We start from the raw sequence: 144,179 nt of genomic DNA on the forward strand, positions 1-144,179 counted from the left end.
GTTGTGGCCTTTTCACCAGGGGTAGTGAGTGGTGCATGTGCCTAGTCTTTCTGTGGGGTGTCTTGAATTTAAACATCATGGAGGGCCTGGATGGCATGGGATTGTGCTGATTTTTCTGTGTTTTTCGATTTTTTGGGGTGTTCATGGGGACAGGCCATGTGGGTGGGGGCCATTGTGAGTGCTGCTACAGGCCCTGGCCATGTGCTGGGAGGGAGGGGGCCATTTTGAATGCAGGCAGTGTTCTTAGGTCTGCAACCATTTTGCCTAGCTTTCAACCTTTATGCCCAGGGGTAGTGAGTGGTGCATAGGCCTAGTCTTTCTGTGGGGTGTCTTGAATTTAAACATCATGGAGAGCTTGGGATTGTGCTGTTTTTTCTGTGATTTTCGTTTTTTTGGGCTGTTGTTGTGGCCTTTTCACCAGGGGTAGTGAGTGGTGCATGTGCCTAGTCTTTCTGTGGGGTGTCTTGAATTTAAACATCATGGAGGGCCTGGATGGCATGGGATTGTGCTGATTTTTCTGTGTTTTTCGAATTCTTGGGGTGTTCATGGGGACAGGCCATGTGGGTGGGGGGCCATTTTGAGTGCGGCTACAGGCCCTGGCCATGTGCTGGGAGGGAGGGGGCCATTTTGAATACAGGCAGTGTTCTTAGGTCTGCAACCATTTTGCCTAGCTTACAACCTTTATGCCCAGGGGTAGTGAGTGGTGCATAGGCCTAGTCTTTCTGTGGGGTGTCTTGAATTTAAACATCATGGAGGGCTTGGAATTGTGCTGATTTTTCTGTGATTTTCGTCTTTTGGGGCTGTTGTTGTGGCCTTTTCACCAGGGTTAGTGAGTGGTGCATGTGCCTAGTCTTTCTGTGGGGTGTCTTGAATTTAAACATCATGGAGGGCCTGGATGGCATGGGATTGTGCTGATTTTTCTGTGTTTTTCAATTTTTTGGGGTGTTCATGGGGACAGGCCACCATGTGGGTGGGGGCCATTTTGTGTGCTGCTACAGGCCCTGGCCATGTGCTTGGAGGTAGGGGGCCATTTTGAATGCAGGCAGTGTTCTTAGGTCTGCAACCATTTTGCCTAGCTTTCAACCTTTATGCCCAGGGGTAGTGAGTGGATCCATAGGCCTAGTCTTTCTGCGGGGTGTTTTGAATTTAAACATCATGCAGGGCTTGAGGTTGTGCTGATTTTTCTGTGATTTTCGTTTTTTTGGGCTGTTGTTGTGGCCTTTTCACCAGGGGTTGTGAGTGGTACATGTGCCTAGTCTTTCTGTGGGGTGTCTTGAATTTAAACATCATGGAGGGCCTGGATGGCATGGGATTGTCCTGATATTTCTGTGTTTTTTGATTTTTTGGGGTGTTCATGGGGACAGGCCATGTGGGTGGGGGCCATTTTGACTGCTGCTACAGGCCCTGGCCATGTGCTGGGAGGGAGGGGGCCATTTTGAATGCAGGCAGTGTTCTTAGGTCTGCAACCATTTTGCCTAGCTTTCAACCTTTATGCCCAGGGGTAGTGAGTGGTGCATAGGCCTAGTCTTTCTGTGGGGTGTCTTGAATTTAAACATCATGGAGGGCTTGGGATTGTGCTGATTTTTCTGTGATTTTCGTTTTTTTGGGCTGTTGTTGTGGCCTTTTCACCAGGGGTAGTGAGTGGTGCATGTGCCTAGTCTTTCTGTGGGGTGTCTTGAATTTAAACATCATGGAGGGCCTGGATGGCATGGGATTGTGCTGATTTTTCTGTGTTTTTCGATTTTTTGGGGTGTTCATGGGGACAGGCCATGTGGGTGGGGGCCATTGTGAGTGCTGCTACAGGCCCTGGCCATGTGCTGGGAGGGAGGGGGCCATTTTGAATGCAGGCAGTGTTCTTAGGTCTGCAACCATTTTGCCTAGCTTTCAACCTTTATGCCCAGGGGTAGTGAGTGGTGCATAGGCCTAGTCTTTCTGTGGGGTGTCTTGAATTTAAACATCATGGAGAGCTTGGGATTGTGCTGGTTTTACTGTGATTTTGGTTTTTTTTGGGCTGTTGTTATGGCCTTTTCACCAGGGGTAGTGAGTGGTGCATGTGCCTAGTCTTTCTGTGGGGTGTCTTGAATTTAAACATCATGGAGGGCCTGGATGGCATGGGATTGTGCTGAATTGTTTGTGTTTTTCGATTTTTTGGGGTGTTCATGGGGACAGGCCATGTGGGTGGGGGCCATTGTGAGTGCTGCTACAGGCCCTGGCCATGTGCTGGGAGGGAGGGGGACATTTTGAATGCAGGCAGTGTTCTTAGGTCTGCAACCATTTTGCCTAGCTTTCAACCTTTATGCCCAGGGGTAGTGAGTGGTGCATAGGCCTAGTCTTTCTGTGGGGTGTCTTGAATTTAAACATCATGGAGAGCTTGGGATTGTGCTGTTTTTTCTGTGATTTTCGTTTTTTTGGGCTGTTGTTGTGGCCTTTTCACCAGGGGTAGTGAGTGGTGCATGTGCCTAGTCTTTCTGTGGGGTGTCTTGAATTAAAACATCATGGAGGGCCTGGATGGCATGGGATTGTGCTGATTTTTCTGTGTTTTTCGAATTTTTGGGGTGTTCATGGGGACAGGCCATGTGGGTGGGGGGCCATTTTGAGTGCGGCTACAGGCCCTGGCCATGTGCTGGGAGGGAGGGGGCCATTTTGAATACAGGCAGTGTTCTTAGGTCTGCAACCATTTTGCCTAGCTTTCAACCTTTATGCCCAGGGGTAGTGAGTGGTGCATAGGCCTAGTCTTTCTGTGGGGTGTCTTGAATTTAAACATCATGGAGGGCTTGGAATTGTGCTGATTTTTCTGTGATTTTCGTTTTTTGAGGCTGTTGTTGTGGCCTTTTCACCAGGGTTAGTGAGTGGTGCATGTGCCTAATCTTTCTGTGGGGTGTCTTGAATTTAAACATCATGGAGGGCCTGGATGGCATGGGATTGTGCTGATTTTTCTGTGTTTTTCAATTTTTGGGGGTGTTCATGGGGACAGGCCACCATGTGGGTGGGGGCCATTTTGTGTGCTGCTACAGGCCCTGGCCATGTGCTTGGAGGGAGGGGGCCATTTTGAATGCAGGCAGTGTTCTTAGGTCTGCAACCATTTTGCCTAGCTTTCAACCTTTATGCCCAGGGGTAGTGAGTGGATCCATAGGCCTAGTCTTTCTGCGGGGTGTTTTGAATTTAAACATCATGCAGGGCTTGAGATTGTGCTGATTTTTCTGTGATTTTCGTTTTTTTGGGCTGTTGTTGTGGCCTTTTCACCAGGGGTTGTGAGTGGTGCATGTGCCTAGTCTTTCTGTGGGGTGTCTTGAATTTAAACATCATGGAGGGCCTGGATGGCATGGGATTGTCCTGATATTTCTGTGTTTTTTGATTTTTTGGGGTGTTCATGGGGACAGGCCATGTGGGTGGGGGCCATTTTGACTGCTGCTACAGGCCCTGGCCATGTGCTGGGAGGGAGGGGGCCATTTTGAATGCAGGCAGTGTTCTTAGGTCTGCAACCATTTTGCCTAGCTTTCAACCTTTATGCCCAGGGGTAGTGAGTGGTGCATAGGCCTAGTCTTTCTGTGGGGTGTCTTGAATTTAAACATCATGGAGGGCTTGGGATTGTGCTGATTTTTCTGTGATTTTCGTTTTTTTGGGCTGTTGTTGTGGCCTTTTCACCAGGGGTAGTGAGTGGTGCATGTGCCTAGTCTTTCTGTGGGGTGTCTTGAATTTAAACCTAAATGGAGGGCTTGGGATTGTGCTGATTTTTCTGTGATTTTCGTTTTTTGGGGCTGTTGTTGTGGCCTTTTCACCAGGGGTAGTGAGTGGTGCATGTGCCTAGTCTTTCTGTGGGGTGTCTTGAATTTAAACACCATGGATGGCATGGGATTGTGCTGATTTTTCTGTGTTTTTCGATTGTTTTGGGGTGTATAACTGAACTGATGTTCCTCTGTCTTCCATTGCTTTTAGGTGCACAAGACTCAAGAGAACCACCAGTGCCAGGAAGAAGTCCTGCAGCGGTGTGTGTGTGCAGCATAACGTCACGCGACGTCACGTCCGGCCACAAACAACTCTGCAACTCGTGCAACTGCGGCCTGCTGTTCTGACCTGCTCTGAAGAAGATGGCCCCAAAAAAAGTTCCCCGTAGCTCCTCTAGCAAGAAAGTTGCCAGTAAGGAGCAGAAGAAGCAAGTTACCAAGGAGACGGGTGTGCCGCCCGCCACATTTCTTGGGAGTAAAAAAAAAGTACGCCTGCAGCAGCAGCGGGATCTGCTGAGGACCAAGCTGGGAGCAGCACCCCCGCTCCATTGGGCTCAGTGCCACCACCACCACCACGCCAATTTAAGTCCAAGCCCTTGAGTGCTGCAGAGGCACTTAGTCTAGTTGTTCAATCACCATCGACCAGTGATGTTGGCTCATCGCAAGAAAGTAACAGCAATGTCCCTGAATCAACACAGGTTGTTGTAACTCATCTGACGAGTGTTGAACAACCACAGCCGCAACAAGAACCACATGTGTAAGTACAAGCCCAAAGTACATGTGGAAGGAGAGGCAGCGCAAGGAGATGCGCGAGCAGAGGTGCATGGAGGGTCACAAGTGCCCACAATAGTTGTTCCTCCCGAAGTAGAGGCATATCAGGAAATCGACAATCAAGCCGAGGTATCATTTGAGGAAGCCACTCCTCCTGATGATCATTCATTGTCTTCAACATCCCTAGCAAGGAAAAGATCAAGGTTGGTGTCTACATCTTCTTCAAGCCCAGCTCCTTCTGATGATACGGATCCCAATTGGGAACCAGCACCACTGCCGTCTGAGAGTGAGGCACACCATGATCTGACAAAGGTACTTAAGCGTAAAAGGAAGGTCGTCCAAAGTCTCATAGTTATGGAGTGTGATGAGGCTCAACAAGAAGTGGCGGATACCGCTGCTGATGAAGGCTCTCACGACGACGACCCAGTCATCATAAAGGTCACTGTAGCCCCAGCGGGCATGCAGCAAATAGACATTTTGACCCTAGCCCGAGAAGCTGCTGAGCGTGATGATGATGTCGACGAGGAGGCAATGGAAACACAACAATCACTGGAGTTAACTAGTACACCAACACGTACCGCTTCCATATTTCTTCCTCGCCAGAAGGGACCTCCATCCACCTCAACCTCAATTAGTGGTGGTGAAAGTGCACAACGTACTAAAGTTCGGCAATCCACATCCTCCACTTCATCTGGCATTAGCAGCATGACCACTGCCACCAGTATCGCCGCCTCCTCCGGCCCCCACAGACAATTCAAGTCCCCAGCTGGGACTTCTTTAGTGTTTGCCCAAAAAGGGAAAACTTTGCCATTTGTAGCATTTGTAAGCTTGCAGTTAGTCGTGGTAAGTTTGGTACCCACTATGGTACCGGAGGCCGGAGAGGTCATCTTAAGAGACAGCACGCTGTCCAATGGTTTGCGCACCTAGAGGCGATCAAGGAAGCCCGAATTTCACGTCAAGAAAACGTTGATGTTTCATCTGATGATGACGAGGAGGAAGAAGACGTGTCAAACACTTCACTTACACCCAGTGCCCCTGTCAGCAGCACACCCCATGTGAGCCACACTAAGAGTGTGGGAGAGAGTGAGACACCAATGCGAAAAAGTTCATCAGCGAGCGTAACTGGGTCGAAGAAATCATCATCATCCCGTAAATGCTTGGTCCAGGGCAACATTAGAAACATGTTGTTTACAGAAGCGCCATATGAACGCAACCACCCACTGACGCGTCTGTATAACACTAAGCTGGCTAAAATGCTAGCTCTGGACCTTCTCCCTTTTTCTTTAGGTTTTGCCTAGCCAATGCGTACGAAGTACGCATGTGCTAGGAAAAACCTAATGAGTATAGTATAGGGGTTGGAATCCGCCCCCGTCTTCCATTGGCTAGCTCCATAAATGGAGGCTAGCCATTGGAAGTCCGTCAATGCCGGACCAGATTCGGGGGCGTTCCCGAGAATTTTTGGCTTTTGGCGACGACACGCTACGTCAGCCAAAAGCCCTCGGGAACGCCCCCGAATCTGTTCTAGCATTGACGGCACTCGGCACCCCTTCCACGAGTCCTAGGCTGCAGCTCAGGCCACCTCTTCCTGCGTCCCGCCGCCTCCGTCCGTCCCGCCGCAGCGGGGCCCTGCAGCAGCCTCGGCTACCAGCACTACCATGGCGGGCGCTCTGCCGGGCTCCCGTGAGCTGAGGGAGCCCACTCCTCTGGAAACTTCGCCGCCCGCCTGCCTGAGCTAGAGACGGGCCGCCGCGCTGCCCGCGGCGACCAGAAGTGACTAGCTGGCCGGCCAATCCTAGCGCGGCCGGCCGGAAGTGCCCGCCCCCCCGCAGCCCGGGGGAAGAAGGAAGACGGCGGCCCAGGAGAAGAAGTATGGCGGCCCACGCGGGGCTCCTGTGGCCTGGAGGGAGCCCTGGGAGAAGCGGAGGACGTTGCCGGTCTCCCATGCTGAAGAGGGAGACCGGAGAAGTGCTCGCAGCCCCCCGCCTATGTACGCCCTTTGTATGGGGTCGTCACAGTCCTCTTTTTCACATCCCCCTCCTCTACATGTTTCTCATTCCTGCCTTCTACACTCCCCCCTCTCGTTTCTCCTCTTTATTCTTTTCCTCTCCCCTCTTTGCTTCCGTTATTCTTGCCATTTCTTTCCTTCCGCCTTCACATCCTTTCATCTCCTTCACATCCTATTTTCTCACCTCATCCTTCTCCCCCTGTCTACGCCCTTCCTTCTCTACGTGCTTGCCCTAGCCCCCTCCCCCTGTCCGAACAGGTTCTGCCAGGCTGGCTGGAGCTGGCATGGGAGGGTCAGTGGCTTGTGACCCTCCCTCTGCCCTTGTGCCCTTTAGCCCCGCCCCCGGTCTCAGCAGATATTGCCCGGCTCCGCGGCCTCCGTGGACTCCACTCTCTCACCCTCGTCATAAAGATGCTCGCCCTCCTGTGCCTTCTGGCGGTCGCTGGTCTGGGCTCGGCGGTGCCCATCTCATCGTTAACCACCCTCCGTGAGTACTTTTACAATCACTTGCTTCTGGGATGGAAAGGGTCAGGCAGCCCGCTCGCTACTGGTAGTAGTCATTGAGTGGGCACGTGCGCCTATAAGTGAAATGACACAACTTATGTAACGGTCACGTCACATAATATATAGCGATTAATCACGGCACGTCATACGATTCCGTGTTTATAACATGATGTACAGGTGGGCGGAAGCGCGGGCTGCTGAACTGTGTGTATTATTTCTGTCAGGGTTCACTCAGCATTTCATCCTTCCGAGGTATTTCCTCATCCAAGGACAAGCGTGAAGTGAAAGTATTGTGGGCATGCTTATGCATACATTATGAGACACCCTTCTATGTAGAGTGACCTGTGTCTAGCTGACACAAGACATGGTGATGTGCACAGAGCTACAGAAATCCGTTGGAAAAATAAGTTGCCCTTTTCTTTCCAATTTACATTAATGTGTGTTCATACGGCCCACTGGTCTTGAAGAGCAAAGTGGCATACAAGAGACCACGACCAAATGAGAAACTACGCGTACATTTATATATATTCTAACTTTTCTTGTTCTTTTCGTTTATTTTTCAGCGACATTCAATTTCTTTGGAAACCAAACCTGGATGATCGGCAATCGCCTGGGACGGTCCTTTGTCGCCAACATACCGAACTGCATCTCCGGCGCAGGGTACACGCCCACCTCCGTCCTGGTCGCGGTCTCCACCATCACCTTGCCAGGTACTAGTTCACGTTCAGCCATTTTGTTGTGCATACCCTTTAGTCACCCAATCGCTGTTTTTTTTGTTTTTTTTACAAACTTGCGACCTGCGAGCGCGACAGACCCCAAGTTTACCCCCTTCCCCACCATTGCATCGTCATTATGTGTCCCCGGTTTCTTTCTACCCGTACCCCTCAGCATTGTTTGTCGTGTTCTTTGCAGAGCATTCCTTGGTGGTTGTTAAAATCGTTCTACCTACCATCCCCAGCAGTGCGTGGGCAGCACTGTGTCCGTGCTGAGGGGTTCTGGTTGCTGCTGTGCGCGCATCACACACACCGCGCTCACTGTAATGAACTCTGCCGATGTGGCTTCTCTTTCAGGTGTGACGGACACAGATGCCATCAGATCCCTGCTGGTCATCCCCATGGCGCAGGTGTACTACGCGGGGCAGTTCAAGACGGTGCCCTGCAGGGCGGCCCGAGACCTGCTCCAGGTCAGCAACAAGGACATGAGCAGCAGCTTCACCCTGACCACGGTCCTCGGCTACCAGGTGGGGACGGAGGACTGCGGCGCCGGGGCCCTACTGCAACCGGGCCCTGCAGCCCTCGTTGGCCTACAGGTAAGAGGGGCCTCTGGCCAGTGCGCTCATCAGCGCGGCCTGGGGATAAAAGTCTTAGATGAGTTAGGCCCGGGAGGGGCACACGCGCTGCAGGCAGCTTTACTGAGGATGGGGCACACGCGCTCGAACCACCAGCTTTACTGAGCATGGGGCACACGTACATCAATCAGCTTTACTGAGGATGGGGCACACGCACTCCAAGAAGCTTCCACAAGGCCATGCATGACTGGTGTGCTCCACGCCCCCTCTCCCCCAAGGCATTTCTATTTAATCACGTTTTGCACCCTTGCTTCAGTATTTGCCGTCCTTCAAATTGCCCCCTGGTCTTGTTATTCATTGTCTGATTTGTCCAGGTTGAGGCGGTGCCCACACAAATGACTGCCACCTCCTTCTACCCAGTGTATGCACTGTCCTCAGCTTGAACCCCCCCCTTCGAGTTCAGCGCCACGATGCACCCCTTCACAGGAAGAAGTATCCCAGGTTCATAGACGCCTTGCTCAATCTACGCTTGATCGCAGTGGTAGAATCATTCTACGTCTCATGACCTACTCCATATGTCTGAGTTTTCTCAACACGTCACTTCCTGTTAGCAGTGTCTCGGTCTTGTGTCAGACACTCACCCATAATGACCCGCAAACCCATTCCCGCAGTAGACCTCTGGGGGATGTTTGCTCATTTGCCACCATTGCTTTTCTGACGTCATTCTTCTATATTTCAGGGTGAATTTCTTTATTTTGGATGAAAACAACGTAACACGAGCTCACACTGACTGGTCCGAACCCATAAGTACTCTAAACGGTAAGTTTTGCAGAGTAAACCCCTGAACTTGCACACCTGCTCTTTGTTTCGTTTGCTTGTGCTTCCAGCTGTGCTGAGGGCGTGCGTGTGGTTGTGAGTGTGTATGAGGTGTGCGTGTGGTTGTGAGTGTGTATGAGGTGTCCATGGTCAATTATCACCATGCACTCAGCGACTCCATCCCCCAAGCAAACTTAAGGGAAGGCAGCATTTGTGTGTGTTGGGGGGTGGCGGGGGGGGGGGAAGGGTATGGAGTAGCTATGTGAGCATTGCTGCCCAGGCTGGCAGGTCATCACATCAGCAAATTTATGATCTCTACGAGTTTTCCTCAAATGACATTCCATGGCATTCGCCCTTTCAACCATATCTCTCAGCCAGTCTGCTGTTTTCAGTGCTGTCGGGGGACATCCCTCTGATGGCCACCCTACATTGGGCTAGTACAAGGCCCAGTAGGAGGAGCTGCCTACTCAGCTGCTTTTTAGGTTTTGCCTGGCGAAAGATGCGCTCTGCGCATCTTTTTCACGCAGGCGAAACACCTAATGATTATGGTAGGGGAGACAGGAACGGCCCCCGTCTTCCATTGGCTAGCTCCATAAATGGAGGCTAGCCATTGGAAGACGGGCCTGTCTGTCAATGCCGGACCAGATTTGGGGGCGTTCCCGAGAATTTTTGGTTTTTGGCGACGTCACGCTACGTCAGCCAAAAGCCCTCGGGAACGCCCCCGAATCTGTTCTAGCATTGACGGCACTCGGCGCCCCTTCCACGAGTCCTAGGCTGTAGCTCAGGCCACCTCTTCCTGCGTCCCGCCGCCTCCGTCCGTCCCGCTGCAGCGGGGTCCTGCAGCAGCCTCGGCCACCAGCACTACCATGGCGGGCGCTCTGCCGGGCTCCCGTGAGCTGAGGGAGCCCACTCCTCGGGAAACTTCGCCGCCCGCCTGCCTGAGCTAGAGACGGGCCGCCGCGCTGCCCGCGGTGACCCGGAAGTGACTAGCCGGCCGGCCAATCCTAGCGCGGCCGGCCGGAAGTGCCCGCCCCCCGCAGCCCAGGGGAAGAAGGAAGACGGCGGCCCAGGAGAAGAAGTATAGCGGCCGTGGCCTGGAGGGAGCCCTGGGAGAAGCGGAGGACGTTGCCGGTCTCCCATGCTGAAGAAGGAGACCGGAGAAGTGCCCAAGAGATTGCCGCCGTCGCAAGGAGCCCCCGCCAGGACGGCGGCCCAGGAGAAGAAGTATGGTGGCCCACGCGGGGCTCCCGTGGCCTGGAGGGAGCCCCGGGAAAAGCGGAGGACGTTGCCGGTCTCCCATGCCGAAGAGGGAGACCGGAGAAGTGCCCAAGAGATTGCCGCCGGCGCAAGGAGCCCCCGCCAGAGTGCCCGGTAAGTTAAATGGCCTACCGAGCGCAGCAGCACCACCACTAGAGGCTTGGGGCTCGGAGCCGCACCATGGTGGACCTGGGCGGCTGCCCCAGGAGACACCTCTGCGAGCCCCTGCCGCCCCCCGCCCTGCTCTGATGGGCCCTGCTGCTGCTCTGCGCCCCGGAGAGGTTCACGCTGGTTTGTTCTTTCTCTCAATTTTTTTTATTTTGCTGTTGTACGTTGTAGTAAACCTTCTTTCTTCCCTCTTTTTTCACCATTCTATCCTCCCATCCTTGTATTTCCTTGCTTTCATATTTTCCTATCTTTTAATTGTTCATATCCCTCCTTTTCTTCCTTCATCGCCTCCCTCTTCACAGTCACTCTAATACTTCACTCTTTCCATCCTTATCTCTTTACCCATCCACTTTGTTCCTTCTCTTATGTCCGACGTCATCCAGCAAACATAGGTATTGGCTCTCATCTGGAGAATGTGCTAGCCTGGAAATCCCCCGGGGGAAGGAAGAGGGGCGGGGGAGCAGCAGAACAAAACTTGTGATTTTACTCATCTTCGCTTTTGCAGTAGGAAAGATGCTCTTTGCTTCAAACTGCCCCTTCCCTATTTCAGCCTGAAAAAGAATATGAATCTAAAAAATGTGACCTTTTCTATTTAGATCACCTTATTTTCCTCGTTTATCATGTCTATTAAGCCTTCTCCATCTCCAGAAAATCTTGCTTCATGTCAAACCTTTTCTTTGCCTGCTATTCCATTTGTAGGTCTGTGCAGTGCTCTGATGTCTCTCTTGAGGCCTGATTGCAATTATGTAAAAACTGAATAAATAAAATAATAAAAAGCAGTGGAGGCCAGAGAGGTTTAGGTAAAAGTCAGAAGTCTCTGGACCCAGGAGAAGCTCAAACCCGCGCAGAGAAACTGTAGAGGGTACTAAGGTATCAGTATGTGGTGGGCTTCAGGACAATGTAAAGCACCTTGAGGTTGTCACTTGTCTTAGTTTAGTCTTGTGCAGAAACCACAGACGGACCCAGAGGTAGATTGAGTTTCCAGACGTGAAATATGTGTGCTCACTTGCTTGAGTGCCCAACGGTGCACGCAAGGCATCTAAGATCATGGAAGTTGGGGGGTTGTTGGGGGGAAGTTGGAAGCACTATAGTTCTCCACAGTCACCAGCTCAGCCATCCCAATGTACTCATGGGCGGCGTAGGTTTATGTTGGTCACATCATGTGTGAAATACTACCGTAGGACCGCGTGGGAATCAGTTTGACCATTTGCAAGGGACGTGACCCACTCCGCCAGCTTCTCAAAATGGAGGCATTAGTAAAAAAAATGTTCAGGACTTGTGATAAGCGTGCACCTGCTTTGAGAGTTGTGAAGGAGAGCTAATGAACTCACCCTGTACCATGGCGATTTAGACACATTTCCATCCATGGCAGTAGAGGCATGTTCCCATCAGAAATATTTGTGCCCAAGATTGTTTTTTTGCTCAGAAAAAATGAGTTATATTTAGAGGGGTCGGAGTGGGACACAGTGGGTGGATGGATGCATGATGGATGGATGTATGCATGATGCATGGATGTATGGGTGGATGCATGGATGGGTTGTTGGTTGGATGGGTTGGTGGATTGCATAAATTGTTGAGGGATTGGCTGTATATATGCATCTATCCATCCACCCATCCATCTATCCATACACCCATCCATACACCCATCCATGTATGCACCCATGCATGCATCCACCAACTCATCTATGCAAGCATTACAACAAGAGCCCGCAGCTCTCCTTCGTCTCTCCTCTCCCCCCTTCCCTGTGCCCTGCCCTGCTATTGTAAATGACAATGCCATTTATTTATGTTAAAAAAAACATAAATAAAAAAAATGTCAAGAGCAATGCCAATAGCTCTAACTTTAACAAAGGCAAAGCCATTGCATTGTAAATGCTTGTTTGTAGAAGGGGTTGGTTTTCTAGAATTAGTGGCAGTGCTCTGCCCTAAATGGAAGGTTCCTAGCCGGTTCTATTTTGCCAGAGTTGCGGTTCCAGCACTACATGAAGATGTGCTGGAGGTGATTGGGGCAGCTTTGCAGAAAAGTGCTGTTCACACTATACATCTGACAACAGACATGTGGACCAGTGGCGCAGGCGCTGATTACATGTGCATCACTGCACACTGGGTCTCTTTTTCAGGGGTTAAAGAAAAGCTAAACGCAGGTGTTGACCCGGACCAAGTTTTTAAAGCTGCTCGGAAACATGCAACACTAGCCATGTTTGGCTTGGAGAAACGTCACACAGCACAAAACATTTTGGATGAGTTTAACACAAAGGTCCTTCACTGGCTGTCCCCAAAAAAACGCCAGATTGGTTATGTTTCCACAGATAATGGCGCCCATGTAGTTAAGGCCATGGAGCTGGGTGACTATTTCAGAGTGCTGTGTTTGACGCACTGCATAAACCTGGTTGTTAAAAAATTCTTGAGTGAAAAAGACAGTCCAGCGTGCGAGGTAGTGGGCACCTGCCGAAAAATGTGCAACCATTTCAGCCATTCTTTTAAGGCCCTGAAGCATCTGAGGAGCCTGCTACATGAACGTTGAATGCCAGTGAAAGCACTCATCCAGGAGGTGGCAACACGTTGAAACTCCACCTTCTACATGCTTGAGCGTCTGTATGAGCAGTATACGGTACTCGATCACTATTTCTTAAAACAGGGTACAGCTCAGAAGGACCTGAGGATGGATGCGGCGCAATGGGAAATAGTTAAAAGCCTGACAAACATGCTTCGTCCTTTTGAGGTCTTCACGCGTGCAGTCAGCAAGGAGGACTGTAATTTGGGAAAAGCTATCCCATTGTTGTACATGCTGGAGCACCAACTGAAGGCGGTGTCTTCTGTGTTTCAAAAAGATGAAAAAAACCAAGACCCTTTTATTTTGGCGGAGAAATTATTAGAGTGCCTACTAGGTGATGAACGTCTTAAAATGATCCACTCAGAACAGCATTACATTTGTGCTACTATTCTGGATCCACGCTACAAAAAGGCGCTGGCAGGCCGAGCATTCTTTCCTTTTGCTGATGAAGATGTTACAAAGTACAAACGTTGGCTAGCCTTGTCAGCCAAGAGGTTTGAAAGAGAACGGCAGCTCATTGAAGGAAAAGGCAGTACATCAGCATCAGCATCAGCAGGCCATACCCAGTCAAAACAATCCACTTCTGCACCTGTGGCTGTGGCACAAGTGACCTCTCAGCCGTTAAAGACACCGGCAACCGGATCATCTGCACCAGACACAACAGTAACATTGGATGCTGAAGAGGATTGGCTAACTCTGCTTGGGTTTGGTTCTCAAAAGGTCACAGCAACAGCTAAGCAAAGTGGAGGAACCTTGGAAGACCTTAAGTCGATGGTGCAGGACTATCTGAATGACTCAACAGAGGTCTATGTTAATGCTGACCCATTGGCGTATTGGCATGGGAAAAAATAATTGTGGCCACAGCTCTCCAATCTGGCTTTAAACTACTTGTCTTGCCCACTCGCAAGCGTGTCTTCTGAACGTGTTTTCAGTGCTGCTGGTGGCATTGTAACTCCCAAACGGAGCCGCCTCTCGCCCAAAAATGTGGAGAGGTTAAGATGAATCAGCACCTCATACCACCAGATTACAAAGTACGAGAAAGCAAGCCGGATGAAGACAAGGTGGACAGCAACGTAGATGAGGGAATTTCTTCTCGGTTAGGTGACACTGAGCTCACCCTGCCTGAATTCGCAGAGTATGATGACGAAGCCTTATTCTTATTCCCTGACACCGAGCCCTGAAAATGAGACAATGAATCAATAACTTTCTTTTTCGTCCTTATTCACTTTTATTCCTGTGTGTCTGTCTTTCTTTGTTGTGCACAGTTAATATAATTCAAACTTTAATCACCTAATCACAAAAACAAGCCCATCAGCAGAACTGTCTTCACTTGTTTGCTTATTGATTTGAAGGTGCCGCAGTCTGCATTCCTCAGGTTCACAAGTTCAGAAGAACATGCTCCTCTATCCTCCTCCTCCAGACTCCTATTTCCCTCAAAGCAGAGGGCTGGATTACGCCCAATGAAGAAAGACTCAGCCCTTGTGGGGGTGTTCTACTTCTTTGCGGGTAAGTTGGCGGCTCTGGGGCCATTGCTGGGAAGCTCTAATAGTGGTTTGGACCGAATCGGAGGCAGAATTTTTTTTGTGTTTTTGCTGACTTGCTTGCCTTTCAGGTGCTCTTTGGGGGGGTTCCGGGTGTTTGTGGGTGAGTTTTGGGGTCTGGGAGCACTGCTGGGACAGTCTAATCTTGATTGCATTTGCTTTTCAGGAAATCCGTGTTGGAAAACGGGAGTTATGACCTAGCTGCACAGCGCGTTTGGACCGAAGGCCGAGAAATATTGTAAGTATGAGATTTTCCTTTTTGGCTGTTTGGGGGTGTTGTGCTTTTTGGCGGTGGGTTGGCGGGTCTTGGGGCATTCCTGGGAAGGTCTAATACCGGATAGAAGTGGTTGGGACAAAATCCATGCAGATTTTTTTTGTTGCTATTTCCGACATTTTGCTCAATGCTTCGTTTGGACCGAAGGCCGAGAAATATTGTAAGTATGAGATTTTGGCTGTTTGGGGGTGTTGTGCTTTTTGGCGGATGGGTTGGCGGGTCTTGGGGCATTCCTGGGAAGGTCTAATACCGGATAGAAGTGGTTGGGACAAAATCCATGCAGAATTTTTTTTTGCTATTTCTGACATTTTGCTCAATGTAGCGTTTTCGGGGGCCTGTTTGGGGGACTTCCTGGGGTTTGTGGGTGGGTTTCAGGGTCTGGGAGCACTGCTGGCTATGGATACTTTAGTTTGCAAGAGGTTTGAAGCAAATCCATGGTGGCAGAGGGGAGTTAGGGCCTAGCTGCAGAGCGCGCGCGGAGTGATTTTGGAAATTGGCAAGAAAATGACTAAGTCCCCATTTTTGTACTTTTGCTTTTTGGCTGTTTGGGGGTCTTCTACTAGTTTTCTCCTGGGTTGACGGCTCTGGGGCCATTGCTGGGAAGCTCTAATACCGGATAAAAGTGGTTTGGACCAAATCAGAGGTGGAATTTTTATTGTGTTTTTGCTGACTTGCTTGCCTTTGAGGTGCTCTTTGGGGGGTTCCAGGTGTTTGTGGGTGAGTTTTGGGGTCTGGGAGCACTGCTGGGACAGTCTAATCTTGATTGCATTTGCTTTTCAGGAAATCCGTGGTGGAAAACGGGAGTCATGACCTAGCTGCACAGCGCGTTTGGACCGAAGGCCGAGAAATATTGTAAGTATGAGATTTTCCTTTTTGGCTGTTAGGGGGTGTTGTGCTTTTTGGCGGGTGGGTTGGCGGGTCTTGGGGCATTCCTGGGAAGGTCTAATACCGGATAGAAGTGGTTGTGACAAAATCCATGCAGAATTTTTTTTTGCTATTTCTGACATTTTGCTCAATGTAGCGTTTTCGGGGGCCAGTTTGGGGGGCTTCCTGGTGTTTTTGGGTGGGTTTCAGGGTCTGGGAGCACTGCTGGCTATGGATACTTTAGTTTGCAAGAGGTTTGAAGCAAATCCATGGTGGCAGAGGGGAGTTAGGGCCTAGCTGCAGAGCGCGCGCGGAGTGATTTTGGAAATTGGCAGGAAAATGACTGTCCCCATTGTTGTACTTTTGCTTTTTGGCTGTTTGGGGGTCTTCTACTAGTTTTCTCCTGGGTTGACGGCTCTGGGGACATTGCTGGGAAGCTATAATACCGGATAAAAGTGGTTTGGACCAAATCAGAGGCAGAATTTTTTTTGTGTTTTTGCTGACTTGCTTGCCTTTGAGGTGCTCTTTGGGGGGGTCCCGGGTGTTTGTGGGTGAGTTTTGGGGTCTGGGAGCACTGCTGGGACAGTCTAATCTTGATTGCATTTGCTTTTCAGGAAATCCATGGTGGAAAACGGGAGTTTTGACCTAGCTGCAAAGCGCTTTTGGACCGAAGGCCGAGAAATATTGTAAGTATGAGATTTTCCTTTTTGGCTGTTTGGGGGTGTTGTACTTTTTGGCGGGTGGGTTGGCGGGTCTTGGGGCATTCCTGGGAAGGTCTAATACCGGATAGAAGTGGTTGGGACAAAATCCATGCAGAATTATTTTTTGCTATTTCTGACATTTTGCTCAGTGTAGCATTTTCGGGGGCCTGTTTGGGGGGCTTCCTGGTGTTTGTGGGTGGGTTTCGTGGTCTGGGAGCACTGCTGGCTATGGATACTTTAGTTTGCAAGAGGTTTGAAGCAAATCCATGGTGGCAGAGGGGAGTTAGGGCCTAGCTGCAGAGTGCGCGCGGAGTGATTTTGGAAATTGGCAAGAAAATGACTAAGTCCCCATTTTTGTACTTTTGCTGTTTGGGGGTCTTCTACTAGTTTTCTCCTGGGTTGACGGCTCTGGGGCCATTGCTGGGAAGCTCTAATACCGGATAAAAGTGGTTTGGACCAAATCGGAGGCGGAATTTTTATTGTGTTTTTGCTGACTTGCTTGCCTTTGAGGTGCTCTTTGGGGGGGTTCCAGGTGTTTGTGGGTGAGTTTTGGGGTCTGGGAGCACTGCTGGGACAGTCTAATCTTGATTGCATTTGCTTTTCAGGAAATCCGTGGTGGAAAACGGGAGTTATGACCTAGCTGCACAGCGCGTTTGGACCGAAGGCCGAGAAATATTGTAAGTATGAGATTTTCCTTTTTGGCTGTTTGGGGGTGTTGTGCTTTTTGGCGGTGGGTTGGCGGGTCTTGGGGCATTCCTGGGAAGGTCTAATACCGGATAGAAGTGGTTGGGACAAAATCCATGCAGATTTTTTTTTGCTATTTCTGACATTTTGCTCAATGTAGCGTTTTCGGGGGCCTGTTTGGGGGGCTTCCTGGGGTTTGTGGGTGGGTTTCGGGGTCTGGGAGCACTGCTGGCTATGGATACTTTAGTTTGCAAGAGGATTGAAGCAAATCCATGGTGGCAGAGGGGAGTTAGGGCCTAGCTGCAGAGCGCGCGCGGAGTGATTTTGGAAATTGGCAAGAAAATGACTAAGTCCCCATTTTTGTACTTTTGCTGTTTGGGGGTCTTCTACTAGTTTTCTCCTGGGTTGACGGCTCTGGGGCCATTGCTGGGAAACTCTAATACCGGATAAAAGTGGGTTGGACCAAATCGGAGGCGGAATTTTTTTTGTGTTTTTGCTGACTTGCTTGCCTTTGAGGTGCTCTTTGGGGGGGTTCCGGGTGTTTGTGGGTGAGTTTTGGGGTCTGGGAGCACTGCTGGGACAGTCTAATCTTGATTGCATTTGCTTTTCAGGAACTCCGTGGTGGAAAAAGGGAGTTATGACCTAGCTGCACAGCGCGTTTGGACCGAAGGCCGAGAAATATTGTAAGTATGAGATTTTCCTTTTTGGCTGTTTGGGGGTGTTGTGCTTTTTGGCGGGTGGGTTGGCGGGTCTTGGGGCATTCCTGGGAAGGTCTAATACCGGATAGAAGTGGTTTGGACAAAATCCATAAGGAAAAGCCTTTTGGCACTTTTTGTAACTTAGGGTTCGTTAGGGTTAGCCCTAGCAGCAGGATTGCATGTGTTTCGGGGTGTTCTAGATTTTTGCAACTGAGTTCTGGGGCCTTAGAGCAATCGTGAGAATGTGTAATTTTGGTTGCAATTCATTTGAAGAAAATCCATGGTGGGAAAGGGGGGATTTGGCATAGTTAAAGAAATCCTTTGTCACTATTCTTAACTTAGGGCTCGTTAGGGTTAGCAGTATTTCTATTGCATGTGTGGGTGGGGGGTTTTCGAGTCTTGGAGCGATGTGGATACTTTTGCTTGCTTGCAAGTGGTTTGAATACAATCCACGGTGGGTAAGGGGGTATTTGGGCCTACTTTTACTTTCAAAGTACGTTTTGTCACCTGTTTTCTGCTAGGCCTCGTTTTTTGAGATCTGATTGGGGGTCTTCTACATTTTTGCGACTGGCTTTAGTAAGGGTCTGGGTGGGAGCACTGCTGGGAAGGTCTAATTTTGTTCTAAAACACAGTTTACAGACAGTACACCTAGCTTGAGGGGAAAAATCCGCTAAATTAATTTGCCCATACTTATTTATCCTTCAAAAGGTGACTCAGACAGAGTACGCACTTTCAAAAATATTGTACTGTCTATTAGGAAAATCAAAGTGTGACTTTTTGCACTACACAGCGTACATACCTTATATTTATTTATCAGTGGTGTTGTAATATATCACTTCCTGTTTTTCGTTCCATAATTACAGGCCGGGTTTCAGTCTGTACTATGTACAATGGGGAAAAAAGGATGGAGTCAGGCTTCACATTAGCGAGCCGCAATTCAGCATCCGCCAGGCAGGCAGTGGACAGGGTGTCTGCTGGTCACCAACATTGATGGACGAAGCGTCAGCTGGAATGGAGGAGTGCCGCTAATAAGAGGAATTGTTTGCTGCATGCAACTTACTTACCAAATTTAACAGGACAACTACAACAACATACAGATACAGTATCCATTGTTTTCTTCTATGAGTGTGACTGCATTTCTTGGATCTCTCTCTGCTTCTAAATTGATCCCTACAGCCATTCTATAGGTTTTACTTTGGCTATTTTTTAAACCTAATTTAATGTAAGAAGTGTTTCTCTGAGTGCAGAGATAGGCAAGTGAAAACGCTGCAGCCCTGTACTGTCGCATTCTAGTACTACTTACTTTTCAGTAACAATGCATGCAGTAGTGCATGCACTTCCTTTATGTCACTTAAAAGATTAATGGTTAGCTTTGTACCCAGAGATTTCTTTATCTTCAATTATTGTTTGCCCATGCTGTGCTTTTTTTCTTCTCTCAACAAAACCTACCCAAAAAGAAACCCCCATTCCCATCCATTTTCCAAACCCTAACCCTCTTCCCCCGGGATGTGTGGTTTTGCTTGATGTGTGACTAAATGACATCAATAATTCCACATACTTGCTGGGGAGGATAAGGTCATACCAACAGGCTGGTGAAGGAATCCGAGGATATATTCTAGACTTACTCAGCTTCAGTACTATTTCTTGTAGTAGTAGCCAATGTCAAAGAAATCCAACACAAGTACAAGTTATACTTTCAATACTTTACCATTTGTTAGGCTACATTGTGGCACTGTTCTAGTGTACTGTCACCTGCTATATTCTCTATCGTACCGTTGTAATGCTACAGTAAGGACAAACCAGGTTTCATTTTCTTTTTTTCCATAGGCATGCAACTGCCACTGTGTCACACCACTAGTACCACCGCAATGAGGAGGAAATTTCATCCGCCCTGGATTGCCAACCTTAATCGCCATTTCCCGTGGAGCCAGCCCTGGGCCTAGCCCTACTTTCAAACACAAACTACAGGTAAGATAAGCGTTTGGTTGGAGGTAGTATAAAGGAGTATTAGGAGAGACGAGAGATTGACGGTAGTACTACTAAAGTCCTAGGACTATTCAGGAAAACAAACTTACTGTTAAACCCCCACCCACCAGACTCAAAAGCAGTACAAAACAGGTATGGTCAGATAAAGTTTCAAAAAGTATATTTTTGTAGCCCTAACAAAATAATCTCCCGCAAGACCCTCCCTAACCCCAACGATTGTCCTTCAAAAGTCCCAAAAACAACCCAACTCCCAATTCCCACCCCCCTAAAGTCTCTAAAAAGGGGAAAGGGACACTACGGCAGGGTGCTGTTGACTTTAGCGGCCAGGGCATTATGCTCCTTGCGAGGGTGGCATGGTCGAAGCGGAGGCCCTCCACCAAGTTTTTATAGGTTAGGACCTCCTGCTCCAGGTAGGACACTCTGAGGCATAAGCGGCGCTGGCGTGCCTTGCAAGTCCTGTGTGGGGCAGCTGCTGTCTTTGCTGCTCGGCGGTGGCGGTTGGCTTTGGTAGCCCGGCTCCGTACCGCTGGAGCACTGCGCTGGCTGACAGCCCGTGGGGGCACGGAGGAGGATGCAGCTGTCCCAGTGGATGTTGTTGTTGTACCGGTAGACTGCGTGTCCTCCTCCTCCAGGGCCACCAGCCACTGATATTCGGCAACAGTGGCATCCAGCCTCCGTTGCCGGGCCATTCGAGCCAGCTCCCTCCTTGATGGTCTGTTTGATTTGGAAGGAGCAACTATATGAAGAAAGAAAGACATAGTCTGCAACCAATGTTCCTAAGATTAACACAAAATGATTGAGCAGAAAGTTGTGTCACAGTACAAGTAGCAAATTGAAAGCACAGTACATAACTATTGAGGACAGTATCTATGTAACCTCCGACTTCTTCATCCTTGCTCTAACATTAGTGGGAGTTTAAGGAACAAATTCTACGAGCACTATGGACTTCCATTACAGTCGACTATGACAGTACACCAGTCTTATTCTTCTTCTTCTCTCTTGTTTAGGAAAATTGGTACGTTATCTTATGCAAGCCGGCATAATACCAGCGCAGTGAACTTGCACCCGATAAAAACAGACGCACACCATGATGAGTGAGACAGACTTGCGTTACTGTACCGGTCCAGTACATGCAGGTGGTGATGCTCTTACTTTTCTATTACGGGTGCCACTGAGAATACTCTGTTAAAAGGGCTACTGCTTAATTAATTTAGCTTTCACCCTATAGTGCAAATGAGTACTAGAAAAGGAAAATGAAGAAGCTAAATAATCTGATTATCTATCACTTCACATGGGATGTATTTGATGACATATGGGATGACTTTAGGTGCTTTGCTTATTATTGAGTGACCAGTGATACACCCACACATGAATGACGTACTACTACTAAACTAAAGTTATTAAGAGAGGTAGAGAGTGTCCACCGTAATAACCGGATATATGCTGTGCTTGCAGTTGCAATACAAACTACTGCTACTATTCATGGTAGTATTTGGACAAAATTACAACTTCTTTTCCTTGCCTTTCCTACACTGGAACGGACGTGCGGGTGCGGTGTTACATGCTCTTCAAAGTAACACTTAGTTCATCCAGTGACCGTCTACTCTCTCTAGATACACATAGGCTATCTAAGAGTCAGATAGTACCATGATCCAGGCATCCATCCATTCAAAGAATATGCACACATACAGTTTCTGTTTCACCCACCCAGGCTGTTCTCCTTCCACCCATCCTTGCTTCATCATTCACCCAGCCATGCACCATACCATATTCTTTCCTTCCCAGCCACCTCGGGGACCAAGCAAACACATATCATTCTTCTTTGCCAGTCATCATTACATTTCTCGTCCTTCCACACTTACTTACACCCTTCTTTCGCTTTTCGTTCATCACATCCATCAAGTTCATCTCAGATCTGATTGGGATTCTTCTCGCCAAAAACTTCACAGCTAAGTCGAAGTACATTTAGAGGAGGCTACTACCTGGTTGATTTATAATACACCCGTGCAGAAAGCACACTCTTCAGTCTTCAATCTCAATAAGTAAGGAATATATAGCTTACCTATGCCCGCCACCACCGTGTTATGCCTCACAGGCATGTCCGGCACTTGCACCGCCTCCTCCTCAGAGTTGTTCCCCTCGTCCAATACCACCACCTCCGCGCTGGCCCGGCCTCCAGATGTTCCACCTACAAAGTACGTTTAAGAATGTTAGAATACACCACTCACTACTATATAATATTTGGTCTAAGAGGAAGAAAGAAATGTGAAAAACACAGAATAAAATGTAATAATTTGTGACTGTCTACTCTAAAGTAAAAATGTCCCTTTTTCCAGGGAAGGCTGTTGTCTTGCTGCACTTTTTGGCACAACTGATGAATGCTTGCTTTTTATTTTTAACACGCACCACTTTTTCTCCTAACAGACAGAAGCTTGACTTCTAAGAACACGAGCAGGTTCAAGTTCAAACCAGGTGAGAGCTCGGCTCGACCACAAGAAATGTGTCCAATTAATCGTCAGCACTAAGCACTTTTCCATTTTCAGTTGAACGTTTACTTTTATGACAAACTTGATATTATTAAATGTGTTTACTTTTAATAAAGCTTTTAAACTTAAATAGATTCTGTGGTTTTTGGTCCTCCAGACTAGAGTGGATGAGCTAAAGGTTTTGGAATTTTTGCAAGCATGAGTCCGTGCCTCTGACATCATTGGGGATCAATCATCGGTGACTTTGGGAGCTAAATGACTCTGTCACACTATCTAGTCAGTAAGGAGATTGGGGGTTCAACTACAAAGTCTGTTATCACTGAGGTATGTGGAAAGTCTAACAGCACCTACTATAATTGATAAGCTAAGCAATACATTATTTAGTGTCCATAGTTCTGTTTGTGCAGATTTGTCCCTGCAACAGTAGTAGAATGGATTGTCCTACTATCCAAACCAAAAGTAAAGTAGTATCTTATTCTTTCTTGGTGGTCATTCACCTTTTTATTGTTGGCAATTGTCAAAGCATAAACATTTAGAAGACTTGAAAAGACATTATGGACAATCCCAGAGGACTGGACTCAGTGCATAGAGCTATTGCTGACTAGAATGGGAGTCCAATGGAATTGCCAAATGTGCAATCTTAGTTAGCTACACAGACAGACTAATAAGAATAATCTAGTAATACCACAGGGAGTCATAGTCGAGGCAGGATAAGAATTTAGATCCAGTCTACAAGAAGATCAAAGACGATTTAGAAAAAAATTGAATGAGGAACGCTAGGAAAAAATAAGTACTCTATATTAAAATTAAAACTTACTGGGGCCAGCAAAGGAGCCCTCCCCTTGCCGATCCTGGCCTGCATCCTGAACAGCACCCTCCTCCTCCTCCTGTGTCCTCTTGCCCCTGGGGGGAGCTGATGTACAACATGAAAGAAAGAAAGACCAGAAAACATGGATGATATTTGTCAACCAAATCAAACATTTCAAAAGAACAATAACAAAATATTTTGGCGAAATAGCAAATAGACAGCTATTCCACGGGATATATTGACCGATCTCATGTGGTCTACTACGTTATTAGTATTGCTTGATTTGCGGACCGTCGAATTGGAAACTTCTTATGTAACTCACTAAACAAAGTACTAAAAAGGTTTGCCTAGGATTGGCAGGCAGCAGTCCGCAGCACGCGAAGTGACAGACAAAGTCCATCGTGATTGCAAATCAGCGACAACACTAAAGTTTCCTACTACATTAACCAGTCATTAAAATACTCAAACTATCAATCCACCACCACTATTTCTTCTTATCGCCATGTGTACAAAGGAAGGACTGGACTTGAGTCTGTAGGGGCTGATTTAGAAGCCCCTTGCGGCTCTTTTGCTCCATTGTTGCGTGACTTTTGTGACGCAGCGGCAGAACAAAAGAGGCGCAATGGTGCGGCGTATATTAACAACGTGACGCATATGGGAGATGCATCACGTTGTAAAGCCCTGCGCCATCAGGGGGCGTTCCGGCGCAAGGGAGGGCGTTCCTTCGCAGGAACGAATCCTAAAAGTGGCTGAGGAAAATCTACAAGATTTCAATCACTCACTTTAACGACAATGATGCGTGACTCAAACCCTGCGCCTGCTTGAAGCAGACGTACGGCTTGACGCAGCATTGGGGAGATAGGGCACCCCAGAGCATTGATGGAGCTGCGCCATCATTGCGACGCAACTCCAGCAATGCGCCGTCTTTACGGCACAGATGCGTAACGCTTTGGTGACGTTTTGGGCCCATGGTGCGCTGCATTGTAAATACGGCACACTATGGGTGATGGTGGCGTGGCGCACAATTACTGGCGCATCCCTGCTACTTTGCAGGGATGCGCCGGTAATTAAAAATCTGAACCTTAGTGTCTAGCATTACGCAGTTCTTTAAACTACACTCATACATAATTTCACAGGCCAATGAAATGAACACAAAATCGAAAACAAATAAGCATAGTAGCAACACTACTGAGAAGGAGAGCAGTGCACCTGAAATGCACAGAAGATTTTGAAATATAATTTACCTACAATGTAATGAGCAGCATTATTGCTCTTGGTAAAAAACAAAAATTTGCTATATAATAACACACAGAGCAGGAGAAAACAGAGTAGTAAAGAAATAGCTACTACTACTCACCAAGCCCGGGGATCTCAAGGCAAAGCAGGTCGAGCAGATCGCGTTCACGGTCCAGGACATCCGTCTAGTGGTGGGTGGCCTGGTTGTAGTTGCGCCGGACCCGAGAGTGGTGGTACATGGCCCGGCACACCTTCTCCCACCGCTTCCGGCGCTCCCGGATCCCGTACCCGCTACCAATCCTGCCGGCTGCCATGATGGTCCTGGGGAGGCGGCGCTGAACATAAAAAATTAGTGCGGCCACCTCCTCCGGGCTGAAGATCTCCCGGGGTACGACCTGCTCACCCCTCAAACGCCCGCACGGGAGCCGGGCACGGGGTGCGGGACCCTTCCCCTTCTCGGGATGCTTCCCGGCTCCCTTCACCATGGTCTGGGCAGAAAGGAAGCTAAAATAATAAAGAAAATAGAATACGGAAGAGAAGAAAAGTAAAGAGTTGAAAAAAGTAGTTTAAAATTAACCAAAAGTAGCAGAAAACACAAAATATAGAGCAAGAAAAATAGAGAGATAGATAATAAGTAAAATAGATAAAAAAAACTTCAAACAAGCAAAGGATGGCAGAGATACAGAGAGGATACCAAAAGCATGCCCAGAACCATAGCAATGAATGAGAAACAAGATGGCCGCGCCCGTTCACGACCGCGTGGGTAAGTTCGCGCGAGATTTTCCTTGCGAACACCCGCGAAATTGTACTAGCGAGCCGCACACTTTGCGAGATTACACTTCGTGCCCGGAAACGGAAATACGTCATGCAAACAAGATGGCCGCGCCCTTGAACGACCGCGAGGGTAACTTCGCGCCTTGCGCTACAAGCGGCTCGCTAAAACGCACAAAACCTTGCAAACTAACACGTCGCAAAAAAACAAATCGCATATTCGCACGAATCCGCGGCTTCCAAATCCGATCTCGCGCAAGTTCGCACCCCGCGAATCCCGCGAAATTGCAGAAAAACGAGTTTTGCAAAACTGAAAGCACTCAGCAGGTGCAAGAGTTCAAACTCATCATTAGTAACCATTCCCTGTAGTGCTTCCTGACTGGGGCCCCTCCAGAGTTCAGTTGCTAGTTGCAACAATTGTATGACCCTGCTCTGACCCTCACAGCAGGCTCATAGAATAGCTACAAGTAGGCCACGAAGGTCCTGGAAAAAAAAATTGCACTGCAACAGAAAGCAAATTACTGATAAGGAAGCAGGTGCCAGACCTGGAATTTTAAAACAGTGACACATTAATAAACTAACCCCAAATTAATTCATGTCAGTTGAAGCAGGGCAGGTGTGCTTGCTTTCCCACCCCATAATCTACAGTGATGATGAACCAGAGGGTGGCATTGATGTAACAGAGGGTGGCATGGGTGAAACAGAGGGTGGCAGTGGTGAAACAGAGGGTGCTGGGAACCTGTGATGATGAACCAGACGTAGAAACAACATAGTCGCGACCGTTGCGAGCCGACAAATAAGTTCGCAATTGTGAACTGGTACCAAACCCTCGCGAACTGGCAGAAACCCTTGCAAACACAAAAAAAAAACCGCATATTCGCGAGAATTCGTGGATTTTGCGGATTGCGAGTTCGTAAATACGCAAATTCGCGAACGCCAGATTCGCAAAAGTCACCCATGCTTAGTCCCAACACGTTGGAACTTTACTTATTACATGCTTGATCGGCTGTTTGAGCAGTACATACCACTTAATGCTTATGTCATGACAAGAAGATCAGGGGATCCCACTGTTAAAGCCATGACCGTTGAGATGTGGCAATGGGACCTCATTAAATGCCTGACAGAGATGCTACTTCCTTTTGAGGTCTACACACGTGCAGTCAGCAGGGAGGACTGTACTATGGGCCAAGCTATCCCATTGTTGTACATGCTAGAGCAAGAGCTGAAGGAGGTGTCTGAAACATACGAAGGTGTTGAAGGAAAACTTGAAGCATGTTATTTGGTGAAGGCCTTAGCCGGCCGATTATCTCAGAATACAAGGATTCAAAATAAGATTGTGTCACATCAACATTACATTACTACCACAATTTTGGATTCAGGGTACAAATTATTTGTGAACAGTAATGCAGTAATTCCTTTTTCAGAAGGGGATGTTGCCAAGTACAAAACTGTAATAGCTGAGGAAGCCACTGATTTAGAAAACGAACGGCTCTCAATTAGAGGCCTGCCAGTGCCAGCCCAGGACAGTACAAGTACTACTGAGCATCCTACAGAGTCAAGTTCCTCTTCACAGCATGAGAGCAGTGTGTTTGCTTCCCAGCAGTCACCAACACTACCAATAGCAACAACAGCACCAACAGGATCTGATTCATCAGACACAACCAAAAAAATAGCTGCTTGGTTTCTACAGAAAGGGATGGGTAAGTCTGTTGCTGTCACAAAGCAAAAAGAGGACAAGCAAACCAGAGCACCACTGAACATTGAGCGGATGGTCCAGGCCTATCTGGATGACACAACAGAGGTGTTCATGGAGCAAAGCCCATTGGTGTATTGGTATAGGAAAAAAATCGACTGGCCAGTGCTCAGCAGGCTGGCGATAAAGTATCTGGCTTTCCCTGTTGCAAGTTTCTCTTCTGAGCGTGTTTTCAGTGCTGCTGGTGCCATTGTAACTGTGAAAAGGATCAGTCTCTCGCTCAAAAGCGTGGAGAGGTTAACCATGATCAAAATGAATCAGCCCTTCATACCACCAGACTACAAAATACGTGAATCACAGCTGGAAGAGGAGAGCGAGTCGGAAGACATAACTACTGGGTTACATGACCTACTTCTGTCAGAAGAACCACCAGGGTTTGAGGACGAGCTCCTCTTCCCTGACAACTAGGCTTTTAAATTGTTACATTCTCCCTTCCTTTATTTGTATGTATCTGTTTTTCTGGTTCAAACTTCAAAACCAACACCATTCTTTCTTTTACTTTTTTAATTACCTATTGGAGTTGCACATCTGTGCATTTAACTGTGCACTCCACTCCTCACAGTCCTGCTCCATCTTCTTGACTCACCCTAAGTACATTTCCATCTTGCCATACATTGGATGGAGATGGAGTATAGTTCAATAATGTAGCGTCTAACAGTCCCTCCATAACAAGTGAAATGTACGTGACTATATCCATCTTCTGTTTTGTTTCCATCTGAAACGCATCACTGTCTTAAGGTTACCACCTCTGTCTGCACTGGCATACACAACTCTTCAATGTCAGAACTTGAGCAGGGTTCCAAAATTAAAGTAAACTCGTCATCACTTTCAGAAGGCTCTGCTGCATCTGTGATCTGACAGCTACAAAGAAGAGAAAGACAGGTATATGAAATGAATGATGCCATACATTGGATTGGATGCTTGCTGACTCAGAGCAAATGTGCATGAAGTAGAAGTATACTAGTAGTTTAATATAATATAACAAAGTACTTGTGTCTCAAGTGATAGTCAATGTTTCCATGTTGTTTAATAATATGTATGCAATTGTACTCCTACTACTGCAGGTGCAGTCTGGACTTAATCGTAGTCACTCACTACAGACTGAATTGCTGTTGGTGGTCTTTTGGACAACACGTACACGAGCCACACCGGATGATGATGACCACCATACCATCTTTACACGGTCAGTCAGTTTGATGTGTGATGATTGATGGAATACGTTCAGGAAGTGGAATACAAGGTAAACACAAACAATCAACAAGAATCACAGCAGACCTAGGCTACATGTGTGTGCAGTGGTGGAATAGAATAGTGGTATGATTGACTGGCAATGGCGCATTGATTTAATCACTTGATTTGGCAAATGCTAGGTTGCTGTAAATGCCTTTTGTCTGGAACTGTGAAAAATTTAGGTAAATGGAGTTTGGGCCACAGACTCACTGCCCAGTCTTGTGGTGTGGTCCTGTAACTGTTCTATGCTGGCTCCTGTCTTGTTGTTCTTTTCGATGACTGCTGTGCAACTAGAAGAGTAGAGTTAATCAATGTATCCAAGCCGCCTCAGTCTGAAAATCTTCTCGCTCACGAGTCTTGTGACTGTCTTTTCTTTTTTGCACTACACCGTAATCGATTTTTTAAAATGTTTTCATCCAGTTAACTTATTTTGGAATACCCCATTTCTTTTTTCATCAACACTTACAGGCCGGCCTTTTACCCAGTGCTATTATACTTGGAGCAACAACTCACACTTACCTTACCAATCCTCATCATCATCCAGCCAGAGGCACCCAAGAATGATATTCAGTCACAGTGTCCATGGAAAGGAGGACAAAGATGAATGACGAGATACAACTACACATTTGGACCTGGATAATACATTAACTTTAGTATCATTTTCGTAAATTTTTTGGATTCCTTTTTCCTCTTCATTTATTTTACGCTTGTGTTTGGTAATTGATTGTTCACTTAAACTATTGCTGACTTTTCTTTGCTAGCTTTCAGCCCGCTACAGCAGGTATTACGGTTTCTCAGAGGGCATACAGCCTAGGCAAAAGTCATATTCATATCATATATAAGAAATACTTCCTTTGAGTTGTGTAGTGGTAGTTAAGTACCACTTTTTAGTAACTATCAAGTTATAACTTATCTTCATCATGCATGCATTTCATTTTTCTGAACTTTAGATTTATTAGGTAGTAGTGGATCATCAATCATCGTCTTCATTGTTTTGCTTGTTGTCTCAATGCATACTGTTTTTCTTTGTCAAACCTTTCCCCAAACCCCCGTTCCCATCCATTCATCAAACCCTAACCCTCTTCCCCCGGGCTGTGTGGTTTTATATTGAGGTGTGATGTTACTACATTAAATCTACACCAACAATTGATCATCACACGCTTGCTGTGGCAGATGTGGTGAAAGCAACACTAATGAAATCAAATGTCAACGAGGCAGGGCGTGGATCTTCCTCTGCTTGCTCACCCAAGCTCACTTTATGTACTAGTGTACAAGGCAATTAATTTCCCTAAGTGACCCAACGAATAAATCTAAATAATTGCTGGCATTGTTTGAATTTAATTTTAGAGCATTTAAGTTTACTGACTCCAACACAACTACAGTTATTTTCTTGTACTTGGCAGTCCCCGACACCATTGATTTATTTGAGTTCGTTTAGCAGTTGCAATATTGTTTGTATTTTTTTGTCAGTCTTATGTACTGTATTTTTCTACTTCTCCTACATTCTCTCTCAGGCAAATGACTGTCTCTTTGTTTTTGTTTGCCAATGCTAGTGCCAGTGTCTAGTCTACTACTACCATCACACAACCACGGCATATTCTCCGTTGTCTTGGGAAACCATGCAGCCCTTGCGGTGCCAAACCTAATCATCATCAATCACAGGTAAGAAGAGAAGTTTGCTGGGAGGTATAATGGAGGACAGACTTGTAGTACTAATAGGACAAATATAACTGAGTGAGGGGTACCGCATCTATCTGTTTGCATGTTACACATGTGGTCAATTAATAAAGTATTTCAATCAAACACTGGCTGCTGCCCTGCATCTAGAGTAAACCTTGTGACGTACAACAGTAACCCCACCACAAAACAACATCATATGTGTAAGTTGAAAATAAATAACATTTATTCATGTAAAAAAATATCCTAGTCCCATCCCACCCCTATCCCCACCCTAACCCCAACCAATCTCCAAGTCTAAAGAATGTCCCACAAAAATAACCCCAACACCCAATTCCCACGCACCAACAACATTATTAAAAAAGGGGCAAATCAACAGGGTACATTACAATTGGCGGGCTTTGAGATGTTTGTCCACTAAAATCTTTATGCGCTCCTCTAATTGGTCCTCCAGCTTGGCCACCCGGAGGAGAAGTTGTTGCCAAAATGCACGGCACCTACATTTGCATCCATGCTGTGAGGGGGTGGCAGATGTTAAATGCCGGCGGTGAGCGTCTGCCTGGCCGCGGCGCCGTACTCCTGCAGGTGGGGCCTTGCTGGGGCCAGACGCATTGGAAGAGGTAGCAGCTGCTGCCGCTGCCTCTTCCTCCTCCTCCTCTGCCTCAGCCACCAGCCGGCGGTACTCCTCCACAATGGCCTGCAGTTCCTTTGCCGGGCCCTGGCTGCCAACTCCTTCCTTGATGGTTTTTGGGAAGGAGTATGAGTATCTATAAAAAAAGAAACAGAATTGTAACTGAAACTCTTCAAAATTAATTCAACAGTACATTGTGGCATAGTAGCACTACCAAGCGCCGTACATATAATTGGTGTCAACTTTTAGTATTTATCTATCTATCTAATCTATACTCCTGCTTCCCCTGCCTGTAGAATTTGTTGAAGTTTTTTTTCCGGCATTATACTTGCCCTAGTACTATGGGTGGACTTGAGTGCACAGAAGAACACCAGTCTTTTTGGTATCTCCTTTTATATTTTCCAAGTAAGACTTTGCTACCAGTGACAGTTTCCACCTATGATGAATACAATACATTTAGGGGGCATCCACCCATCAAAAGTAAACGTCTATCATTCTTTATTATCACCTTAGCTGGTTTTACTTTCACCAGCAACCACCCATGCGTCCACTCCTTCCTTGCCTTGGGTTTCATTGACACAAACTCCACTCATGATTCTTGCTATCCACTATATCCATGCACCCATATTGCTTTGCCCAACCAGGCCTGCATTTTCTTTCACCTTCCAGTTCTACCCATCCTTCAACAACCCATGCATCGGATTCATATCAGCCACGTGCATGAACCTTCCAAAGTATCCTTCTATGGTAGTCTTATTATTACATCTCTTTAGTCCTTCCTCCTTCCACCCTAGTTCACTTCTTTCCCTTTTTATTCCACACATCCCTCAAGGTCATCCGATCTGACTTTTAGTCTTCTCCATAACTTTCACAGCTGAGTTGGAGTCTGATAGAAGAGGCCTTGTTTACTCAACTCACACTGGTAATGCTGCAAAGGGTGTCTTCTTCAACCATTGTATATTGTCGAGTACAACTTCAAATTCATACTTTCTCAATAAAACTCATAGCACAGTGAGGGAAATGTTCTTCCACCTAGTAATGCCAATAAGTAATGAATATAACTTACCACCGCCCACCGGTGAAGTTTCCTCCCCCACTGATGCTCCTGCAGGTGCCGCAGCCACTGTCCCCTCCTGGATGGCAATCGCATCGCCGCTGGATCCGTCGGCACTTGTGGTTGGTAGTGATTGTGCACCTATAAAAGCAAGTACACCTTTTTAGATGCCTGCACACCTCCCCCTATTTTACTAGTTGTACTTTTTTTCACCAGGAAGGAAGATTGAAAAAACAGTTAAGTACAACATAAATCGTTGTAACTAGTCCAAATTGCGTCCTACTGTACAGCAGTCACATTAGACAGAGTTTAGTTTTAATTTATTAGATGGTCCCTAGGGTCATCTAATCTCTACTCCTACTCTAGTCTTTGGAAAGTTCGCCTGAGCCATATAAGCATTTTAGATCCGGGTCTACTGCTTTGCCCATGTTACCTCGCAGCTTGTTGCACAGTAAGAAAGACACCTTTGAGGCCACATGAGTGTTGCATACAACTAAAGAGGTTGACAAACCAGTATTGTTAGTGTCCCTTTTGCTTATCCAAAATGTTGCACTTTTTGCCATGATTGCTAAAAACTGGCATAGTTGTATTCACTGTCTAACGTGCGACATTTTTCTCATAGGCAGATGAGAAGATTGCCTTCTACGAACCAGAGATATGCAGAGCTTTCGAAAGATGCATGTGTAACCAGTATACGTTCAACGGTGAGGGGTCTCCCACAATTCACAAATTTCTCTATCGTGCACTAGATGTACAAAATGTATAGTATTTAATCTTCTTCATTTTGCATGGTGGAGCAGGATGTTTTTCATGGAAATAGTTACAAGTTACAACAATACAAAGCTTGTTTTTTAAAAAATAAAGTTTTTGAACTTGCACATAGACTCTGTGGTATATTTTGAGTGTCTGGGGTGTTGTGGACTGAAACGAGTGAGTGAGTGAAAGGGTGTTCTTGTGTTCTGGGTTGTGTAATAAAATCATTGGGTATATATCTAACTATCTTCATGTGGGGGTCGGGAGTGGGACAAATGACTATGACTGAGACACTTAGGTAGAAAGACTGTCATTGGATTGTGGGTTCTTCTGACTGAGTTCTGTGACTAGGGTGTAAGGTGTAAGTAAGGTCCCACCTCCCTATCACCAACATCAACATCGTATTTTCTTGTGCATAGTTCTATATGTGCATGTGCAGAGAATAATAACCACAACAGTAGTAGTAGTATACTAACCAAACAAAAATTAGTACGCAAACATCTGGTTGCGCATTTTGTTGGTGGGAATTGACAAAGACTAGAGATTACAGAGGACAACGCAAAAGACAGGAGTGGACCCAGTGGCTACAGCTATTGTATCACAGCTTTATTCAAAAGAATACCTTAACTAAAGAGTGGCCAACAGGGCAAGCTAAGCTACACACAGTCTAATAGTAGTAGCACAGAGAGTCATAGGGCAGAGGCAGTTTGAAGGAACTGAAAGTCAGGGATGGCATTGGATACCCAAAATTTGGAAAACAAATTGAAGACCAAAGAAGGTTTTGCTAACATGAAATTAGGAAGGAGGCTTAATAGGTTGGAAAAAATAAGGTGCGTTAAAAAGTTAGGGAAATATAACTGTTAATAATATAAGCACTGTAGGACTTACTGGGGCCAGCAGCAGGATCCTCGGTAGAGGAGCGCTCCTCTCATGGTTGTCCTGCCAACTCGGACCCCGTCTTCTTGCTCGTGGGTGGTGCTGATCATGTAAGAAATAATAAAGAAAGAGAAACATTAAGTGATGTGAAACAAAGACATCATTCAAAAATCCTCTCAAACATTTTAGGAAACAACAATTCCAATAAAATTGACTTCGAAGTATAAATGACTACTGGCTTGCAGGATTCACAGACCGTCTACTTATAGAACACTAATCAAATGTTCCATAAACATTCTGATTGCAGAATATACTAACGAAGCCAGTACCACCTGACCTACACCACCTACTCCAGAATCCAGACGGGCACATTTTTCAGTAAGTCGGCATTTCCATTTTATTTTTGCCCGCAAACATGCATAGATGAGATGGAGGACACATGCATAAATTTGTGCATACACGGAATTGTTGGTTGCTTGCGTCATATGAACTGCTACTGACTGACGTGACCATGCTATTGCTGCTAAGCCTACCACTCAGTAAACAAACTTGAAACCGGTTCTATGGAGGGGTGGGATAAATAAGAACTAACTAAGCATTCAGTGACAGAGGAGGCGTCATGCAGACTGTTAAAAAACATATGAACTAATACTATCCATCCACCACTATTTCACTAAAGGACAATGTAAGGTCTAGACTCTAGCAATAGCATTAACTAACTTCAGTTCTCTAAAAACTCTAACATCAATAATCAGCAGCCCAAGCTAGCGCTAAGTTACAAACCAGTAAGAGAAGTGGCGAGCAGCACCTGTGTCATACAATAACAGATGATTTTGAGACGGAATTGATCTGCAATGTAACTAAGAGCACCAGTAATCGTGTTACTTATTCGTCCAAGAATTATACACAATACTTATACTACTATATTATATATTAAATTATTAACATTACTAGCTACTCACCAAGCCCCACGACCTCGACACCTAGCAGCTCCAACAGGTCCTGCTCCCTGTCCAGAATGTCTGCCCACCGGTGGGCCAGCTGCTGGTGGGTGCGCCGGATATCCGAGCGACGGTAGACTGCCCGGCGCACCTTCGCCCACCGGCGGTGACGCTCCTCTGGGAGGTAACTGGAGCCTGGCCTGCCGCCTGTTGCCAAGGTCAAGAGGAGGTGGTGCTAGATGAAAAAAACCAGGGCGGCCTCCTCCGCCTCCCCGAAAAGATTCCGGGCCTGCACCCCTGCAGGTCGCATTCTGCCGCAAGGCAGCAGGCTCTTGGGCGCAGGCGCCTTGCCCTTCGAGCCGGTTCTGCTGCTCCCCTTTGCCATGGTTCTGGGGTGGAGGTGGAGGTGGAAAAGAAAAGTTAGAACAAAAGGAAAAAAAGTTAGGGGGAAGAAGTAGGAGCTTAAATAAAGAAGTAAAATAAAACAGTAAAAAAGTTTTAAAAAAGGTGGAAAAGTAGAAATAAAATGCAAAATATAAACTTAGGGACAGAGAGAGATAGATGATAAGTAAAAAAAGTAAGAAAAACTGTGAAAATAGGTAAAGATTGCAAAGATAAAAGGTGGATAGAAAACTAGGCCCAGAACCATAGCATAGAGTGTGAAAAACAAGATGGCCGCACCCATCGCGACCACGTGGGTAAGTTTGCGTGCGATTTCACGCGAACACGCACTTTGTCAGCGTGAACAAGTAGTTGTGTTCCCGAAGAAGACGTGCACCACACGAACACGTTATACCTGACCCGGAAGAGGAAATAGGGGACGCGAGTGGGCGGGACAATTGAAAAAACAAGATGGCCGCGTCCATAGCCCACCACATGGGTAAGGTCGCACGCTACAATGCCCCGAACACGCAGACAGCGCCCCGAACACGCACAACGCGCTCCCGAGCAAGAAAAACGGCTCGCGAACGGGTCCAGCAAGCTGCTACGCACGCTCGCAAAGCAATAAGTGAGTGTATACGTCTTCTTTTTCTGACAATATTTGTCTGTAGTTTATTGTGAAAATCGTCTGTTTATAGGAAGTTATGAGGGAAAACATTTGTAATTATGTGGTGCACCTACCAAATTTAAACCAACAGACTATTACATAAATGAAGTCCTCGGAATTCTACAACTGCAAGGGTTCTATGCCTGTATCACTTTATTACAACACCATGAGTACTGCCTGAGTGATTACAAACCAATAAGGCACTGCCTAGGACCACTGAGGCTTCAAGGACGGGCGAGGCCCACCCAGCATATTTAAGTAAAACCCTGGAGGGTGGCGATCCCCGGACTTCAGTTGGCCTCGAAGCCCCCCGAACAATTAGTAAATAATACCCGGGGAGGTGGCTATCCCCTAGGTTTCATCCACGGGTCTTGAGGCCGATAGGGGTGAGTAGTTCGCATCCCACTCCCTGTATTGTATAAACGCAAACTAACACTACTTCCACAGGTATGCTACACCGACCAGAGCACATCACTTTACAGCACTGAACTCACGATTTAGGCTCACGGTTTAATCCTTGAGTCTTCAGACCAGTAGGGGTGATTAGTTCGCTTCCCACTCCCTGTATACTATAAACGCATACTAACACTACTTACAGTTATACTACAGTGACCAGTATGCTACAGCGCCCAGAGCCCATCACTTTACACCAATCAGCTCGGTTTAATCCCAGAGTCTTCACACCGGTAGGCGTGAGTACTTCACTTCCTGTATAGAATAAACGCACGGTAGCAGTCAGTTGTTCGCTTTCCACTCCCTGTATGGTATAAACGCCTACTAACACTACTACCACACGTATGTTACAAAGACCAGAGCACATCACTTTACAGCAATGAGCTCACGGTTTAGGCTCTCGGTTTCATACTAGAGTGTAACAGCATCTCATCTCAGCACCATGTCACTCTGAGCAACACCGCACTTTCAGACCGGTAGGAGTGACTACTTCCCTTTGCACTCCCCAACATAGGTTACAGTGCTCCTATCATCCTCTTTCCTACTCTTTTCGACATTTTTTCCCCTTACTCACTTCAACGGAATCACAAAATGTCGGTCAACACTTCCTAGTTGCAACAGCTTACACCGCTGGCAGCCAATAAGAACCAAGCTCGTAACACCCCAGCCAATTAGATGGCAGAATTCGCAAATATCGATATCTCTAAATTTCTATATTTCTCCAAAACTACTGAACAGATTTACACCAAATAAACAAAAGCATGCTTTCTAGACCAAGGCTCTCTCCCTGCCAAATTTGGGGAAACTCTGTTCGACCTGTAGCCTTGTCTAAAGTTTCCTATGGAGATTAACATGGAGAAAACACGTTTTGGGATCTCCTTTTATCTCGGCCCCCCTTGATGAAACAGCCCCAAACTTTCAACATAGGAGCTGTTATGAACAAAGAATTTGTTTCGAAAATATCATGATGATTCATCAAACGACACCAAAAGTTATAAGCAAAACAAAAAATGCTCTTCCTATGTAAACTTGGTCCTAACTATAACTTCCTACTGAAACTATAACATATAGGTATTATATATATATACACTTGGTATGCCCGACTGAAAAAGCGCGTTTGGGTTTGCCAACTCAAACTGCTTCATTTATTCTCAATTAGGTAAAATATTTTTCCTAGTGGTAAAAACCCTCCCCTTATATACTGCTTATTTTTGGTGTATACTTAACCATTTTCATCCAGGGTGCAAATTTATTCAGACCCTCGACAGGAGGCAGTCACCAGAAAACTGCAGGTAGGGTTGCGCCTTTCTAAAGTTTGTGAATACCCACAAACTCTTAAGTCTGTGGACATTTACCAATCTTTGTAAGGCACTCCAACCTGCAATGCGATTTCCGAGCTTAAGGACCTGATATGCTCGATCAACAATTTACACCATACTGGTGTAATAACGCCTGTGAGTAAATTCATTGGAGAGTGTCAATTCATTTTCAGTTACATTTTAATTTTCAGCTGGGTATGTTAAAAAATATATTTTAACTTGCACAAAATACTCGCTTGTGAGTAAAATGTTATTCAACACAGAATTAAACACACACACAAATAGAAATTTAGCTGGCATACAGAAAAAAATAGCTGAAACATGAAAGGCACATCCAACGTCCCCCAATTTTGGTTATCAGTGCAGATGGTTGTGCCAGTGATGTCTACAGATTAGTATGCTCCCCTGAAAGTGGAGCATTTTCAGATACCAGTCATTAGTTTTATGTTTCCAACTTCTTTGAAGAAGCTGACGCAAAGTCCCTAAGGCCAAACTCCATCTTTAGCAGGCTGTGACTCAATTTTCTCAATTTTTGCCTGACCATCAGTATGGCTGCCTTTGACGCAGATACCATTTGTCCTTATGTTCCAAGAACCTGTGAAAGTGTCAAATCATTCAGACAATGACATCCATAAGACACCTGAAGCGACATCAGTCTTGGACAGGTGCCTTGTAATCTCTATTTCAAGATCAGATAATAACATAAACAAAGTTGTCTAAATTGATGTGTTTTTTTCTTATTTGTTTATTAAAATGCATCAAAGATGAGCATATTCATGCACACAGGTTATGTCTAGTATTTCCAAAAGGTTATGGAAGCAATTTCCTGTATGAGATAAGTCACAGTATAACACGCCCGTGATGTGATCACTTGGCAGGAGAGGTCCTTGGTCCCAGATTATCACATGAGATACTGCCAGAAGATTTTGACAGAGACTGCCATAATGCTGCAGCATCCCATTCTGCACTGAAACCTAATACTGAATCAAGTCTGGTGTGGAGGAGCTGGAGTGTGTTTTCCTTTTGAGGGAACACTCTCTTATGTCTACTGATAATTAGAGCATCTTGGTGTAAATAACTATGTAGTGTGTTGATTCTAATAAATCCTAGATGCAAGTTACGCTACTTCATGCTCTCATGGTATAGCTCACAGACGTAGATTCTAGGATGAGTGGCTAGATGATATATCTACTATGGTAGAAATGTTTGTATTATTTTTGTTGTTCACAACATGCATTAGGGCTGTTTAATAATATTCAGAGTTATCTTACATGTGCTAAGATAAAGGATGAGCCACTTGAAATAAACACTTAAGCATAAAGTGTCTTTGCAGAATTTGTATGTATTGTAAAGAATGAAATTAGGCTTCCAAATTACTGGTGTCCCTGAATCTCTGTTTAGGGAATGTTATTAAATGTCTACACCAGTAGCCATGGATATTAAAAATCTGTCTGGGTATGTGGAAGAGATAAAAGGAAAATACACTAGGATATGTCCTCCCATCTGAAGATTACTTCAACAAAGGCGTCCCAATTAATCTCCATCTGGTAGCCACACCAGGACTGCTTATACATCAGGTGAAGCTAGACTATTAGCATCAAACAAGGCCATAGTGTTGTTTGGTAGGCCCTCACACACCCCATTGGGGTGTTTTATAAAACTGCATCTCTAAGTTTCCTAAGCTATAATATTGATGACCATAGGAGAGAGCTGCCTTACTTTTAAGCTCTTCAAAAGCTGGAACTTTTGCTCGTGGGCTCAGAGTGTGGGAAGAGCTAGTGTCCTGGGTCTAAGAATGCATTTTGTGGCCTATGGAGTGTAAATAAAGACTTTGACACACCTTGTTTTCAGTTCAAATTCTTCATTGACAACACTTATATTGACCAGTGAATGTTTAATGAACACTACTGATTAGTAGTGTGCGTAATGATTTTAATAGTGGTGCCTACTGTAAACGGCTATGTAGCTGATTTTATTAATGTAGTTTATTTTATTTTTATTTTAGTTTATTTAATGCATTTTTATAAAGCGCGGACTTTACCCGAAGGTGTCAGAGCACTGTACAATAGAATTAGTTACGTTACATGAGAGATCTGTTGCAGGAATAGAACAAATAAAAATAGCATGCCATCGAGTCAAAGCAATGCAGGCAAAAGGCACACAATCTCAAGCACAGCATGAACAGACTGTACAAGCAAAAGTAGGAATAAATATGACAAGTTTTACAATGCCTAAAGAACTTCCTGGCGAACAATAGCAGGCCATAGAATCAAAACAAAGCAGGCAAAAGAAACACATTTTCAAATGTAGCAAGCACAGGATGTACAAACAAAAATATAAACATATGTGACAAATTTAAAATGACTAAAGAACTTCCTGGTGGGGCCTGAGAAGGAGGGAATTAGTTCTGAAAGTGTCTTTGGAATAAAAGAGATTTGAGGTCCGCTTTGAAGATCTGGATGGAGGTGATGGCACGGAGCGAAGAAGGAAGCGAGTTCCAGAGTCTCACAGCATTACCTGAGAACGATTGTGCCAACAATTTTTCTCTTTTGAAGAAGGGGGGTTAAAGAAGTAACTTTTCCGCATTCCGAGAAGGTCTTGAGCCTCCAGACAGTTTGCTAGTAGGCCTGCTTTATATATACTCACACGCCTTATGTGTTATACTGACAAAGAATAACTTTTATTAAAGTGTTGGAACCCTGACAAAGCCAGTATGCTTGCCCCATTTAAATTGACACCCCTTTAAACTGTGGTGTTGCATCTGGTTTATGTGGAGGGTATGGTAGTGTACTGATGTGGTTCAGGAGTCAGGACCCACCACCGGTGTAATGCGATGAGGATGTCACCAAAGATATTCCAATCTGCCTGATGTATGCATGTGTAATTTAATACAAAGTATTTAATGGTGTATTTGTCCTATACGTATTTTTCCTTTTTAAAAGAAAAGGGACTGACTGGCCAAAAATGTATTGAGTAGTGCTGTTCGGTGCCAATAAAATTCAGATTGCTAGCCCACACCATTTTCCCCGAGTAGGACATAGACTGCTCCGCTTTGCTACCCTGAGAGTCAAGAGTTAAAATGGGATAGGTGGTTGCCAGTAATTAAATGCAGACCTATTACTTGTGAGGACTCACATTGTTTGAAATTAAAAGCTAAATTTGAGGAACTTTCATATCAGCCTAGGACTATTGCAAATATAAGGACAGTTTGTGAGAGCGACACTAAGCAGGGATAAGAGCATATATTTAATCGGATCAGGGATTAATATTTTTGGTCTAGCATGATGATGTGATTCAATTAAAAGGTAGAATGATGCATGGGTCTCTGTGACGAACTACTTTACATTATTGAATTTTTGAGCCAGAGTCACTTTTATAAATCATTTTATAAACAACCCGTGCAGCAGCAATTATATTAGACTGTTTCATTTTGATATTTTAAGTGTTGTATGGAAGGGTATTCATGTTTTCTATAGTTTTGAATTGAATCATCTCAATATGAACCCAGGGTAGCAGTCAAAGGCCTGTTGGATTTCCTGTTGGATTTTAAAATCTTCCCAGCCCACTTTCATACAAATGGATTATGATGCAGATTACTTTATGTGAAGTGCTTTTGCACCAGTGCTTGTCTCTAAGGTGTAGACCTCCCTTCCTGCCTATTTCAGTCCCTATACCCTTTCAGCACCCTGCAATGTGGTCTGTGAACCTCCTGCACACACCCTGTACATTCTATATACATCCCCTTGCATCTCTCTAAAGCTCCTACAACCCTGAGCTATGTTCTGCACACCTCCTGCACAACGTTACACTCCTCACAGCCTCATGATCCTCCGTTGGCACCCCCTGCACAAGCATGCACCTTCCGCCTCTATCTCAGTGGGTGTCAACCTCCTGCACATAATTCGCCTTGAGTCGCTCCAATTGTGGTCACCGCCTGTAGACACAACAACCCACTGAGCTACCTTTTGAGCTTTTCAATGAGGAGTCGCAGCATGTAGTCACTTCAGGCTGGCGTTAGATAAGAGCCTTATACGTGCCTTATTTTAAACTATGTGTCTTACCTTCATAATGCTGCTGGTGCCCGGTATGGTTTCTCTCTGTTGAAGTTTCCGGATGCTCCTGCTCGACTAAGGGCTGTCCTCGGGGCATCTCATATTGCACACCCCTTATTATAGTGCACAGGTGGGGGTCAGGAAGGCCCCTGGGGACTCTGCGTCCTCTGATGTGCCCAGTAATCTGACCTGATATTAAGGGGAGGGGGGTCAGTATGCTTCCGCCGCAGCTGCAGATCCCAGGTATATTTGAGTCAGGATTGAATAGCATGGTGGTTAGGGATTTGGTCAGAACATCTTTAAGGACTTCACGGAAGTCACTGCTTTCCAGACATGCTGCACAGGTTGAGCATGTTTCATGTGGCATGATTGTGCTGATGGACTGCTATATTGTGCAAGTGTACTTGAGAAGAACATCCTGCACTACTTATGCAGCTTGTCAGGGTTCACGTAAAAATGAAAAAAGTCACGACTAACAGCTGCTTAATATGAGTAAACAGGATCATACATTAAATTGCAGATTAAGGGCATGCACGGAGGTGGTTGAGGTGAAGAAGTAAGAATTACTGTTAAGCTATTTTCATCAGGAAGTAAAGATAGTAAATGATCAACATACATGCTTAGATAGGTTTATCACAAATGTTGTTGACGAAAAAGATATTTTCTTACAAATGATAGCCACATCAATATAACAGAAAAGAAAAACAATCTTAATTGGGAGTTTATGGACGTCATCCAAACTAATTATTAGGATTCTCAAAGATGAAGACATACAAATGTAGGGGAATAGTATTAAAATAAAAATAACCCTGCATTTTGGGGCACATTTCACATCCATATAAGGATTCTGTGAAATGTCCTGCTCTGCACAGAATGTCTCAATTAACATGAACTGGCAATGATCCGGTGAGACTAGTGTATGTTTATCCAAGGTCGGGAGATAGCTTTGCTACCATTAAAGACTTTAAAACAAATTGACCATAATTTGCAGGGATTAGAACATCAATGCCGAAAATTATCAGGCAATGCAAATTCCGTTGGTCACACACTGTCTCCGCTACCACAGTATCAAATTATATGAAATGTAAATGCTGGATGGAATTGATAATGTGATTAGTACCTAACCTCAACATTCTTCTCACTTCTTCCCACCATTTTTCAAGTGCCACTTCTCATCTACGTATCCTCAACACCAGATCTATACATCCCAGCATTACAAAAGCCAATATATTGTGCTTTTTCAAACTACTGGGTTTGCCAATGTTTTTTGCTGATGTTGGCCAGATCGGCAATACAAATTTAAAAAAATTACAACGGCGTGATCACATTCATGCGTGTGTATATGCCATGATGCTATCATAGCCCTTGTGATGACATATGCATGTGCAAGCCTCACATAAGGCCAGACGTGCAACCATTTTGTTTTCTTAATAATTTACCCGTCCACGATGGCGGGTGCCACTTTGTGAGGCAAATAAACAGTGGATTTTAACGTGCAGGAAATCACTTTTCAAAAACGAAGTAGTATTTAAGGACCACGACAGAAGGGGTGGGGAACAATGGAGGAGCAGGTTGGGGAAGCTGGTGGGGGAAAAGTCAACACAGAAAGGCTTCATGTACTTTTGAGTGTTTATCATATTTCTGTTTGCGTGTTATCGTTCCTGATGCAAGGAGTTTACACTTTTTGGCCCTTAACGTTAGTTTAGACCGCTTCAGCCTTCCATGCCATTGATACTTCGTCATTCCTTATTGTATGAAATTGTCAACATGTTTACAGTGACCTAGTGTTTATGTACTTCACCCTTTAGAAGTGCACCCCAGTATAACATGCAATGAAAAGTGAGTGCAAGAGGAAATAAGGAAATCAAAAAATAAAGTAAGTACCCTGCTTTCTTGATGGCAGCATACTCGCTCCCTTGAGCCGCCTCATCATTCGGATCCCTGCATTCTTTGTCTCCACCGAACGCACTGTTCTGCTCTTATGCCCTGCTCTTCCAGCCTCGCATAACTCCAGAATGTTCAGTTTCTGCAAAAGAGAGCTTTTCCTTCTGTGTTGTTCAGCCTAATAACCTCCATCCTCTCGATTTTTCCGTTGAGTTTTCTCTCTTTCAAAGGATAACTATCCATCACGCTGTCTTGTATGACTTACAATGGAACCAACAAGCCCTATTCTCTGCTGCACTGGTCAACAGGTTGTTGGAAAATATCCTGTCACACACCTCAGCCCCAGAATTCCGCCAATAGGACAATCCAATTGAGTACTTAAAAGGAAAGGAAAATGCTACTTACCAGTATGCATCTGTTCTTGGCATGTAGAGCTGCAGAGTTGTACACTATGCATTAGATCGCCACCTGGTGTTGGGCACGGATGATTGCAGGTTGTTGTCTTCTTGGAAGAAGTCTTTGTAGGCACAAGATAGGTGACTCCTCCCTTGGACAATACTGCGCCTGGGCATCAGCTCCATCCTTTGATTGTTTTTCGCCATGATGGGAAATGATGGAGTTAGTAGAAGTAAAGAAAAAAGGATGTCCATGTGTGTGCATCTAAGTAAGATGAAAAACTGGAACGGATACAAGTCCCGGGGAGGCGGGAGGGCGTGTACAACTCTGCAGCTCTACATGCCAAGAACAGATGCATACTGGTAAGTAGCATTTTCCGTTCGAGGCATATGAGCTGCAGATTGTACACTATGCATCGATTTTGCAGCAGTGTCTTCCTTAGCAGTGGTCACCTGTATCCGTTGCAGTAGTTTGAAAGAGAGTTCTAAGGACAGCCTGGCCTACTGCAGCTTGCTGCTTGGCTTGCACATCAACAGAATAGTGTTTCATGAAGGTGTGTGGTGTAGACCATGTTGCTGCCTTGCATATATCCTTTAGGGGTTTGTTTCCTAAGAAAGCCATAGAGGCTCCTAGTTTGCGAGTGGAGAAGTGTGGCTCACGGTGTAGAGCAGGCAGACCCGGAAGCTGAGGTCAGACCCGGGACCAGGGTTCAATTCCCGACGCGGCAGGGTCTTGAGCTCAAATGTCCACGGACTCGATAATTCTCACTTCGGTGCCTGCTCTAATCATGGGTTCTCACTCTGCAACTCTGGGCATTAAGCTTGCTTAATCTCCACAACGGCCCCCCTGCGGCGGGATGCCTGGATTTTACCTTGGGGATGCCCTGTAGGGGCTATCTCACAGGGAAAAGCCAGGACGGGTTCCCAAGGCAAGCGCCGGGAAACCTCCGGGTAGCTGTGCGCTCAATAAATGCAATAATAATAATAATAATAATAGGAGGAACTGTTAATGTACTTTTAGCTTTAATATAGCATATTTGTATACACTTTACAATCCACCTTGCAATCCCACCTTCTGAGATGGGGTTACCTTTGTGTGGAGGAGAGAAAGATACAAACAGTTGTTTTCTCTTTCGAAAGGATTTAGTTCTATCTATATAGTATAAAAGAGCCCTTTTAACATCTAATGTGTGTAAAGCCCTTTCTGCTACAGAGTCTGGGTTTTGGAAAAAGGAGTGATGACCTTTGGAAGACATTTTGGATTAGATCTAAGAACCACTTTGTTAGGATGTATTTGAAAAAATGGTTCTTGTATAGTGAAAGCTTGAATCTCACTTACTCTTCTGAGAGAGGTAATGGCAACAAGGAAAGCTGTTTTTCATGTTAGGAATTGCAGTTCACATTTATGTAGAGGCTCGAAAGGGGGCCCCATGAGTCTTGTAAGGACAAGATTCAGGTTCCACACAGGAGAAGGTGGCAATCTGGGTCGGATTATTCTTTTTAATCCTTCCATGAATGCTTTGATTGCAGGTACTCTGAATAGAGACAGATGTTGCCTGTTTTGTAAATAGGCAGCAATTGCTGCAAGGTGCAGGCGTATGGAAGAATATTTGCACAGGTTGAAGGGGTAACAAGATCACAAACCCTTACTAGCCAGTTTAATGAGCTTCTAATCTGTTTACGCTTCCGCCCTCAGCAGGGGGACACCCCTCACCCCCTTGTTTGAGTAGAGATTAAAAGAGTTGTGCTGGGGCTTGAAGATTTAAATGTTCCTTCTTTGGAATAATTCCAATAAAATCACATTAGTTTGTGCAAAGCGTATTTATTGGCACATCAAGTGAACAGCCAACACGTGTTTCACCCCTAAACGGCCAGCAGGCCTGGGGCTTCTTCAGGGCTGTGTTATTTAGTGACAGAGTAAAAAAAGTGTTTCGCAACAGTGTGGTAGGACGGCAGAAGTGAGAAGAGTTGAGGAAGAAAAGAAGGGAGAGGGAACAGAAGAAAAAGAAAAAGAAAAAGAAAGAAGAGGAAGGAAAAGAAAGAAAAGGAATAAGAGGAGCAAAGAGAGAAGAGAAAAGAAAGGAGGGGAGAGAAAGAAAGTGGGGGGGCGTTGGGGGGTTGAGGAGATTAGTTAGGAAGGGTAGGTTCAGAGTGGTTAGGGTGGACAGAAATAGTCAGAGTGAAGATAATATTGAGTGTTGTAAAGACAGAGATAAAATATCGAAATATACAAATGTACAAAAATGTGATTAACATAGTTCGGGAGGCACAATTGACACAATTGGCACAATTGGCACATTGAAAATGAAAAGCAATGAGATGCATTGGGGGGAAAAAGGCCATGAATATATACATTTCAGCAATGAGCGTCACATTAATAGTGGCAAGCAATTAGGTACATTGAAAAAATAAGAGTCATAATAATATACACCGTGCGGCATTGATTTCAGCCGAAAATCGAGAAAAAAAACAAGGGTTATGGCAGACAGGCGAGCGACAGGAATGAAAGAAAGTAATAAAACAATAATCAGATTATAAAGGTATACAGTGATATAAATATACATGGTAAATAAAAAAGATAACATGTCAGAAGTGCATATTCAAATAATGTCAATAGGATAAAGTACGAATTTAGACATTTATGAAAAATCAGTTAGTATGTAGGTATTAACCCATTTGTGTACAAATTTAAGAAAGGTAGTGCTCAATAGAGTGTCATGATTAAATATACAATGTAAACATTTGTATAAGAAGATATATTGGAGAAAGAAAATGTATTTGGTAATAGTTACATATTGCGAGTGTCCGGTCATCGCGGGGTTCAAGTGGAGCAATAGTTGTCAACGGGACAGACCAAGTGATAGTGGGGAATAAGATGGTTGATACGAATAACAGGAGAAAGGAATAATGGTAAGAAACTTGATAACAGGTTTGTTGGTTCAAACTGTATGAACAGTGAAATGGACTCTAATAATAAGAACAGAAAGCCTTGTGAAGGGTCATTAGTATATTGTGTATCTCATTGCTTTTCATTTTCAATGTGCCAATTGTGTCAATTGTGCCTCCTGAACTATGTTAATCACATTTTTGTACATTTGTATATTTCGATATTTTATCTCTATCTTTACAACACTCAATATTATCTTCACTCTGACTATTTCTCTCCACCCTAACCTCTCTGAACCTACTCTTCCTAACTAATCTCCTCAACCCACCCTCAACCCCTTCCCCCCCACTTTCTTTCTCTCCCCTCCTTTCTTTTCTCTTCTCTCTTTGCTCCTCTTATTCCTTATCTTTCTTTTCCTTCCTCTTCTTTCTTTTTCTTCTGTTCCCTCTCCCTTCTTTTCTTCCTCGACTCTTCTCACTTCTTCCGTCCTACCACACTGTTGTGAAACACTTTTTTTACTCTGTCACTAAATAACAGCCCTATAGAAGCCCCAGGCTTGCTGGCCGTTTAAGGGTGAAACACGTGTTGGCTGTTCACTTGATGTGCCAATAAATACGCTTTGCACAAACTAATGTGATTTTATTGGAATTATTCCAAAGAAGGAACATTTAAATCTTCAAGCCCCAGCACAACTCTTTTAATCTCTACCGTATGGAAGAATATGCCAAATTAGACCTTTGTAGATGTAAAAGGTAACAAATGATATTTTGGATGGAAGCATCCAGGGGATCAATGTGATTATTTTTGCAATATATGGCAAATCTTTTCCATTTAGCGGCATAACACGCTCTGGTAGTGGGTTTCCTAGCCTCTTTAATGATGTTGATGCAGTTTGGTAGTACGTTTAGATAACCAAACTCTGTGACCTCGGGAGACAGATCGCCAAATTCAGTTGGCTTGGGGCTGGGTGTCTGATTTCTCTATGGTTCCGTGTTAACAGGGAGAGTGTGAGCTGTAACTTTTGATGTGGAACTAGAGAGAGATCTAGTAGTGAGGTGAACCACGGTTGGCGTGCCCATGTGGGAGCTACCAGGATCAATGTGAGAGACGGTTGTCTGAGCTTGCGCACTACTAATGGAATGAGTGGGAGAGGCGGAAAAGCGAACGCAAATCTGCCTGACCAGTTCATCCATATTGCATTGCCTTCGGACAGTGGGTGTGGAAACCTGGCAGTGAAGGCTGGGCATTTCGCATTTTCGTGTGTGGCAAACAGATCTGCCCCTACCTTTGGAAGAATGGCTGAAGAACTTGTGGATGTAGTTCTCATTCGTGAATCTGTTGTGACTGCCGACTTAACAGATCTCCTATCTGATTGTGAACTCCTGGAAGGTATTCCGCTAACAGATAGATGTTTTGAGGAATGGCCCATCTCCAAATGTTCTGTGCAAGTTGAGACAGTTGCAGAGAGTGTGTCCCCCCTTGTTTTTGTATATAGTACATGGCTGTCATATTGTCCGTCCGGATTAGGACAGCTTTGTTTTGTACTTGAAGTTGAAAAGTCTTGAGTGCTAAGAATATTGCTAGCAGCTCTAGATGGTTGATATGGAACAGTTTTTGTTGATTGGTTAAGTGGCCCTGAGTTGTGTGATGTAAGAGATGAGCTCCCCATCCTGTGAGGGATGCGTCTGTTGTGAGCACTACTTGTGGAACAGGCTCGAGGATCGGCCGCCCCTTTGTCAAGTTTTTGGTGTTCCACCACTGCAGAGAGCGCATTTGCAATCTTGTGTGTGGTACTATGAAGCTGCAAGATGCCGTCGTGCCTATTAGTCTCATGAACACCCTGCCTTGCAGAGACTGCTAGTGTTGAAAAGTGGTGACTAAGGCTTGAATGCTTTGTATCCTGGATGGACTGGAATACGCTAGGGCTGTAGACGTGTTTAGTGTAGCTCCTAGATACTGATGTACATGCGAAGGCTGCAGGTGCGACTTGGTGTACTTTATTGTAAACCCCAATTTGTGCAATGTTTGAATTGACTGATGTGTGTGTTGGACACACTGATTGAATGACTTGGCTTTTATGAGCCAGTTGTCCAGATAAGGGAAGACATGCATTTGTTGTCTTCTGAGATTTGCTGCTACCACTGCTAGGCACTTTGTGAATACTAGTGGTGCCGTTGTCACTCCAAATGGGAGGACTTTGAACTGATAGTGTTGTCCTTCCAGTACAAAGCTTAGATACCTTCTGTGGGCAGGATGTATGGGGATATGGAAGTAGGCGTCCTTTACATCTAGTGTTGTAAGGAAGTCGCCTTGTTGCAGCAGTGGAAGCACTTGTTGTAGAGTGATCATATGAAAATGATCTGATTGTATGTAATGGTTGAGGGGCCTGAGGTCGATAATTGGCCTTAGTGTTCCGTTCTTCTTGGGAATTAGAAAGTACAGCGAGTAAACCCCTGATCCTTATTCTTCTAAAGGAACTATTTGAATAGCATCTTTTTGTAGAAGTGATAGAACCTCCTGTTGAAGCAGAGTCAGATGGTCTGTAGACATTGGACGCTGCCTGGGAGGTATGGTTGGAGGGGTTGCTGTAAGTTTTAGGCAGTAGCCATGTTGGACAATCTGTCTTACCCACTTGTCTGTTGTAATGGAGTTCCAGACAGGCAGGAACTGTGTTAATCTGCCCCCTACAGGAGTGGAATGCTGTGGGGGAGCAGAGGGAAGTCACTGTTTTGTGGCAGAAGAGGATGTGTTGCTATTGTTACCGCGACCTATTCCTTTGTTATTATTGCCTCTGTATCCTCCTCTAAAGTATCCCTTGTTAGAGGATGTTTGGGATGTGAAAGATGTTGTAGTGTCTGCTCCAGTTTGTTTGGAGCCTCCTCTGTAAAAGGAGCGACGAAAGAAGCTTCTAGCTGGTGTGGACTTTAAAGCCCCGATACACTTTGCGGTGTCGGTATCTTTCTTCATTTTTTCCAGTGTAGTGTCTACTTCTGGGCCAAATAACTGGTTCTGATTAAATGGTTGGTTTAAAATGGTGGTTTGCACTTCTTGTTTAAACCCTGAAATGCAAAACCACGCATGTCTCCTGAGTATGACACTGGTATTTACAGCTCTAGATGTGTCTGCGACATCTAGCGCGCATTTTATTGAGGCATTGGATATTAACTTGCCTTCCTGTATAAGGTCATTTGCTTGATCTTTGTACTGATCTGGTAAGTGCTCAAATAGTTTTTCTAATTGGTAATGATGAGCCCTATCGTAACGAGAGAGGAGGGCTTGTGTATTTGCTATACGCCAAATGTTTGTAGCTTGTGCAGCTATTCTTTTACCTGGCACGTCAATTACTTTTGATTCTTTGTCAGGTGGGGGTGCTTCACCAGAAGTTTGAGTTTGCCCTCTTCTTAGCGTTGGCCACAACTAATAAGTCTAGTGGCAGATGTCCTTTAATGAATGTAGACTGGATCTGTGGGTGCTGGTCTATATTATTTCTCGATTCTAGGGTTTAATATTCTAGTGCGTACAGGGTCTTTAAATACCACTGGGGCGCGTTTTATAACCCCCTTGATCATGGGAAGAATTTGAGCAGACCGGTGAGACTGCTCAAAGGTATCTAGGAGAAAATCCTCCTCTACGTCATCGGAATGCATAGGGACTTCATGGTAAATAGCAGCTCTGTTTAACATATGGACAAAACCAATGGTATCTTCTGGAGGGGAATGTTTTGATGGGTATGACTGCGGTTCAGGAATGTCAGGCACATTTTGTGGGTTTGTAAAGTCCCATATAGGCACATTTTTTGGGTTTGAAAAGTCCCATACACCCTCATCTACATGGTATGAATCAGGTTCTTGCATGTCCTCCCCTCCACCTAAATTGTATTCATCATCATTCTGCTGTGGGGAATGTGATGATAATGGAGAATGTACAGGAGATATTTGAGGTAATATGTGAGGAGGAACAGGAGAAGAAGGAAAGGAAGGTATAGGAGAGGAAGGGTGAATAGGAGATGTTGCACAGTCCTTTTATGGCAGGAACCACAGGTGTGGGTGGTGCATCTTCTGGTCTCTTTTTGTGAGGTGTAGCACCTACATGACCTGTCCTTGCGTCTATGTAGATCTTTTGTCGAGGATCTGGTCTAAAAAGTTCTTCCTCCTCAACAATCTTCTTGGGCATCAATTTTTTCGGTTCCAGAGGAGGTTGTTGTGTATCTTTAGCCTTTGGAGGTGTTATAACGTCCTGTGGCATAGTTTTCGGTGCCGAAGGTGTCGTTTTCGGCTTTGTAGGCATGTTCGAGGATTTGGGCACCTCAGAATCAGGCTTTGAGTTCTTCGGCGTCAAAGATGTAGAAGTGGACAGCTTCGGAGCCGGTGCTTCTTTCGATTTTGCTACCAGTACGTCTTTATGTTTCGGTGCCGGTACTATTTTAGGCTTCGGTGCCGAAGGGTCTTTTGGCTTCGGTGTCGAAGGGTCTTTTGGCTTCGGTGTCGAAGGGTCTTTTGGCTTCGGCGCCGAGGCATCTTTTTATTTCGGTGCCGATGGAAGAGGCTTGCTCGGTGTTGAGGCACTAGAAGGCTTAGTTGGTTTCTTCGGAGCCGGGCTGGAAAGCGGGGCTTTCGAAGTAGGTATTCAGTCTCGACTGGGCCCTTTGGCTGGAGTGCTGACCTTTGCCTTCAGTTTGGGCAGAATATGTGGTGCAGGGGCAGTAGTATCTGGAGATCAGGTGAGTCTTCTTCGGGAACGAGGGAAACCTCTTCGTCGAAGATGTCTTCCGGTGCTGGAGCTGATCTCCTCATTTCGTGTCGACGGGCCCTCAGGACCCAGATGGTTTTCTTCGATCGGAAGGATAGACAAGCCGTGCAGGTCGACTCGTCGTGTTCCGGCGATAGACAGAGGTTGCAGACCTCGTGGTGGTCGCTATGTGGAAACTTTGCTTGACATACCGGGCATCTCTTGAACGGAGTTCTTTCCATGTGGTGTAGGCCGCACGGCGTCGTAGGCCCAACGGCCCGCGTCGATGACCGGAATGGAACTGATGGCGTCGAAATGTATTGTAGTCGATGTCGAAGGAAGTTTTTTTAAGTTTGAGGAAGTTCTGCGCTTCGAAGTTGCTGAAAAGTGTTTCTCTCGACGGAGCGGAGACATTTTCATCCAAACCCAGTGGCGGAGAAAAACAATCTAAGGATGGAGCCGATGCCCATGCGCAGTATTGTCCAAGGGAGGAGTCACCTATCTGTGCAACTGCCCCTCTCCCTTCGTCAGGAACCCAATCTCCTCACATTTCGCCAGAAAATAAAAACATGGCTTTTCCCCGGAAACTAACTAAATAATTAGATCCCATCTTTCATTCTCAGACCTCCTATTGCTGTGGCTCCAAGCGCTGGGAAGCTTCCGGGTAGCCATGCGCTATAAAAGAACTACTTTCATTTCATTTAATTTCTATCTCGTGACTATAAAGACTTCTTCCAAGAAGACAACAACCTGCAATCATCCGAGCCCAAAACCAGGTGGCGATCTAATGCATAGTGTACAATCTGCAGCTCATATGCCTCGAACATCATATTTAGAATTTGAACTGAAATGGATCTAACACCAGAAAATATCTCAGTTTCTATGGGTTATTCATTTTCATTTGTGACAACTACATTTGGGAGGTGCATGATCTGTATACAGGATGAAAACTCTTCCCAGCAAATAATAGCTTAGCGATTCAATGGCTCACTTCCCCGCCAAGTATTCTTTCTCATGAGTAGCACATTATGTTTATGTGGGAAATAGTTTGCAGCTGGTGCATGATACAGTCTTGGGTGTACTATTTTATGACGTTCTGTAATAAGTTTATGGTATATTAAGTTAATCAACCACCTTTTTTTAAATACTAACTTAGGAAATCGGTTCTGGATATATATTTCCTGATCTTATATTACTTCTTTTCCCCGTCCCAGTTTTTCCAGAATTTCAGTTGTAGCTTAGGGAACCTCTGTATTAAAAGCACATATTTTTTCCTCCTTATCTTCTGGTTGCCTCAGATCATCCCCATTTTTTCAATAAGAGTAACAAGGTAAACGGGAGAATGTGCTTTATTCCCAGAGTGTGTGATTCCTTTGGATACCGGACTAACTTGCTTTAGAACTTTGGAGGTCCCTTGCCATTGACCGAACATTCGGCTATGCAACGAAATAATTAATAGGTTACTCTCCTCTTTTAACTTCCTTTGATACATTTTCTTTCATGATTTGTCTACTTTTTAAGAAAATATCTCTCACTTGGGCTGCACATTCCAAAATGTGTTTTCTCATGTCTCGCTAGCCCTGTTTAATAAAGTTTAAGGCTTGCACCCAAAGAGAAGCTCGGAGGGTAAGAAGCCAGCAGAGCTTTGCTTATGGCATCTCATGGCAAATAGGGCTACAGACAACATTGTATCCCAGCTCCAAAGATATTCCGGGATTCGTTTTTAAAACTATTTTTAATACTCTGGTCATACCTTTCTATCAACCAGTCAATTTGCTGGTAGTATGCTGATATCCACATCTTTTTTTATGCCTCAATGACGACAGAAAACCCTCATAAATCTTGGTGCAAAAGGTGATCGCAAAATTTATTTCGAAAACCCAACAGCAAAAAGAATTCTAGTAAGGCCTGCACAGGGGTGGAAGTCTGTATCTTGCAAGCGTATGACCTCGGTGTAGCCCAGTGCACAGCCAACGAACACCAATATGAAGTTATGAGCACAGGATTAGATCCATCCCCACATGCATAAACTTTTCATTCACGCCGTGAGGGGAAAGGCTGTCATCACCCTCCCTACCTTGTCTTCTCCATTGCCGTGAGGGGAACGGCACGCTGACCTGCAACCACGCCACTTTGTCTCCGTTCACAGCCGTGAGGGGAACAGCCAGGAGACAACTACATTTCTCATCAGGCATTGCCCGGCGCCTGCAGAGGGCGTCACTACAGGGCACCAGAAGCCCATAAATCCAGCACGGGACACATGCGGGCGTGCCCGGGCAAAGCCTGGGCCAGTCAGAGACTGGAGGAGGCTGGGCTGGGCCACCCCCCCATCGTTCATCCATGGGTAAGCGCTAACACCTGGGCAACCAGGAACAGGAGGGTTTAAAAGCTAAAATCCCCAGAAAGCCTCAGTCTATAATGTCATACCTGACATCGGCTGTGGGAGCCCTGAACAAAGAGATAGCCAACACAGAACTGGAACAGGGACTGGGCACAAGTCAAACATCTGGAGAAGGGCCTGTGGCAATTGATCGCCCGTCAAATATTTCCGTTCCCCTACAACCGGTGGTATTGATTACTGCCCCAAAAGCAAGAAGAGAAGCCCAGATCCATGAGTCTGTTGTGGTAGAGGTTGTTACTTCTGAAGCTCCAAACGTGCTTAGAGAAAGAACTACAGGGGGCGAAAAAGGGGAGTTTGTGGAGGGAAAAGGCACCAGTAGAAAAGCAACCAAGCGGCATAAAGGGGTAAAAAAAGAAAATACCCCCAAGTTGTTACCTAAGGTGGATGAAAACATGCAGTGATAGAGGACATTTTTAGTGCGCGGTTTGAATCTATTTTAACTGGTATTGCCAAAGATATTATTGAGACTCTTAATGCTTGCGTTCCGGACCTTAAGAAAAAATTTAAAAGGCTGAACTCTTTTTTGAGGGATACAAAGTTTACCCCGCAAGCTATTTCAAATGTAGCATTGTTACCTATCCAACTACCCACCTGCAGAGAGTAGGACTAATCCCCGCAGGACAAATCTAGATTCTCAGTCGTTTTAACTTTCAGGGAGAGGGGTAAAATCTAAACCCATTGGTAGTACGGTGGCCAACCCAGGCCAAGGTGCCATAAGGGGGGGAACGCTTTGAAATTGACCTGAGTTTAGCTAATCCGCAACCCAATGGTCCGTCCCTGTCAAGCAAAGAAAACTGTGCCCCACAAGTGAAAAATACAGCCTACAATGGCGGTAGAATTAATCTCCCTCCTGAAGCTGCTCCACTGGTTGCGGTTCTTGTAGGGGTTCCCCCGCTTAGTGTCCCTGATAGTGAAACCACAGCAGCCTTGCTATGAAAGACAAAACATTGGTGTGACCATCATTGAATTGGCTAACCTGATATCTCTGCCCAGATTATAATGGCTAGACGGGTGGCCTAGGTGGGGAATGGCCCCAAACAGGTACCTGGCATCATAGTTCACTTTATTAGACGGGATGGAGTCGACAGGCTGTTTTGGGATGCCTCCAGGGTACACGGGGATGACATTAGAGCGCTACCACTAGGTTTCTCCTACACCCCCAGTAAAGTCTGTACGAGCTTGCGAAGGTGAAAGGGTGGTGGAACCTACAAATTTTCGTCAGGCCCTGATGAGTCCCCCATGCAGTAGAAGTTTTGTGTCACGTAGAGATAAAAGTAGCAAGGGGTGTGTAACTTCTCAAAATTTGGCACCTCAAATGCCCAGGTCTGTTGGGGGTGACGTACCTCTCTCAAATAGATTTTCGCCTTCAACTCAACTGATTGCGAACGACTGACTGGAGAGGAATGAGTATTGTACTGCAATACTATACCCCAATAGGTTTCCGGTAGGTGATAGAGGTGGAGTATTTTCCCTCAACTGTAGTATAATTATCTAGAATATTGCGGGCTCAGATCAAAAAGAGTTGAGCAGATCTGGCTGGAATTTATTAAATCTCACGACATAATAGCGCTACAGGAAACTTGGTATCTGGGGGAGAACTTCTGGCTGGATGGGTATAGATCCTATTTCCAACATGCCCGTCCTGCCTCAGCAGGTAGAGCAATATGTGGTCTAATGCTTATCCTTTCGCTTAAATTAAAGGGTTCATCAAAAAAGATGGAGGTACATTGTTCTAATTGCCTGATAGTTGAAGTAACTGCGACCAGTTAACCAAAGTTATTACTTATACATTTTTATAACTCTGGGGAATCTGATTTTAGGAACCAACATTTGTGTTTTCTGAATTCGTTTTTAGTTGATTATAGGTCAAAACAATCCACTTCTTATAATATATTACTTATGGGCGATTTTAATATACACCTGTGTGGTTTGAATTGTTCCTTGGAAGATTTTTTTAGGGCACAGTCACTCTGTGACTCCACATTTTGCGCACTCATCTCGGGGGGAGGCACTAGAGGCACTTTTGTCTGAAGCTGATCTTTTTTAACCCGTTTTTTCCACTCAATCGGATCGGTGTCCTACATTTAAATCAAAGAGTAGAGATATTAATATTGATTATATATTTTTGTCTCCTTTGTTGTTAGTTAAAGTATTATTTTATAATGCTAGGTTGTGCCCGTATAGCGACCACAACCCTGTCATATTAGTTTTGGACAAGGGCTGTGATTTTTTGGGATCAGGGGGAAAAATCCAGGGTGTGAATCGCATGGTATTGTGTGATCAGGGGAGGAGACTTAAGTGATCTAAAGTGACGTCTGATTCCTTTTATATGGATTTTTGTCTGAAGGCTGAAGGGAAACTTGCACTATGCGCGGATTCAGCAAATCCCAAGGATGTGGTACTTATAGCTTTTGATGGTATTTGTAGACAGATTGCAGCCATCATTACCAAACCTAAGGGTTCTCGGGAGTAAGGTGGTTTGACGATAAGTGTTCACGAGCCCATCGTTCCCTAGTCTCAGTGTTGAATAGTTCACCCCATGATAGGGCGCTGATAGCAAGCTTACGGAAACAGTATAAGACAGCAGTTCATATGCGGAAAACAGAGATTTAGTCAGAGGCCTAGAACGCCCTTTTATCTGTAAAGGTATTAAAGGATAGCTCTAGATTCTGGGCTATTGTTAATAGCCCCTTTTTACAGGTCTAGAGAATGATACCCAAGATAGTAATATTACAGAGGCTCAGTGGTTGTCCCACTTTGAAGCAATTTATGGTCTCACTGGGACAGTGCCTCTCACTCCCAGTTCACTACCTCGGCAGGAATTAGCCCCATTTGTTTATAACAAGGAGGATATTGAGAGAGCAATAAAGGAGACCTCTAGTAATAAAGTGCCTGGACCTGATGGTGTACCCACGGATTTTTATAAATGTGACCCTAAATTCTGGGCAAATATTTTAGCAAATGTTTTCAATGCAACTGGAATGCAAGGGTTCCCGGCATCCTGAAGTCATTCAATTTTCATTCCAGTTTTTAAAAAGGGTCAGAGAGGGGATCCGTGGTGTAATAGACCCATATAATTGATTGACTCTGCGGTAAAAATAGTAGGTAAGGTGGTTTTAGCAAAAGTTACAGACTGGGCTACTGAAAATAAGATTTTATCCAATTTACAGTACGGTTTTAGGCAAGGCAGAAGCACCATGGACCAGTGTCTTAATCTATACCTAATAATAAGTAAATACACTATGGCCAAAGACGGTTCCATGCAGATGGCTTTTATGGATTTATTCTCAGTGTTCGAGCTGGTTAACAAGTCTAAGCTGTGGAGTATACTATTGGAAATGGGTATCGAGCCATGTCTAGTTTATTTTTTGGCTGACCTCCATCAGGACCTTTTTGCATTAGTTAGGATTTCCCAGGAAGGTAAATGCACCAGGTCTTTTAAATCAGAACGGGGCATGCGTCAAGGGTGCATATTGGTGCCTCTGCTTTTTACACTTTACATTAACGCCCTGGACAAATCTTTATCGGAGGCGAGCCCGGACATCCCGCGTATAGGAGATTGCCTAATACCGGTCCTCCTATACGTGGATGATGCTGTGCTTTTAGCTCGTACTGCGGTCGGTCTCCAGAAAATACTGGATGCCTTTGGAGCCTACATGCAGTCTCTGGACCGGATTGTGAATACTGGGAAGTCTCACATTGTGACAACTGGCAAAACAAGCATTTACAATGCAATGGTTTTGCCTTTGGAAAAGTTAGAGCTATTGGCATATTAAATGACAACATTTGTATTGTAGTTTTGGCCTCCCGTTCTATCCCATAAAATGCTCGAGTTTTGGTTTTGTCCTTCCATTAATCTACAGACCAATCTTCCAGGTCTCCAAAACCCTGCTCCAGGGGTCAATACTATAGGTACACAAATGATATTTTCAGCCAGACACCTGTGTTCCTTGAGCTTACTTTATCATTTCCTTTGTTGCATTTCAACAGAGTAAATTCCTTCGCCAAGCACTAAAGTTTGTATTGTGGCCACTAATCTACTTTAAGGCAATCCCCCCCTGAATCTGTGTTTGTCTTGCGCAATTACTAAATTACCCACTCTAGAACAAGTGTATTAGCATCATAGATTACAAGGTTAATGATTATTTATTGGCCTTGAGCAGTCTCAGTGCTCAATGTCTGCACCTAACATTACAGTGCAGGAATGGCTCTGTGACATCGGTTATTTAGACTAGCGTCCACAATGTCTCAGTGGGAGGATGAGGCAGTTACATTCGCTTTGAGACTAAATGGCCATTGGAAAAAGTGATAGAGAACCCCTATTGCCTAGCGAAGACCGTCCTGACAGTTGCAGCCGAGACCTTCCTGCCTTGATTATAGCAATACTTGGGTATGTTTTCATACTCTGCATTGGAAGAGCCTCGAGTGTCCGTACTCGCTGGGCTGACCTGTAAACCCCATAATAATAGGATTATAACCATTACCAGAATGTAATTAATCTAATTAACCAACACTGACAAAATTATATCCCAGTAATAACTGAAGACAGGCAAGACTTTAAGACATATAAAGAGTGAAAACGACTGACTGAGTCTGCCTGTTCCATTATTCCTATAAAAGGCTTTGAGGGTAGATTCTCAACAACCTCAAATATTTTGTACCCCAAATGTTTTGGTTACTAAGACGTTCATCATCTTTTCCACAGGTAGTGAATGAAGGTAGTTGCCTATCGGAGTAATTTTACACACAAAAAGTGTTGTGTCCAATGAATCGTCACTGAGCACGAATCTTCAGTTTGCTGATGCGCTCTCCATCTGTAAGTAGGTTTTCTAACGTGAGGAAAACCAAAAAAAACACATATATTTGATTATGTGTTCTCATTCGTGACCGTGAACAAGCTCCTATCACTGTTAAACAGCGATGGTGTAATTCTCCTTATTCTTGGAGAAAGGCAATCGAAGTCTGAGATTTTCACCTGGGGGCCGGCCCCTCTCTTGGAGGGCCCCGAATAGATCACCTGGGTCTCCCAGGCACTGGCCAAGAATATTGTCATGCTGAAACTATTGGGCCATCATGACTTATATTGCCACTTGTCCTGGTGAGGAATGGGTATCAAGCGGATGCAAGGGGGCACCAGATAAACTTCAAATTTCCTACCTCCCATTTCTGATAAAGGATCTCTGTCTCTTTAAGGAGACCCTTCTGCCCATAGAACGTTGACAATTATTTATTTGAGTACATTTTAAAAAGGGATAAGCATAAGTGTTTAGAGCTTTGAGTTTTGTAGAACAGCTGTACAAAAAAGGTTTGCCATTTTGGGAGGCCCGATTTATTATTATTTTACAAAGGGGAAAGGCATTAGCAAGATTGAAGAGCAATGATCTAAGAATTCTTTTTTTTTTTTAAAGTAAGCCCCTGGGGAAATCCCCTCTTTGGTTCGGGTATTACAAGCGTCACATACAACTAGGCTCATGTTTTCACAGACTCTTGGAGGTTAACCGGTTTCCATAAATCCAAGCTTTCTTACTTTTAAAACAGTTAAAAACTCAGTCTGTCATTCTGTGGTATCTGGAGACTATATCCAGATACCACACAATGAGAGACTGAGTTATTATAGATTTGTGTGTGTGTTTGTGTATGTGTATATGTATGCGTGTGTGTGTGTGTGATTGTAGGTACCTTGACCCTGCCTGCATGCCATTAGGGATATTATTGCATGTACACAATGTAATGCACTTTGGGATGGTAAATTGTCATAAAGATACAGAGGCTGGACAAATTCAGTCTAGGAGATGTACTAAATTGGTACGTTGCCTGACTGTTTTCAAATGTATCTTGTTTGCATTTCCCCACTTCTCAGTCAGTCCTCTAGCTTTTGCCCAGCACATTTCCCACTTCAGTACTGAGTGGAGCCAGCGTCATTATCCCGGGCATAACACGTCATTCATCACGAATAAATCTAAGGCCTGGCATAGCCACAGAGCGTGCCGTTCTTTTTGAATGAAGCCTACCTATGCTTCAGTGACCACTTATAATTCTGCTAAGCTTGCACAGCCAGTGACTCTGTTGCGTTGGACATCTCAGCAAAAGGCCTGCATGCCTCTGATCGACTTCGTTGCATGAATCGGTGTATAGACGAACTTTCCGTGTATTTAGCTTCCTGTGTGTGAGTGTATGTAGCCCATAAACATCCTCAGTGTGGAGCTTGCAAGAAACATGTGCATTTACATTCCACACTTAGAATCTCTTCATTACGAGAATAGAGATAAGCATAAAGTGCAAGGAGTTATGCCGTGTCATATTTTGGTATAAACAGGCCCCTCGCCAATGGAGTGGAAGACGTGGCTACACAGTTTGAGAATTATTTAGAGTCAATGAAAGGGCTATACCTAGTAGAGAAAAACATTGTTACATAATTCCTTGGTGGGTGGACCTTTATTTAAAATTGTGCTATTGGCTTTTGAAGAAGAAATTGCAGATGTGCATGTTAAAGCTAAAAGAAGGCTGGTGAGTCTTTGAATATCAGGTTGCAAAAACAACAAGTCAGGTCCCGGGCCGGCAGCCAATCACAGCGCGGCCCGGGGAATGACATCACGGGGGTGTCCCGGGCCGGCAGCCAATCACAGCGCGGCCCGGGGAATGACGTCACGGGGGTGTCCCGGGCCGGCAGCCAATCACAGCGCGGCCCAGGCAACAAGGGGCGGGACTTAAAAAAAGAGTCAGAAACGCCCACGATTCGCGTCCTGACGGGGGAAACAGTGATGCACAACCATGTCTTCCAATGGCTAGCCTCCATTTATGGAGCTAGCCAATGGAAGAAGGGGCGGTTTCAAGTCCCCACTGCTGAGATAACATTAGATTTCGCCCTGCTGCACAGTGCTACCGCCAGGGCAAAACCTAAAAATAGTAAAGTGAAATCGTTTTACTGTAATGGGGTGGAAGTGACCAGGGTGACCTCCTTTACATAGTTTGGGATACTCTTTGACGATAGAGGCTCATGGGTCCCCCAAAATAATATTTTTTAAAACACAGTCATCAGATCTACAACAGCCCTATTAGGATTTGCCTAGCGGTTGGGGGCTAGGCCTGTAGAGGCCATTCTTAAGATATACAGATCTAAATGCCTGGCTATTGCGGCATACGGCTCCTCAATATGGGGATTTAATCATCAGCCGGGGGTGCAGATATCTGAAAACAGATTTTCACACAACCTACTGTCTTTACCTCAATCAACATCTACTTTTGCCATACACCAGGAAGTGGGGCAGGGTTATATTTCTGACATCTTGAGTACAGCCCCACTATTGTGTTGGCTTAAAATCTGGCTTAATCCAGAATTGACCTTGAGCCACCAGATCCTGCAGGATTGTGTCAAACTGGACAAAGCTAGTAAAATCAAGTGGCTGTCGTATGTCAAGTGTATGCTCTTTAAATTAGGGTGGCCAGAATTATTTGAAACCCCGGAAAGGATCTGTAGATGTGAAGTGGGTCAAAATTAATTTTATTAACATACGGACGTTGGAAATGGAGCTACATAAATCTTCAGTGAGGGCTCATCTTTTGACTAAAACCACCTTGCTAATTGAACCCTACCTGAAAATTAAGACTAAGCCTTTCCATCGCTGGCTCCTGACAAGGTTCCGCTTTAATCTGATCCACTTGTCACTGGGTGATTTTCCGAGGTGGTGTAAACCAGAGGAAGCGAAACTTCGTCCTTGCCACTCACTCTGCTAACAGGGCGGACTGCACCCTTTAAACTTGGCGCCCTATCCTTCTCGCTTCTAACGCGGGTTAGAGGAAGGATTCTGCCGGCCTCCAGGACGCCCCTCCCGCGCTGACCGGCAGTTATTTAAACGACCGGATGCAAACGCGCAGTGTGCGTGCCGATGGCGCGCCGGAGGCGCGCAGAGGCAAGCCAGTCTGCGCCCGTCTGAGCCCAGCGGCCAGGAACTCTGCCCAAGGTGAGCCAGAAATTCGTAGCCTAGCTTCGTACTCAGCTGAGGAGTTACGCCGGATTGGAGGTTGCTCTTCCTCTTGCATGCCCCTTGACTGTTTGACTAAAGATCCGGCGAAATGTCCACATTGTAATTTTGTATTTAGTCACAATATTGTGTCTTTAGTGCCATCAACTCCATCCAACAAGTTTTGGAGCATCAACTGCCGCTCTTTTCCAAAAAATAGAGACTATATTTTTGACCTACTAACCTCCGTCCAGCCAGATGCTCTGTTCCTAACAGAAACCTGGCTTCATGCCAGTTCCGGACCGGATGTGGCTAGCGCCTTGCCATCCGGCTATGTCATTGTCAGACAAGACAGAGACACTCGGAAAGGTGGCGGCAGGGGCGTAGCTAGAGCTTGTGGCGCCCGGGGCTACCCCTCAGATTGCCGCCCCTTGGGGGGGGAGGGGGTGCTGGGGAAAAAGGACGGTGAGAACTTCAAAGACGTCCGAGTCTCCGAGGAGAGACACGTAGTATTGCTGCTAACAGTTACCTCGATTATGAAAGTTACATTTAGTTATTTATAGTTTTATATAGCGCGAACTTGAACCCGAAGTATATCAGAGCGCTTTACAATTTGAGGCAAAGGTAACAAATCAGAACATTAGTCAAACATGGGGAATCTAATGGGCATTGAGATGTTTACTCCTCTCAAAATCGCAATGGTTGTCTGTTAGAAATGGGGGTCTCTAGTTGGCAATGGCTGGCCACTGTCCAAGTGGGTTCATCAAGAAGGGACAAGAGGAACCCATTAAATCGCTCGGGACCATGGGTAGCAAGTATTTATCAAAACAACAAGTGGTCCTGAGCATACGAGAATGAGGAAAACAATTGATATATATAGATCACAATGGAGTTCTATATAATTCAGGATTCCTTGACCAGCCGGCCAGGGAATATTTATTGGTTCAATAAGTTTATGATCTCAAAAATACAACAAATAACCCAAGAAATAAGGGTTACATTGGGGCACAGTCCTGTGCCATACAAGGAGGAGAAAGGTAAGAAAGTAAAGGTAAGTGAAGAAAATTATCAGGCAAACAGAGTGAGCTTGCAGGTCACTGATATTAGTTATACATTAACAGTGTATCCTGGAGTCATTCATACAAACAATAGTATCGAGGAAGTACATGTATGAATTACTCTAAGGTCGACGTTTCGATCCCCAGCTCAGGTATCACGAGATCATCATCAGGACAAGAAAAATAGTTTTGCCTGAACAAAGTTATTTACAACACCTAGTTGGTGGCTTGAAGTAGGATTAGCTTCAGATGGGAAGGTCCTTTTTTGGGGTCACCCACGCGATTCGTTCTTCGTAGGTGAACCGTTCCTTGAGATGCGGTTGGATTGGGGATTCTGTATTGGCGCCAGGAGTGATATATGGGTGAAGCCCAATCTTTTGGATTGCAAGGTAGTATAACACCGAAATAACGGGTCTTGCAATTGGTCAGTCAGGGACATCTGATCCTATGCGTTTATCTTGCATAGTTTGGTGAGAGGTATCGGTGATTTGCAGAAGTCCGTTTCAGTTAATGAGACTGCAGCATAGTATATCTAGTTGGAGCACAATTCTCTGGCTAGCTTCGGATGCCTTCAGGGCAGGATCGCCGTCCTCCAGCGTCTTAGGATAGCGCCGAGTAAGGAGGTGTGGCCAGACGGATAACTGGTCCGCGGTTGGAGCAAACAGAGAGAATTGTTTGCTCCAACCGCGGACCAGTTATCCGCCTGGCCGCACCTCCTTACTCGGCGCTATCCTAAGACGCTGGAGGACGGCGATCCTGCCCTGAAGGCATCCGAAGCTAGCCAGAGAATTGTGCTCCAACTAGATATACTATGCTGCAGTCTCATTAACTGAAACGGACTTCTGCAAATCACCGATACCTCTCACCAAACTATGCAAGATAAACGCATAGGATCAGATGTCCCTGACTGACCAATTGCAAGACCCGTTATTTCGGCAATTTAGATGAACGGCAGGCTTTCACTTTCATTTTATTGTTCCATGTAGGGAAAGTGAAAGTGAATTGCACCAGGGGCTGGTGACCAGGCAGGATCCGTGCAAAGGGCTGAATCGAAAGTATGTATGCTCTATCCTACCCACCGTGTAGCTTGTGGTGGTAAATGGGATTAATTTCTGATATGTATATGTTTGCCAAGCACCGCTTAATTGAATAATTTTGCACACGAGAAAGTGTCACTCCTAGTCTTTGAAATTACACTCAAAATCTCAAATTATGAAAATGTCACACACATAGCAATCTGGAACCTTGGCAGCTACCTATGTCTCACCTCAATTATTTTGGTGTGTGTCGCGGAGAGTGCCGCCCGCCCGCAGCCACAGTGACAGCCCACAGCATAGAGAGACAGTACAGTGAGTACTGTAAAGGCTTAGCGCTGAACAGGGCAGGGCTGAGGGCAGCAGTGGCAGTGCCTGGCCAAGCCAGGCAAGAAGAATGGTGGTGGTGGTGGTCTCCACAGTCCACTCCAGAGTCCTCAACACGACGGGAGGGGCTGAGGCGGTAAGCGCGCAGCCGCAGCGCGTAACGCGTCACAGGTCACCCTGGCTCAGCTGGCTGGCTACGGTGCGGCCGGCGAGAGGGCTGGCCCAAAATGTTACAGGGCCGTCATTGGTTGCGCTGTGCGCACCGCACACGCTACCTGATTGACGGCCCTGTGAGCGAGGCTGGGAGGTGGGGGCCCTGAGTTGATGACGTTGTGACGTGATTCATGCTAATCTGAAGTGGAACCATTGCCGACAGGTGTACATACATTTATAATTAAATGCATGGTGTGCTACTTCTGTGACTGTGCTTAAATCAGAATTGGAGACAGATGGCCTGATTAACTGGCAGTGTCCTGCTCCCGTCCGACGGGTGTCACTGGCCAGTCAAAACTCTGATTATGTGTAAACTGCGCCGCCCTAGTCACAGCTCACACAGGCCTCCGCGGCCGCAACGGGCCCCGGCCGGGCCTCCTCCAGTCAGTCAGTGAGAGTGCCGGCCCCCCCGTGCGGTCGCGGCCGCCTCAAAAAGGTGCCGCCTGGGGCGGACCGCCCCCTCCCCTCCCCCCCTAGCTACGCGGGTGTCGGGATAGCGATTATTTTTAAGGTCACTCACTCCTGTAAATTGGAAGCCCTCCCATCCCGGACTGCGAAGCCGCACTGTTTAAACTAGCGGTCTCCCTCAACTGACACTATCGGGAATGCTTATCTACCGTCCCCCTGATAAATCCACCCAGTGGCTATCACCGTTTGCTGAGCGAGTAGCCCCATATGCTCTGAAGTCAGTCAATTTCACCATCCTGGGGGATCTGAACCTTCATTTAGAAGACACTCAAAATAGCTTAAGCAGAACGTTTTTATCTGACTGTGAGGCCATTAACCTAATATTACGCAATCAAGGTCCAACCCACCAGGCTAGTCATTTACTTGACCCTGTTATATCTAATATCTCGCTTGATTGCAATACCCTGCTCTCCCCCTTTATTGGTCCGATCACTTCGCCATTTACTTTAGTCTGGTCGCAGAGACTGCTAAGAAAGTGACTTTCTCTGGCGCCATGGGTAGCTATAGAGCTTGGACTAAGCTGAATATCCCTGCGTTCAACGCCTCACTATCTGCTAGCCGCCCAGACACTAAGCTAATGTGCACATCTTTGAATCAGGAAGTATCCCATTGGCTGACCTCTAACATTAACCGCCATCTGCCGTTATGTTCCAGACGACTCATCTCACATCTTCCTCCAGCCCCATGGTTCACGGACGATCTGAAAACATTGAAGTCCAAATGTAAACACCAGGAGAGATCTTGAAGAAAAACATATGCCCTAAGTGATAAACTGATATATCGATCAGCACTCAGGCAGTACCACCGAGCCTGCAGAAAGGCGAAAGCCCTCTGTTTCGGAGTCCATTAAAAGTGCCACTAGTCGGCCGAAAGTTCTTTTTTCAATGGTGACGAAGCTAGCAGGCTCAAATACTTCCCCTACCTAACCTGCTTTAGGGGTAACTGAATGCAATGAAATCACAGACTTTTTTTATATCTAAACAATTTACAACTCTCTCTCATCGGCTCCCTCTAGGACATTTCATGACCCTCCCATTCTGGGTATACAGGGTTCTCCATCTTCGGTGGTACAGATTTCGGAGTAGCCCTTGATAGATCAGAGTTCGTTTCTCGCCTGTATGGCCAAGGTAAACTCAGGCTCTCCCCTGGACCCAACTCCTATGGACATTCTTCGACAGTTATCTCCTGACCTGCTTTTGGTCGTTCAAGAGCTCTTGAATTCTTCACTACGGGAATCCACTGTCCCGGACGAATGGAAAAGAGCCATGGTGGTTCCACTCCTAAAAAAACCTGGCGCAGGCCCCAAGACGCTTTCCAATTTCCGGCCCATCTCCTTGTTGCCTATGTTCTCAAAGATCTTGGAGAGGCACATCAACATACATCTTACCTCCCACGTGGAGACTACAGGATTTTTACAACCGTCCTAGTCTGGGTTCCGCACCCACTTCTCCATGGAGACCACCCTCTTGGGCGTCACTGAGAATCTACGCTCTCGTCTCTATCAGGGCGAAACCTCGGCGCTTATTCTTTTAGATTCAAGCGCCGCATTTGATACGGTTTCGCACCCTGTCCTTTTGAAAGCACTAAAGGCGGCCGGGGTGACTGGTCCTGCTCTGGCCTGGTTGTCCTCTTTCTTGAGCTGCTGATCATTTTAGGTTGTTTTTTCTAACTCCTCCTCCTCCTCTGTTCGCTCATCTGCGCATGGGGTGCCTCAGGGGTCCTCACTGAGCCCTATGCTCTTTAACATCTATGTGAGGCCCCTGGCAACCATCGTGGAAGATGCCGGTCTTTCCCTCTACTCATACGCAGACGACACTCAGATTAACTTTTTTCTTTCCTCGGCTGAGTCAGGTACTCTGTCTGTTCTTAAACAGGGGCACAGCCGAGTGGCGGAGTGGATGCAGACGAACCTCCTAAAATTGAATGGCGACAAGACGGAGGTGGTTATTCTGGGCAAGCATAAGCATCTTTGGGGCCCCCACCATTGGCCGCCGGAAATGGGCCCTCCACCCCTTCCTATTGCGCAGGTACGAAATCTTGGCTTTGTTCTGGATGATTCGCTCTCCATGCGGCACCAAGTGGTCAGAGTGGCGGCCACCTGTTTCTCCATCTTAGGGTGGCTTTGGAACATCCTCTGGATGCTCCCGGACTCGACAAGGCCCACTGTAGTCCAAGCTTTGGTCACCTCTCGCCTGTACTACGGCAATGTGCTTTACCTTGGAGTTACCGCGGAGATCGAGAGGAAACTCCAGCTTGTCCAAAACTCGGCCGCACGCCTTTTATGTAAGGTCCCGTGGAGATCTTCTATCTCCCCCTTTCTTAAAGACTTACACTGGCTCTGCATTGAAAGCCGAGTCAAATTTAAGGCCCTCTGCTTGATGTATAAGATCAAGCAGGGGTTAGTTCCGGCCTACCTCCAGTCTCTTGTCCAACAATACTCTCCATCTCGCCTTCTCAGATCCTCATCTCAAGGGAACTTTCTGATTCCACGTTTCAAATTGATGAGAATGGGCAGACGCTCCTTCTCTTGTTTGGCTCCCAGGCTGTGGAATTCTATACCAGTCGCTCTGAAACTCAAGCCATCCTTGACGAAATTTCGCAGAGATCTTAAAACCTGGCTCTTCCCTCAATGACAATTGTTGGATTCACCTTTTTGCTATCTCAAGCGGCGCCGTGAGACCCCATGTGGGTAGCTGAGCGCCTTATAAATGTAATTACAAATACAAATAGAAGTCAATGTAATACATTTTCTGCACAGGACACTTTACATTTTATGATGTTGTGCGATTTTTATAATGATATCCGCAGGAAGTTTGTAATCCCTTTACTGATTGGTAAGGGTTTCATACAAGTTAGACCTGCGTTTCTTTATCTTCAAATGTTGAACACCCCTTGGGATACTTTCAATATTGCCTGTTTCCTGGTTGCTGCTGTACGAATTAAGAAAAAAAGATGCCATAGGCTAAACAGTGTATAAACTTTATTTACTGTATGGCCTTTTTAAAAAAACTCAAAGATATTTGTATCCTTTTAAACATACAAATACTATTGTATTACTTATATCGCTCATATGATTGCTGGATTGTGTTTTGTATTTTGTACTTTTATGATTTTAAATAATCGAATAAAGTGGATTGACTGACTGACTGAGATCCATCCCCACTCGTTGGAAAGGTATACTTAACACAGGAACACATAGCCCCTATTATTTTCTCTCCCCAGGTGACCGCATCCTATGTGGACATGAGCCCAGAGTCAGTATTTCTCTAAAATGAGTTGGAACAGACACTGCTTTCTATTCTTTACAGGCTTATCTTCATTTTGTTTTATTGGGACTCTCACACAGTGCCACCTTGAAATCGTGCTCTAATTTCCAGACTTCTTATATTGGTTCTTTTTTCAAATGCAGACATTCTATCATACACAAATAAGCAGGATCATATATGTTTTTTCCTCCTAAGTTCTCAACAAGACTTAATGGTTCAATCAGATGATATCTAAATATCCTCTTTTGACAAAGGTGCTTCCCTCCAACAGTTCGGTCTGTTCCATACTTTGTTGTAGGTTGGATGGAAAACCAGAGTTGTCTACCACTAAAACTACTTTCTCTAGTAGGTCGAGAAACATCCCCATCTTTATGTTGGTTTTTCCATTTCCCTTCTTAATTAGTGCTTTTCTTTAGGAACCTTTTTTGTCTCCATTAACACGTCATCCATAAGCAAGGCCTTTCTTTTGTTGTGCTTCACCAGTCTATGCACTGACATCCTAACATAACCAGGGGGTCTTGACCATAGTTCACTGACAACTAGTATCTACTAATGCCCGGACTGGATAATCATTCACCCACATTAATGGTCTGTAGGGATCTTTTGGGCTTTCTGGCATACATTATTTTATCTTTCAATACACCCATTTCCATATGTTCAGACTACTTAGAGCAGATTCAAGATACATGGACCCAGTCCCTGCATTAAAAGCTTGGCTGCCCCATTTGAACTAAGTGAGTGGTGCTATTTTTCACCAACTAAAAGATTTTGAAGTTACAGTTGGAGGATTTCGTCCTGCACTCCTAGTTGGGGCGTCCAAATCTCCTGCCTGAGGCTCTCTAGAAAGTGCATGCTATTTCTACAGCAGAGGCTAAATGTAGTTGATAATGATTTAACCAATTTTATGTTGCACTTGGAAGGGATACTACAAATTGTTCTAAAACTATGATGTTCTCTACAGTATTGGTAAGCTGTATCCACTTTTCTCCCACATATTCTATACAGAAGAGCGCTCTGAAACTCTCATCCAGGCCCATTTCTCAGTTCCAAACTTGACTCAATACATCTCATCTATAGTTTTTTGATTTCCTCATGCATGATAGTTCCTTCAGGGTTTGCCACCTAGAAAGCCGATTAGAGCTGCTTAGCTAGTCGTTGAACATGTACTTTCAGGCAGCCTTTAAGGTTACTCTTTCAAAATTTGTAAAAGTAAAAAAAAAAACATAAGGATACTCTACTGGAATACATTTTTGAAGTACCAATGGTGACACATTCAGTTGCACTTGACCATTAGCAAGGGCATCAGTCTATCTGATTATAGTATGATCTAGGGCGGAGTGACAGCAGGTTAATAGCTCTACTTGAATCTGGAGGGTACTTGGGAAAATAAATCTTTCTTGTAGCAGCGTTTGAGCCTACTGGCCTAATGCCAGCTGTGGAAGTTGCTGTATTATATGCCCTATTTCCAGGGCATATCTAAATCTCACTTCTAACACCAAGTGTGTTGAAGTATTTATTAGAGGGAAGAAAGTTGAAACAATCAGGATTTCAAACACCTTGACATTCCTTCCATTACACCAGGCTATTGATTTTCCCTTCCACTAAAGGCTCTTGTCCTACTTGGCATTAAGTAGATTTATCAACCTAACTTGAGTGAATGAACCACTCAACCCCTGCGCACTGTTGCTGCTGGTGGATCAATCACACCAGATCCATCATCATCTTTTTATAAATTCTAATCCTGTTTCCAAGGAACTTGAATATTCACATATAACTTTTCACCATTCTTATTCAGGAATATGATTTTTAATCATCAGTTCATTTTATGTAAATCTCAAACATATATTGAACAACAAATAATAACATTTCACTGTATCAACATAATCTATCTTGACTGTATACAGTTGATGTAGCCCGATGCATTTCGAGTCCTTTATGGACTCTTCCTCAGGGGCAACAGAACCAGAAATTCAACGTTCCTCGACTCTCTAAAGTGGAAACCACCGCGTTTCCGTCTCTGTGAATATTTACCACCACGAGGTTGATCATCAACTCCTCCGTCTACTTCCAGTCGGCTGTAGTTATATGTGAATATTCAAGTTCCTTGGAAACAGGATTAGAATTTATAAAAAGATGATGATGGATCTGGTGTGATTGATCCACCAGCAGCAACAGTGCGCAGGGGTTGAGTGGTTCATTCACTCAAGTTAGGTTGATAATATTGTAGGCACGGTGTGTGGACAAACGTGCCACCTCTGCAGCACGCATGTGTTAAAAGAAAGAGTACAAAACAATATTTTTCTTATAAAAAAGAGGAGTGCTATCCACTTTAAAATTTACATTAAGTAGATTTAAACAAATGTAGTTAAGCTTTCTTCAGCCAATAACCGTAATCAGAGTCACGTTTCAGCAAGTGTTCTTTTAAGATCATAGTCTTTATTAGTCAGTCTGCCAATCTGATTTTCCTTCTTTTTTTTGTGTCTCTTTAAGAACACCTACTTTCCCATTCGGGTTCACCGGGGATAGCCTTTATGTTCCCTTTTCGGAGAAGGATGCGTGTTTTTCCAATTTCTTCTGTTTGCACAGTTTACAACGTTTGTTCTTTAGTGCTAGTTTGGACCGTTTCAGCCCAGGTGTAGACCATTTAGATCTTTAGAGAGTGCACCACTACTCATTTTGGTATGAAAGAGTCAACAAGATTTGATGTGCACCCTAGAACATCCTTTCACGAAGAAGTGTGCACAAGAGGAAAGAAGGAAAACTCAGAAACTGCTGTACCTCTTGTTCTAATCACTCACCAGCTATCCTGGCCTGTCCTTGGGCCGCGACACAGTAAGAACCACCCGCCTCTATCGTCGGCAGTGTTCTCTCTCTGTTCAGCCTCTTTGCTCTTCAGGTCAGCCGAGGAGGTTCAATTGTGTCCCACCGCCCCCCATTTCCTCTGTTGTACCTACCTGTCCAAGCCTCACGCTTCTCCAAAATTTCAACAACTGAGAAGGGTTTCCAAAACAAACACTTGTTACCTCCATGCTATGCTTCCTTCAGGCCCGAACATCACTTCCTTTTTGCTCGTGTTTTCTCTTTAAATGGGGCAGTGTCTATTTCGCTGCCTCACGTGATTAATAATGGAACTACAAGCACCAGTCCGTTTTAAATGTATGTGCATTTTGTGTTTTTAACTGCCCAATTACATTTTGCAAAGGTTTTACGAAACCGAGCAAATTTAATAAACTTGATCTACAAGCACCAGTCTTCACTGTATCTGTTTCCACGTCACCTGCAAACATCCTGTCACAGCCACCTCAACAATGATTAGTAAAAAAACGCCAATCTCCAGGTTAACCCACTGTCAAGTTCTAATAAAACATAAATGTAATAAGGCAGTTCCCTTGTGAGCCCAGTTATTCACAAACCTCCTGCTGTATAACACTGTGGTAAATTAATTAAGCTACTTTTCTGGTCTGCTTAGACAAGAACATCAATCTCCAGACTGAAACTTGTTCAACTGTGTATGATCCTACTGGTGCATTTAAAGGACCAGTTTATCTTAAAAACTGAAAATTTTTAAACAGACGGTCAGGTTACAACTATGAACTGTTTACTTGTGTTTTATTAAGAACACTGTGTTTATCCTGGACAACAAGGCTGATAAAATTTCTTTTTATAGAAAATGTCAATTGGAGTTAGGGACTGATCTAAGGAACGATCTTTTTGACCTGCAATCAGCAAAAATGAAAATGCTACTTACCCAGTATGCATCTGTTCTTGGCATGTGGAGCTGTAGAGTCTCATGCTTTTGCATTGATCGCCATCTAGTGTTGGATCCGGATGTTTGCACTGTTTTTCTCCAAAGAAGTCTATCCAGTCACAAGGTAGGTGACTCCTCCTTTCGGTGATAGTGCGCATGAGCATCGACTCCATTGTTAGATTGTTTTTCCTCAGAGGGTGATAATGGAGTTAGTAAGAGTAGGAAGAAGGAGATGTCCATCAATGCATGTATCAGAGTAAGATGTTACTGCCACAGGTATAGATACTCGGGGAGGCGGGCAGGTACATATGACTCTACAGCACTATATGCCAAGAACAGATGCCTACTGGGTAAGTAGTATTTTCCGTTCAAGGCATATGAGCTGTAGATCTTATGCTTTTGCATAGACTACATAACAGTTATCTCCCAAAGCGGTGGCCAACTTGTAGCTGTTGCAGTGGTCTGAAATAGTGTACATAAAACTGTTTGGCCTACTCTAGCTTGCTGTGCTGCCAACATATCCACAGAATAGTGTTTTGTGAATGTGTGAGGTGTAGACCCTGTAGCAGCTTTGCATATATCATCTAAGGGTATATTTCCTAAGAATGCCATAAAAGGCCCCACTTTGCCTGTAGAGTGTGCTCTAGGGGGAACTGTTAAACAGAGGGTGATGTTTAAAACATGCTGTATCATCCACAAGTGCCTCACAGGGAAAGGCCCTGATTACTTGACAAAAAAGTTCAATTTATATGTTCCCTCCAGATCTCTCAGATCAGGAGATCAAGAATTGCTATGTTTCCCCAGGTTTAAGAAGACAAGGGGGAAGGGTCCTTGTCAGTAGCCGGCCCGAAGCTGTGGAATGATCTCCCTATGGAAATCAGACTATGCAGAGAACATCTTCCTTTTAGCAAAAAATTAAAAACTTTTCTCATTCACTACTAGGCCATCTATCTAGGGAGGAAGGCTATATGACTGGGTCTTCTTTGCTCACAGATGATGCCAGAGGCGCGGAGATACTCCTACGGGAGTCGATTCCTAGCGCTGTATAAGCTTGCAAATAAATAAATAAAATAAATGTTCGTTTAGCCTTTGCATAGCATATTTGAATGCATTTAACTATCCACCTTGCAATACACAATTTTGATATAGGATTGCCTTTGTGTGGTGGAGCAAATGGACAAATAGCTGATTTGTGTTACCGAAAGGTTTTGTCCTTTCAATGTAATAGAGCAATGCTCTTTTCACATCTAATGTGTGTAGTGCACGTCCTGCCAATGAATCTGGTTGAGGGAAGAACATGGGTAAAACAACAGATTGATTAATGTGAAAAGCAGAAATAACTTTAGGAAGGATTTTAGGATTAGTCCGAAGAACCTCTATTTTGGTGCATTTGTTAAATAAAAAAAAAAGGTTCTTCTATAGTCAATGCCTGAAGTTCACCCACTGTTCTGAGTGACATGAAGGCAACTAGGAAATTAACTTTCCATGTGATAAATTGCAGTTCACATCTGTGTAATGGTTCAAAGGGTGGACCCATCAGTCTGGTGGGAACAATGTTGAGATTCCACACTGGAGCAAGCAGACGTCTCGGGGGAATAACTTGAGTCCCCCCTGTAATATCTTGAATTTACTGAAATTTCATATTTTACTGTTGTTACACTGGCTACGAGGGTGGGATATAGTCAGGCAACAGGATCGTGATCTCAACATCAGAATATTTTTGTCATTTTTTCTTCCACCTGACTGTGGACTACAATAAGACTGGTACTTATCAACTTAAGTGAGTACTCTTATTATTCTTGATTGAGAAATAACTAGAGCTCTTCCCACATAAACCTTTTATCATTTCCCATGATTGTAAGGTCACTGTGCGAAGTTTAAAATTAGAGCACTCGCCGCACAACTCACCTTATGTCACATTCATTTAAAACTATGGAGGTTGAAAGATTTTGGTGCGGGCTCTAGGATATTTTTATTCCAGAAGCTCTAGAATTTGTGACTTTTACTTGGGAAGATAATCCATGGACATTTATGCTTAAAAATTTTGGGGGGATTATCATTTCCTTCCTCTCGAAAAGTTATCACCTTTCAGCACTGATAATCCATGGTCATTGATTTGTGGTGCTTCTGATTTCACCCTTAACACAGTGCTGGATAAACTATGTGAACTCTCTCACAGACTCTGCCATTAATCTCTTCTGATTTTGATTGCTTTTAACCAGAAGGATTTTATATTGTGAAATCTTGTGTGACCGGCAGTGCGTAATTCTGAGTTTTCCTCGCCTCTACAGTAACAGTTAGAAAGTGGCACCGTAATTTAGTTTCCAAGACAGTGTCAGCGGATGATTTATGAGTGATCTTCTAATCTTTATTAGAAATTAACTTCAACAGAGGGGATACTGCCAATTACAGTTCTTTTTGTGTGTTTTCCTTGAAGAACTAAAACTGCTCAGCTCTTCGGTTTCATTTGAACAACTACCAGTATCTTTCAAACTTTGTCATTGCTTAAACATCAACCGCCCGCCTCTACTTGTTACCTGTATCTTAGGAACTTGAAGATTCCATACAGCGCGGCCATCGGATGATTCCACGAAGAGCAGTTTCTTCCGAACTTCTTCACCAAAGTCTCTCCTCTTTCATCACGTCTCTTCACGCTACGTTTGTACGTGCGTTACATAACATGAACACCATCTTGTTTATTTATGGTTGTTGAGAAGACACATTTACCTTGAGGAAACGCTGAGTCCACGAACCATCTTGGAAGAGTGAGTTATTATTTACAACCCAGTTGAAGCTCAACAAGCATTCCGGTTTTTGTGTTCTTCACTGCTTCGCAGCAACCATTGCTGGGAAATTTAACAAGTGACGATGTGACTTCTCATACCACACTGCCATCTAGTGGCATTTAATTTTATACACCTGTTTTAATAACATTCCTTTTCAGCAATACAATCTCTTCACTAGAAATATATTTGTTCCTCAGTTCTCCATGAGTTATTTCTCTTGATTAGCAAAGTTTAAGGATTTATAGAAGTTTCTTTTTTTTATTCTCTACAAACTGGTTTAATGAAATTACTATTACTCTCACCACATTAGGTGTGAATTTCATTGCTCCTACCACACTAGGTTTGTATTGTGAAATCGCTTCTTATAATTATATAAGGAATTTGAACATGCAGAATGTAGCAACTCCTCCCTTTTTTCTATCCACACCAGAAGAACCTCCCATCAAGTGGAGAAAAAAAAAAAGCTTTGGAGAGGTACACAAAGGTTTGTGGTACTAATCTTAGTGCTGAAAGGCGGACAGCTCTTCTCCTCAATTGTCTCGGCTCCAAAGGACAAGAGGTGTTTGACAATCTGCCAGATGTAGATGATCAGACTCTAAATGAATATGAAATTTGTATTATGAAACTTGACAGACATTATTTACCTAAAGTGAGCACCATTCTTGAACGGTATCATTTTGGCAGAAGGGCACAAAATGAGGGAGAGTCTGTGGAAAACTGTTACTGCCCTTAGGAAACTAGCTTCCTCATGCAAGTTTGGTGCACTTGATGAAGAAAGAATAAGAGACCAATTCATGCTAGGATGCAATGTTGAAAAGGTCAGAAGTGACCTGTGGCAAAAATATAAACCTACTCGAGGAGATAATATCCAATGTCAAACAAATTGAACACTTTAAAATGTGTGGATATTATTACTAAACATGAGAGCAAAGATAATGCTATTCAGTTAGTAAAATTCAACTCAAAAGCAAACTGGTTTAAGAAAAGTAGTTTGGAAAAGGAACAGAGGAAAAACAGGAGAGATTTAAGGCTCAAGTGTTACAGGTGTGGGAGTTTAAAGCATTTAGCTAATGATATAAAATGCCCAGGCCTTAAATCTACTTGTACTATTTGCAAAAAGGTTGGACACTTTACTTTGGCTTGCAATGTCAAGAAGAATAAAGTGAATGTTCTTGCTGTTCGTGCAGACAACAGCAACATTGATAGTGAAAATGAATCTGTTTGCCATTGCGGGCAATTTGTTTCCCAGATAATAGTAAGAAGGGACCTTTAGATGTTATAAAAGTGGAAGGAGACGGAACCAAAGTCTTGGTTGACTCTGGAGCAAAAAATTACTATAATTCTGAGACAATTCTTCATGAGTAAACTTGTTCACACTGTAAAACTACTTAAAGCTGATATAAAACCTTATGCTTATGGGGCGAACCCATAAAACTTTAGGGTACTTTTCTGGATTGATAGATTATGAAGGGAGATATACCACGGGGAAAATAAACGTTTCACATAAAGGTGACAGCATCCTCAGTTGGTTTCACCAGAGGGATCTTGGAGTAATGTTAGATCCTAATAGTGATCCTCCCATTATTTTGAGAGAAAGTTTTAAAATAATGATGTTTTATTTCAGAGTTGTGATGATGACTCTACCACTGCATTAAAGATGGAGTTTCCGGATGTTTTTAGAGATGAGTTGAGGTGCTTACGAGGGTATACACACAATATAAGACTGATTCCTGGAGCCAAACCTGTGGCTTATAAAGTTCATAATGTACCACTATCAGTGAGAAATGAGATGAAAGGAGAACTGGGGAAAAAAAAGAAGGTATAATTGAAGGAGTAGAAGGGACTAGATGGCTGGTGCCAGTCATAGCCACACGTGCATCTAATGGTAGTCTGCACCAATGCATTGACTTGAGAGAATCAAACAAGCAAGTCATTATAGATAAATATCCTTTACCAAAGATATTTGACATGCTAATGCTTTTACAAGGTGCCGGTGTCTTTTCTACTATTGGTTTAAAATCAGCCTATCATCAGATAAAACTTGAAGACAAGGCTAAAGACCTGACAGCATTCATCACACCATTTGGAACTTACCGGTTCATTAGCTTACCATTTGGTCTGGTGTCTGCGGCATCTGTTTTTCAGAGAGATTTGAAAAAGGTTTTGAAAGGTGTTCAGGGGGTAAAAATGTATAAAGATGCCATTTTAGTTTATGGGAGAAATGACGAAGAACACAATTTGATACTCAGGGAAGTCTTTAGTAGGTTTAAGGAACACAAGTTAACTGTAAGGATTGATAAATGCAATTTCAAAAAGTCATCTATAGACTATCTGGGTCACACAATATCAGGTCAAGGTGTCTAGCCCAAAGCTGAACAAGTAAATGCCATCCAGGACCTAGCTTCTCCATCTAACAAGGAAGAACTAATGAAATTTATGAAGAATGTTGCTGGGATGTGTATGAATATGCGGAAATTGTTTTACAAGGGGGTCAATTTTGAATGGTCAGAGGAGTGTGAAAAAGATTTTCTAGAAATTAGGAAAATGCTCAAAAATACTCAAAAATGTAAAAGTTTTGATCCCACTAAAAGAATTGTCCTGGTTACTGATGCCAGCATGCAAGGTTTGGGGGGGAGGGGGGAGTGTTACAACAGAAGGATGGCAATACAGAGAATGTAATTTTGTTGCTATGACGTAGCCTCAGGGGTGCAGAACTGAAATATTTTGTAATTGCAAGAGAAGTTCTGGATGTTCCCTGGGCTATAAAGAAGCTGAAAGATTTGCTGTGGAGTGTGAAATTTGAGGTACGGACGGATCATAAACCACTGTGTCAAGTATTTAACAAAAAAGGTATAGACGCCATTTCTGGAAGGATTTGTAAATATGTTGTAGGACTTCAGAGTTACTATTTTAAAGTTGAGTACTTGCCTGGTGCTAGGAATAATGTTGCTGACACCTTATCTAGATTAGTGGTACAACGTGATGACAAGTGTGAAGCTGAGGAGGATCATATCAATAAATGGGTTTGTACTATTGAGGTTGGTGGAATAAAGGAAAATAAATGGCGAGAAGAATGTGCAAAAGATAAAGAGTTTCTTGAGTTAACCTATTTACTCAAGAATGGATGGGTCAAGAAGGTAAAAGGAGTCTGTGAAAAATATTGGCTTGTAAGAGATGAATTAGCAGAGAGTGAAGGCCTTATTTTTAGGGGAACCAGATTAAGGCCTGATTTTTGGGGGAACCATATTAATTCCACCAACTTCACTTTGTGAAGCACTCCTTGAGATGGCACATGAGGGTCATCTTGGGATGTTAAAGACTAAGGAGAGATTAAGACTTACGTATTGGTGGCCAGGAATGGACTTGCAGGTAGATATTAGTGGGGGTTGCATACCTTGTGTGTGTGTGTGAAAAGTCTCAGAAACCTAGGGTCCAACTCATGATAATTAGAGAAAGGCCCAAAAAAAACCATGGGAAGAGTTGGCCTTTGATATTTTACGGCCAATTCATAATAATGGTTGTGAAAGTTATGCACGTCTTAATTGATCTTCTTTCCAGGTGGCCAGAATTAAAAATCACTAAGAGCATTGACAACATGCATGTGATAGAGCTTCTTAAAGAATTTTTTGGAAGCGAAGGGTTGCCTGGTTCTATTTTGACAGATAATGGTTCACAATTGGTCTCTAGTGAAATAGAGGAGTTTTTCTTGAAGTGTTCCATCAAACACAAAAGGTGTGCTCTATATCACCCAGAGGGCAATGGAATGGTGGAACGCTTCTACCAAGTTTTAAAAGAAACCATTGATTTAGCCAAACAAAGTTATTTAGATTGGAAAAAGGAAGTTGTAGTAATTAGGGTCCAGACGAGAAGGTAGAATTAACAGTTTATTGTAAATTCAGTTGGGGTATTGAGCAAGACACAGCTTTTACCAACATAAAGGAATCTCCAGGCACCATACATTGGCAAATTCAATTCAGAAAAGGATACAATAATTTTGACTGATGCCAGCAATAAAGGGATTGGAGTGACGTTAGCCCAGAGGGCTGACAACAAAGTCAAAGTAGTTGCTTTTGCTTCCAGAACGCTCACAAGTCCAGAAATTAACTATTCTATAGTGGAGAAAGAAGCTTTAGCTGTCTACTGGGCTATCAGACATTTCAAGTATTACATATGGGGAGTCCCATTTGAGGTGCATACAGACCACAAGCCTTTGATTTCAATGTTCACCAACAAAGTCATGGAGAATATGACCCCCGCGCATAGCCAAATGGGTTTTAGGGCTGCAAGGCTACAATTTCAAAATGGCGTATATTCCAGGTCAACAAAATAAGGTGGCAGATTTCCTATCGAGAGCGCCCATCAAAGGTGATGTAGAGGAAGAAAATATCGGAAAGAATATTATGCAAGTAAATCTAGCAGCATTTAACAGAGACGAATGGAATGCTAATCCATTGTGCTATGCATGCGTGGGTTCGGATCCCATCCTCGTCGCCAACAAAATGTAGTAATTAGGGTCCAGACGAGAAGGTAGAATTAACAGTTTATTGCAGTAATAAACTAACGGTGCCCCCGGCTTGACAGGGTTCACTCTGTAGCCTAAACCATGAACGTTCTAACCTGGCCTTCCACCTGGGTGCCAGGGACTTACCAAGTGCTATGAAAGGGAAGGGGTGACTGACAGTACCAATAAGCGGCTTGAGTTACAACAGAAGTCATCAGGAAAATTTAAAATTACAGATTTACACCCCATGCCACAACTGGTCAGACTCCTTTAGAATTACTTAAACGAAGATGTGCTAATACCTTTGTTGCTCCTTTCTGGATTAATGACATTGAAACTAAAAGAGGCGTAAAGGCTCCTGTTAGTGAATGGAAGGTCAAATAAAATAATAAAGGAACGTAAAAGGAACTATGATCTTACAAAAGCCATGAAGGTCACTCCTGTCAAAGTGGGTGATTTGGTGATGATCAGAACTCCCGTTGGTAGGAAAACTTCCACTTTGTTTCAGAAACCCCCCCAGAGTGATCAAAGTTTTGACGAATGCTATTAAAACTGAGGATTCACGCATTTGGAATCTCAGAGTGGTGGTTGTAAAGAATAGTACGTTGTGTAATAATTAAGCACCTATTGCTTCTCAACCTAAAGCCACTGTTAACTTTGAAGCTGGAGATGTCATGAGAAACAAGGTTGTCCAAGTTGCCTTCAAGATTAAACGATTTTCTCATGTAAAATATTTGTGTATATTGTTTTATTCAAATGTCTTTCTTTTTGTTTTGCAATAGGAGAAAGGTGCGTAATAACTTGAATTTACTAAAGTTTTATATTGTACTGTTGTATCTATCATTATAGAGATGCTGCTTACATTTAAAGATGCACCTTGGCAATAGAACCCAGTGTAGAGTTGCCTCTGCAGTTGAGTGATCAGTTGTACCTGAAATCTCCTGCTGGATGGATGGGATCACTTTACTGGAATAAACTTAACCTGCATTACTACTACTTGGAGTCTTACCAACCTTTGATTTATTATTTAAATTTGACACCTCCATATAAGCCTTAATGACGGATACTCTAAAAAGAGATCGATGCTGTCTATTTTGGAGGTATGCAGCTATAGCAGCTAGATGTACACGTATGAATGTGTATGCTAACTTGGCACGTTGTAGATGTAACAAACAGCATAAAATGTTTTGAACAGAAGCATCAAGCGGGTTGATGTGGTTGTTATTACAGTAAATCACAAACCGCTTCCACTTTGTTGCATAGCAAGCTATTGTGGTAAGAAGTCTAGCCTCGTTGATAATATTCCTGCAGTATGGCAGTAGATTAAGATAGTCAAACTCTAGGACTTTAGGTGCCAGATCGCCAGATTGAGTTGACTGGGGTCTGGGTGTCTTATGTCTCCATGGTTTTGTGTGAGGAGATTGGGTGTAAAGTGTAGTTTTTGATGAGGAACTACAGAGAATTCCAATAGGGTTGTGAACCATGGCTGACGTGCCCATGTGGGAGCAACTAGCATTAGTGTTAGGGACACTTGTTTGAGTTTCCGAACCACTTATAGAATGAGTGGGGGAGACGGAAAAGCGTAAGCAAATATCCCTGACCAGTTCATCCATAGTGCATTGCTTTTGGACAAGGGGTGTGGACACCTGGACGCGAAGTTTGGGCATTTTGCACTTAGGTGAGTGGCGAACAGGTCTATGTCTGGGAAAAACCCTGATTTGAAAGAATGGAAGGAGAACTTGAGGGTGTAGTTCCCATTCGTGGATTTGCTGTGTCTGACAACTTAGCAGATCTGCCATCGGATTGTCAACTCCTGGGACGTGTTCTGCTAGGGGTTACATTTTGTGATGAATGGCGCACCTACAGTTGTCCTGGACTAGGTGGGGCTGTTGGAGGGAGTGTGTACGGTCCATGTATTTGAATGTAGTATATGGCTGTCATGTCTGCACGAATTAGCACAGTCTTGCATACTAGCCGAGCTTGAAAAGCTTTCAAAGCCAGAGAGGAAAAAAAAAAAAAAGACCAAAAAAAATTGCTAACAGTTCTAGATGATTTACTTGAAGCTGTTTTTGTTGCAAGCTCCACATCCCTTGAATTGTGTGGGTTTGAAGATGCGCTGCCCAACCAGTCAGTGATGCGTCTGCTGTCAGTATTATCTGTGGAACTGGGTCACTGAAGGGCCACCCTTTCAAAGGGTTTTGTGTGTTCCACCACTGCAGTGAGCAATGGGTGCGGCCGTCTACCAACACTAGATCGAATAATTGACCTTGAGCCTGGTTCCCTTGACGTGCTAAGCATTCCTGTAGGAGGCGCGTCTGAAGTCTTGCATAGGGAACTATGAAAATGAAAGACGCCATCATTCCCAGTAACTGCATGAACAGTCGAGCTGGTAAGGAGAGTTGAAGCTGGACTTGAGACATGAGATTTTGAATATTCCAGATTCTGGTTGGGTGTGCTAGAGCTTTTTGAGTGTCTGTAGTAGCTCCTAGAGAGACATGAGACATGGGTGGTTGGAGATGGGGTCTGATTTACTGTGAATCCTTGTTGATAAAGCAGTTGCAGTTTGTCTGTGGCGTAGACAGCTGTTATGCGAGCTGGCCTTTATGAGCCAGTTGTCTATGTTGTCTTCTCAGTTGGGCTGCAACTACTGCCAGGCACTTTGTGAAAACCCTGGGAGTGGTCGCTACTCCGAAAGGACTTCGAATTGATAATGTTGGCCTACTACCACAACCCAGAGGTATTTGCAGTGTGTATTGGAATATGAAAGTAAGCGTCCTCTAAATGTAGAGTGGATAGAAAGTTGCCTTGCTGAAGGAGGGGAAGCACTTGTTGGAGTGTTACCATATGACAATGGTCCAACTTTATGTATAGGTTTAGTTCTCGGAGGTTCAATATAGGCCTGAGAGCGCCGTCCTTTTTGGGAATTAGGAAGTATAGGGAGTACACTCCTGTTCCTTGGTATTGTAAAGGGACTGGTTCTATTGCACTCTTTTGGATCAAAGAAAGAACCCTTTGTTTTAAAAGAGTGAGATGTTCTTGTGACACGAGGTGCAACCTTAGAGAAACATTCGGTGGGGTGCTTGTAAGTTCCAGGCAATAACCAGATTGGATAATTTGTAGAACACATTTGTCTGATGAATCTTATTTCAAATGGGTAAAAATTGTGAAAGAAGTCCCCCCAACAGGAGTGGAATGATCGGGGTATGGGAAATAAGTCACTGCTTGTTGGTTGCAGGGGAGGAGCATATTGAATTACTTCTGCCTGATTGCTGCCCTTGTCAGAGGAGGAAGGTCTCTGTAGATACATTTTTGGAGACGCCCCCATAGAATGAGCGACAAAAGAAACCCCTATTAGAAGGGGAGTGTACGGGGCCCATGGACTTAACTTCGGTATCTTTTTTCATCTTTTCCAGTGATACATCGACAGCTGGGCCAAAGAGATGTTCTTTATCAAAAGGTTGATTAAGACTAGAGGCTTGTACTTCAGCCTTCAACCCTGAAATCCTTAGACAAGCATGTCTACGGAGTAGTACACTAGTGTTTATTGCCCGAACTGCTGTATCTGTCTGATCTAAGGCACACCTGATAGAAATATTAGTTATTAATTTACCTTCTTGAACAAGGTCACTGGCTTTAGCTTTATGCTCATCAGGTAGAAATTCAATGAGCTTTTCGTGTTCGTCTTAATGAGATCTATCTTACCTTGTTAACAATGTTTGGGCATTGGCAATGCCCAATTATTAGCTGCTTGTGAAGCTATTTTTTCCCGAAAGCATCTAATAATTTATACTCCTTATCAGGAGATGGGGTATTCCATGTTTAAGTGTTAGCTCTCTTACGAGCATTGGAATCGACTAGAGAGTCTAAGGTTAACAGGCCTTTGATATAAACAGGGTCATTAGTTGTAGCGTTGCAATTTTTCCCTACCCTGGGAGTGATGATCCTAGCTCTTACAGGGTCTTTAAAGATATCCTCAGTGTGTTTAAGCATTGCCTTTAACATTGGCAATGCTTGTGTAGCCTTTTGAGATGAACTCAAGTGTCTACAACAAAAAAATCCTCTCTAATCATTCTATATGAAGCTCTACTCCATATTGTGTGGCCCTATTAAGGAGCTCAATGTACCCCATGTTGTCATCTGGGGGCAAAGGCCTCTATGGATATAGGTCAGGGTCATTATCTGGTTGAGACACATTATAATGATCCCATGGATCAGGATCCTGGGGTGAATCTTGTGGTGCATATTTATCCATGTCCCCATCATCCCCTGTATCTTGAGGGTCAGGTGACGGTTTAGAGGGAATGTGTATGTGTAATCAGTAAATTTGGATCAGTAGGTGAAGGCAGGATATAAGGTGGAGAAGGATCAGTGTTCACATTTTTCTTCTTCAGAGGAATCTGGTCAGCCCATTTTTCTTTTCTCTGGAAGTTTGGTATGAATACGTCCAGTTTCTGGGTTAATAATGCCGGTTTTGGCATAGACCATTTGGCTGCAGCGGTTTCAAATCCGAAGATTTAGGTTTAAGCAACGGTGGCACGGAAACCAGAAGGTATTTTGTTTGACGCTGAAGGTTTCGGGTCGGCACCGGCATGAGGACGGGTAGAGCCCAAGCCGGAAAGCTGTTTATGTTTCGGCATCGAGCCAACCTTGGTCCATAGGCAGGAGGAGGAACCGGAGTCTTTTTATGGAGGAGAAGGAAGTCTCTTTACTCACGATCCGCTGTCCTGGTGCGAGGTCTTCAGCATCAGAGTCTGCTTCGGACATGGAGATGTGTTCTTCCAATTCGGTTTCCTGCGCTTGATTTCTTCGTATTCAGACACCTCTTCGAGGAGTTCCAGCGCAGAGCTGCTTTATTGGTACATTTTGTGACTTCGAGCCAGACGACAGAGGATTTTCTTTGACCGGACACCCTACACAGTCTTTCTCATCGTGTTCCAGAGATAAGTAAAGGTTGCAAAACTTGTGCAAGTCGGTAAGGAGAAACTTAGCACGATGCCCTGGGCATAACTTGAACGGAGTCCGTTCCATCAGCTGCTGCCGATGCCGGCGTGGGTAGGCCCAACGGCCTTACACGAATTTTCCGATCAAAGGTTTTCAAGGGCAAACGATACGCGGAGAATGGGAAAGCGATCAATAAACAATGCCGTCAAGGATAGTGGATTGCGCATCGAAGGAGGCCCGAAGAAACAGTGCCGAACCGGAGAGCAACAATTCACATCCGAACCGGATGGCGGAAAAAAACAATCTAACAATTCACCTACCTCATGACTGAAGACTTCTTCCATCCGCAAACATCAGGACCCAACACTAGATGGCGATCTATACTAAAGCATATGATCAACAGCTCGTATGGCTCGAACATGTTTTTCCAGCTGGGTTTAAAAAAGTGTTACATGTAATATATTTATTATAATATCTGGAGTACTTTGTAACCACTTTTTATTTAGCCACTGGTGTTAAGAAAAAAAACATACCTCTACTATACATTTGCTAGAAACCTAGAATATAACCTTTTCTTCGACCGGAGTGTGGCTCCTCAGTTTAGACATTGGCCTCTAACAGGTGTTTTTCTTTCAACTTTGGACTACGAGGCACATTGTGCACCTAAATAGTAGGGCTGTAGTGCTAATGGAACAATTTAGCTTGGGGAAAAAAGAATCTTGCCAGATACCATCCTGGTCTCAAAAACTCAGTTCTAGCAGACTTCCGCAGAGTTTCAGAAGAAACCTAATACCAAGAGGTCACCTTGGTGGCAGATGTTGCAGTTTACCCTGCTTTTGAGTTTGCCTCAAGGCCACATAATCCCCTATAAAATCAACCATAAAATATGATTTAGCACAACATGCCACTTACTAAGATTTTGCTGTGTGCTTTGGTTCAAGTGAGGTCTTTATTTCTGTTGTCTTTTTCTACATCCAGCACCTAACGGCATAGGTTACAGTAAGGGTTTATATTTTAACTGTCTGTAAAGTGCACTCAAGACCCACTCAGCAAAAGCCACCAATTTATAGATGCATGTTGGTTCTTGAAACATGTACTGTCATTCGGCTGAAATTCTAAGCAAAGAACAATAGTTTAGGTTTATTTCGAGCTATTGAGAATTCGCTTAACCCCTTGGGCGCGATTCTGAGCCTGTGCGGCACATTCCAATCGCGGGTGCAGTCATGACGGCCGGGAGCTGTCATCAGCACACGAGCACTGTGTGCCATGACGGCTCCCGGCTGTCATCAGCATGGAAGGGGTTAACAACTTGTTATGTCTTATGCATGGCCATGTTGTTCTAACTTGAATGTATTTATTGGCAACTGGTTTTGTGCCTGAAGTTCTGGTCTCAAAACTATTATCCAGTAGAACGGTCCCTAGCTAAGCTCCTTGCCAGCGTTTGCAAGTATTAAAGAGCTACTTAAATAAACCAGAGGCAACACCATTTCTGAGTGGAATGCGCTTCTTAAAAGTGGCAATGAAGAAGGGATACTATTCCATGGAAGCGCATATAGAAGAAACAACCACCGCCAGATTCATTTCTAGCTTGCATCGAGGTGAATATCAGAGTATGGCGGCAGATATTGTGGAGGCTGCATTTGCCTGGCTCAAGCTAATTAATACACAGGGTTTATGTTCCAAGCTGGGTTACAGCTAAGAAACATGTTCAAATGAGTGGCTGTGTGGCACAATTGAAGAGTAGAACTGTAGCTACTGTGAAGGTGACGGGCCCCGTTATTCTTGCGGTCCGCCCAAGTCTCATGCCAAAATGTTTGGGTCCATTCATTAGCACAGCTGATATGGTGGCTAAGTGTGCTGCATCCATCAATTAGGGACAATTTGTAGGTGAAATGCATTTTGAAAGAGATCGTGATTTCAAGTAACTGCAGCAGTTGCACACGTGGCACGTATCTGCATGGAGAGTGCTGCCATCCCTGCTGGTGTCAGACTGCCCGGTGAGCGTGTGATCACTAAATTTTACCCTGAGGTCATTTAGAATACCAGAAGCCCAGAGAGCTGCACGACTGAACTGGAGCCGGGCGTGACAGGAAGCTATTTACCAGGTGCTGGAGTGAGCATGATTTTAGTAGGAAACGTGTGCGGTATGGTGTGAAGAGGGCTGTGCTGCTAAACTTGAGGGTGTGGCAGGAAGCTACTGGCTCAGGGCATATCCTGGAATGCTAAAAGTGAAAAAGGACTATGGGGCGGACACACCGGAGCTGTGAAGAGTGAAGTAGGATTAAGTCAGCAAGAACCTAACAAATCACTATTTTAATTTTCTATCATAATTACTTGTGAGGAGCTTAGTAATACACGTTAGCCATGGGAACCTCTACTATTGCAAGACCCCCCCCTCCCCCAAGTTCTTGCAGAATCCGAGTATTTTGCTCATGGCATGGGAAGACTGGCGGGAGGCATTCAAAACTACCTTGAGGCTATAGGTAGGGATGCTTTCGTAGCCAAACGCATGTTGGCATTATTGAAGCACAGTCTGGACATCAAGGGCAGGAAGTTGTTGAAAACGTTGCCTAAGCCTGTGCATACTGCGCTGAAGAACCATGAAGGTGATGGTGAGAATGTGTCTAAATCTATGGGGGCACTAAATGATCAGCATGAATGCTTTAGAACAGGAATTGGAAGTCTAAAAGGGGGCCCACGTATAAGCGTTGGTACAATGAATGTCTAAAGTGGGCGGCGAGTGAAGGCACCTTGCAATACCAACTGGCTAGAAGGGCTGGGGATGAGAAGGCCTTGGAAAGGGCGACAGCGTGGGAGACACTAGTGCAGGCACTCCGAGATGGCACTGGAGAGGAGGAGGGTGAAGACACGGACTCTGATATAGATGACCCCAATAGCACGCCGAGAGCACACTCTTAGCAAATGTTACATTTCTTCTTGCACATACCGGAACTTACACTCTCTAGTATTCTACTACAGCGCAGCCATGGGGGAGGTTTTGGAGAGTTCGGAGGGGGTTGTTGATAGGGGGAGGGGGCGGGGTGAAAATTCAAAAGCGGTCCACGTCATCCTGTTGTTTCAGCCAACGTGAATCGGAAGAAGTTGCAGAAGATGGGCATATTGCCGTCGCCGCCCGGCCTTCTGGATGTGGGCATACAGGCTGTGTAATAGTGTCCGTTGGACAAATGTGCATCACAACACTGCATTGATTTAATATTTATCATTGTAATGTATACACTATATTTTGGTACTGCAATAAAAATGGTGTTACAAAAAAAAAAATGAATGCTTTAGAAGACAATTACGGCAAGAAAGTAAGGTTAGTTGTGGAGAGACCGATTCTTCTCTAGATCCCAGACACTTGGGGAGAATGTGGAACAAGATATCTTCGTCTTAAGGACATTAGCTGTCACATGTAAGTTTAGGGATGTACACAAAGAAATAAGATATCAATTTATAAACAGAACCGACAAGGTCAATCCAAAAGAAGTTGTTGGAATTAAAGTATTACTCCCAGGACAAAGTCATAAACATTGCTTAACTCTAAAGCCCTTGTGGGAGGCACCTTATTACCAGCTGAGCAACTTACCCTTGACAACCACTGGGGCTATAGTTCAATCAAACTGCAAAACGTTCTTGAAATGGAAGAAGGTAGTTCTGCATGACGCAAAGACAGCTGGTATTAAACAAGACTTAATTCCAGGAACACTTGAGCTCCAAGCTGCTGTCTACAGTGCAACCAGACTGAAAGACGTGTCCAGGGTCCATACACACACTGTTACCCTAATTAGTGCATATTTTCAAGTTCCCAACTCGGGCAAAAAAAACTAGCAATAATGCCAAGGACCCATATTCGTGGTACACCAAAAATTGCAAGCATGCTCATCCAAAGACACCAACCTGGTTTTAAAATTGGTCACCTGGGGAAGCAAATCTGGTGCATGCTCACCCCCAAAGCACATCACTGGTCAGGCTTGGCATGATCACTTTGAAAAGCTCTACTCAATGCCAGAGGCCACTTCAGCTGAGGAACTAAATGGGTTAAATGGGCCTCCTGTAGAAGCTGAGTGTTTTAATCTATTGGAGATAGAAGCTGCAATAAGCAAGATTACCCCTTCCAAAGCAGGTGGGCAAGTTACATCCTATTACTAGTAAATGCAATAGCTAGCGGAGCCGCAGTTCCATTCATGGAGGGCCGCTGAAGTGGTCCCCATTTACTAACATTAACTGGCGTTGCCAATAGGTCTCGCAGTAGGAAAGTTGGAGCTATTACAATTGCAAATAACAATGCCTTTTATTTTTGTTTTCATTTTAAAAACAAAGGGCTTTGTCATTTACAAAACCAATAGCTCCAACTTTCCTACTGCGAGACCTATTGGCAACGCCAGTGCTTGTTTTACATTCTTAGAGCCTACGAGACACTTGGCTCGGCTCTCCTTGTTAATTTGTTGGCTCGCAATCTAGTGCGAATAGCAGTTAGCACAGGGAGTGGACGAAGAGCAAATGTGCGTGCAGTTTGTGTAATCTCATTCATAGTATGGTAACATAAGAACTATAAATGTGCATGCGCAAACTTAGTTAAAGCCATATTCAGGGGGCAGTCGGTGCAAGGTAGGTGCACTGAATATACATTGTGCACCTCTACGTGATCAAGGTAAACACAATTCCAGTGTACACAGACAGGGTAGTGCGTCAGTGCTGATGAGGTGCATACCGTCTGCAAAGTGTAAACAGTGACTGCAGAGTTGGTTCACTCTACGGTGCGCTGAAAAAGAAGGAAGCAGTGGTTCATCAGTAAGCTTGGAAAAATGAATTCTTTTTACATGCATTCCTCAACAGGAGACACTGGATTGCATCAGACGCCTCCTGGAATCAAGACAATTGAACACAATTACACCAGTTGCTTTCATCATGGAGTGCGCCAGATTGGCCATGATGGATAATTTTTTCCAGTACCAAGAAGCTCTATTTACAAGTCTCGGGGACTTCCATGGGGAGTGTATTTGCCCCTAGTCTTGCTAATTTATACTTGCATCAGTTCGAGCAAGACCATGTCCTCAACCACAGCAACCCCTTTCATAACCAGGTGGTGCTGTGGAAGAGGTACATCGACGATGTTTTAGTGATCTGGAGAGGTACCATGATTGAAGTACAGGAGTTCCACAGCTGGCTCAATTTACAGAACCAATACCTGAAACTTACGATGGAATACTGCAAAGATAAGCTCCCATTCCTGGACATTTCAATATTCCCAGGCGAGGGCGGCCTACAATGTGAACTGTACAAGAAGCCTATGGCACGAAACTCTTTACTGTCTTATCACAGTTTCCATCCTCAGTCACTCCGTGACAACCTACCAGTTGGCCAGTTCTTGAGGGTAAGAAGAAACTGCTCTTCAAGTTCCTTGTTCCAACGGCATGCTAAGGACCTAACAAGACACCTCAAGGAACGTCACTACCCCAACTATCTGGTGCGGCAGGCGTGCAAAAGAGCGTCTAACAACCGCGAGGAGCTCATAGAACACAAGCGCACAGCCACACCTAACGATCGTATGACGATGGTACACACTTTCAGTACTCTGTCCAATGGGATCAAGAAAACAGAGCTGAAGCATTGGAAAATACTGAATACGGTATCAGGAGATGTCCCTCGACCTCTCTTTGCATACAAAAGAGGCCCTAGCATTAGAGACAACATGGTGCATACAAGACCCATAATTCAACGAAGAGAAACTACCAACACTCTTTGGAATACGAGTCCAGTACGAGGGCACTACCCATGCGGAGGATGTACTGCCTGTCCGCAAACACAGAAAACTTTGACAATAGACATTGGAACCACCAGACCATGGCGTTTGGATACTCATACTAACTGCAACTCAGATAAACTGATTTATATGATCACATGCCCTTGCATGCTGAGATATGTTGGCCACACCACCAGGAAAATTAAGCTACGCATCAGCGAGCACAAGAGCACCATTCGCTGCAGCAAACAGTCAACCCGCCTAACTAACCACTTCTTGGAACTGAAACATAAGGCGGATGACCTAAAGTGGGTAGTACTGGAACAGCCCTTTATTCCAGCCCATATCACTGACGTTTCACGTTTTCTGTTCCTCAAAGAACAACGTTGGATTTTCAAACTCAAGACTGACGTCAGGGGGCTGAATGATAACATTCCCTGGGTCTCGATCTGATGCGCATACTTGCCATGTAATACTTATTGGATGACCTCTGCTCACCAGTCTCTATCCAATTTTACTAACAACTGATGTAGACACCTTCACACCAGTTATACTGTCTTAACATTTCTATCAAACGCATACATCTGGCACAACCCCTGGTCGTAATTAGACCCCCTCAACACAAATCTCGAGAGGAAGTAGCAATAGGATCACGTGGGTTCTGAATCTCTCCCGCATTTAACATTGATTAAATTCTTATGACACATATAGCGTAGACTTACGGGACTCACATATATATACCATCCCCGTGATGCGACTAGACCCCAATATAAGTAAATCCAACAGGAAGTATTATTGGGTTCTTATACGTTCCCACCCCCGTCTTCACTATACACTGATGTAGTTCCATACACAGTGAGCCCACGATTAACAACAAAGGATCTCCTAGGAGCAAATAATTCTTATTTACTCCCCGAGGGCTACAACAGCTTTGTAGTGTCTCTTGGCGGGTACACCCATTCTGCGCATGCGCCAGGCGTAGGCGGCGCTTAATGAAGTGTGTCCACCTTTGGTGAACGAGTGATCAACATTAATGTAGTCCAGCTCGGCTGGTTGCCGCCTAACACTACATGCGTACACACTCAGTATTTGCTTCATCACGTTGTCAGCCCGGGACGGGAGTTACTCTACGCCGGTCATATCCATAGCGCATCTGCGAAGGTTACATACTACTCTCGCCGATGAAGCAGTGCAATGAATATCGCGCATGCGCACTTCTACCAAAACGGCCCGCGCCGATGGAGCAGTGCAACTAATAGCGCGCCCGCGCACTTCCACCACAACAACGGGTTACGTCGCCCCTTAGACGCATCATCCAGCCAGGTGTGGGTAATTACTACCTGAATAACCAATCAGGGTTGATATATAAACACCCGCCCTACCTTCCGTCGGCGCCTCCCTTTCGGCTCAGGAACACGCCGCGAGGTACCGACGGATAGGTAAGAGCCCCCTTGTAATCACCGCTATTGCGTTGTTTCCAGTGATGCGCCCACGCGGTAGGACGGATTTCTGTCTATGCGTTGTCTAAATACCCTGAGCATTAAGCGTCATCACGAGGTGGTGGTGGAGTTTTCCCTCAAAGAACCACTAATATTTAATCGTTTATGAGGGATTACCGATTTCTCTACCCACCTGCAGTGGCTTAGTGCATTAGCCACATGGGTAATTTACATGATGTTTGCCACATAGTTCTATATAAATACCCTCTTCACAATCTCAGGATGGGTTTTGGAGGCCTGGGAGTGGAATGTGCACCCCGCTTTAGTCATCCTTGAGGCCCGTGGCATTGGGGTTAACTTAACAACCGAGTTTCTTTCAAACAACATATACTATATGATTGAATATGATAGCTCCTCTCAATTATCTTTATTCACTTGTTTAGAGCGGGGCCTCATAATCCGAGCTGTCGCCGGGTGAGGTGAGGCTACCTTCCCACACAGAGCTGGGTAAGTGTTCTAGAAACCTTCAATTTAATCCAAACAGATTAACACCCCTTTTGGTGTAGTTAGCCGTAGCTCATTTTGACAGCTTGGCCCTGAAGAATGCCGGTGAATTGTCACCTGACGGCAGAAACATGTTGGCCCTAATACTTTCCACGCATACTGTACAGTGATTCTTTCACACTGTTACCACACTGTTCTTAATCTGACGTCTAGGTGAATACCATTAAACATTTTCTTCACCTTGACGGTCATCTTAATTATCACCACTACACTTTTTACTTTTTTGCACTGCACTATATCAGCACCACTTGCGGAGAGGACACATGCAATTTCTGTACTATGGCCTAGTGAAATAAAGCCAATACATCAAGGCTTGGATACACAGACCTGGTTCAAGATGTCCTAAATGACGAAGTTCCGCCATATGGGTGGGCTGATAGGACTTATACAAGTACCTGACTGTGTCTCACCACAATGTGGTAGTTGATTTTTTGTAGTTCACTTATGGTAGGCTCCACTCAGCCCCTTCGAGACCTTCAAGTTTTTTTGTTGTATAAGTATAGTTCAGTAGGGGTACGAACTTGAATGGTCGATAAATATAGTCCCTTAGACCCTCTTTTCACAGTTTTTCCTACCTAAATATGCTCCCCTTATCCCTCAATTGCTGGACAGGGACAGGCGGTCGATCGGCGATGTAGCTAGGTTATGCCCATTACTCTTTTGGAGTCGCAGTAGGCGGACCCCTGAGCTGCTTTCTTATGCCGAAGCTCTCACCGAGATAATCTGCCTAGACACTGGCAGCAAAATAGGCTGGATTTCGAATGTAAAAAAAAAAAATGTTGACAGCCACTGGACTCCAAGCCTATTGGGATAGTCAGGAACCCCCAAGGAGAGACTAGCTCAAACACCTATATTGGGAATGGGTGGACCAACGGGAGAACCGAAAGCCTAATGTGGGCAAATAACAGAATTTTACTCTCATGAACAATTTAGACATCTTGAGCCCTTCCTCAACATAATCCAGGTCCCTGGTGACAGGATGTTGTACATACATTTTAGGTTTGGAACCCTCCCTGTTCGTGAGACAACTGCGAAATGGCACTCAAGAAATGGAAAAGACTGCCCATGCTGCAAAGCCCAGACAGAAAGTACTGCCCGTGTAATGTTCGCCTGCCCGGCATATAACACCTCACGGGCTAAATGGCGAAAATTGATTTGCCATCAATTGGGCACACGGAATCACCACACAGCATTGCGCATTCTTAGGTCCGATTCTAGACCTCTTTTAGCATGCTGTGTAGCAAGGTTTTTAGGACAGGCATGGATTATTTAGGTGGACAGCGCTTTCAAGAATGGCATAGTTTTAATTTAAATACGGTTGTGACACATTTGTCAATACTAAATCTGTTCTAATTCTTATGCACAAGCACTTTACCTGTTAATTTTTGCTGCTACATCAAGAAAAATTCTAAAAAATTATGCATATTCATGATTTATCTTTAAGTTGAAGTGCTTACTGTTTTTATTGTAGATTTGCATTCGATCCATCAATTGCAGATTTGTCTCGGTTTTATTGTTTAATCATCTGAATCTGACAGGTACTATTACGCAAAGGGCCCAATTGATTACCATGTTATATTGCCTGTTTATATAAGCTCAAAATGCAGCAAGTTTGTATTTCTCTTTTTTTTTTTAAATGGTTTTTGTTTAACTATAGCTTTTATTACATTTTCTCTCAAATAAAGCTTATACAGCAACATCATAAACATTGCGAGGGGTGTAAAGAACACTTCCAGATGTGTAAAGGAGTTGAATGAGGGGCAGTCAACATAAAAACAAGAGAGAGTGTGGCAAGGTGAATGAGGTACAGGAGGTGAAGAAAAAAAAAAAAGAAAAGAAGACTTGGGGGAATTGGGGAATGCAGCTGTGGCCAAGGAGATATTAGTGTGTTGCGGGAGCACCAGGCACATGCTAATGTGTGACCTGCTGTAAAGGCAAAATGTTTTAAGTGCAAGAAAACTCGGCATGTCTGCCAAGTTTGCAAGTCTGAGTGAAAAAAGCATGGGCAAATAATTTGTGAATGCTGTGAGTCACTGTCACTGCGACTACTCAGACGAGTATGAAGAAAACAAGAGTTGAAGTCCTGGTGGTGTGAGAGGATGTCATAGCTGAAAGGGAGGGTATCGTCCTACAAAATGTGTATTGAAGGTCAATGAGAAAGACGTCCCTGTATGGGCAGAGTCGTTTTCACTGTACACACCAATCTACAAAGTACTGCAGGAGAGTCTGGATGGCTGTAGGGAATGCCTACCTGACATTGAACCAGAAGAGTATTATTGTGTGAAACTTCCATTGATAGGATATTTTGATTGCAAGATAGCTTACAAGGATAGATGTACGGGAGAATTGTGCACGTGGTGGAAAAGGGGATTTTTTGGAGAGAGCAAAAGGCTTTGAGCAACATTCTCAACTCCAATCACCATGACCAGGTTTTGTTTACGCGGGAGGCGGGTAAACTTAAGAAGAGAGCAAAGCATCCCAAGTTGTTCGCCAAGGAGTTTGGGTGCTTAAAAAAATATGAGCACCGAATTATTGTTAAATCAGGGTGCACTCCTAAAGTGTACAAAGTGAAGAATGTTCCTCTCGCACTAGGAGAGCAACTCAAGAGGAGCTTGATAGTTTGTGTGGCAGGGGCGAATGAGCCAATAAATTGTTGCAGTGGCTCAGTCCCATTGTCCTGGCCTTAAGTCCAAAGGAAAACTGCACGTGTGTTGATTTGAGGGACCTCAATCACAATATATGGATTTACCTTCACCCTTTGCAGCACAGAAACAAGATGAGCACTAGGGTTAACGTTGCCCAGTACATTTCATCTAAAGGCCTGCCCAGTGCTTACCACCAAGTGCAGCTGCATCCTGTGTCAAAACACCTCACAACATTCATAACGCCTGAAGATGCTTTTCAGTCTGTGCGAATGCAGTTTAGGATGGCGTCAGCATCAGCTATCTTCCAGAGGGTTGTGAGTGGTGTACTGAAGGGTATTCTAAACATGCTGGTCTTCCAGGATGAGATCTTAGTTTCGGGTGTTGATGTGGCATTTTACAAGCATGTTCTAGGGGTTTGCTCTGTAAGTTACAAATAGCCGGTTGGCTGTCAGCCTGGACAAATACACATTTGTGGTGACGCAGGTGGAGTACTTGGGATGCATGTTGTCAGGGAAGGGTTGAAACCCAAGATGAAGTTACGCAAGGCCATCAAATTCGCCTTAAAACAACACATATGGTACTTTTTCCATTTCTGAATTGAAAATCATGGATTACTTGATTTTGGGCCAAAGCAAATCAATAATTCCAAAGTTGATGGCAAAACAAATTCAAATAAGGTTGGTAATTTCCCCGGGAAAGCGGGCAACAGCCCAAGTATTGTTTAGTGTTCCCATACCTTTTACCAGTACTATTACAACAAAAGCATGGATACCTCACATGTGATGGAGGTATAGACCTCACATCAAGGGGCTATTTTGATATTTCAAAGAAAGAATAATCCAAACTCCTCAAAGAGATGACATAAAAGATTTCAGCAAAACAGAAAACTGCAAAAACACTTCACAAAATTGGACCCCAGATGAAGTATGTAGCCCTGGGCATCTGTGTTGGCAGGAACACATACAGGCACTTAAAAAAAGAGGAACACAGAGCTTCTTAAAACTAACCGACCAAAAAGAAGCCAGGGAGAAGAGAACTTGCTAGCTCAAGTCAGCAGTTTCTTTAGAATGAGAGAAAGGTGAAAAAGCACAAGATTTGGAAACACCACAACATTAAAATGTAAGAGAGGGAACTGTGAAACGAAATCAAGGAGCTAATGTTAAAGAGAACGGTAGATAAAACAAGCAAGCATTTACTGAGAAAAAAAACTACTAAGGACAAGTTTATTCACATGAAAGCCAACTCATTTCCGGTATAGGCTAAAGATGACAAGTAGCATTTGAAGACAAATATATATACTGTATTAAAGTACAAAATTTGTTTTTACACAAAATTACAGTTGCTTTTTAAAATCATATAACATTATTTTGCCATACTTTGTCCCCCTAGCTTGCCCTCCTCTTGTGTAATCAGCCTTAGATGATATGTTTCAGTTAATGTTCCATTTTCTGATAAGAAATATTGGTGCAAACAGTAAGCGGAGCCACAATTCAAAATGCAACAAAGGCAACGCAGTACTTAAAATAGTCTGGATTATATATCAACAAGAGCTGGTGTACATGAAGGGAAAAAAACAACAATCCACTATATAAATTGATCTGTGAGCTGGTCAACTCTAAAGAGCATTGCTGAACTTCCAAGTTGTAGCAATCACCCATTAAGTACCACTTGCAGGAAGCTGTTGTAATCAATGCTGCAGGACTGATTGGCAATGGTGTCTTAACTTGTATGCAGAACGGGAACAGTCTTGTTTATTTAAAGAGACTACCATTGTACATTTTTTGATTGTTTGTTCTTGCCTTTTGCTTTTACTCTTTGCCTCTTCAGCTTCTTTCTCTGTCTGGGATTCATCCACACTGGATACTGTCCATGTTCGTCTAAAAGGCTCTTTTTGTTTCTTTTGTTATCAGTGTCCATCTTGCAACCTTCTTCTGAAAACAATAAGAAGTGGTTTAAATATGAATACCTACCAATATACTCTTGTATGAGTAGATACTGTTAGGAGAAAAGAACAGAAAGTCTTGCCTTGCTTAATTTCTATTAGAACATCTCTCAAGAGCAATACATGTTAGGCCAGAAAAATCAGTGTTAATATATGCACATTAAATTAGATTATTCGAAAGTAATACAGATATTACACCTAGTTTCCAGAGTCAGGACTGTGAATACAGCAAGTGTACCATAAGGCACAGCAATACTATATACGGGTTAGTCATTCACAATGAAACTAGGCCAGGACAAACTGGGTATTCAAAATGTCTATCAGCTTACTAAAACAGTATCTATCAAATGGTACAAAGCTGATATTGCTGATTTTGTAGCATGCTGTAATTCTATTTTGAATTCTTGTGAGGCCGAATTCACATACTGAAGAATACTGAACCCACATACTGAAGAATACTGAACCCACCTTCCATATAAACGTTTCCAAACCACATTAAGAACGAGAGTGTAGGAAAAACAGTGGCATCACATATTATGCCAGCTTTAAAACCGCCTAGATAGAAAAGTGTCAGAAATGTTAAACGTAAAAAAAAAATTCTAACTAGCGTACACACCGTCTGGCACACTTGCTTCAGTGTCTGTTTTCTCGATGAGTTTCTCCGGCGCCACAACTGTTGCAATTTCTTTGACTTCTTCCATTAAGACATCACCACCGCCATTCGATAGAACAGTTTTCAGTCGAACAAGCTCCTTGGGTGCATTCTTTTTCCTCTTTTCAGCACGCATCTTTCGCTTCCACTTACTTCTTAAACTTTTTGCCATTGTGTGGCTCTGTAAACTGAGGTTCCCAAATAGAAATATTGAGCTGATTAACCTTCATATTGTGATACTACATAAAAGCATGTGTAAGCGCACTAGTGTTGAATAAACGTAATGAAAGAACAGAAAAAAAATAAGGCAGCACTATTCAAATAAAAAATGGATAGTGGATGACGTCAGTTTTGGAGTGCCAACTCGTTTTACCAGTTAAACTGCCACCTGACAAGAACACTAATGACTTGCATAGAACTTCAGCACGTCAAGTTATACTGAAGACCGAACTGGTGTTTATGTTCCAAATCTATGAACTGCACCTAATCCCATCGCCCCACACCCCCAATTTAATCATGTGTTGTCATGGCTGCTTAATCCTTTTCTTTGTGTAGGTAAAATACCTTGTTCAACAAGATAAAATGGTGACAACCGTGGTTGCTGTCATACCCAAAAGATTAGTGGGTGATAAGTGTATAAAATGACCAATGCATTTTAATCAGTATTGAATAAAGTCAAGTCACTACTGCAAGCAATGCTAACTTACACCAAGCACAATAACTTGCCAGATCTTGTTTAACAAACCAATAGGCAAAATTAACTTCATCAGGGTGTTCATATAAAGTGCTGTTAAAAAATATGTTTCAACACGGAGTTCGAGCAAACCACAACACATGCAATTCAGTGTGACTTATTTAAAGTCAATAAAGTGTATAGAGCATTAAACCATGCATCGACAAAGCCAATAGGTGTATCTTTGGCAAGTTGGAATGACAGTTTTTTGTTTTTTATTATTATTTACCACAAAGCATGTCACAAAAAACAAAAAGGAAAAGAAAAATAGGAAGCATGAAGGCCAAATGTGGCGGCCATATACCTGTAATAAAAACTTGACTAACAAATTAACCATTGGTGTGATTTTAATACAAGAGTTGTGGTGTTTTCTAGAAAACAAGTGTACTTGGAACAAATTAGAAACCCTGTTTAGTTTAATGCCCATTGCAGGAAAATAGGACTCCATTTGAAGTACTGTAATCTGAAATAGTTTGAACACACAAGGGTGCCTAAAATACACAAAACAGTTTAAAAAAAAAAACAGATTTTAAAAAGCATTTGCAAAGGATAAGTACTAGCACTAAAGCACACTTTTTTTTATTAAGCAGACGTGTACATGTGATCAGGAAAGGTGCCGACACTCCCAATGGAAGGGAGCCGATGGCTGAAGAGGAGTGCCCCCCCCCCCCCCCACACACGGTTGTATCGTGTGGTGGGTGGAAGCACAATTTGATTCACACTTAGACTAACGGATCAAAATATGAACCCAAATCTGCTCTGTAAACACATGCATTTTTATTATTAAATGTTTTACTACAGGCTACCAAACAAAACAACTAAATCTGCCACTGGGCCCGACCTACAATCAACCTACTACTCATTGCTAATGTGCCTAATGCACCAGGAAAGAACATCTCATGGTATAGCATGCCTACTTTCTGAGTCCAGGTTGAATTAAAATCAATACACTGAGCCCTAAATCAGATGTCTAAAAGTGTCTATGACACACATTTCTTTGGGTAAAAGTATTGCATCCTCTGTATGAATAAAGCTAAAAAAAAAAATGTGTTAAAGTGTTGCAAGCTTTTGTACTAACCCACCTAGGAATTCTTAGGTCCTATTCAATGAAGACTTCTATTTTGATCACAAAATCAATGACACTCTGAAAAGCTGCCTTACAACTCTTTACTAAGGACTGCAGTCCAGCACGACTCAAGGCTGAAAAAGAAGTCAAAACCAACAGTTTTGGTCTCATCTAGGAAAAAATACTAAAACATCTTCAATGCAGGGTTACTAAAATCCCATATATACTACACTACACAGAATCTAAAGGCAGAAAGCCTTGATGTGCACGAGTTAAAAAAAGAAACATTGCAAGAACATTTCCACTTTGAGAGCACAACCCTGGCTTGCTAGACACCACAACATCCAAATCAAAATTATCTAAAATATGAATATGGTTGCAGGGCAAGAGATCCCTTACACATCCATAGGTTTGAGTCAAGTTGAAAGACATTGAGAAAGCACCCTACCTGCACTGGAGTTCTGCCCATGAAACAAGTTAAACACACAAGATGATAGACGGAATGTTGCACAATGGCAAAACATTACCCCCCAGTCACAGATCTGGGTTTAATCCATCGTTATTTTGCTCACCAAGCCACCCCAGTTCAGACATGGGCATGTGCAAATCAGTCTTGACCCTGTGCCTCATGGGAACAGTCCAGACCGAACTGCCAAGCCATGTCTTTCCTGGACCGGAATCAAGCATCCTAGGACCGATTTCTGGCTATCAGCCTTCATCAGCCAGGATAGCTTGACTCCAGTGGCGTAGTGAGCACAGGACCCACGTTTGGGCATACCCCAATTTGCATCCCATGAGGGCTGGATGTTCCCATGAGGCACAGGGTCAAGGCTGATTTGCATATGGCCATGTCGGAACTGGGGTGGTGTGCAAAAAAACTATGGATTTAGGCCAGATCTCTGTACTGGGGTGAATGTATGACATTGTTCTGCATTCTGTCCAACTGTTGTTTTTACATGGAACAAGTTGGCACAACCGTAAGGTGCCAACCAATGCAACAAAAACCCACAAAAAGTTGGCAATCTGCACCTTTAAGGTGACTTTTCAGACTTCTTATCCAAACAAGAATACAAGTGTTTGCGTCTCCGGAAGCAATACATCTGGAATCAGGGCATCTGGAAAACTTTGTCCCTTGAAAGTGAGGCACTAGTTCCACTGTGCTCTAAACATCACAGGGATCCAACAAATGTAACCAGAACTGATTACGCTACCAGGTGGAGTTTTATTTAACCAGGTGACAATCCTGTACACTGTCAAGCTACTTCGTCCATCTTTTTCAAAGAGCCATAGGTCGGGCACATGATATATATAGTGTTGTTCCTGTAAATACATTTCCTGAAGACCACGGTGCAGCAAAACACATTAATGGAAGGAATGTTTAAATTACAGTCAGCCACTGGCTGTTACTTGAGGCCACATACTAGACCATTGTTTTTCACTGACTATGCCACTCTAGGCAGGGATCTGCCATATGTAAGTCAGTCTTGGTCCTACTACAATAGGAACAACCCGTACAGAATAGCAATGCCAGGTCCTCTTGAAATTAGAACACAAGTAACCACACATGGATTTCAGCCTATGTAGGCTTCATCAATGAAGTTATGCTTGAGTTCTGTGGCACATCAGTGCATACCTGTCCCACAAAGGAAGGCTACTGCAAAATATAAACAAATTGACAGAAGTAATGCTTGGATTAATCTAAGCCACTACAGATTGCTAGGGAAGCAATGAAAACCTCATTTGTTGGTATTGAAGATATTATTTCCAAGCTCCCTGTTACACTATCTAGAATGCAACTGTTAAAAAATCCAAAATGAAAAACATTCTAAAAAGGTCCAAGAATGGGAAACTGAAATGTTAGGAATTTTAAATAATTTATTCTTCACATGCTAAACAAGGTTCCTTCACCCAAGCTTCGAGCCACCTGGGGTGCAGTGGGGAAGCAGGTCATATTGGGCTCCCAAACTAGCACTGACAACACCAATAGGTCTTGCCTATGTGATATTTATTGGCTTTGCTACTGTTTTCTTACAGTTATGTTGCAAATGGCTGTAGGTAATAAAATGTAAGTAATATAAAAAAGCACTATGACAGCCAGCATAATAGAGATTTTTTATATTCAGAATTGGTGCACTGAAGTTAGCGCTGTTGTACAATATGGCTAAAAATAACATTAACAAAGCCACTAGACCTCACATAGGCAAGACCTATTGGCTTTGCCATTGCTTGGTTTGGAATTTCATGTGGTAAGTTGTAAGTATATAGTGTTTACACTGGCTGAACAGCTAATGTTCTAGAATGGAAAATGCCTTGCCAAGGTTTTAGTGTGTCCAGATTCAGAAGCATTTTAGGACCATACAAAAAAATGTGCAATATATATATATATGCGCTGCATTCAACATAAGTTGTAGGTAGACAATAGTAGGTAGACAATAAAATCCAATAGGTAACAGCTTTCATTACAGTGATGCTTTAGGCCGTGTTACTTTGGGTGCAATGGTTACAAAAGCACCAATAAAGCACGCCTGACTGATTGTTTAGTAGTAAAACATAACAATATTTGGTGGGTTGTCCTTAAACTTTGGGCACCTCTGCCACTGCATCGTTCAAATCTAATTGCACTTGTGACTGTTTGTTTGATAGTAAAATATAACAATAATTGGTGTTCAGTAGGTTTCCTAGAGATTTTGGCTCCTGTACCATTCAAATCATGGACCTTGTGCCTTCAAGGTAACTGCACTTGTGACTGCTTGTTTAGTAGTAACATATTGCAATGATCAGTGAGTTTTCTAACCGACTGGGCCCTGTGCCTCAACCTGCTACACCAGTAAAATCAGAACCCTAGTGCCAGCAAGTTCAAAAATAGGAAATCATTTATATCCAATAATATATGTGTTCCGAAGAAGGCACAGTTGCAGACAGAATACAAAATTGAGTTGCTAAACTTAAGCACAAACGTTTTCATAAAAAGCACCTTTAAACTTATCCAGCTCTCCAAAAGTAGTTGCCACAGATGTCAAATAAAGCATATGCTTTACACATCAAAGTTAAAGCCATGCATTGTTAAATTGTATTATGTAATTTCCTGTGAACAGATATCCTGTGCTTGAAAGTGAATGGGCCTTAAACAGGGTAAATTGTCCAAGATTACCATAGGTTAGGCTGATGAAGAGACCGAAATGTGTTTTTTCCCACTTTGTTTCTAAAAATGCAGTTTCACAGATTAACACCATCGATGCTAGTGTTATTTTCCTCCTGTGCTGGAAGGCTTTGATCCCCATTGTTCATGACGAGCTCAGCTCGTCATGAGTGTATGGAGGTGTACATCATGACGAGCTGAGCTCGTCATGAGCGTCCAAGGAGTTAAATGGACTTACCATAGAAAATGAATTTTGCAAAAAACATGCAAAATGTTTTGTGCAACTGAAGAGCAAGATACCTTTTCAGATGGTTGTGTCTAAAATGAAACAGAAAACAGAAAACAAGTATTGGCATAGCCAATAGGTCTTGCCTTCGGGATCTTTTAAGTTTTTAGTTATGTTTCATATTATTGTATGTGAAAGTTTTAACAACTAAAAAGTGAGAGCGGGGGTGCAGAGAGTAGAGGCAGGGTGCTGTGGCATAGAGCTAAGCAGGGAGAAGGTACTGGAAACACTGGGTAAGAGCGGGGGGAGGTAGAGCCGGACAAGCAGAGGGCACAGGAAGCAGGCCATATGTGTGCCTAAACGATCGTCATACAGACATTGCATATCTGCAATCACGCTCGAAGTGCTTGCATTTTATCTTTGCTTGTCCACAAAAATCACGCCGAAATAACGAACTAAAGCCCACCATCACCATATGCAAAGAGATCTGTAAACGTGACTGGCAACTGGAGGAACCCAATAGCAGGACCCACATTGCTTTATTTTCTATTACTTGACACCGTATAGTCACATAAGTGATGTCTGTACCCCAGTCCATCCTGGCATCTGGTCTCTGGATTCCTTTCTTATGCAGCAACAACTCAAGTCCCAGATCCCCAAGAGCGGGCAACTTCCTGCTACATTCAGAAGTGATGTGCGCTTCTCACACAGGCTTAATACTGAGGCAATACACTTTCAACCACACTCCCCGCACGGTGTAACGCCTACTGTTTTCTTCCACTGCATAAGTAAGCCAGGGTGTAACAAAACTTCAGCACTAGCTAATTTTTTCACAGGATTTTCTACAGATTGTGCTCTTCCCAACCCTTGAATTTTGGGCCCTAAAACAATTGAAGGCAAGTAGTGGGAACAGATAGCCCGGCCAAAGCGTTAGTTAACAAAGTAAATATGCCGAACCTCAGTAAATTAGACACTTGCATTAAATTAAGAAACATCAAGAAAAGCTCAGCAAAGCTGCGGATGGACTGATTACCGGTAAAAATATTGTCAGCAGGAGTCCCCAGTTACACAGAAGAGATCATGCAATTGTATTACAGATTCACAGCTGCCAAGAACAGAACTAATCAAGTCCTCCTTAAGCCGAAAACCCACAAAAGAGATCCGAGGGTTGTGGTAATCTGCAATTAATCACTTCAACCTAAACAGAATGACCAATAGTCACAATCACTAGTCTAAATCTGTGAGGGAAACATTTAGAAATCTGAGTCTGTGCTAGTAACGAGGCATGCTAGCATCACTCGAATAGTTTATTCATGTATAGTTTTGTTTACCAGTAGCACAAAGCAAGTCTTCACGCTATAGAATACACAAACACTGCTCTCGAGCACTTTCAGAAACAAAACGTCAACAAGCATTGGCCATGAAAGTCATAACGATCGCTGTGAAAGCAAAAGTGATTGCAATGATGTGCTAAAACCCGCAAAGGAAGCGCGTGCAGCAGCGCGCGTGCTTGTTGCGCGTTCTAGTAAGCTGGTCGCCGCTTTGGGAGCACTTCCCAAAGCCCCTACTAAATGTCTCTCCGAGCAGCGCATGAGCGCTGACTCAGCCAGACCTAAAAAGGACACAAGCAGGCCCAATGGATGCTGCATTCCTCTTTCCTATAAAAAACGCTCTCACTTTGAATTTACCCGAAAGCAATAGAAACACCAGGTTCCTGCGAAAGCACAGCTTGAGATTTGACTTTTGTCTTTGAATGCTCAGCAAATGTTACGAGACAAGAACAAGACTTAAAGGTATGTTTATGGAAGAATACTGCAAACACTGCTTTAGCATGGGGAGGTACAAATCCAACCTCAACCTACACAGCCTAAAGCAAATAAAGTCAGCAAATGGGTAGCCAGAAAACGTAAGTTACAAACCACTCCGCTAATAGCAAGCCATGGTTGGAATGCATTTCCAGGCCAACTTACTGAAATACCCCAAGTTGTCTTGCATACCAGACATCTGCGCAGTCTGCTAGTCAGCAAACTAAAAAAACGGTTATCTGGTTCTGGGTGAGAGCAAGACATAGTACCTGTAAAATTGAGCAGACCACTTTAACCCCTTCCCTGCTGGCCCGTTTCCGCCCCTGTGCTGTAAACAAATGAACAGGGGCGGGTCATGACGAACCCCAGCAGTCATCAGCACACGAGCACTGTAGTGCATGACGGCTGGGGTTCGTCATCAGCATGGAAGGGGTTAAGTGAGGCACTCCATAAGATAAAGGCAAAGCTCAATTGCAAACAAGACTTTGCACACATGGAGATCAGGTTGATGGAGAAACACCATAAGAAAGGATGCAGATATGACTCATTTGAGAAAAGAACGTGATGTTTGGTTGGGGAGGGAGGTGGAAGATACAAAAATCCAGATTAGGGTGGAATGAGGAGTTAAAGCCCAAGAAGGGGGGCAGGGGCATAAACAGAAAGCGAGAAAAGTGTGTGAAGGAAGTCATGGCTGAACAAATATCAAACTAGAACGGAGGCCACCCCGCAGCCAAATCAAAGGGGTTATTCACAGCGCCAATTCAAAAGGCGCTCAAGAATAAGAGAAAGCACAGTGTACTGTAGAAATTATTTTTCAGCACTTTCCATGTAAGAAACAGTAGGTAATTCTTTAAATTGTTGTATTGTGACGAGTGTGCTGTTAAGCTGGTAGTTATATTTTCTTGATCAATAATAAAAGTTTTGAGCATCCCAACAGAAAAGAAAAATCAATTTCGTACAGATGCTTGCGTTTCATGTACTTCTATTTTATACATAGTATTTTCAGACTGTTCTGCATTTTTTCATACCAAGTTCTTTCAGCCGTATCCTCCATAATCAAGAACTATTTTCATTTGAGAAATCGAATGAGAGAAAGTAAGAGGGGGAGATCTATAACTAGGAGCGGAGTCAGAAGTGAGAAGCAGGAGGGAACATAAGTAAACATTCAATGTTATTTTCTCAGTCGAGTCAGTTTTATTGCAATCACAGTTTTTTTTTTTTGTAGGTTGGTATGGGGAGTGGGGGAAAAAATCGGTTCAAATTGCCAATAACAATATATAATGCCCCGGTTACTTACCGGTAATCTTCATTACTCCGAGTCCTTGTCTTGCTCGCCACAGTATAAACACATGAGCCTCCGGCTCCCACAGAAACTCCAAGATAACTTTTCTCGATCTAGTCTCCCTCCTCCAAGATGGCCCCCAGTGGCTCCAGCCAATCCCATAAAGGGATACAGAAATCTCCCAAACGACCTGAACAACCAAGCCGCAGACATGAAGCCACCACCAGGGCCGGGAGGGAAGGGAAACTATACTGTGGCGAGGAAGACAAGGACTCAGAGTAGCTTCATGCAAGGAAAACAGGCCACAATACAAATGCAGTGAAACACAGTTTAACCTCATAAGTGCTGCGCCCAGTCCAACGGCCGACGGCACCACTACCTCGGGAGTGCTGCCGTCGGCCGTTGGGACGTTCCAGCTGCACCTGCACAATGGAACGTTCAGCACTGGAGCTGGACGTTCCATAGCAGCTAAGGTGTTAATAACAAGAGGCAAAGCAACCAAAAAGGAAAAACAACTCAAGGAATGCCAGCAGATAGTACAGAAGAGGCAAAGGAAACAGAACTCCCACCCCCAACCTGAAGACGGTAATGGGACATGAAGGTATGAGGGGACGACCAAGTGGCAGCCCTGCAAACATCCTCCATGGAGACCCCCTTGAAAGCAGCCCACGACACAGCAACAGACCTGGTGGACCGACCCTGAACAGGAAGAGAGGGAACCTCAGAAACAGAACCATACGCCAACAGAATGGCCTCCTTAATCCAATGACTGACCGTGGATAGGGAGGGCTTCAGGCCCTGACGGGCATACCAAAATTGACAAACAAATTGACCACCTTACAAATGGAAGACGTGTGTGAAAAATAAAATCAATAAGGCACGACGAACATCCAAGAGGTGCAAAAGGCAATCCTCAGCTGAGGAAGGATCAGGGCAAAGAACCGGAAGAACCACTTCCGCAGACCGGCGAAAATATGAATCCACTTTAGGCACAAATATAGGATGAGGGCGCAGGACCAAACGATCCGACAAAATAACCAAAAACGGGGCAGACCGCAGGAAAGCTCCCAACTCCCCAATACGCCTGGCAAAAGCAATAGCCACAAGAAACACGACCTTGAGCGTCAAAAACTTCAAATCCACCTATTCCAACGGCTCGAAAGGAGCCACCTGCAAGGAACGCAACACCAAAGGAAGGTCCCAAGGAGGAGGACACAGGATAGGACGGGGACGTTGGAAAAACAGATTTAAAAACTTGTGCTACCAAAGGAGAAATCGAGATACAGACTAACTTCCCCCCTGTCTAATGCCCAAGGACATAAGGGGCTGCTCAAGCAAGACCCCAGCCCCACTCACCTGAACACCAGGGAGATAGCACTCTGAGTAGTGAAGAAAAGAACAGGTTGTTTTGGTGATTTCTGTATCCCTTTATGGGATTGGCTGTAACCACTGGGGGCCATCTTGGAGGAGGGAGACTAGAGCAAGAAAAGTTATACTTGGAGTTTATGTGGGAGCCGGAGGCTCATGTGTTTATACTGTGGCGAGGAAGACGGACCAGGAGGTAATGAAGGTTTGCATCTTTATGTAGTCCCTGGTTTACTGTGATATTTCAAGATCATTCCGCTCTTGTTTTCGTAGGGTGGTTTCCAAATCCCCACCCTGTGGGTTTCTGTTGAGTGTTTCCACATTCTGATACAATCACGAAGAGTAGTTATTATTTGTACATCAGTTCGTGACAACACACGAAGAATAATATACAACAGAAGACCCCCGTAGAACCCCCATGCGGGTTGGAATTATCACTGCATACTGATTGAAAGAGAACAGATCTGGAAATAGCCTTGAAAAAGTCGTGGGTTACATTCCCAATTACGACGAAAACACGTGTCGTCTGTGTGGAAAGTTTCCAGTGAACACGAATAAACACAAACTGATGTACCAATAATAACTACTCTTCATGATTGTATCAGAATGTGGAAACACTTTTATATATAACATTATTGTGACTTACGTGTGCTAAGGAGTGTTATAGTTTGTGTAAGGCTTGTGCCGCGTTTGGAAGGATTAAAGTGGTTCCTTCTACCTTTTAGCACCGTCAGATATAACCTCTAAAGTCAAATCAATTGTGATATTTTCTAAGTGGCGCCAGCTAACCTATACCAAACCACTGCTTGTGTTTAACTTGGTTTCTGTTGAGTGTTTCGATCCACTGAAGGTAGGAATCTATGGTTGGGGTGGCATCTCTCAGCGGCAAGAACTTAGTATAAAAAGGCACAGGTCAGGCTGCAAATACTACGTATAAAATAAAAAGACATAAAACACAAGCATCTGTATGGAAGGAAATATAATTACCAGGAAAACAGCACACTCAGCACAATTCGAGTTTACTTATGAGGAGGAGTTGTCCTAACCCCTTAGGAATGTCAAGTAGTTTTCCAACAGATTGCAAGTAACAATCTTCAAAGCATTGGAGGTAAGGAGGTAGAAGCTCGGGCATACAGGTCTTCAGTAATCTCAATCTTAAAATTCTGTCAAGGAGGGCAGAATGTACTCAGATTTGACTGTTGATCACTAACCACAGGGGACTCATGTTTCGCTTTTCCTGAGCTAAATCTTTGGATGACAACTTGCCTGTATGCGGTGTCTTAAAAGGGTAGTATCAAAATAGAGGGTGTGCTGAAGACCAAGATCCTAAGAAAGGGAGACCTAGGAGATTTCGGTTTACTATTCACATGAATAAACACGTTGGATGCCACATCAACTACTTTGAGACAAGAAAAAATGTAAACGTATGGTTCGAAGCATGCTTTTCTATCCGCCTCTAAATCGTAATTAAAAACACCAATTTCAATATCGTGCTACTGAGAAGAATTCTGCTACTTTTTCAGTCAGTTTCATGTGTCACACCTAATTGAACTGACCTGGGTTTTGGGGGCTATTGAGCATACACTACAATAATATTTGAAAGCACCAACAAGAAGGCAATCACAAAGCTTCAATGTCCACAAATCCAAGTTGATGAAATCGGAACATGGGTTTCCGGACTTCAAAGAACGTCAGTGACTCCCAGTAGCGGAAAGAACGCACTTCAAGCTAATTTGCATAGCGCCCCAGGTCTCCATACACTTACAGATCCGTTTCCTGTAGTATAGTGTTAATCGCAACCTAGGCACTAGCAAGTTATCTAGTCTATCTGCTCAACTCCGGGATGTACTGTGCCCAGATTTCATAAGCTTACTCAATACTACCATTTTTTTCAAACGGCCTATTCAACGTTTCCCATGCACACTCCGCTACGCTTCTGGGAGCTAGGTACCCTCTCCACGGGCCCCAAAGAGATCAAACGAACACATGTATCTGTGAACGGAGTAACTGCAGACCAAGAAGCCAAAAAAACAGACACCTGGACGCCTCCACTGAGGAAAGAGACAAGGCGAACTAATAACTTCCTGTACTACCAAGTAGCTACTGTCGCAAGATGGGTATGAAGACGAAATAAATAATAAAGGTGGCGGAATCATTCGGAAAGATGGAAAGAACATATGTTAGAGAACACGTCGGGTGAAAACAACGATAAAACAAGAAAGGGGTGGCATACGTTTTCAGAGACGTGGAAGGTAAGGAGTCCAACGAAGAGGTTAATTGGTGTTGAAAGGTGCACAGAAGGCATACGAAGTTGTCATACCCTTGCTACTAAGACACACTGACTGCGCCCCGACACCTGGGTGATTGTAGGAGCGGCACGTCACTGTACAAGAGAAAAGCACTCACCTTACCTACGCTTCCCTTACTACGCACCCTGGAACTGCTTCTTGTTTTTGAGACACGAGGTCCGCCTCTCACTGATTACATTACGTGTGGAAACGTAACCCGCATGCGACCGGAAAGGAGACGCACGTCAGGGCATCAGTCTAGGGAAACGAGTCGGACATGTTAAAAGGGTAAATGTCTCATTACCAACTGTACCAAACCCAAATCAGAATGCTAGCCAGACTTTTATGGTTAATTTATAACATATGGGCTAAATGACACGGCATCTTTGTTTTATACCTACTTAACTCCCTTTGGGATATTAATCTAATGTAAGCAAGTACCTTAATCTCGGGGAGTAATAAAATGGTGTCGTTTTTCCAAAATTATTACTTTGGTTGAAAAGGCAATATAATAAGGTTGCTGTCCAAAACTGTGTGTCTGGCGGCTAGCTTCCAGAATTGCATTCCACAAGCAAAGCCAACGGCAATAGGTCTCAGCAAGGCGCGATATTGGATAGACACTGTCTTTCATCCATGTTTATTAGCGAGCAAAGCGGCGGGGCGGGAGAATGGGGGAGGGCATGCGAGTCAAGCAACACAAAGGAGGAGGAGCTATAAAGTGAAACAACACAGATTGGGCGGTAGGAGAGAAGGTAAACCAGCAAAATAAGGGGTGGGACAAGCAAAACAACACAGAAGTGGCTGGTAGTTGGGCAAGAGCCCGTGCTCGATCTAAACCCTGAAATTAAGAAAGAGTGAACAGAGACACTGAAAGAAGGGGGGTGGGTGGGGGAGAAGGAGGAGGCAGAGGTAGGGTTACCAACTTGGCAGGGTGCAAATTCAGGACGGTCAGTGTAAAAATTCAGGACAAAGAGTCAAAATTCAGGACAAAAATTCAGGACAGAAGGTCAAAATTCAGGACAAAAATTAGGGACGAAACATACGTTTTACAGACATATCAGAGAAGGTGGCACAATAATATGTAAGTAAGTAAATAGACAACCAAAATAAATACGAGTCAAAATAAGTTTAAATAAGGTTGATCCAATCGTGCACTTCAGTTTTTCAGTATGCGCGCAACTTTGCAAAGCAACATCGGGCCCTTTCTGCAATCAAGATTTGTGCTAGTAACAATAAACATTAATAAATAGTATTTTTTATTTGTATGTTGAAATCTGTGTACAGTGAAAACGGTGTTAGTTATTTTATTTGTATTTTCTACAGCATGGCGCCAAGACAAAAGCAGAATGCTTTGCCCTAGTCCCATGCAGGAGAAGGCACTCCACATGCTGTCACTAATCAGCTGCAGTCACAGACTGACAATGGGCCGCTCCACAGTCTGCACAAGGGAGGCACAAGGGAGGCCCGGGAGGGGCGGCTGCAGAGAGCCTCTACAGTTTAAAAGATAAGAGCGAGAGGCCAGAGTGAAATCTTTTTAACTCACGGGACCTTTAGCCATCAGCACAGCTTTTGGGGGAAAAAACGTGCACGCTTTGCATTACTTCCAATGGCAACGCATGCACGTCTGGCGATTTCCCATTTCGATTTTAGTATGATGTCTGTAAGGCGTCCGTAATTTGGGATCCCAAAATTACGGGCGCCTTGTGGACATCATATTAAAATGACAGACGGTCCGTGAAATTTACGTACGGTTGGTCACCCTAGGCAGAGGCGGGCGGCCTTTTCGGGGGGGGGGGCAGACAGGCACCTGAATGACAGACTGCAGATAACGGTTCATCCCACTTAGTATAAATGCCAATAGACCCGATCTTTCAATAGAAGTCAATGGGGGAAATATATTCTCCCGATTATTATTTTTTCATCTCCAACTCTTTTCCTTTAAAAGATGTTGGCATGTATGCACTAAGCAAGAGTCACATTCTCTGCACAAATGAAACCAGTACAGGAAATTAAAATAACCCAAGCAAGTTCTCCTGAAATTCCAGCCTACCGCAACTGTCACGTGTCATGACCTGGATTCACTTTGACTGGCTCAAGCTCTTTTCTGCTCTCAGGGTGATCCTGAGCAAGTCTCTGCGTTAATCTGTGTGATATGTCCAATCACTTTGTTGAAGCAGTGAAAGGTGTCTTAGACCTCAGTTTGTACTATCTGAGCCCCTGTTGATATTGCAGCTGAGACCCGAAGTTTTGTATCCAGAGTTTTCAAGTGATAAATCTCATCAGGCCTGGACCCTTAGTCAACCCTGACAAGTTTCCCAGATTCATAGCTGCCAAGTTTTAAGATTGCTTATGTGTGACATTTTCGTAATTTCATTGTAATTAGAGTGACATTCAACAATTATGAGTGACACTTTCTCGGGAGCAAAAATCAAGCAGTCGAGGGAAACATATATATCAGAAATTGCAGCCTTTTCAGCAACGGGAAACTTCAAGAAGATTTTAACAATATTGAAAAGCACCAGAAATGGAAGGGCAATATCTGACATGAAACACAGACTGCAAACTTGCCACATTTTAAGAGTGCTTATGTGTGACATTTTCAAGGTTTCAGGGTACTTATGAATTACATTCAACTGCTAAATATATGGCACTAAGAGTGACACTTTTTTGCAAGCAAAATCAACAAATTAAGTACATGGAAACAGATAAACATAAGAAATTACACTCACTTGAGCAAGGACAAGCTATGAAAAGAACTTGAAACTTCTGCAAAACACCTGATCCTACTGTAAAACGATTGAATACCCACAATCTACTCACATCTTACATGATTTTACACTTGTTGTGATCATTACTGCTTCTTGCAGAGCCACAAACAAATTGCATTTGACAGTGTAAAATTGCCAGATAACGTTTGCCTATGGAACACCTTATAGCAGCTAGTTCAGCAATCCAACTCCTTTTCTTATTGTAACTGAACCTTATTGCGGGCTCTCTTCCTAAACACAAACATCACTGCACTGATTCTTGTGTTTGCTTCATAGTGTAACATGCCACTTACCAACAGGAAAATCCTGCCTGGGGCTGTAGTTTCTAAGCTGCAGTGGGGAACTCACTGCTGACAGCTGGTTTTCTCAGAGCTGCTCACAGACAGTGTGGCGCTCGAGTCAGTGGGGCAGTCCATACATCACAGTGCACTGACCGGGGCCAAAAGGGCACATCTCTCAGCAGCAAAACTTAAGTTGCAGTGTGCGCTCGTGGGTGTCTTTTAAAAATAGCGCTCACCGTACCAGGAAACAAGTGGAGTACTTTATATTGCATAGGCCTTGCCAGAGTCACAGCAGGGAATGTCTTCCTGGGGGCCCGGCAGGACTTGTAAAAAAATGCCTGATACTGTCTGGAGTTAATCGTGCCCCATCCACTGATGGAGCCAGCCAGGCTTTGGAGGAAGAGTGCATTGAAAGGAGCCTGCCCTGATAAAAACGAGTATTATTTATATCCTAACAGTTACCAGCTGCCTATGCTGGCGGGAGGTATCATAAAGAGGAAGCGAAGACCGAGTTTCAGGGCCTATCTATATGTAGAATAGCTTCAGTCAGTAATAGCAGGGGCATTAAGGGAGGCATAGTGAGAAACAGGAGTCAGGCCAGGAGCTTCCTGCCTGGAAACCAGAACGCCAGGGGAAAGCAAGATGCGTCAAGCCTCAACAGGGGGCCGACCCGCACTAGACACAGTCCACTGAAGGAGGCATATCCTGAAGCGCCTGCGAGTAGACAGCAGAGCCGGCTTCCTCTACAGCCCTGGGTCAGAGTATCAGTTTGGTATAAGGGATGGAGAGGCTGCCAGGGTACGCAGCACGCACCAGAGATCTCGCAGGGCCGGCGGCAGGGGCCGATGCCAGAGGTAACGGAAAGTGGCCACGCTCTAAAGTGATATTAAAAGCTATAAAACAGAGAGTTATTACGAACAAGCTACACTCAGGGATTGGTAAAAGATAACTGGCTCACTAGAGTCTGAGGTTTTCTGTGGTAGTTTGGTTGTCTAGTAGAGGTCACGCACGCCTCACATTTGCAGTTTATTGCGACGTCTTGCACACTAGTACCTCAGCCGGGTGACGTCAGGCGTGGCTGTAGTCGTCAGTGAGTGACTCAGCTAGGCCACGGGTGGGAATTTTCCGGCAGGCAATTGAGATACATTGTAGCAGCAGTGCACAACTTGATTAACTGTTTATTGAGCCCGTTCTCATGCTGGTGGCAGCGCCCGGGCCGGCAAGTGCGTGGGGAGCAGCAGAGCCTGCGCAGGTTTGACTGGCGTGCGCTATAGCAGCCTGGCGAGGCGAGTTACTCAGCGCTGGTACAGGCACCAGAGAGTCAGTAGTGTGGCATTAAAAAGCATAACCATGCATTTCAGTGTGGTGATGTGGAACACCACACTGAAATCGTTAGAGTCACGCCTGATGTGTGATTCTTGGCTGGCCTGCAGATCTATGCATGATATGCTGTTCTAGTCCAGGTTTTTTCTTTGAATTTGGGTTTTTTTTTGTCTTATTTATTGCATTATAAAACAGGACTACAAGACCCACAATTCAAAGACAAAAACTGAACTGGAGCAATATATCACACATGGACCTGGGAAACTTGACAGCTATGCTTATTTGATTCCTTGACCTCCAGCTTCTATGTAAACAGAGGGTGCCACGGTCTATATAAAGTTCCTATAAAAGTGTTGTACCTCTGAAGCCCACGCTGCACATTTTGTTCCTGGGTAGTTACCTGGTGGAGGGCTATGCTGAGTAAGACCCAGCCTAGGAAGTTTGGTAGAACCTGAAATCTAGTGCCCAGTTAGTTCAAAGCAATCACACGATAGCAACACCACCCAGAGAGCACTAAGAAGAAACATCAATGTGACGGAGCTTTGCTCTAATGACGTAAACCGGATGTTATGTTTTTTCCTTGTTGTTTTGTCTGATGTACACCAGGCTGTCCCATCCCCCGGAACCAGGAATGGATTAACTTGCAGACATATGCACATTGACTGTGGAGCAGCGCAAGTTAGGCTCCACCATTACACGTCACAGAAGCACAAGATTTACGTGCACTCAGCACTATACACTCTGTGTGCCTCAACTTCATTAACATGAAGTGAAGCACTCAAATTTACTTTTGAAGTGTATTAACTGTAGTAAACTAGACTTATGAGCGTGTGCATATTAATGGTTGGCTTAATCATGAAACAGGTAGTTCTCAAACAGCTGCGGCTCCTCAGCTATGGCCGAGGAGCATCGCCCCACCTGCCAGCACCTAAAAAAATTAAACAATACTAGACCCTTGTTTATTATCGTTATTTAGGTCTCGCCTACGCAGCGCGCATTTGTTGCTTCGGAAAAAGACCTTCAGCCATCGGCACAGCTTTGGGGGAAAAAACGTGCACGCTTTGCATTACTTCCAATGGCAACGCATGCAAGTCTGGCGATTACCTTGCGGGAGCGAGCTTTCAAACCATGTGTTAATTACAAACATATGGTTTCTGCTAGCTCCTAAAAGGGAAACAGGCGCAGGCCCCCTCCTCTCACCCCTCCCCTGCTTCCTCCTTTCAGCGCGAGGCGCGCATGCTTGTTTAATGATTCTGTAAATAATCCCTCAGAATGGCATTGTGACCAATCCCATGTAGCGTGAAATGTAGCGCCTCCCTGCTGAAGTGCTGTAAAGTTGGGTGTTATCATATCTGGTCTCACAAGGAAGGACCTTCCGTTGTCTCATCATTCATATCTTGACTTCCGTACATGTCCTCTTTGTAAGTGTATGTACAAGTGAACAAGCGGCGTTCGCGCCGCGAAACGCGTCTCAGGCATCTGGCTGCAATAAATATTTGAAGCACCGAAAAACAATTGGGTCCGTGTCCTGCTTTGATCCAGCGTGGAGCAAGCGTGGGTTCTGAATACAGGATTTGTAATATATATATATATATATATATATATCGTTGTATATATGTATACATATTAGAGTTGTGCTCCAAATGAGTAAGAAAGTGCTACCTCCAATGGAACGCCTGAACTGAAAAGCCCTCCTTAGATACATTTGTAATGTAAAGCGTTGGAAAATTTGTATAGCGCTTCCTACCCCTGAAGATGCCATGAAGCACTGTATTGAGCCAGATATACAAAGGGAGTAAGTTTGTTGTCTATACTGGAGTGTAGTAGTAGTCACCCTGAGACACTGGTGCTAAACCACTACACCCATTAAGGATACAGCACGTTAACCACACGCCGCCCCAAGGCCCAGAGAAAGGGCTCCACACATGCCATAGAGCTAAAGTCATGAATACACCAAATTACAAATATCGGGTCTCCAAGCCAAGTGCAGGCAGGTCCACGGGTCCTGTTTTATCTTTTAATTCTGGCAACTTTTGTTTTTTCCTTGCGACAGTGGTGTAGCGTATTTACTCCAGTGCCCAGTTGCTCTGTGCAAGACTGTAACATGCAGTGCTCTTTTTATTTATTTATTTATATTCTTATAAAGCGCATCAGCTATCCACATGGGGTTTCTCGGTGCTGATCTATAAGGTAAGGTGATATAGCCACTGTTTAAAATAACCAGGTCTTCGGCTCTTTTCAAAATGCACGAAGTGTGGTACATTTTCTTGTTTTGCCCTTCTGGCCGAGCAGTGTTTAGTCATCAGAAGAACATTATCTCACAGAGGATAATTGGCCTGTGAAAAAGGGCTGCTCCCATTTTAATGTAAATCGAAATGTGTACGTCACACAGGCATCACACCTTGCTGCACATCACAAAAGGAAGGGGTTTCAAATGTCCAGTGCTTCAAGTGTGTCCGCGCAGCATGCCACAACTGGGCCTGCTGCGTGGACACATCTGAATATCTAAAGCACACATTTACTATCTCAGCCAATTGGGGCCTACAGCAGCCGGAAAACGTAAGCAATAATGATTACCTGTGACTTTCTGCCCCTCTTCTACTTCGCTGCCCCCGAAGAGGCGCAGGGGGGTCAGTCTGTATGAAGTCCTGGGTAATCTGACCTCCAGCCTTCTAAACAAAGGCTACTTAGCGCAGCTCCCCACCCCCACCCTCACATGGAGCTTGTGAGATCTTTCATTTAAAAAAGTGAATTACAAAAGGAAATAGGTGAATCTCGGCCAGTGCTCCAAAAGGGCAGGTAACATAGATTATCTTTACACAGCGTGTCACACCCCACCTCTGGCACTTCATACCGCACCTCTGTCGTATCTAAACACTATAAATGGAGTATCACATTACACTTTTATTGCACTCAGAGTACTGATATCCAAAGAATACAAGGGGGTATTAGCCTTTGAAACTTTGAAGCTGTGCCCTGCCTTTCACATGATTAATAAGGAAGGTTCAACACACAGAGCCACTATGTTTCCATACAGTTTATTTTGTTTATTACTTACAAAATTAAGATAGTTCCATATTTTATCATTAAGTTCAGTCTTTTAATTCCCGCCAACTCCCGTTTTGCAGCATGAATGCCACTTTCTTCGGGTTTCAGTTCTACGGAATGTGTACTTGTCATCCATAGAGATTTCTAGGGTAAACGCATAGTATATCAACAATCTGGCCTTCTCTTGCACCACTCGTGAAGAGCCGACTACTAGTGCTTTCAGTTCACACTAACGTGATGTGTGATAATATTACTTTGACAATATTGGAGGTGACGACTTTTTATCCGATGCCTGTAGATTGCGTGTCCTACACCCTTCTTACAGAACAGCACCAGACTAATCATGAAAAATAGCTGAATAAGAAGGTAGGCGGGCAAGAAGAGCCCCAGAACATCTGTAAGAGTCGGACCTTTGTTGGACTCAATGAGCATTCCTGATGCTGGGCACAGAAAGTTAAAAGGTCTGTTTCTCTCCAAACTGCCCAGGATATTGCAGCATGGATTAGGACATTTTGCTGCACAATAACAACATTGTACTTCTAACTGTTGCGTTTTTTGCTGCATTTTTGTAATCCTTACCTTTTCATATTTCTGGCTCATGATTTAAGAAGTATTGCAAAATCCTTCAGTGAGCGTTTCTTAGATGTGCTTTAAAGAATCATTTCCTAACAAAGGAGAGAGGAGACGAGCCATTCAGCTCCTACATGTCTGATGAGCAGGCTTCAATTTTACTTTTTTAATATTATTAGTTACTAACACGTTAGCGGATAGGCCTGCACATATTACTTAGCAATTCGGCACAGGCAGCAACAAAAATGAGGCAGGGATTTTTTTTTTAAAATCAATCTGTTTTGGCAAGTACAAAACGTTTTAAAATCTAATACTTTGCTGGGAACGTCCAGGCTCATTCTGTGCTGTCTCGCCTGACCGCTTCTACTGTCTGGCAACATCTAGTAAACAAAATAATATGTAAACAAGCATTGGTATAGCCAATAGGTCTTGTCTTTGGTACCTTATAAGTGTTTAGCCATGCAACAGTTGATGTTGTTGCACCAAGGATATTGTGCTGCATAACTAAATACTTATATGGTCCAAAAGGCAAGACCTATTGGCTATGCCAATGCTTGTTTCTCTTGGAGCAGAGACTGGAGGCGGGGCCAGGGTGATGACAGACTGGTGGAGGAGTGTTGGGCACTGCTATTCAGTGCGCATGATGGTCTGGCCTGCCGTCTCAGGCCGGCCAAACCATCCTACGCTCTGAAGCTCTATCCAACCCCAGCTGCATTGCCTGGTTGGGGAGAGCTGGCACAGGCTCCCGGTCTAACTCTGAGCGCAAATCATTGGCGAGGCATGTAAGTGTTTTCTTTTATTTATTTTATGTCTGTCTGCCCTCCCCCTTCTCCCTGCCACACCTCCATTCAGTCGACACACCGGCCACTACTGTCTGACGTATTTCATGTTTTAGGTTGTATTGCATTCGTTGAAAATGCATTTCATATGTAACGATGAACACATTTATTTTTGTTGCATTTCTTTTGAAGTTATACCTGTACATATAATCATGTGTTTTAAATGGACATTACAAATGTTTAACCAATGTTAGCATAACTAGGCCTTTATTTCTTAACACGAACTGTGTATTGCTTGCTCTGCTTGCTCTTTTCCATTGCAGGTCTATTTTCATGATCTCGAAGCTAGTAAAAGAAGTATTATTTATTAGAGATAGTGAGGCCGGAGAAGAGAAGTCTTGGTCAGAACGTGACAATATAATGAACAAAAGAAGCCTCCTAGTCATTGTGTATCAGGAATGTAGGGAACTCAAGGTTGCCGAGGCTATCCAAGTTCTGTGGGGTCTGGAGACAATTGTACCTGTGGAGTTGAACTTCTACCTCTGGAGTTGAACACCATTGGTCCATGGAGGGGTGGTGTGAGATATGGCTGATGATGAAGTATCTGCGTTTTTCAATTAGTGTTAATACTGTTAGACATTAGGAGAGTACCTTTCAGCCTTAGAGAGGTACATACCTCTCTGCTTTAGTTTTGCATGATTGTGGATTTACGCTAACAGTATTTCCCTGCTTTAAAATACTTTCTACTGAAGTTCTTGCTATGCTTTCACCTTCCTGCATTTCTAAATTCCTCTGAGACCTTTTATTTCAAATCATCCTCATGCTAGATTAAGAGCCTTACCAGATCCTGATTATCATGTCCCTACTAATCTGAAACATAGTTACCTCTTTCTTGTAATCCTTGCACATTGAGGGACAGAGGAGGCTTTCAGAGAAAGCACACTGACCTCCTGGGGCCATGGTTTGGATTGAAGAGTCTAATGAGGCCTCATTGGGATATTGAGACTCGGATATCTGGGCGCACCATTGGAACGCAAGATGTGCAACCAAATCCCCAGACCTGAAGGATGACAATCTGGTTGTGCTGTGTTGTATATAAAAAAAGGAACCCACTTAGCTTTGGAGAGAACAGGGGCTCTAAGGCCACAGTACTTAGAGTCCAAGCTGGGTATCAGGCAAGGGGCTGGAGGGGCAGGGGGGGCGGGGTGACTGGCTGACACAGCTCAGACTCAGGACCTGGTCAGAGCTTCTGAACCCAAACAAGCAGGGGAGATCCTCGGGCCTTCAGGAACCTGTCCCGGGCACTTTGCCACACAGGGGGCCAGAGAAGGGAGCCCCGGGCCATAGGGATTCCACCTCTGGGCCAGCAGGACTGCTGATCCAGGCCCCAGTCAGAGCTTCTGAACCCAATCAATCAGAGTACAGTGCTGGCTCAACTGCCCCAAGCAGGCCACCCTGCATGGGGATATCAGCATTGCATCCCTGTCAGCTCTCTGGGAAGCAGGGTCAGCGGAAAGGCCCATCTGATAGGACTGGATGGCAGTCACAGACTCAGGCCTGTGGGACTCTAAGTCAGGACAGCCCAGGCCCTTGGAGCACCAGGGGAGAAAGACTGGTTGACAATGGGGTCCATCATACCTTGTTCCTAATAATCCAAAGGAAGGCTACCTACCTTTCATATAATCCATGCACACAGAGTGAATGGGAGCCATCGGAGCAAACACATCCGACCTCCTGGAGTCCTAGCAGGGTTTGGAAAGTCAAATGAGCTATCATCAGAACTTCGAAGTCAGTCCAGCTATCACGATCATGGTACAGTGGTAGCTAAACCGCCCAGAGCAAGCCGCTCTACTCAGGGATATCCCCTTCGCATTCTTGCCTGCTCTCTGCTCAGAAAAGGCCAATCAAACACACTAGGAATAAAGCCACATACCCGGTCCTTTGCAGCACCGGGGGAGAAAGACCAGTGGACATATGGGGTCCCTCACACCTTGTCTCTAATAATAAGGAGGAAGGCTACCTGCCTTTCTTGTAATCCATGACCACAGAGGGAAAGGGAGCCATCAGAGCTAACACATCGATCTCCAAGAGACCTGGCTGGACTTGGAGATTTAAATGAGCCATCTTCGGGACTTCCAGGTCAGCCTAGCCATCATGGCCAGAGAAGATAGCTAAGGGATGGGGGCTTTCAACCCAACCCCCCCCCCCCCCGCCCCCCCCCCCCCCGGGCCAGCCATGATTCTGATCCAGGGCCTGGTCAGAGCTTTGTATCCTGAGCAAGTAAGGGAGTCCTCCTCGGGCCTGTGAGTCCCCTTCACAGGCTCCAAGTGACACAGCGGGCCATGGAACATACCCCAGGGCTGGGAGCTTCCATCCACAGGCCTACCGGGGCTCTGGCCCTGTGCCTGGTCAGAGCTTCCTATTCTAGGCAAGCAGGGGAGGCCTCCTTCGGTCTGTGGGTCCCCATCCCAGGCACTTTGCAATAGAGCACATTGAAACCAGGACTGAGAGGTCCTCACCCTGGACCGGGCAGACACCTAACCATTTGTGTAATCTGTGCACACCGAGTGACATTGTTTTTTTTTAGAGAGTATGCATCTGGCCTCCTGGAGCCCTGACTGGGCTTCAGGAGTCAAATGAGCCCTCAATGGGACTCCCAGGGCAAGTTCGAATTCTAAAACAGACAGATTCGATGAAGGAATACATCATCTCACTCCACATTACCCTAAATACTACGCAAAATTGCTTAACAGAGAACTATCTACTGCTCAACACCTCCAAAACTGAATTGCTTTTCATCTGCGCTCAGTGTTCAAGCCTGCCCGCCCTGGTCCGACTCGGTACCCAATACAGTTGAGCGGAGGGCGGGGCAGGTGAGAGACAGACACGCCAAGCAACCCAGAGGCAGTCGAGCGGTTAGCGCTCTAGCACCACTTTAGAAGGACTATTTAGGCGGGAGGAGGCCTGGGCTCATTGCGGTAAGGGGAGGACAGTGGCAGTGTCTCCCGACCCCGCTTGGTGCCAGGTAATTACTTCCTCAGAGCGGAACACTCGTAAAAGCTGGTGGACTTTTTAAGATTGATTGCAAATTTTAAAAATAACTCACTTGCGCCGCATGTCATTTGAAAAATTATTTTAAACTGCACGCTGTGTCTGAAATTGAGAACTAATTTTACACACTCACCCTCTGTGCACGAACGATACTCCCCAGAACTGTAAGGGGCACCAGGGGCTGATTTCCCGGTCTGCGCTCAGTGTTCAAGCCTGCCCGCCCTGGTCCGACTTGGTACCCAATACCGTTGAGCGGAGGGCAGGGCAGGTGAGAGACAGACACGCCCAGCAACCCCGAGGCAGTCGAGCGGTTAGCGCTCTAGCACCACTTTAGAAGGACTATTTAGCCAGTCGTCAGCCCTAGCGCATAGCGGTTGCGCGCAGAGGGGCGCCTTCAACAGCGCCAAAGACTAGCCTAAGACCAGCCCATCTGCGCCCGTCCGCGACAGGACGGGACCAGGGGCCATGGGGGTAACTATGCACAATCTGCAAAATCCACTTTCCTCCAGGATAACCTACTCAGCACAGGTACTTCGATATCTACATGTGAAACAAACACAAGATTGTGGTAAGGATGAGAATAACTCCGTGGAGGGTCCTTTTGCCCGCATCCACTGCAGAGCCCAGTTTACCACACAATTCCAGGTAACCTGCACTAAGAGGCATGTAACAGCCTATACTCCCTCCCCCAAAGTCAGGGAAAATAACACCAACACCCCAAATCTCACTGGAAGGAAAAACATCCTCTGCAATATAAGGTCACTACCCAAGCACACATCTGAAGTATGGGACCTTATTTCCACCAACGAGCCAGATCTGTGTTTCATCACTGAAACTTGGCTTAAACCCCACTCGACCCCCTCTATCACATTAGCAATTCCAATTGGCTATAAAATAATTAGGCTAGACCGCCCCACGAAAATAGGAGGAGGGATCGCGATTATTCACAAACAAGAAATCAACTGTACCATAGTAGCAGAACTAAGCACTCCGACATTGAATTACAGATCTTCAAATCTGCCCTCCCCCCCCAAACAAACCAGAATGGGTGCCCTAGTGTACCGCCCACCAGGACCCAGCACGACCTTTTCAAATACGCTACGTGAGAACCTTGCCCCTTATGTTTACAATGACAGAGACTTCTTATTAGTAGGAGATTTTAACATACACAGTGAACAGAAAGACTGCAAGGAAGCACAATCTATTCTAAATGACCTTTCCCTACTGGGTCTAACACAACGTAACGTGGGCCCAACACACCAGGCAGGGCACACCCTAGATCTAATACTAGCCAATTTCCCCACAGTCACCTGTATACCTCCCACCCAAGTCAGCTGGACTGACAATTTTATTATTGAGTTCTATACCCCTCACCCCAAACCTACCCCCCATGGGCCGATTTCCCTTCCTAGCGAACGACGTCAATGGCACAAAGTCAACGAAACCACATTTTCAGATAAATTCACTGAACCCTCCATTACCACTTCTGAAAATATCGAAAACGCCCTCGAAAAATTCGAAAGAGCAACTAAGACTGCCATAGACACTATAGCCCCCCTAAAACAATTTAGACCCCGGCCAGCCAACAAACAAGAAATATGGTTTTCTGACGACCTCAGGACACTAAAACAAACAGCTAGGAAGCTAGAGAAGAAATGGAGAACCTCCCACCTAGCGACCGACAGGAGCCTCTACTGGGACTCATTAACCACCTATCATAAAGCTATCCGTACTGCGCGGAAAACCCACATAGCATCCCTTATCGCGGCCGCAGAAAACTCCCCCAGGGTCCTATACCAAGTACTACAATCCTTTGTCAAACCGGCAGCATGTGAAAGCTCCGACATTTCATCACAAAATCTCTGTGACATAGTAATCCAATTCTTTTCAAATAAAATAGATACTATCTACGAGAAAATAGTCAACTCCAACAATACTATAACTACTGACGCAGCTCTCGCCTTTCACGATACAGAATACAATCAAAACTTTCACACCCTAGATATTTTTCCCCCTATCACCCCAAAGGAGTTGTCAGCACTTACCACGCAGATCAAAAGTGGCAGCCCTGACGATATCATTCCAGCCAGACTTATGCCCACATTACTGGAAATCTTATGTCCTATGTTTGAAAAACTTGTCAATCTGTCACTTAGTACAGGCTCTGTTCCCAGACAATGGAAGCAGGCACTAGTTAGGCCTATTAGGAAAAACACTGCTACCCCATGGACCGAACTAGCAAACCTCAGGCCCATCTCCCTGCTACTGTTTTCGGGAAAACTCACAGAGAAATACGTAAACCGACACTTATCCAGCTACATTGAAATAGCTGGCGGCCTGGACTATTCCCAATCTGATTTCAGGCTGAAACACAGCACAGAGTCCACCCTCCTGTCTGTTACCGACGATTTGCACATGTTCCAGGACAAAGGCTACTCTGTGATCCTAGTGTTACTAGATCTGTCGGCAGCGTTCGACACCGTGTCACATAACATCCTTATTGACCGGTTGTCGAACGTAGGAATTAAGAACAAAGTCCTTGCCTGGCTAAGGAGTTTCCTATCCAATCGCACCCAGACTGTCACCATGGGTGCATATCGATCAGCGGAGGTAGAGATTTCAAAAGGGGTGCCACAGGGCTCCTGTTTGAGCCCGACACTCTTTAACATCTACGTGGCACCCCTGGCAAGAGTGATGCGCAAATTTGGTTTCATCCCCGTATCATATGCGGATGACACGCAGCTCCTCTTTCCCTTTAAAACTCTCACCGCTGAATTAAGGAACTCCTTCTCTGCAGGCATGAAGGCCGTTGCACAGTGGATGTCTACCAACTATCTACAGTGCAACGTCAGCAAGACTGAAGTTATGCTATTCGGAGAGGCCAAAATACTGTGGACCCCGGATTGGTGGCCATCTGATCTTGGTACGGTCCCAGAACCCAAACAGGCCGTCAAAAACCTAGGGATCCGCCTCGATCAGGAATTGTCGCTCAAACAACACAGCAACTTCGTTGCAGGCTCATGCTTTCACATCATTAGCACAAGGAAAACAAGTGGTCCCCAGCATAAACAAAATAATTTTAGCAAAATAATATATAGACCACAATGGGCTGCTATATAGTACAAAAAATCCCTTGTCCAGCCGGGCAGGGAATGTTTATTCAGGTAATAATTTGTCTAAATGTACTAATAAGACAAGTAACCAAAGACATCAAGGTTACTGTGAGGCACAGTCCTGTGCCATACATGAAGGAGGAAGTGAAAGAGGACAGTGAGTGCAAACAATATCAGGCAAACAAAGTGAGCTAGCAGGCCACTGACACAAATTGCAATCAACAGTGTGTCCTGGAGTGAATCAACCATACACTAATACAATAAATTTTAAATATGGGACACTCTTAAAGGAGTCGACGGACGTTTCGATCCCAAGCTCAGTTATAAAGGGATCATCTTCAGTACTTTCGTAATCAAAAACTTTTGCCTGAATATAACCTTTTTAACATAAAACCGCCTGTTATGGAAAAATAGAAAGAAAACAGAAATATAATCAGTGATTAAAAAAGAAATGTACAGTTTTTGCTCTCCAGTTACTGTATTCGGAATCGCAGTGCATTACGTGTGCATTCCGTGCAATTCATGTGAAGAGTCTTTTATTGACCGTTTGGTGGTATCTCGAGGTGTTTCTATGTGGTGTGACCTATACTTCTTGGGGGAGGTGAGGTCGAGGTAGTGGCGCGGTGGCCGTGTTGGAAAATAGACCAAGAGTGAATTGTGATTTTTAATAAATAACAATGGGAGTGTAGCAAGGTCAGGGGAGGTGTCTAGCATGCACTGGATCTAACATATACCAGAATTGTATCTGTTACTGGGGTTTTTTGTCCTGTCGGATGTCTTCAATAGTTAGGGCGATAGCACAACATCCTGTTAGCAGAAAATGAGAGAGCCTCGTTGTTACTTATACTATTAAGTTATTAATTTCTCAATTAAAACAAGGACTGGCATATGGGTCAATCATTCACCATGTTTAGAAGTAGAATTCCGAGCTGGACTTCAAATAAAAACAGCGAAGATGAGGTTCTGGTTGTGGCGCCATTGTTTGGGTCTGGTTGGACTGTAAGGACAGAATTGGAGCCATAGTGAGAAGGGTGTTTTCACGTTGGCTGTTGGCGAAGTGGCTGTTCTAAACGAACTATTACCTTGGAATCTAGTCCCTCGGGATTTGTAATAATTGTCCCAGGGTTTTTGCGCATCATCCAGTTTGACACTATCCACACCGGATTAAATAGGAATGAGGACTGGGCTACCCTTCTATAGTCCTGAGGGGATACAAATATTGCACTGTCTTCCTGGCTTAACTGAAAGGAAATATGAATCTGAACTCGGACTAAAACATAATTGAAAACCGTGACAATTCATGTCTTGCTCTGACCGTAATTGATTACACCATGGTTCTAAGGAAAGCTTTGATGTGTATATTAATAAGCTTCTGCTCATTGTAAATAAGAACTGTTTCTGTATAATTAATTGTAAATATAAGTCACTTTGGGTGTTCACAAAAAAACCCCTCTTTCAGCTGCACAATGCCCTGGTTCAAGGCACTGCCTTCACATCACTGAGTAAGTGCCAAATTAAAATGCGCTGGTTAGTAGAATGTAACGGTAGAACCCCAAATATTGTACAACCAACCGCTCTAATATGGCGGCTGAAATGAATCTATGAAGCCCGCTTGGACTTGTCGGACCCCTATCACGTGACTCAGTATCTCTCCACACACACGTGATCCATGAATTGCCCAATAAGCAGTGACTCGTCTTCCAACACGGAAGCAATCCTGCTTAGCACAACGCGCCATCGGCGCACAAAAAGTTACCGGTACCTCAAGGTAAGCCTCTGACTACTCTCGAGCAAGAGTATACAGGTTGCATATTCCCCGCTAAGATAGACATTCTTTTTCGCCACAGCGGACCTTTAATTTTCTGGCCCTAACGAAGGATACCAGCGCTGATTATCGGATCGCAGTAGGAATTACCTCCACTGCAGCTAAGTATGGTTTCCCCTAACACCCACGGCACCTATAACTTAAAAATTAAAAATAAATATATACTAAATCTTGTCTCACTCCCGCCCTTTTTCCACTCCAGATTTAGATCGGAACTCCGTAATTGAAAAGGGAGATCAGAATATATCGAATGAGGGCTCTAGATAATACCTACTATACATCAACAAAGGTGCCTCTTGTATAAGCATTGAAATGTTATTTAATTTACGTGTAACTCAGCACTATTCTATTTGGCTCCCCTTTAATTTTTCAGACTCTCTTACAGAAGTTATTTTTGCGCAGAAAATCTTTTTAAAGCGCAAAAACCCTGGGACAATTATTACAAATCCCGAGGGACTAGATTCCAAGGTAATAGTTCGTTTAGAACAGCCACTTCGCCAACAGCCAATGTGAAAACACCCTTTCACTATGGCTCCAATTCTGTCCTTACAGTCCAACCAGACCCAAAAATTGGCGCCACAACCAGAACCTCATCCTTGCTGCGTTTATTTGAAGTCCAGCTCGGAATTCTACTTCTAAACATGGTAAATGATTGACCCATATGCCAGTCCTTGTTTTAATTGAGAAATTAATAACTTAATAGTATAAGTAACAACGAGGCTCTCTCATTTTCTGCTAACAGGATGTCGTGCTATCGCCCTAACTATTGAAGACATCCGACAGGACAAAAAACCCCAGTAACAGATACAATTCTGGTATGTGTTAGATACAGCGCATGCTAGACACCTCCCCTGACCTTGCTACACTCCCATCGTTATTTTTAAAAAATCACAATTCACTCTTGGTCTATTTTCCAACACGGCCACCACGCCACTACCTCGACCTCACCTCCCCCAAGAAGTATAGGTCACACCACATAGAAACACCTCGAGATACCACCAAACGGTCAATAAAAGATTCTTCACATGAATTGCACGGAATGCACACGTAATGCACTGCGATTCCGAATACAGTAACTGGAGAGCAAAAACTGTACATTTCTTTTTTAATCACTGATTATATTTCGGTTTTCTTTCTATTTTTCCATAACAGGCGGTTTTATGTTAAAAAGGTTATATTCAGGCAAAAGTTTTTGATTACGAAAGTCCTGAAGACGATCCCTTTATAACTGAGCTTGGGATCGAAACGTCAGTCGACTCCTTTAAGAGTGTCCCATATTTAAAATTTATTGTATTAGTGTATGGTTGATTCACTCCAGGACACACTGTTGATTGCAATTTGTGTCAGTGGCCTACTAGCTCACTTTGTTTGCCTGATATTGTTTGCACTCACTGTCCTCTTTCACTTCCTCCTTCATGTATGGCACAGGACTGTGCCTCACAGTAACCTTGATGTCTTTGGTTACTTGTCTTATTAGTACATTTAGACAAATTATTACCTGAATAAACATTCCCTGCCCGGCTGGACAAGGGATTTTTGTACTATATAGCAGCCCATTGTGGTCTATATATTATTTTGCTAAAATTATTTTGTTTATGCTGGGGACCACTTGTTTTCCTTGTAATAATTGATACCCATGGTCCCAGGCCATTTATTGGGTTCCCCTTGTTCTCTCAAAAAGAATTCACATCATTAGCATGCTGCGCAAAATCTTTCCCTTGCTGCCCGACTCTTTCAGGAAAACTCTAGTGCAGGCCCTAATTTTGAGTCGAATCGACTACTGTAACGGCTTGCTTCTCTTCGCTAATGAGGGAGTGTTGGCTAGACTCCAGGTAGTCCAAAACACGGCGGTTCGCCTAGTCCTAAATGCCCCTCCAAGAACAGCATCTAAACCACTCCTAAACAAACTACACTGGCTTTCCATCTGACAAAGGGCAAAATTCAAAATATACTGTATTATTCACAAGAGCATAAACCGACAAGGCCCTACCTACCTGGAACAGAAATTCACTCCCTACATCCCCTCCAGATCGCTCAGATCCAGCAAAAGCCATTTACTGGTAGTTCCTTGCACCAAAAAAGCTAGGAACGGAGGCAAAGCATTATCTGTAGTAGGACCCACACTGTGGAACAGACTTCCTCTGACTCTCAGACTATGCACTGAACATCTGAAATTCAGAAAACACCTTAAAACCCTGTTGTTTAAAAACGAGATCTAGCTCCAGCATTACTCACTCCTCTGTGGATGTCAACCGGCCCAAAAAGCGCAGAGCTACTCCAGTTGGAGTCGATTCCAGCGCTATATAAACTCGTAAATAAATAAATAAATAAATCTCTCCTCCGAACCACATCCCCAAGCTAGACCCTTGGTTGATTCACCTTAATGCCTTCAGTTGCACCCCTCTCATCATAGATTCAGCCAAATCTATCGGAATCACTCTGGACAAACATCTGAATATGTCAAAGTCATATTAGCAATGTGTGTAAGGGAGCTAACCTCATGATGAGGATTCTCAGAAACATCAAGCCAATCCTTCCACAAAAGGCCTTCAGGCAGGTGGTACAAGTCCTGGTCCTGCTGAAGCTGGACAATAGCTGCTCGGTGCTCTGCGCCCTTCCTAAATACACCCTGGCCCCCTTAAGGGCCTCACTGAACGCGGCAGCCAGACTGGTCACTAGTACTAAACGAAGTGAGCACATATCCCCAATCCTAAAATCTCTTAAATGGTTTCCATATGAAGCTCGAATTCAGTTAAAGATTGCCGTTGTAGCACATAAAGCCCTGCATTTCAAAACTCCCAAGTACCAAGCGCAAAAGCTTGAATTATCCTGCAGTGGAAGAGCATCAAGAAGCTCTATCACTCTCCTCCTGAAACCTCCCATCCTTAGGAAAAAGAGGACCAGTCTCCGGCCCCAAGGATTTGGAACTCTCTCCCACCAGAAGTACGCAGAATCTCTTCAACTACTGCTTTCAAAGTGGAAGCCAAAAGATTCCTAATGAACAAATTTTTACCTTAATTTGTGCTTGGATCACTTGCTCGTAATCTCTATTCCTACAACCATTGTACCCCCGTGTAATGCTGCTCCTCTTTACCTAATTCTATGTCCCCCTTCGCAGCCCTTTATATTCTTGCTTTTCTTATTACTCTCTGTGAACCACTTGTTCTGGGAAACAGGCGAGTATTCCTGTTGTATATTCCTACTTGATGTTGATATTGGATTTATGCTCCTTTTTCCGCATTGTTTACCTTTCTTAGTACGCTACTTACTCGTTTATTGTATTATTCTTCTTGATTCTTTTGTTCTGGGATTAAGGCGTTTATTTGTCTGTGATTTAGGCGAAAATTCCTGTTGTTTAATCTTACTGTTGTCAATATTGGATTTATGTCCTTCCCTCCTTCCTTTGTAAAGTGCTCTGATATCCTTCGGGATCTTGTTCACGCTATATAAAACTTTAAAATAAAAAATAAAGAAATAAGGACAATTATGTGTTTTGTTTATTTCTTTTAACTGCAAAATGTCACCAGTAACATTAGCATGGCACATTTTGCACCACCATGTGGTTATAGTAAAGGACCCCTAAATTGAATTATGCCTAGGCCTAATCAAGAGTAGTCAGAAACCATGGTTTTAGACCTATACCACATGTTAACAACATTACAAAAGGCACCGTCTACTCAATGAAAACACTATGTTGCATCTTCTCATACCTTGGATACCAATAAAAGCTGCAAGCGAACCTCTCACTCATAATCTCCAAGATTGACCTTGTCAACAGCCTATAACTCGTTGCACCCCCATTCATCATACACAAAATGCAACTCATCCAAAATGTTGCAGCAAGACTTTTTCTTCTCTTCACCCAAGAAAACACATGACTCCAATCCTGCAATTACTCCACTGGCTACCTATGGCTAGAAAAGCAATGTTGAAGGCACTTTGCATTATCCAAAGAGCCTCTCAAAGAAAAGGACCATTTTCTTACTTACAAGTTAAATTCAAACAATACAAACAAAACAGGACATTGCACTCCCGGCTTGCACTAGGAATACCACTTTACCATAAGAAATTCACAGAAGGCCCTGCTTTCTCAGTACAAGCCACCAGCTCTGAGCTCACAACCAGCCAGCATTCGAACCATTAAGGAGCATATACACTTCAGAAGACAGATGAAAACATGACTATTTCCAAGATAACTAGACCACCCACATCCCAACAACAGAAACTGGAAAGACAGTCGGACCCTTAAACTGCCTCTTCTACTTACAACCAACAGATTGGAAACAACCCAACCTGTAAACAACTTTAGCTATGCATGTAAGATAAGATGGGTGAACCTGTGATTCGCTGAGGCAAATTATAGTTATGTAATTTCATTAATTGCATTTCTGGCATACACTAATACTCACTTGTCAGCAGCCAACTGTAACGTGCACCTCCTACATTCACAAAAGACATATCAGCTACAAGGGTTGTACATCACCAGTACTGTGCAGACAATAAACCAGTTATTATCAAATGTATAGGCATGGAACAAGAGGTCTGTCACACACTGCTGGGCAAACAAAGGACTTTAATCTAGTCCACCACTGCAGGTCCCAAATATCGATACCCAATGGCGGCTTCTTTACATCTAACAATGGCACTTCGATATGGGATGATACTAGTTACAATGCTCATCCCATCTGATCTGTCCATATCTCTCTAGGAACACCGAATCTGATAACATTATCGTGCTGTGATAGGAAGCATTTGGATTAATTAGATGGCCAGTTCCAAATCCAATGATAGAAGTAGGATGCCCTAGCATGAATACAATCTTATTTTTATTTATTCATTAATTGTCAATTTAGACTGCCCTGTCATTCTCACTCCCCGCCATAATTCTTGTCAACCTAATGGTGGGAGGGCCTTTGATCCTTTGCCTTTTTCAAAAGAATCTTTTTGATAACGACTGCTCAAATATAACTTCATCATGACTATAATGTGTTCTGTTATTTGCTTGCATTATTGTAGTAAAGAGGGAACTTGTGCTTTTCAGGGAAATTGCCAAGCAATGTTTGTTGCCTGATACTGGTTGTACAAATAATGTTTAAAAATGTTTAGATCGAAAAGGTGATAAAAAGATTAAGTTTTAAAATGTGTCATTAGATGTTACTGATTATGTGTATATGTTGTTTCCCATATATTTTTACAGACATACTTGTGGCTCCTGAAGAAGGCGTCTTTGAAACGCCGAAACGCGCGTCGGAAAAATATTCTGTTTGCCACTTCTTGTTCTTTTTATAAAATATTTTGGATTAATCTTATAAATTTTGTGATATTTATGTATAATTATGTGTGTTTTATTGATTGTTATGTTTTGTTGATTTTGCAAAACATGCTGTTTTTATTATAAATAATCTAATAAATATAATCAAGTTTTTTACATTGTATTTTATTAGTGTTTTCTTGTTAGCACTACCTTCCCTCTTACTTGTGAACTTGTTGCTAAGATATACACACTGTCTTTATCCCTGCCCAAAGGAACTATCATTCCGCATCAGGGGGTCCTTGTTGTTCACGCCACATATCTCTCTACCTTCAACCATGCCACCTCAGGCCAACAACTATACGCAACATTTCTAACTGGGCAACCCAGTGCAGTAACCAGCTAGGTAGACTAAAATTCATCAGAAATACCATAAAGGGAGCATACTGATAAAACATATACTGCAAATCTGTGTCTCTCACACCTCATCATCCATCACACTGCTACACTGTGCGTCCCAGAACACTATAACCACACCTCACTGATCATCACACATGATAAGGTAACACTTCCTACCTAAGATCACAAAGCAAAGAAAATACACTGTCTGACCACACCCTATACGGCGTAGCCTGCAGCCCATGTAGTTAATTTTTTCAGTGGCCCAATGAGAGGTAGAGAATGCAGTAATGCAATACAATACAATAATTATCATTTGTGCATCACCAACATTTGTTTTGAACCAATTAAAATCTTTGTTTCCACCAGACTTCAGAATTACAAAACAAAATGTACTTTATGTGTCCTTTCATAACTGCATATATGTTGCGAAACATTTCTACAGTTCATTTATACGTATTTACATTTTGTTGTGTGATAGAAAAAAATCACATCCTACATTTTTCATTTTGCACTCCCGGTACCCAAGCTAGATTATCACTCTGAGAAGTTGTCTTGTATATGCTGTCCACTAATTAAAATGGGCACCTTGCACCAGTCCGAACAACCCTTATGGTGATTTAAGAGGTTAAAGATAACCTTAGAAAGCTATCCAAGTGGTAGCTGTGGAGATTAGCCTTCTGGCTTACTCTTGAAGGAATGTTAAGCAGCTTGATTTACCAGAATGCAACCTTATAGTATTGATTGAATGAAAGGAGAACCACACAGTAGTTATAAAAATATGTATTTATTGATATAACACTCTCTAGTATGACACAGTACCTTCTACACAAGGATTCTCACAAAGCATACAATACTTCAGCACAGAAATTATATTAAATAGTACTAATACACAGTGGGCCCCAGGGGGGACCAAACCATATACTAAAATAGTGGAAGAAGAACCACGACTCGAGTCAAGACAGTGTCTAGAGGATGTAGAATCGCTGGGACTCCAAGGATCCACCCAAGGTGAGTAAGTAGGGAACCCACGGAGGACGGGTGCAGTGTGGGAACACGACCGCGTGCTCCGTACAACTCTATGGGAAAGTTGTGGTTGAAGTTTTAGAGTTTAAGGACACTTCCCAGTGGACTTCGAAGAAACCCCGTGGAAGTTAAAAGATTGGAGAGCCACCTCACCTGTGGCTACTGAAGTACCAGAGTTACCTATCGCAGGGAAGCTGGGTGCATAGTTCTGAAGAGGTGTAGGAAACGGCAGTTGAACCCAATAGAGGACCTCGGAGAAGAGCCACTGCTGGAAGGAAGAAAAGCGACTGTTGGAATCCAAAGGTGGATTCTTATTAAGAATTATTGAGAACTGAAAGCAGAGGGAACAGAGTCTGGGTCATTCAGGAGTGACCAGGGGCTTGGTAGCCAAATGCCCACCGATGTCGGGTGCTTAAGGTGCGTTGATGGAGTTCTAGACTCTGCAGCTACGGGGATCAGAAGACGTCGAGGACAACCAGGAGCCGTATATGAGCTGTCCCACAAAGGATCTCGATTGCTGAGGGGTCGGTGTCTAGCGGGAGTACCAACAATCCTTGGCAACGGCAACCCACTCAGAAGGTCAAGGGTGTGGACGGTTCGGACCAGCAAGGTCCAGGAGACTCATCAAACACAGGGGAGTCAGGGAAAGGTTGGAGCAACCAAGGGAGCCCAAGAAAAGTGAAGGTGACCCTCAAATGGACCCACTGGCCGGCGGCACAGGAGTCGCGAGAGGACCTCAAATGATTTCACCAAACAGAAGCCCACGGAGCACTCGGTGTGAGGATGCCGGATTTCTTGGTAAGAAATGGTGCCAGAGGTTGAGGCTACTTGGAGCCCAATGCACTTGCTCGGGAAATGCCAACAAGCATTTGCACTTAAAAATTAAAGGGGTGCACAGGGGTACAGGTATTGCAGCCCCCACGAGGGATTCTGGCCCTTAACTTGGTAAGAGGGCAGTTCGGACCTCAAGGGACGTAGAAACTCACCTCCTGTATTGCTGGAACCTTTGAAGTCCATTGAACCTTAGGAGCAGCAGACCGGTCATTTGTGATGTGGTGCATGCAGATGCAAGGGAGTGACTCCTTCACTCCAAGGGAGATATCTTTGGTTGTCCTTGATGCTTCATAGGTCCTGCATAGGACCTGTATGGTGCAAGGGCACGGAGGATGCTTCAGACTGAGAGGGAGACGAAGTCGGGCCTAAACGAAGTCCAGACGGTCGAAGCTCAGTGGTTTCTTGTTCAGAATCTTGTTCACGTCGAATCTAGGGTCCTACAGCCAGCTAAGCCCTTTTGTACCCACAGGAGAGTGTAGTGTAGTTCCTATTTTCCCTATAGGCCCTGCGCATTGGAATAACATAAACAGCAGTGTAGACGTAGGACTGAGGTCATCTAGATCTCTACTGACTATGTTAGACTTAATTTAGGTTTGCGCCAGCTAGCTCAGAGGTCACTGGAAACTTTCTTGACTGAATAGGAAGGGATCAGCTTCCCTGGCTCAGACAAGAAGGGATTCAGCTTCCGACAACCTCATAAACATGACAACTTTGCTCCCTCAGAATAAGAGTCAATCTCTAGAGTCGTGTGAAACAATAGACAGCTATTTCACTCAGTCAGATGTGCATTTCTTAGTTTCACCAGAGTGCAGAGAATAGAGAGACGGGCGTTTTCAATAAAAGGTATTATTTATTGAGCAGTCTTCCTTCTTATGCAAGAGAAATGAATTGCCACAATTGCAATACTTAATGTAAAGTAAAGTACGTACAGTAAAAGGAGTATTATAAAATAATACTGTAAAAGCATTGATATGGTTTCTTAGCCATAAGACTCTTTAAAATGGATAAAATATATATGCATATGTACATAGGCTAACGTGCTCAACTGGTGCTTCTAAAATACGCCTACCCCGGTGTACCTGACCTAAGTCTAATACGTGGGAAGGAGTAAGTAAGTAGCAGTTTGAGTTAAGTAGGTTTTTGCCAAGAATTTGACTCAATAATTCTCTCTAAGGGTGTAGTCAGCACTGTACCTTGGGAATAGAATGTAGGAGGTCTGGTATCTCTCTCTCAGGACTCGATATCCCAGTCACCCGCAAGGGTAGGCTGGAAACGCCGGAGCTGGATTTTCTCGCCAGGAGAAAAGACAGCGTCTTTCTCAGCGCGTCAAAGAGGAGGGGCAGCGTCCGTAGGCTCTCTGAGTCTGCTGGGCTCTCGGCAAGTAGATTAGCTGCTCTGCTCCAGAACCACCACTGTGTGTTTGCTTAAGGCAACGTTGGTATATTTATACCTGAAAGGTGCAGAGTTAGACGTAAGGTTTGGACATAAGACGTCAATAAAGATGTCACTAAGAACTGGCCGTTCTTACAGTGCTCGCAGGAGTTCTATTACAAATCAAAACAAAGCAAGCGGGGATTTCCCAGGTTGCTGGAGGTTTGGTGTGTTGAAAGAACTCGTTGTGCTTTCTAGGAATCTAAGGAAGTAGCTTTTGCCATGCCTTGGGCTGCAAGGGTGATTTACTGAAATATGGATCTGTTTCTTATGCCATTATGGGGTATTTATTGATTATAGCCGCTTAAGGGCATAAAATGGTAATATTGATTCAGGTTCCTAGATAAAAACACTACACCCACTCCACGATTTTATGTCCATCAATTACTAAAAACTAAGCAATAAAGATGCATGTGTATTCCAACCCACCCCAAAATATATTTTGCATTCGAAATGGTGTATGCGAAATACACGGAACGTTATAGGTACTGTACGTTTTTAAGCAGTGTAATCATTCAAAAAATGCATATATTTTTTGCTGAACGATTTGCGAAAATTACACATGAAATGTCTCTTAATTACAGAAAAGAAGGTCGAGACTATTTCATCACATATAAATGAAATTACTTATGAGTGTGCTAGAGGCTGAGGTAATATATTGTCTCTAGAATTACTAAAAATAGAAGCTCTGTTCTTTATGACTAGTTCTACTGTAAGCAGAGTACACGTGCCAAAAAAATGTAAATATTTTGGAATTTGGAAAAAATAATTTCGTTTTCAGGGGAAAAAACTGTTCCAAATGTTTTCAGTAGCTTTTGTTTTTCAAAGCTGAAGGCCGAATTCAGAGTTCATGAGAACGCTGTGTGCCGGTTTGCTTAAAAGTTATTCTTTCGGTTCAGGGGAGAACATTACTTCAGATAGATGTGCAAAAAAAACAGTCTACAGCTTCAGGTGAAAGTTCGACCAAGGATGATAATGCTGTAACTGGGCAGTCGTGAGAATGATTGCTGTCATCGGTGTCGGGATTAGCAATGCTCACAGAAGGTCGTACCTGGGTGATGTTGCTCTCATTTCTTGCTTCACTGCCACCACCTAATCGTAGTGGAGAAGTCTCAACGAATGCCGTCATCAGGATTGGTAACCGCTGGGGACAACACGATGCATGAACCGTTACAGGACCTAGCAAAGTATCGATATCCATTGGACCTGCTGATTGTAGTGTAAGACAGGTGTCCAACACGCATTCTTCTCCGCATAGCATACATCGAAGCACAGGTAAGATGCAGTTCTGCCATATAGGTCTGAACGAAAGAAACCAGGTCATATTCAGATCTCTTAGCCGGGCTAATCCAAGGACTTTAGTTATGCGGTCCCGTTAGCGTAGTGCTAGGATCGTTTCTTCCATTCTTGCTGGAGTCATGTCTGCGTTTTGGCTTGCCATATCGGAGCAGAAGGGTCAAAAATAAGATTCCTGCCACGAGTCCCAAAAGTAGTGGTAGGCCGCCAAAGACCGAATGGACAAAATTGGGAAAGATGCCCAGGACTGCTTCGAAGGGTGTTAACAGTCCGGAAAAAATTGTCTTAAATACATGTGTGATACCACTGGCATCTGACATATTTAGGATTTGGCTTAGCATTTCCACAAAATGCATGGGGCAATTAGTTGATAAAAGTGTATGTATCTCTGCCGTTGTCCTTGCAACTTGAAGATCATACGTTTCTTTTGATGATGAAATAGGCACTGTTGCCTGTAAAAGCACAGACTTCATTCTGCTTAAAGCATCAATTCGTATAGAAGAGATATTCAACGGAGGCCAAATCGTCGCCTCGGTATCAGTAGGGACGGTTGGATACAATGCTTGCATACAGCAAGTGACCATGGAACTAACGCTTACGAGATATGCTTTTCCTGGCACCATACCACAACAGCTGTGGTCCGTTATTAGAACGTAACTCCCGTTAGAAAGTTGTCTAAAGAATGGCTCTATTTGTGTTGCAGGTGTGCCGTGCTGGTGGCATGAAAGGTTATTTGAAGTCCCCTCACAGGCCCCATGTAAATTAATACCTTGGCACAGAAGTATACCGCTTAGTGATTGTTTACAATTATTACCACTAAGAAATACATTCTGGTTTTTGTCACTATAACATGTGTGTGTATAAGGTAATTTCCATGATGACTTAATGTACCCTTTACCCAACCTTTCATACTGGTCTGCTGGTACATACTCTTGGCATTTTTTAAATTGGAAAGTTGTTATCGGAATTGTGATAATTCCGTGTATTATCCATTCAATGACAGGTCTTTCTGACATTGTCAATGGTAATCTCTCAAGTTTTTTAATGCTCAGAATCGTATAGTCTGCTCCTTTTTGTGCCAAACTGATTTGTTTATCAGTAAGGTTAAAGATAGAGAACAATGACGTTGTGTTGATTAAACGCCAAGGCACATAGCCTGAACGCAGATTTTGCAACGTCCAGCCTAGCTGTACAATAGAACATAATTGAGACTGACCATGTTGTAACATTAGCAAGCCCTGATCTATTATATCTATAGCAGATGATACAATACTGTCCAGTGAATATATTCTGGAGGACAGAGTCATTAACCCACAGTCCACAACAGAAAGTAATTTTTCCAAATTAATACGATCAATTTCTCATATTTTCTCTGCTGTCTCAATTTGAGTCACGTTCCATGCTTCGTTGTATGCAGCGTATATACTGGCCGCTATGAAACGTTTTTGACCCTGTTTGCGTGGTCCCATTACGAAATCGCGCAAGTCAGCACCGTCTTTAAGTAAAGTCAGGTGTTGCTTAATTTCTGCCAGTGTGGATGTTTGTAGCCATTCAAGGCATAGTTTCCCTACACTGTATGTTGTTACTATCCCTGGATGTTGTCTCTGGGAGTATCTAGGGTCTGGTCTGGTCATTTTTAACCCCTGTATTTTGTTCAGGAATCTATCTTGACATTTATTTGTGTCTGTTGGCCAGATTAACCACTTTTTCCAATCAGGATGTGTTCTATTTTGATGTAAAATGTGTGATACGTCTATCTCAATATCTGTGGTTGTGTTATCAGGTATTGGTTTTGGAATAAACGGTTAGTTTAAGTCTTTGATCTTGGCTAGGCCAAAACAGGTAGTTTGTTGAATGGTGTCATTCAAGAACATTATTTGTTCTGGGATCATGCAGGCTCGAAATAATGCTTCTAGGCCTTGTACCTGCCATTCTTTTGTACCCCAGATGGCTTTTGTTTCAATGTTGTTTTTCCAGAATTCAAAACCAAATGTAATCATTTTTTCATAAAATGTTTCCGAATGGATCAATTTAGTATTGTCAGCATGGTTTTTGTCCCTGTTTTATCTAACAGTTTGTAATAAAAAATGTTTCTGCATCACTTGTGTTAAACCCTGAGAAGTATGAGAATTTCTCATAGAATGTCTTTGAACTGCTTTTAGGTGGAGTTGCACAATGTTCCCATTGATTATATTTAAAAACATTTCTAGGTTGAGCAGATTTATGCAAATAGTGGTCTGCATAGTGGTTATAGCAATACATCTGTTCATAATCCGATGAACCTTGTAAATAATCATGTTCTGTAAATTTTGCTGACATTACTAAATCGGACATCATATTATTTATGCTTTCAAAGTCCCAATCATCAGAGAATGTACTTGGTTTTACAAAATCACTTAATGAAACCTTGAACTGATGAGGATATTTCAAGAGTTCGACCGGTCCATATATTTCGTAATCCGTTTTGTCCCAAACTACCCCCCCGGGTATTGGAATGGCTGTGACATTCACTGATGACAGTTCTCTTTTCTCGATGTTAGATGACTTGTGTGGCTTTAGGACCAAGTTGATGTTCTGACTTGCTGTGTCCATTGTACTGTATTTTCCCTCAATGAATTTTCCCAAACAAAGTACCATAATGAGCCAAAGCAGGAGGAAAAGTACACTTAACCCAATCCAAAATTCTATCCATGGAGAAATAAGATAGGTTTTTTTGAGTTGATGAAAGAGTTCTGTTGCTTTGTCTTTAAAAGTTTTTGTTGCTGGCGTTACTTCAGGGTCACTTTGATCTTCAGAAAAGTTATCGAAATTGATGAAGTAGCCAGATTCAGTTCTGTCAATTGTTGGGATTGCTTTTTCAATTTGTCTTTCATTAGCACAGTCTGAGGCTACATCATTATAGACTGGTGTTTCTTGACAAACTGTTTCAATTTGGGTTTCAAGAGACACAAGTTCCATGGCATTGTTGCATAGTCCTTTTGTATTCACTGCAGGTTTATCAAATGTGATTAGTCTCTCAGTTTGAACCTCTTGGATTGTAGCAAACTTTGGTATTCTGCTATTTCTTGGGAGTCCACTTGGCCTACTACTTATTATTGGCCACATGATTGTGGTTTTACCAGGTCAATGGATACAACTCGGTTCTCCTTTTTACCAGCAAGGGGCGGTAGTACAGCTGATCTTGTCCCGTTGACTGCTAAGACAGGTACTGCTTTTCTGTAAGAAGGCCCAAATTCCTTCTTCACCGCTATTTTCTCTCTGACCAGATCCCCAATCTTTGGAATCCAGACAGGTCTTGCTGGGACAGGTGGTGTGTCTTCAGTGGTTGTTGGCTGCTGTTTTAACTTTATGTTGCTCAGGGCTTTTCTTGTTTCATTTAAGTCCTGTAAAACAGCCAAGCGATCTTTGAGGTCAAAGCATTTTTTCTTATCTTCTACCACTGAAGTTAGACTATCTAAATCCTGAATATACATTCTAGTTCCGAACAATAGTTTGTACGGGCTGAAACCTTTTAGAGAATTTCTTGGCAGATTGTTAAGACTACGTTGGACACTTATTAAATGCTGGACCCACCCATCACCCGAACCTAGTACCTTTGCCGTTATAGATTGCTTTATGTCTCGGTTTTTTCTTTCCACAATCCCGTTTCCCTCAGGATGGAAGGGATAAGAGTACCACAACCCAATGCCCATGCTGGTCATGGCCTCCTTATAAGCTCGAGAGCTAAAAGCAGGACCTTGGTCAGAATGTAGCATGGCAATTGCGTATGTGCCGATAAAGACTCGCAAATCTTTTATAACAGTTCTGGCGTCAGCCGAGCGCTGGGGCCACATTTTGAAGTGAATCTAATCTTAAGAGAAATTAATGGGACGCTGGATTTTAAGTATAGATAGCCTTATGCTAACTACAGAAATGGCCATGGCAATACTCCGGTTGGCTCGTTACTGCGATCTCTGTTGCAGTCTGGACAGCTTTTTGCAAATTTATAATGTTGCAGGCTCATCCCCGGCCACCAGTATTCTGATTGTAATTCTGTTGGAGATTCCTTCATCTGTTTGTGCCTTGGACCTTCACCCATGTGTGCGTCTGCTATTAATAAGATTCTCCTGTTCATGTTTGGAATTACCCTATCCCCCACTCCAGGGATTTGAGCAAAAGGAAAGGAGTTTGCGTCTATTACGTATGTATAATTGAGTGAATAGTTCACGGGTAGTGCTGCACAGTTGCCTTTTGAAGACATTTTTACCGCCAGCATGGTTTCCCCATCTATGTATTTTTCTGAACGCTTTTTTGTGGCTACGGAAGCCGGTTTAGTTGCTTCCGGTCTGGCTTTATTAGCCAATGAATTCCCTGCAGCGTGAACGCCATCACGTCGGTGACTCAGAGTGTGTATCACGTGAGTATTCTGTAGTTCTTTCTGTAAAAGAACTACCTGTTCCCAAAGCATTTTATGCTTGATTGTGGCACCTTTTGCATCTTTGAACCCGTTTTCAACCCAATTCTACAAATATTCATTATAAGACTGAACGCAATAATATGATTCGCACACTATAAGTGTGGGGAATTCGCGATCGGTATTTTCAAGCGCCATCTTAAATGCTAGTAGTTCAGCTCGCTGAGCTGTACAATCTCCTAGAGATTATGTTTTAGTGACCAGTGGTCTGAATTTTCCTTTGTGCCAACGACCTTTAACAATCGCGCACGCAGCACTGTAAGCTTGTTTACCCCCAACTGCGGGTTATGCTGATCCGTCTGTATATATTATACATCCGTAGTGTTCTAGAGGCAGGATTTCGGTTGGCAGAGGACATTCATATTCATATTGCAGAAATTCTTGTGTTTTAGGATTAGGATTAAATTCATATACTACGTCTGTTGCAGCAAGAGAATTAACCCATTGGATCCATCTTGGATGCAGAGCTTTAGCATTAGGAATGCTCGCTTTTGTTACCGCTTCTAGGGCTGGTATCGGTGTAACGATTATTATTTCTTTACCTTGTGCTAGGGCCCTTTCTTTTGCTACAGCAGTCTGAACCGCAGTTTGAATTTTTTCAGTTGAACTGAATTTTATTTCAGCTTTTGTGTACAAATGTGATTTGTAAGCTATGGGTACCGTTTCTCCCTCATTAGAGGTCAGGTACGTGAATCCGCATCTTCCTAGGATGACTCGGATTACAAGATTGCGTGTATTGTCGTTTGTTTCTAATTTTGTTTTAGCTAACATGTCTGTTTGCAGTGATCTCAAAATTTCTGTGTGTTTTTGAGTCCAATTTATTGGTTTGAAATCAGGTTTTATTAATTCGTAGAGAGGTTTAACCCTCTCTGCACAATTTAGAATGTAAGTTCTTCCGAAATTCAGGAAGCCTAGTATCGATTGTAAGTTCTTCAGCGTTTTTAGTGCTTGGAGTACAGCGCACTTCTCTAAGAAGTTGTCTGCTAGGCTTTTGCCTTCACTTGATAATTCGTATCCTAAAAATAGGACAGCTAGATGGGCAATTCGTGACTTTTTAAAGTTAAATTTGTAACCCCTGCTTCAAACCCAAGAATTATGGTGTTCACTCTTTTCAAGTGAGTATCCAGGTCGTCGTCTGTGAGATAGATGTCATTGACATAGGATAATGCCTCATCATCATACATTTGTAGTAACTCTGTTACTCTTGCTGAGAATAATCCTGGGCTATTCTTGAATCCCTGTGGGAGTCGACAGAAATTTTCTGTGACCCCATTATTGAGAAAGCCGTTAAATACCTGCTTTCTGGTGCGATATTTTGACAAAAGAATCCATTAGAGATGTCTAATGTTGTTTTGTATTTTTTGCGAACTATGTTATTCATTAGTGCTGCACTGTGCGAATTTCGTACCGCAAATGTTTTGCAACATGAGTTAAGGTGTCTGTAATCCAAGACTAGACGATATGAATCGTCTGGTTTGGATACAGGAAACAAAGGATTGTTCATTTGAGAGGTGCATGTTTCAATCACCCCTTGGTATTCAAGTTGATCTAAGATCTCCCTGACCTGTTTTTTAGCTTCTTGCTTAATTGGGTACTGCCTTTGTGCAGTTGGTTGACTTTTTAATTGGATTTTGTGAGGAGGAGAGTCCTCATCCCATCCTACATGATTCTTATATAATGCAGGTGCTTGAGCTACTGCCCATTTTCTGGCATATATATATTTTCTATGTATTGGAATATGATTTGAGAAGGCAGGCATAATAATTTCTTCGCCATGAGCGCACTCCCTGACAAACTCTGGGGGCCAATCTTTCTCGGCTAACAGGATGTCATAGCCTTTTGAGAGGTTATCCCAAAACAGACCCCTTACCTTCCTAGTCTTATCTCCCTCTATACGCAATGTTATTTCATATATTTTATGAGGTTCGCTAACTCTGGTATCTGCAGTTTCCACCTGAATGTATTCATTTGTGTCCACTGTCTCCAGATGATTCATCAGAATCTTGCGAGCTATGGTGATTTCTGCTGCACTGTCTAGCATTGTCTGTGCCCACTCTACGTTTTTCAGCTGTGTCCTCAGTATCCTCGGTATGTTCGATTATTTTAATACTGGCTACCTTCTTTTTTGGAAATTGTAATTTTTTACTTTGATCAGGTTCCTTGTCTTTGGACTTGACGTGCTCTTCCCTGTGTTCTGACCGTTCTCTTCTTTCCGATTTCTGCGAAAAATATCGAGAGGGACGAGTATCAATATCTTGATATCTATCAGGTTTTTTCAAATTATCCCTATTTCTAAGGTTGTATCTTTTTTCAGAGGGCTCCATTTGGGGAGACTGGTGTTCTCGGCTCGGAGCTCTTTCTCTCCACTGAGGAGACCTTCCTCTGGACTGGAAACCTTTTTCTTTGGGAGTGGATTGTTTATTTCCATCCCAGATCTTTTTTGGAGTGTGTAGATTATTTTTAATAAATATCTTTTCAGGATTTTCAAGTAGTTGGGGTTTTACCGGTTTCCCTCCCAAACTATCTCTACCTAGTTCTTCATAGAATTTTTCTATGATTCTGGCAAGTTCAATTGGTTGGTCTGTTATATCGGTTTCTTTAAATTTTTGGCGGATCGTTTTATCCTCCATTGCCAATTGAACTAACTCTCTATATGCCTTTGTTAATTCTTTTATTTTAACTAAGAGTTCTTCACTTGACATTTTATCAATGTCTGGATGTGGTGTGTAGCTGGCTAGAACCGGCCACGTTGCTCCTGGTCTACCTAGTGGACCGAGTCTGGTAATGTGATCATTATGTTTTAGGGCGCCTTTAAACCAGAGCAGGTGCTCTTGGTAATTTAGTGGGATTTCAATATCCTCGAAAGGAGTATATTCATCCGGAGGTTCCTCTATTTTGTAATAGTGGAATTTGTGTGTTGTTTGCCGCTGGAAAGTTTATCCATGAAAGAATACCTCTGTCTGCCGATATTCGTGTGCCTCTATCACGAAAATGACTGTACCACCTCGTGATGTCAGTCCGTTTTCTATAAGTTTTAGAGTTATAGTTTTTCTTATGTTGACCGGAATGAGGATAGCATTCTGGTCATTCTGTAGGAGACTCGTGTCATCCTCCATTAGTCGGGCTGCTAATCTAGTTGCCTCCCTTTCGTCTTCACTCCCTGGCATTTTACTGTCAGAAAGGTTTTTGTTGCAGATCAAGTTTCAAGGAGACAAAAGATTAGGTGCACAATATTTTGGAACACTGTATCCTTCAACGTTGACTAAACCAGAAACTCTACATAGGAATCTCTTCCTACTAAGTTCAGGCGGATTTTAACCTTTCACCCACTCCAGACGTCTATTGGAGTGTTTACGGGAGAAAGGGTCTGCGTGAAAAAGCACGACTGAGTTACTCTAACGTCTTGCGTTAGTTTTATCGCCTTTCCAAACGTTGGGCGCCATGTAGTGTAGTTCCTATTTTCCCTATAGGCCCGCGCATTGGAATAACATAAACAGCAGTGTAGACGTAGGACTGAGGTCATCTAGGTCTCTACTGACTATGTTAGACTTAATTTAGGTTTGCGCCAGTTAGCTCAGAGGTCACTGGAAACTTTCATGACTGAATAGGAAGGGATCAGCTTCCCTGGCTCAGACAAGAAGGGATTCAGCTTCCGACAACCGCATAAACATGACAACTTTGCTCCCTCAGAATAAGAGTCAATCTCTAGAGTTGTGTGAAACAATAGACAGCTATTTCACTCAGTCAGATGTGCATTTCTTAGTTTCACCAGAGTGCAGAGAATAGAGACGGGCGTTTTCAATAAAAGGTATTATTTATTGAGCAGTCTTCCTTCTCATGCAAGAGAAATGAATTGCCACAATTGCAATACTTAACCCCTTCGATGCGGATGACAAAGCCAGCTCGTCATGGGCGTTACCTGCGCTGCGCGCATGACGAGCTGGCTTTGTCACGTAACCCGCGATTTTTAAATTTCAGCACGCAGCGGGAAAACCCGCTAGCGCGCATGCGGTTAATGTAAAGTAAAGTACGTACAATAAAAGGAGTATTATGAAATAATACTGTAAAAGCATTGATATGGTTTCTTAGCCATAAGACACTTTAAAATGGATAAAATATATATACATATATACATAGGCTAACGTGCTCATCTGGTGCTTCTAAAATACGCCTACCCAGGTGTACCTGACCTAAGCCTAATACATGGGAAGGAGTAAGTAGCAGTTTGAGTTAAGTAGCTTTTTGCCAAGAATCTGACTCAAGAATTCTCTCTAAGGGTTTAGTCAGCACTGTACCTTGGGAATAGAATGTAGGAGG

General features: G+C 44.0%; 1 protein-coding gene and 1 pseudogene across 4 annotated transcripts; one reads left to right on the forward strand and one right to left on the reverse strand.

Annotated features, from left to right (window-relative positions):
• The first annotated feature begins 6,912 nt into the window (after window positions 1–6,912).
• LOC147751147 (uncharacterized) lies at window positions 6,913–88,465 on the forward strand (annotated as a pseudogene).
• Window positions 88,466–92,769: 4,304 nt separating this feature from the next.
• Window positions 92,770–108,598, reverse strand: LLPH (LLP homolog, long-term synaptic facilitation factor). 4 transcript variants are annotated; one of them, XM_086919036.1, is made up of 3 exons: window positions 108,533–108,598; window positions 96,475–96,691; window positions 92,770–95,847 (listed from the first exon to the last, which is right to left on the reverse strand). In XM_086919036.1, exons 2-3 carry the CDS (start codon window positions 96,680–96,682, stop codon window positions 95,681–95,683), a joined length of 375 nt encoding a protein of 124 aa, XP_086775162.1. In that variant the 5' UTR covers window positions 96,683–96,691; window positions 108,533–108,598; the 3' UTR covers window positions 92,770–95,680. The 4 variants fall into 4 exon arrangements, with proteins under 4 accessions (XP_086775162.1, XP_086775163.1, XP_086775164.1 ...); XM_086919037.1 differs by having other exon boundaries at window positions 92,770–95,844; window positions 96,475–96,698; XM_086919038.1 differs by having other exon boundaries at window positions 92,770–95,844; window positions 108,533–108,594.
• Between the last annotated feature and the right edge of the window lie 35,581 nt (window positions 108,599–144,179).

Source organism: Lissotriton vulgaris, chromosome 1_1 (genome assembly GCF_964263255.1).
Source record: "Lissotriton vulgaris chromosome 1_1, aLisVul1.2, whole genome shotgun sequence".
In the NCBI taxonomy this organism is placed as follows: Eukaryota; Metazoa; Chordata; class Amphibia; order Caudata; family Salamandridae; genus Lissotriton; species Lissotriton vulgaris.

What these genes read in the sequence shown, in the direction of transcription:
- LLPH (XM_086919036.1), bottom strand. Translation starts at nt 96,682, where the DNA reads ATGGCAAAAAGTTTAAGAAGTAAGTGGAAGCGAAAGATGCGTGCTGAA. An exon ending in TGAAGCAAGTGTGCCAGACG is followed by an intron (nt 95,848 to 96,474) that starts GTGTGTACGCTA and finishes TATTGTTTTCAG; the next exon opens with AAGAAGGTTGCAAGATGGAC.